Source organism: Phaethon aethereus (assembly GCF_964289735.1).
Source record: "Phaethon aethereus genome assembly, chromosome: 1".
NCBI lineage: Eukaryota > Metazoa > Chordata > Aves > Phaethontiformes > Phaethontidae > Phaethon > Phaethon aethereus.
Window position 1 is genome coordinate 204,867,593 of NC_138575.1, and position 144,179 is coordinate 205,011,771.

General features: G+C 40.9%; 2 protein-coding genes across 2 annotated transcripts; one reads left to right on the forward strand and one right to left on the reverse strand.

Moving 5' to 3' along the window:
• Window positions 1-16,961: 16,961 nt before the first annotated feature.
• CWF19L2 (CWF19 like cell cycle control factor 2) lies at window positions 16,962-103,055 on the forward strand. The gene is made up of 18 exons (XM_082014221.1): window positions 16,962-17,240; window positions 31,546-31,656; window positions 32,403-32,522; window positions 33,979-34,086; window positions 35,397-35,516; window positions 37,051-37,144; window positions 38,266-38,381; window positions 39,914-40,632; window positions 46,203-46,299; window positions 49,968-50,057; window positions 69,496-69,621; window positions 70,870-71,007; window positions 88,696-88,908; window positions 90,099-90,215; window positions 96,604-96,759; window positions 98,124-98,204; window positions 101,862-101,963; window positions 102,888-103,055. The coding sequence occupies exons 1-18, from the start codon at window positions 17,163-17,165 to the stop codon at window positions 103,026-103,028; spliced, it is 2,727 nt and encodes a 908-aa protein (XP_081870347.1). The 5' UTR covers window positions 16,962-17,162; the 3' UTR covers window positions 103,029-103,055.
• A 38,754-nt stretch (window positions 103,056-141,809) lies between these two features.
• LOC309410678 (vitelline membrane outer layer protein 1-like) lies at window positions 141,810-143,479 on the reverse strand (the record flags this gene model as incomplete). Its single annotated transcript, XM_082007123.1, has 3 exons — window positions 141,810-142,104; window positions 142,643-142,746; window positions 143,309-143,479. The coding sequence occupies 3 exons, from the start codon at window positions 143,477-143,479 to the stop codon at window positions 141,810-141,812; spliced, it is 570 nt and encodes a 189-aa protein (XP_081863249.1).
• Window positions 143,480-144,179: the final 700 nt, after the last annotated feature.

Genomic DNA, 144,179 nt, shown 5'->3' on the forward strand with positions numbered 1-144,179 from the left:
GGTTCTTCCGTGGACCCATACAGATATGGGTCTAGATGCCAGGAGATGGTATTTGACCCCCTCCCAAGCTTTTGCTTTGCCTAATCTCTCCATATTTTTTACAAGTGTATTGACATGTTTATAATAATAATAAGCTTTTTTAAGAAATGTCAGCTGAATTATAAACCATCCAGATAAAGAATTCACACATTGCTGTGTTAGCAAACAGCATTCTAGTTTCTTCTGGAGAAGCTATTGCATGGTAGGAAATGCTGAAGCAGGATGAGAATTTAGGAAGATGTGCAGTGGAGAAGAATCTGCCAGGTATTCAGCCTTTAATCCTGCAGACCATCTGTCTGCTCTTATCAGACAAAGCAATTAATCTGTACAGGAGATGCAGATATTTAGGTCAAGGTCTTTTCTCCCAATTTATGTACTCAGAGTGGTTTGAGAAGGTACAGGAACAAAATGTCTAGAGCTGAGGATAATTCATCCTCGTCTCAGACACATTGCGGACTTGTTCCTAGGGGCAGTGTTTTAGTGAGGGTTGACAAGCAAAACGGTAGTCCGATGCAGAGAGAAGCCAGCAGTAGTTCGTGTTGAAAATAAAGGATCTCCTGGGCAGGATGACACTATTTGTAATGCATCTGCGTGATGGGTCCGAATCAGGCCTGGCTGCTGATACGGGGTGCATCTCTCTAGCCTGAACAGAGCCAGGTCTCTTGCGTCTGTTGCGACGAGCGAGGGAAGACAAGCAGTCGACTCAATATGAGTGATAAGGCAAGCTTCAACTTTATTGCAAAACCTTACACATATTTATACACTAAGTTCTACCTTATGCATACTTGTCTTACAATCATTGGCTTAGCTCTAAAGATTGCATTATCATACTCCTCCTACTTGCGGTTACTGCTACGTGGTCCGGGTTCCATCCTGTTTTTCTTATACAGTGCTGCTTCTTAGCTGTTTACCACAGCTCCTTCTCCTCAAGGCCGAGCCGTGCAGATATCCAGCTGTTTACCAGCTTCTCAATGCTGCAGCTCCTTCTCCTTAAGGTCGAGCTGTGCAGAATGATCCCAACAGTCTGTCTATGTTATGACCGATTGATGATTTGATCCAGAAAAGCTCAAGGAGGCTGAGGACACCTGCTTTGGTGTCGGGTTATTTGTTCTTACGGGGACAGCCATGGCCTCAGCTCTCTGTGGCTCAGGTGAATTGTATGAAGTCAGATTCCCCTAAAACTCTTCTGTTCCAAACGTAGGTGACTGTGCTCAAGAGCTGAATTTACAATCCTGCATAACCTTCTTTGCTTCCTCTGACTCAGAGGCACGGTTTCAACACAAGGTGCAGTGAATAGGCAGAGTGTACCTCTGGATGAAGATGAGTGTTTCGGGTCAGGAGCTCTGAGAAGCTCTTGACATAGGAGCTTGGCCTCCTGTATCCTGGTATGTATTTCTACAGCATCTCACATGCTGAAAACAGAAGTGGACCACACTTCACAGGAGGGGCTTAGTCCCGTGGAGCTGCGATCAGGATGCTTTGCGAAAGGGCCACTTCCTGAGCCTTAGGCACAGCTTTGAAATGTAGATAGGAGGTAGGTGAGTCATCATGCTTGGTGATGGGAGTACACAAAGCAGAACTGCAAGTACCTCCTGCAAATTCTCAGGCGTTCGAGGATATTGCTTGGGAAGTTTTCTCACTGCAATTTTAGATGTGCATTATTTTGGATCTATCTCCATCTTCCCTATTTGCATGTTGCTAGGAATCAAGGTGCAACATGCACTTGCTAACAGGACAGCTTGTTCCTTTTGGGTCGGGTGTCCTTGGACCAGCTTTTGTTTTGTATCACAGTCAAAGGTGGTCAAGCAAAAGGCCCCAGGAAGCACATCTGGGCTCTGGAGCAGCTGTGAAATAAAGCCTTTAGAAGAACACACCATATTTCAAAACTGACAGAAGGAAAGGGCATGGGTATGAGGGCTCTGTGGAGTTGCTTTGCCTCGATGTTTTCTGCTTAAGCACCGATGAGGGAGAGGGCCTGCAGGAACGTGCATGGAGAGCTGTGCTCTTCCGAGCTCACAGGGGAGCTGCCCGGTTTGTGCCGTGCTGTGGGGAAGATCACTGGGCCGGGGTGTGTGCAGACGGAGATACAGAAATATGGTTGTTATTCTTGCGATGCTTCTGTCTCTGCTCGGAGTCAAGCGGTGGAGAGGGACGTTGCTGCCTTTCTGGCTGTGCAGGGATGCAATAAGACAGAAAGAGCACGACTGGTGAGATTCCCTGAAAACAAAGCAGCTTGTAGAGAGGGGCTCCCGGCAGGGTCTGTTAGCTCAGTGGTCAGAAAGAGAGTGACTCTGAGGCAGGAGGACTTGCCTTTAGGATTGCATCTTTGATTTTCCTGGAATATTTTAAAGACGGAGCTCTCAGGGTAGCTGTCCAAGAGAGACGGTCAGGGAAGCGGTGTGACGCCATCCGTGGGAATCCTTTTAATGTGTCGTGAAGGAGAGGACTTGCCTTCAGGTGTGGAAGGAAGATTACTTTTAGAGTAGTGGAATTTGGAAAGACATCCCTTGCTACTGCTAGGTTGCCTGACTTTGGTCCCTCAAGGATCAGCTTTGTTCGCTGGTGTTAAGGGGTCATAAACAGACTTGCCCAACAGGAACTGGTCAAGTTTAGCAAAGAGAAATGCAAGGTCTAGTTCCTGGGGCAGAAGAAACCTGTGTATTGGCACAGGTGAGGGACTGACCAGCTAGGTGGCATTTCTGCAGAAAAGAAGCTGGGTTCCTGGTCGACAACAAGCTGAACACGAGCCCTGGGATGTGGCCCAGAGAGCTTGTGCAATCTTTGTCCTTGAAGATTTTGAAAATTCAGCTGGGCAAAGTCCTGAGGCACTTGGTTGGACTTTGAAATTTGTTCCACTTCGAGTGTAGTTGGACTATGTGAGCTCCCAAGGTCCCTTCCAACCCAAATTGTTCTGTGACCACAACTAACCTCCAATTTTTTCTACTTTTTTTTTTTCCCTGACCCTTGTCAGCAAATCATTCACCCGCATGGTTCCCTCACTGCTCCCCCGTGTCTTTATTTCTCTTGCTTCAGACTTGATGCTCTTCCAGTGTCTATGCTGCCGGCACGGCCAGGCCTGCTGTTTGCTGCAGCAGCGAGGGGACAGTGCAAGGAGGAGCAGATCGGGGTGAAGAGCTTCCCATGTTGTTCATGGTCTGATTCCCTGCAAAGGTCCTTCCCTTCCAGCACAGGACCAGGGCTTGGAGGAGATTGTTCTAAAGTCAAAGAGGAGAAAGAGCAATATCACGGAGCAGTGGGAGGGAAGCGGTGACACCTTCTCTGTCTGCTTCTCTCCCCTTCTTGTCACCTGCTGCCACACCCCAGGCCTCTGGAACAGGCGGGTATGGGCAGCACATACTGTGCGAAGCAGTGCAGCTTACCGCAATTCCGCCCTGCCCCTCCTCTTTGCACTTTTCTCATGTGAAAAATATCCAGACTTAAAAACTACTGAGAGAAAATCTTAAAACCCCTTCCCCCCACCCCTCCCTTCTTCCCGGGCTCAACTTCACTCCCAATTTCTCTACCTCCTCCCTGAGCAGCGCAGGGGGATGGGGAATGGGGGTTGTGGTCAGTTCATCACACGTTGTCTCTGCCGCTCCTTCCTCCTCAGGGGCAGGACTCCTCACACTCTGCCCTGCTCCAGCCTGGGGTCCCTCCCATGGGAGACAGTCCTCCATGAACTTCTCCAATGTGAGTCCTTCCCACGGGCTGCAGTTCTTCATGAGCTGCTCCAGCCTGGGTCCCCCCACGGGTGCCGTCCTTCAGGAACAGGCTGCTCCAGCCTGGGCCCCCGCGGGGTCCCAGGTCCTGCCAGCAAACCTGCTCCAGCCGGGGCTCCTCTCTCTCGCCACGGGGCCACAGGCCCTGCCAGGAGCCGGCTCCAGCATGGGCTGCCCACGGGGTCATGGCCTCCTTCGGGCATCCCCCTGCTCCGGCGTGGGGCCCTCCCCGGGTGCGGGTGCAGATCTGCTCCCCCGTGGAGCTCCATGGCTGCAGGGGCACAGCCGGCCTCACCAGGGGCTTCCCCAGGGGCTGCCGGGGACCCTCTGCTCCGGCGCCTGGAGCCCCTCCTGCCCCTCCTGCTGCTCTGGCCTTGGTGTCTGCAGGGCTGTTCCCCTCACACGTTCTCACTCCGCTCTTGTTGGGATCACCCTGCAAGGGCTCGACCTTGAGGAGAAGGAGCTGTGGCATTGAGAAGATGGTAAACAACTAAGAGGGGGTAAAGGAGCGCGTGGACACCTGCCGGCAGCCAATCCTAACTGTGTGAGAAGCGCATGGACTGTGTGTGGTAACCAATCAGGACACATTTTGTGGTGCGTGAGAGAGCTGTAACTGTATAAAAAGCAGACACTTGAGGCAATAAAGGTCTTTGGCCTGAATCCCCGCCAGAGTCCGTGCCTTAATACTCCACTCTCTCCGGCTGCAATTGCTGTTTCCAGTTTTTTCCCCCCTGCTTAACTCTGTTCCCCAGAGGTGCTGCCACCGCCGCTGATGGGCTCGGCCTTGGCCAGTGGTGGGTCCCTCTTGTAGCCGGCTGGCACGGGCTCTGTCGGACACAGGGGAAGCTTCCAGCAGCTTCTCTTAGAAGCCACCCCTGCAGCCCCCACCGCTACCAAAACTGTGCCAGGCAAACCCAATACACGGGCTCTCCCACATCCCTGCCCTACGGAAACTGACAGGACAGCCAAGGATTTTCTGCTGCTGCTGAAACTCTGGGCTATTTATACAGTTAGCTTTTGGGATCTCTCAATACCGGAACGCTTCCGTACGGCTTTGCTGGGAGTTAGAGATCTCTGCCGCTTTACACGGAAAAGGCTACGTCTTTCTGCCAGTGACGTGTCTTGATGCTGTCCAGAACATGGACTGAAGGTGTGTCACCCCAGGCACCTCTGCACCGGCCTGGACAGCTGGGTGTAGAGAAATCATGGTTCTTCTGGTCAAAAAAGAGGGGATTTCTTTCCAGCAGCCTGACTATGATAGATGATGTAGTGATATCCCTCGCAGCTGACCCTCCCCTTGTCACCGAAATCGGGAATAAACCTCATAACACCAATGTAGTGTTAAAAGGCAGGCATTCTTTATTCACGGCGCCGGGAACACGGGGGATAGCTCCTCCTAAATCGTGTTCGCTCGATCAGTTCAAAAATCAAACATTTATAGGCAAGATTAATACATATTCATCAAGTGTCCATTCAATGATTGGTTAAGTATTCCTCGCCTCACATGTAAATGACCACGCATGCTCACTATAATTTCTTGGGATTTTACTTCCTTAATCTTTTGAGTCGGAGGGTTTCTTGAGTGGGTGGTCTCTGAGTTGGTGGTCGCGATCTCCCCCTGCTGGAATTACCTTTCCCTCTAAGTTCATTTAAACTTGGCAACACTAAATACATCTTCACGGGCTATCGGTCCAATATGCAATCATTCACCCCACAGCCCTTTGTTTTAAGACAAGACTATAGAATGAATAATTACCCACCACCGGACCGTAGAACTGACCAAGGTGTTCCTTCTTTCTGACTACTTGTTATTAGAACAAAACATAATACCATGATCACAATGTTACACTTAACTCCTTGATAATTAAATCAAGATAGGGAGGGTTAGGTGGGTTCTCCAGCAGCATTGCTGGTGCATAATGTTCTTAGAGTTACAACTTGCTACAAATTCACAAACCTATTTTCTAACCCTATTTTATTTTAATTCCCTTCCACCTTGGTTACACCCTTAGCTCCCTGGTGTGCTGGGGGGCTTGCCTAGTTCAGGCTGTTTCCTGTATAACACAGTAAGCTTCTAAAAGTTGTGTGTCACGTGATCAGCTGCCTATGTGGGACCCTAGAGAAAGCAAAGAAAGGTGGGGAATGGAGGCACTCTTTGATAGACCCTACAGAAAAAATTAATTTGGAAGAGGAAACAGTGGAGAAATTGTTTCACGTGCTGTTAGTAGTGAGGTTCCTGTGCTGGAAGAATATGAAAGAGCACAACAGGTCCAGCTAGGAGGGATGACAAGAAGCAGGATAAGAGTAGGCAAGTGTGTTTAAAGAAGGCAGCTGCAGAGGCTCCCTCAAAAATTGATGAGCAATGGAGCCACTGAGGTGGAAAGATGGAAAACGTTGTCCTAAGTAAGGGGCACTTTGTATTTGTACTTGCAAAGCTGCAAGTCAGAGACTGGAAAGAAGGAAGCTGTTGGTCAGGGCACGAAGGGCAATGCTGAACATACATTAGCGACCTCTCGTTGCCCAACACGATGGTACAAAGGGGAGGTAAGGGACGGAAGGTAGGCGGGTGTGAAAACTCTGAGTCACACACAGGAACGAAACTTGTGTAGCTGGGAAGGTAGGAACAGCAAAACAATGCAAATGGCTGATGGGGGGGTGTTACAGAGTGCCTGAGGGTCAGGCATGGGATCATAGAAAGAATCAGGTTGGAAGGGACCTCTGGAGCCACGTAGTCCGACCTTCTGCTCAAACCAGGATTAATTTCAAAGTTACAGCAAGATGCTCATGCCTGTGTCCAAATAACTTCACATTTTTTTCAAAGATTGTGATTCCACAACTTCTGTGGGCATTTCTCCACTAACCTTGATGCCAAAGCGGGTTTTTTGCTAGTGTTGATTTATCAGTAAGAAACTTCTTCCAAGGAGGCCTTTATATTACCAAGTAATTACTGAAGTAATCCATGCAGCTCAGAGGAAGCACGTTCTGTTACATTGCTATATATCCCAAAGGGCAGCCAGCGTTGGGCATTGTGAAAAAGTTCCTGTTCCCTTCTCTGAAGATTAGAATGGAGTGCAATAAGTTGATGTTAGCTATTTACATTGAAGTCACCGCCAACTCAGTGTTAAGGGAAAAACAAATGATAAGTATTTATAAAATCTAAACAATTTAGGAGGTATTAATGCCAGAGGGAAGAAACCATGTTTGATGCACTTTCCCAAATTCAGACCCTGAAAGATTTTTGTCCTTCTCTTAGAAGTGTTTGCCTCACCCACGTGGCCATGGACCGCAAATTTAAAATTTTCCTTTTTAAGAAAGAACTATGAAAACCAGTACTAGCTCTTGTGCCCCAGTACTAGCTCTTGTGCCCCAAATCTTATTTGGGACTTGCTTTCATCTTCTTTGAAATCCCTTTACTTGCTGGACTTTTATCTTTTTTATTTCCCTGACTTTTAATATTTGTTCCTCTGTCTGTCTTCATGCCTTGGGAAATGGTGATGTCCTGTTCTTACACCAGGACTAGGCATCTCCTTCCCTTGGCAGAACCATTATGGAATATGAAACGTTTCCATGTGCTGAATCTAACAGTCCACATAAATACAAATACAGGTGTACTTCATACATACAAGTAAGATTACAGTGTGCGTCTCAATACTGGCTTTTGACTGAGGGAGTTGATCTCTGTCTCATCCATGTTGATAATGCATATAAGTAACTAACATTTCAGTCTTTAAGAGCTGTAAGGCAATGTAGGAAGTCAGGAAGTTGCATTAACATACTAAGAGATGGAAAAGCAGAGAGATGGAAAGATCAGCTTATAGGGAAGAGCTTGGTGAGTAGAAACTACAACTTAAAAACAATAGAGTATGACAGCAGGGAGCGGAGACTAACAGTGATCAGTTAAATGGCATGATCCCAATGGGAACAATTAAAGTAAACGTCTATCAGATATATTAAATATAGGCTAGAAAAACAGCAATCAGTCTGAGTGATAGCAAGCTGCTGGTGTGCATACAGGATGAAGAGAACTTCTGAAAAACAATACAGAAAGTCAGCTGTGTAGGTAAGTCTCTCCTGAGCAGAGTTCAGACATGCTCCATATAAAGTGAGCAGCAGTGAGCATGTTTGGGGAACGGTGTGCCAGAAATTAATGTCATGCAGCTGTCACTGCATACAGCAAATGTTCTGAATTATACAAAGTATTCCCCTGACATAGCATGGGAAATACTGGGTGGATGGGGAGCTATCCCAAACACTTACATTGTGAGACATTTAGAGTGATAATGTTTTCCATATGTTACAAGATTTTCAGGTTTACCAGAATCTGGATGAGTTTTAGTCTCAGAATTCCAGTTCAGATTCATTATACCTGTAAATATCATAGAAACAGTTTCCATTTGCAAAGAGAAAATGGTAAAGATTTGTCTAGAAATATTAAAGAAGATTAATAGTTACTGTCTCCCGTGTGCTTTGTGTATTCTTCTTGCTGCTACAATTAAGGATTTCTTGTCATTATCACTTTCTGTGTGTCACTATGGTTTTCTATAATTTATTGGGGACAAAAAGAAGGAAAGACATTTCATTCATCATTGCAAATCTCTTTTATGTGTGTTAATGCACTTTATATGACGTGATTACACTGACAACAGCAGCATTTGGACCCAAATTAATTATGCAAATAACTTGCCCTGCATTAACTAACATGTGTCCTCCTGGGGCAGAATCAGAATTGCATGGCTTTGTCCAAACCGCTCTGAAAGGCCATACCTGACATCTCAAGTGGCCACAAATGAATAATTTTCCTTCTCTTGCCTGCCTCCTCACCAGACACTTGCTGCAGAGATGCTTGCTGAATGCAGACAGCTTGTTCCTGTGCCTGATGGTGCTCTTGTCCAGAAGCTAGATACAGGTTTCTAGGCTGAGCCACCTCATCTAACTTAAAAAGTGATCAATGTTGATGCCAACATCTTAGGTCAACAGAATCTCCGAATACTTATCAGAGGCAAATAGGAACTTTATGGAGTTATTTATCTGACAGACTTTATTTTGTACAAAATATTCAATACATCACCTGTTAGATGGTTACAGAATTAATTAATTAATTAGAATAACAGAATTAATACAGAATTACAGGGGTAAGTGCCAGAAGTAAAATAATGGGCTGCAAGGAAAATTAAGACCTTTATTGGTTTTTATTCATTCAAAGGAAGCGAGGGTTTAAGGTTGCAGTATCCCTGTTGTACTTCTGCATTTGCAGCAAGCCACTACTGAGGTTTAAATGCTGTAAAATTATTAGAAGCTTTCAATTTTTTTCAGCTATTTTAAAGCTAGCCTTGTTCAAGTGAGCCTAATCTGTGACTTTATCATAATATCAAATATCTAGTATTGCATGAGCTGACCCTCAAAACTAGACGTTTTTCTTGTCAAGCATAGCTGGGGCTTTGAAGAGCTGAGGATAACACAAGGAGGAAGCTAGAGACAATCCAGTTTTGTTCATCCAGACAATCCAATTTCTTGTCCTGCCTGTTTTTTCTTCCCTTTGCTTCCAGTAAATAAGGTGGTCTAAGCATTTCTTTTTATGACTTTATCAAAAGCCTCCTGGGAATTGATGGAGAGTTGCACCTCTGACTTCTGCAAGCTTTGAATCAGGCTCTGAGGAAGGTGGCTTAGCTAGCAGGGCTGGACGTGCCAGGTCAGATGTCACATGAGAGAGGAGTGGAGGTGCTCGCAGGGCTGAGGGCATCAGGACCTCACTGTAGGCTGAGGCCTTTATCTAAAAAATAAAAAGAAAAACAATCTTCTATCACAACAGTCAACAATATTGATTTATTTATTCTTAGCTATGTCTTTGTCTTATATTCTGACTGAAATTTGAATTAAAAGGAAAACTACTGAACAAAAGCATAAGACAGCAGAATAAATCAATGTGAAATATATATTTTTGTAAATGATTTTGTGCTTCTTCATGTGATGCCTTGTTCAGAATCTAGATCAAAACTGAAACAGTATTTCTAAGGCCTAGACAGAGTTTAGAAATTATTAGCATTAAAAATAGCTCATAGTCTGTTGCTGAGCCATCCTGTCTCGTCAGCTAGTTCATTTTTGATGCCTTGGGCAGAGTAGAAGATGGAGAAGCACATTTTTCATCACATTCAACTTTTTAAATACATATCAGTCCTTAATGTCAGACTTCTCATACCCTTAGATGAGTTCAAAGTATAAACTTTCAACCAAGGAACTGCTAAAGCATTCATCTCAGGGAGGCAGAGTCCTTTACAGTATGCTGCAGCTCTCTTTGTCAATCATTCAAGTTGCAATCCGACAATATCAGATATCTGAATACATCTGAAGGTCTCTTAGAATAATTACAGTGAATCCTGCACTCCTGCTATTGGAAAGCAAATCCTGCCTTCAGCTTTCCATTTTCAAAGCTCCCCATCTTTTCACACTGCCTTATTCTTCTAGTTAAAGATGGTAAGGATGAGAAACAGAGAAGAGGAGGTTAATTCTTTTTTTTCCTTTGCCTCTTGCTTAGTTTCCAAAAGTGATTTGCACAATATATAGTTTTGAAACATTCATTTGTTCTCCCTAAATCTAGCAACACAAATATGCTGTTTTTCTTTCCCTTTTTCTCCCTTTCCAAATCAATCTTCTGTGCACAACATCCTTTTCTGAGGCCTTGTTTGTATGTGCTGTCCATCTTTTCGCTCTCACTAATGTACATGTTTCCTCTCTCTGGCCTCATGGCCTCTGAACTCCCACCCACATCATATTTCCTAATATACCAATACTGAAATAATCCCTTGACTCACAAGTAATTCCATGCCTGAGTCCCTTGAGAATCCTAATACTTTATATTTCCCATTCAAATACTCTCCTCAGATTATTTGCTCATCACTGCAGGACATTATGCAATCTTTCGCATATCTGCGTTTTTTTACTTCTAACCATCTCCTTTTATGGCTTCTTTTTAATCAAGTTCTGGCTTTTAAAAGGATGTTGATCATCCTGGGGAAGGCTCCATGTGAAGGAATTATGTGAGATGTGAACCCTCGAGCCTCAAAGAACAGGTCATCTCATCATCAGGTCTGCGCTCCTTGGGGGTGTGGACTACTCACAAGCCTCAACAGTGGCTGAATGCTTGTGGATGAGTCCTTGAACGCTCTCTCTGTCCACAGAGGAGCAAGCATGACCGAAGACCTGACTTCCACAGAGCTTAAAGGAATTACTCTTAGAATGTAGACGATTCATGTCTACATGAATTTTCTGAGAGCAATTTTTAGTTCCTGAAAAATAGATTCTTTTTAGGCATCCCAGGCTGGGAAAGTTTGACATAAAGCCCTTTAGTAAATAGTCTGTCTGGTAACTAGCCTGATGCTGTTTTTAATTTACCATAAAAACCAGTTTCTAGTGGTTTCTAGCATGATCCTTTTCTTGAAGGGTTATGCCCTTCAAGAGGGCATGTTTTCTTTGAGGAATGTTCCCTATCTCTTTTTTTTATTGCTACTTTAATGATTTCTGCTGTGTGTACTCACTTCACATCTCACTTTTTACTCATTCTGCATCCCATATTCTAAGGAAGGATCAGAAGATGTTTTATTTAGAGTTCATCAGTGCGTCTCACCAGGCCAGCAGAATAAGATTAATTTCTGTTTAAATATCTTTAATAAGATAAATTTCTGTTACAGAACTTTCCCCTCTGCTTCCTCACAAAGTAACATGGTCTCCTCCTCATCTAGATTAATTTAAGCCTCAGACAAACAAACAAACAAAGTTTCTAAGGGAGTCAGAGCATCACATTGTCTGTATTCAATTAAAATTAAATGAAAAGAGACTGCGTTGCATACTAAGATGTCTCTAGCCCATACCACTTTATTCTGCATTGCAAACATGTATAGTGCAAGCAGTGATTTACCATGCTGTTCATTAAAGCTGAACCTTTCCTCACATGAAGGGTTCTTGTGTCAGTGTATAGGAGGCCCATTTTTGAACATGGGCTTGAGTTTTGTTTCTTGTTTTTACCAGAAAATATCTCTAACCCTTCTTTCTGAGGCAGTGCTGTTAAGAAGGTAGTAAAAAAAGTATATTTTATTTATCATGCACTTTTCTTGGGTCTCAGGCTGTATGTGGCAAAGATGGAAATTAGAAGGTGATCTGCAGTGAAGTACATTTGCACCGATTCCTTTTAATAAAGCAATGCTGATTATGAAGATTTAACTTATCTGTATGCTTTGGGTTAGAGGAATTACTGTGATTAATCTGTCTCTTTCTGTTGATATCTCGCAGATTAAATAAACACAGTTCTCCAGTCTATGGCACTGTTCCTGTCCTCTCTAATCTATATTACAAAACCTGAAAGACATGGAGCCAGCTTGCAGGCCACAGGTACATTTATCACACCAGGATCCCTAGAAGGAGCGTGGGTAGGTTGGCCAGAGCCCTTGCCTCACCTCTGCTCTTCCCAAATAATCCTCTCAGCTGAGTCAATCAATCACTTGGCCCGGCTGGCATGCCAGGTAGGCTCCTGGGGGAACAGGCTGGAGAAAACAGAGGGGCAGACATTACTTCTCATCCATCTACCCTGTCTAATATGTGCTTGGATTTATAAGGTTTAAAGGCATTATAATAACACATTATTCCCGTGTGACCAATCCCTTTCTGAATCCACCATCCAGGCAGGTTACTCTGCAGGGATGTGTGCATCTCTGCCTGTGTCAGCAGCTCTCTGATGCTTGTGACAGTCAGAGTGAGAGCTTGAAACCACATCATGCAGAAATAGTGAGTGGATCTTGACTATGAAAGATACTATGTTTGGTCTTTCCCTCTCTGAAACTCCTAGGACACAAGAGGCCAAAGCACACATTAAAAGAAATCCAAGCTCCTCCCACCTGTATGGTCTGTTTTCTGACTTGGTGGTATCCAACACTGAGACATATGCTTGAAGATATGCTTGCTTGGTGTTGCCTGTGTGTGTGCAGTAACAGGGGCCTGGAGGGGCATTTGTGCTTGAAAATGGGGTGAGCAGCAAGACAAGCTGGTAGTGTTACACTCCTTAGAGGGTGTGCTGTCAAGAACAGTGACACAGATGGTGGCTTGGGATGTCAGGCACATTATTCACAGTATTTACAACTACCCAGAGGTCAAGGGCTGAGACAAGAATTGGATATAAAATTACCCGTCCCTCTTAACACAGTACTATAAAGAAAAATGAAAGGCAATTTCAGAGAGAAATTGGAGAGAAGTAAATTGTTCAAGTTGCTGCCAAAAGAGACAATTATGGACACTTTCTGTGGCAGTCAAATTCTCTTTACAGTTATCATTACAGTGCTGTAGTGGCTTGGAGTCCTTTCAATGGAGCAAGACCTCACAGGTCTCAAAAATTTTTTTTCCATGAGTGTTCACTGTTTCACTAGAGAAAGATACAATCCCATCCCCATGTGGTTTTGATTCTCTATTGCAATGAAAGAATGAGACTGTCCTGTGATAGTCCAGACAAAAAGTCCAGTGGGGAACATTGTGGCAGCTTCCTTTAGTTTGCTGTGTGCTGCTCACGTGAGTGTGCCTTGGACTGAGCAACAGCACTGCAGGAGAAAAGGGCAAAGGCAGCCCCAAGGTCTCCGGAGCAGCCAAAGGCTGTGGTTTCTCTGCAGAGAGTGTCTGGAATATCAACTTAAGGTATTACTGCTCTTGTAACTAATGGGCTGATACAAATGCCTGTGGGACTAGGCTGCAACCTGGTTTATGGAACTGGCCTAGCTTTAAAAAGGAAAGATATGCTTTAATCTCACTTTAAAAACAAAACCAACCCATTGCACTGCATTGAAGCTCTGCCTAAGATTGTTCAAGTTATTACTGTATTGGTCTGATGCATACAGACTGATCAACTAAAGCCCTGGGGTTTTAATTCCTGCCCCAGACAGGTGACCTGAGTCAGTCTTATTTTGGAAATAGCTGTTTTGCAGCTCCCTGACAATGTGCATCTCTGGACCTTACCAAGTTGAGCAGGCACCAGAAAAGACTTACCCATTTCTCTCAAAGAAATGATTTCTAAAAAGGTATGTTACCAGACTCAGCAAAGCAAGGACAGGATGGGTGGTATCACTGCTGTGAGTTTCCCATCTGATAGAAGTCTTTGTTTTCAATTTCTTGAAGGAAAAAAAAAACCCAGCATGTAAAGGCCTTACCAGAAGGGAACTGAAAGAGTTATCATTTCACATATGTAACAGCTTCCTCACAAAATATTTACCAGTAGTAGTTGTCACTACAGAATTTCCCAGATGAATGATTCTCTTTATTACAGTCATGAAGCTGGGGTGGAACGCGGGAAAATAGATGTTTCTAAACCTCATCCCACTGGTCTGCCAAACTACAGCTGAAGAGATCACTTGTTTTCAAAGTAGCTGAGCAAATTAACAAAGTAACTGTTGGTTAGGGGCAGACAACACACGATTTGCTATTGAATATGGAACAATGTGAATCATTCTTCAATCCACCGTAGTCTCCTCATTCGTTTTCATTGCAAGCTGAGCTCTCACTTCCAAGGCAGGCTGTCAGGATCCTTAGTGTTACAGGGGCTCTTCTATTGCTGCCAGGAGCACTCTTTTAGATGGACGGTACCAAGTTGTCTGGTTTTTCAGCTCAGGCCCTCACTGCACAATTCAGGCATGAGCAACTAATAACCCAGGCATTACTACTGCATTGATTTTTGGGCAGGGTTTTCTATCATTTTATGGCACTAAGTTTAGACACAGTTGCTTTATTTTTCTCCTGAGGAAACATAATGAAATTTCTATGAAAGAAATACGTCTTTGCCCATAATTGTGTCATTCTTTGTTTTGTTTTTTCCCCCTTGCAATTTCTCCAGGAACTGACATTTCTATTTCTTAGGCAAGAATTCCCATCCCAGTCCAAGTAATACCTCAGAATCAAATGTAAATGACTGCTCAGCAGTACCAATAGCAACTGAAAACCAGGTGGTTTTAAAAATGAAGAGAATGACAATTAACTGAAACTAAGTACATTTTGACTTGGGTGTACCCCGTCTCTGTCCTCTCCCCAGCATCCTGCCAGATAATGTGCTTCTTTAGTATGAAGACTTCAGAATGTGTTGTTAAAATTGCTGTTATAAACCCCTTTTCCCTGGTGAAACTTTGCCTTCACTTAAAGAAAACTGCACAGGATCACACTGAATGGAGGAGATTTTTTCAATCCTTTTTCATATAAAAATAAAACATCAGAGCACTGAAGGCAAGCAGTGAAGGTTAGCAGCATGGAGGTTTATAACACAGGTCAGTTGGAGAGTCACCAGCTTCTTCCAGAGAAAGTGTAAAATGTGACATTAAATGGGAAATAATAATTCACTCTGCAAGGTCAGCACCTCCCTGTAGAAGTTCAGCAAAGATCAGTGTCTCCAAAGCATTACTGTTTTATTAGTGTGTTTCATTTTGGCACTGAGAATGAGACGACTGAGCAGAGGAGCCCAGCTGACCATTAAAAGGAGTATACCAAAGACTTGTTCTCTAGGCTCACTGGAGATTTCTGCGCATGTGAGGAGTTCTCAGACATGCTAATATCTGGGGGGGGGGAAAGAAAAAAGACTAAACATTCACTTTTGCCTGCTTCCTCTCAGAAAATCCTTTTCTTGAATGAGGAGAGGGAATAAGATCAAATTATGTCATCCTTTCCTGAACTGCTGACCTCAAAATTGAAGTCAGCTCTCAAAAACTCCAATGGCAGAATGATCATATTTACAAAATAGCTTTCTAGTTTTAATTGTTCTTCAGTTTTTGAGATTCTAGAGTGTATTTGCATCATGGTTTCTCTCCTAAAAGCAGGAGTATTGGATATGTGTTTTTAAATGAAAATTTACAGTACCGCCTTATTAATGATGTAGAGTGTTACTGATATCAAGAATAACACCAAATACTGCAAAAGCTCACATGCTGCTTTGACTTCTCTTCTTTGTCTGTAACTTCCTGCTGTGGAAAACATGATCCGTGTTCTCACTCCCATGCTGGAGGAAGAAATGGTCCACAGCTGTCGCTATCCACACTCTGCCACCACTGCCAGGCTTTCTGTTCTCATGCAGGTCTTCCCAGTGCTTCCTAAAATGCCTCAGTCACAACCAGTCAGGTCAGTTCATGGATTATCAATTCTCTGTTTAGATTTAATATACATCTATTAAGCCAATATGCCTATCTGTGCATGGAGTGAATTAGGGAGCACCCACCTGAACTGCTCTGCTGCCTGCCTGCCTGGTGCAAGTGGTAAACACGGGGATGGAAGGAAACCATTCTTGTTGGTAAGAAGAGCACATCATGATCAGAAAAGAGGCTTTCCTTACTGGGCTGAACATGCGTTTTTCTTCCTTCTCATCTCTGAGCTGATGTGCATTGCTCCATATAGCTAAGGACTGAGCATAGCATTAGTTAATCCTGCTGGAACATGTTCTGTATCCGTTTGCTTTGTAAATGGCTTCCCAAAGGGGCTTCATCTGCTGCTTTTCCAAACAGTGCCTGTGAAGCTCTATCAGTTATCATTCTCTAACTAGTGGTGATCTAAACCAGGTTTTTCTTGAGATGTTGTTAACTGTCATAGCATAAATTTAACAGAGATGCAAATGCAATTTACACATTTAATACCACCATGGAGAAAATGATTAAATTACTGTTATCACTTTGAAAACATATTGTCCCATGCAAATAGCTAACAAATTACCCAAGCACTTTGCTCAGACCTTTACCTAAATAATGTTGTTACTTGGCAACTGTGAACACATTTGGTGTCAGACGCAATAGCGCCAGATCTGATCTCATCCCCAGAAAATTATGTCTCAGATAACATTTGCTTCATCTGATGTAGCAGCCCTGTCAAACACTGTTGTCCAACTGCAACTTGTAAGTGGCTTGAACATGCACATTTTTTAATTTCCTTCCTCTCACCCAGGCACATCCTGAGCAGCTAGCACCCTGCCATTACAGGTCGGCACAGACCGGTTGCAAACGGGGCAGACAGCAGCTGGAAGACCGTTCTATGGGTTGGTCGTGGCAAAGCAGAGGCCCAGGCGCTGTGTGGCACTGGAGCCTGCGAGCGTCGGTGAGGCCGCGTTTCCCTTGTTCGCTTCTCGTTCATGCTGGTCCAGACAAGTCGGCCGGGGTTGAGGCAAGGTAATTTTGGCCCAGCGGGAGGGATGAGCCTGGAGGTCAGTATCCCCACCCCGGGACTTCGTGGTCCTGTCAGTCAAGCAGCACAGGCGTCCGCTAAGCCGCTCGTGCCGCGGCACGGTAGCTGCACTGCTACACTCGCCGTTGCTAGGGGATGCCGTTTACGACAGTTTCCCGGCCTCGCCGTACGTCCGGGCTGCTGTACGGTTGACGCTCGGCGGTTGGTTTCCGGTGGGGACTGGTGATGGCGTCCGGGTTTGAGAGCGAGCGGAGCTCGGCGGCGCGCAGGGAGCAGCGGGAGCGGGAGGTGCTGCTGGCGCAGGTGGGATGCCCGGCCCGGCCCGGCCCGGCCCCGGGGGCCACGTAGCCCCCGGCCTCCCTCAGGCCTCATCTTGCGCGGGGTCGGTGCGCTCCTGAGGACGGCCCTGGCCGCGGCCTCATGCCCGCAGGCCCGCCAGCGGCAGCTGGAGGAGAGGGGCGCCCTGGGGAGAGAGCCCATTCTGCCCCGAGGGGAGCTGGGCTGCGGTACTGGGGGTGGTAGAAAGCAACTGGGAACTGAGTTTTTGGCAGCCGTCTGAGTTTGTGTGTTTTGCCACTTGTAGCGGTATTGGTCCACTTGATATTTCACTTATTATGTGATTCTATTCTTACAACATTGGAAAGACCTTGGCTTGGTCTTCTCTACACTCTGTCTTCAGATACTTGTATACATTGATAAGATGATACCAGCCCCACTTCCCAGCCTCCTGTAGGCCAAACAGTCCCAGCTCTCAGCCTTTCCTTGAATGAGACATAAACAGCAGCTCCTCCTCCTTGTCTTCCTGGCTGGTCTTTCCTAAAGAAACAGTATCCCTCCGTTACAACGCTCCAGCCGTGGAGTAGGTAATAACTTGAACAGAAGTGGGACAGCCTGTTTTTCTGGAGCCAGGATGTTACCTGCTTGGTTACGTCTTGCTGTGGTGTTAGCCAAGAATTAGGAGGCTCCCACTCACAGATGCTTTGGTAGAGTTGCTGTGACTTGGAGACCTGTGCTAATCCTGATGCATTTTATTCAAAATCTGCCTATATGCTGTCTTTAGTACTTGTGCAGGAAGCTGCTGATTCTTGTTGTAACTTGTAGGTAGAGTGAATGATAAAGTAGTAAATGGCACATCAGTTAGGTGATGTGACTTGTTTTGAAGTTTAAGGAGTGGGGAATAACTGTATGGAAAGAAAAACATAAGAGGAGGACAGGGTATAGAAGAAGTATAAGGTTGTGATGGTGGGATTTTGAGAGAAGGAAGGCCAAAGTAAGCAGCAACCAGATCTCACTGGGCAAAGATGTTTTCAGAAAAAAATGGGAAAATGGCCTGAATAGCTTGAGGCTTACATGGTAGTGATATCTTTTTCTCAAGGCAAAGTAAGAAGACAGAGAGAGGATTTCAGATAATAGATTGTGTGGATATTTGCCTTGCACAGTTGTGGAACTATTTGTAGGCAATAGAAGTTCCTTTCAGTGACCCAAGTGTGGCGTGATCCTGCACTATGTGCTTCCGTCTTTTTGACAAGCAGCTGAAGGGAAATTCCTTTAAATTAGTAATAGTGAATCATACTATCCTGCAAAAGTTCGTTGTTGTTAAGATGTCCTTTGCTCTACTTGAACTGCTGTATGATTCTCCTTTGCTCAGTTCAATCTCTTGGATGTTCTGAAAATACTCTTAACTGGAAGAAAGTTAAACTCATGTAGGACACCATTATCCTACTTTACCTCTTCTCAGTTGGTGCCAGTTGTACAGCAGGATACTGGGGAAATGCCACTCTCTCAGAATCATAAAACAGCCCAGGTTGGAAGGACCTTGGAAGATCACCTGTTCCAACCTTTTGTGGGAGAAGAAGCCTAGGTGAGATTGTCTAGCACCCTGTGCAGTCCAGAACACCTCCAGTGGTGGGGACTCCAGCACATCCCTGGGAAGGTTGTTCCAGCAATTGATCTCACTGTAAAAAATTTATTTCTTGTATCAAGATGAAGCTGCTCCCAGTGCAACTTGTACCCATTGCCCCTTGTCCTCTCCATGTGTCTGCTTGTCAAGAGAGAGCATCTGTCGTCTTTGGAGGCATCCTTTAAGTATTGGAATACTGTGATCGGGTCCCCCCCGAGCCTTCTCTTCTCCAGGGAGAAAAGAAGTAACTCCTTCAGCCTTTCCTCACAGAGCAGGTTCTCCAGCCCTTTCATCATCTTCGTGGTCCTCCTTTGGACCCTCTCCAGTTTGTCTGCATCTTTCTTGAATTTTGGGGGCCAGCAGGGGACACAGTACTCCAGGTGCGGCCTGACAAACGCTGAGTAGAGTGGGATGATCACATCTCTGCCTCTGCTAGTGATGGCCCTGCAGATGCAGGCCAGGATCCAATTTGCCTTTGTTGCTGCAGTGGTGCACTGCTGACTCCTGTGTGGCTTGTTGCCCACCAGGACCCCGAGGTCCCTTTCAGCCAGGTTGCTCCCCAGCCATGCAGATCTGAACCTGTACTGGGCTCATGGGTTATGTCATCCCGGGTGCAGGACCTTGCGCTTGTCTAATTTGTTAAACTTCATACAGTTCTTGCTAGTCTGCTCTTCCAGCCTGTCTGGGTGTCTCTGTAAGGTGGCTCACCCATCTGATGTGTCCACCTCACCACCCAGTTTGGTGTCATCGAAGACTTGGTGAGGGTGCTTTCAGTCCCATCATCCAGAACATTTATCAAGATGTTGAGCAATGTGGGGACCAGTATTGATCCTGGGGCACCCCACTTGTGACAGGCTGCCAGCCTGAGTGAAAACTGTTGATAAACAGCTACTTTTTGTAAAATCTTTTTACAGTGTCAGGCATTGTTGCAATAGTTCATTAAATAATAATTTTCCTGTTTTCTTATTTGCTTCTATTTCCGTCAGCACCTTAACATGAAATAAAAGTGCTCTGTGAGGATGTTGTTTAAAAATTTTGATATAACTTACTCTTTGCAAACATCTGTTGATGATTTTTACTTCTTTTGCTCATATCTCTGAAATACTACTAAAGTAAGAGATGGAGCATTAAACACCTTTGTGATATTTTTGTAGTAAATGGATTGTGGTATTAAATATGCTGCAATGAATTTGTATTTAACCTCTCATCGTGTTTAGGTAAGTCTCAATTCAGGGAGCTTTCTAAAAGCTGAGAAAGGAGGTTTCATTGCAGTAGTGTTGGAGAAACACTACAGCAATGAGCCACAGCTACTCTCACAGAGAACAGGTTGACGTTGGGGATGAGAGCACTTATTCCTACAGAGGACGTGGGGGAAAAAGGGGCGAAGGTTGGTTTTGGGAGTTTGAGTTGGTACTAGAAGGCATAGAGGCTACCCTTCTTACTGTTAGGATATGTCTCAAGAGGTCTTTAATGGTAATGTAATTTCACAGGTCCTGACTCTCAGTGTTAATATGTTCTTGTAGGTTTAGATGCTGCTCATCAGCCTTGTTGAAGAATATTAGAAAAATCAGTTTGGAGGTTTTAGAATGAAACTAAATCTGATATTTTTTGTTATCAATCAGATGTGCTGTATTACAAGGTATGTATATAGGATCTGTGTAGAATTCTGTAATTTTTTTTTTCCTTCCTTTGTTTTGAAAAGAAACAGACCATCATTGTATTGTTCAGCATGTTTTTAAAATGCCATGAATACAGATTACTCCTAGATGAAATCTTAAAAACATACCTGCAACTTTTGGACGGTAGTAAATAAAACCAAATGCACAGCAGTAATTTCTGGAGGAAGGCAACGCTAATTTTCTGTATACAACAGTGGACTCAAAGTTGACTTTTACCACTCAGGACTGACAACTGGGGAGTAAATAGCTCTATAAAGATGCTACATCATTGCTCAGACAAAAGCTAATAAGTGTTAGAACTTACTGGGAAAGGAACAAAGGGCGAAGGAAATGGTTACACAGACATATTACTGATTTCTGTATAATATCCAATACTGTATGCAGTCCTGGTCCCAGCATCTCAAGGAGAGCTGGACAGCCTTGGAGAAGGCGGGAAGTGTCAGAGCTGATCTGTCCAAGGAGTCTAAAGGTTTTGAGATGGGGAAAAATAGGCTGAAAAAAAGTTGATGTGAGAGAGTTCTGTAAAATTGTAAGTGATATGGAGAAGGGAATAGAGGATTGCTATCTGCTGTTTCTTTCAACACAAGAACTAGGTTGGTTTTATTAAGGGATTTGCAACTAGCCAGCTCAGAGCAGACAAAAGAAAGGAACTTTAAGATGATGCATAGAGAACTATAGAGCTTCTTGTATAGCGTGTTGCAAATACTGACAGTTCACCTTTATCCAGACAAGAATAGCTTAAAAGCAAAAATATATTTTGGAAGTTATTGAATGAAAAGCTGCTGAGCCTCAGATTGCTGGAGGACACAGGAAAATTTGGAGATGTCTCAATTTGGGCTTTACCCAGCTTTTGCCAGCTTCCCTGGACACCTCTGGACATTTTTCAGTTGGGATGCTAGCTTAGATTCTCAGTTCTGAGAATGACAAGAGTGCTGGGAAATTCAATACAGGGAAGCAGGATGGAGTATAATTTGTGAAATACTAGGCACAAGGTTCTACAAGTCAGTTTTTCTGTGGAGTGTAAGAAGGGGTCTTGAGACAATGACATGGTTTTCTACAGGATTTAAGCATTAGAGGTGCTTAATCCTTGCATGGCTATTGAGAAACTTTTGTAATAGGACTTTTCAGTTTCTTACTGAAAGTGCAGATTCTAGTGTTATCTTTCCACTTCTGAGCGACCTAAAGCTAAGTCAGAGTCCATGACTTCCAGGGATTCTCTTTATGTGCATAGTACTGAAATGTACATTAATGATAATTTTTTCATTGCTGCTGTTTATAGAATTGCTGTGTTCATCATCATATATTTATCCTTGAACTATTTCTTTTCCTTGCAGTAAGAACTAAAAGTTGAAGTAAGGAGAGGACATGTTGAAGGTTGGTGGTTTCCCCCTTCTCCCCTTTCTGTACCAGAGTTCTAGAATGTGTTAGTAAAAGTGTATAATAAGCATTTTATCCTATTCAGGTTGATATGGGACAAAGCAGGCTATAGACTTTCATTTATCCTTGTCTTGGCTGACAGAAATCAACTTTGCTAAGTTTGAACTCCATTTTTGTTTTTTATGTTTTGAACTTTTCTTAATAAACTCTCTTCTTAATGAGGCTAAAAGCAGGTTTGGTCATGAGCGGGCATGAAAATCTTTCTTTTCCTCTCTCTGTTCAGAAAAAGAAGAAAGCAGAAAACAGACAAATTAAAAAAACCTAAACTTCCTCTGGGGGTACTTTGCCTGAAGTTTCATGCAGGAAAAAAGTTGCAAATGGCAAATTAGTTGGTAGGGGATTTTTGCTTCCCTACTTCTTACTGGGGAAGGAAGACCAGTCCTCATTTGAAGAAAATTAAGTATGTCTGAAGTTTATGTTTAAAAGTTTATGTTCTGAAGTTTATGAACAGTTATCTGTTCATTAAAATATGTATATTGTTGATAGTAAGTTAGAACAGATTAATGTCTTAAGTGTATTGACTTTCTCTGCTTTACTTGGTTACTTTGATTATGGTCAGACTGCCTGCTCCTATAGTGGTGGAACAGAACTGGGAGAAGACTACTGCAAAGCTTTATTTTGGTGCATTTTGACTGTCTTGCTTGCGAAGGCAAAAAAAGAGATGTGCAGGGACTTTGTACTTGTGGCTAATGTAGTCAAGACAGTTACTTGATGGTTGCAGTCTTGGAAGCTCCTGCTTTTTGCTTTGGGAGAGATGCTTGGGAAGCTGCATAGGACTTTGCTTCTGATAATCTGAGAAGTTTACAGAAATGACTGTACTTCAGCACTTCTGTTTCTGGAAAGATGAGAGGAGATAGTCAACCAACTCGCCTTAAGGAGCTCTTAGTTATAAAATATTTGAACTTTTTAGTCTGCCTTCTGTTCTATAGAGTATGTAGTTGGGACTAAGATAAAAGGGAGCTCTTTAACTCTACTTCTTGATAGTTAGGACAGTGAGGAGTTTGAGAGAACCTTCACTAACTATTCAGAAGTAATTCTCCTCAAATCACCGAGCTCACTAGAAGAATCTGGGACTATCTCACTCTTGCAGATTCCATGTCCACAAAAATCAAGAGATAAAATATACAGTAGATTTTGAAACAGTTATAGAAATAGAATGGATTTCTTTAGTACCTTTTACTTTTAAAACAAGCTGAACAGGAGTTGCTTCTTGTTGATTTTAAAAATTTATTTACTGTTTCATGTTTTTTTGATGGTTATGAACTTATGGTTCTTTTGAAGAACCAAAATACCACTCAACTCATTGATTGAGATGTCTCTCTTAAATTTTGGAAACGTATTCTTTATTTGTGTAGTCTGTCCTCCCAACTGCACTGGTAAAACCCAGCAGCTGGTAATGTTTATGATAATGATCAGTAATCAAATAATTAAGTGCTGACAATCAAATTGTTATTAAGCTCCAGAAATAGCATCTTGTTTTGATGAGTGTGATAGTTCATGACACTACTGTTTTAGTTTGCAAATCTGTAACGAGAAAATAGTTTAATGGGTGTTTTGGTACGTGCAAGAATGTGTACTTTTCCTAGACATGAATGTACTTTTTGGTAAAAACTAGCAGTAATTCAGTCTTGAATTATTCTTGCATCTGTGCTATGACATGGTATTTCTGTACTTTGTGGTTGCTCTTCTGTTACTTTTTTTTCATGGACTTTCACTCTGGTCTCTGAGGGTGATGTGATTTGACCATTCCTTGTGCAGAAATCGTGTCTTTTAAGTGCTAAAGATTACTGATAGATTGCAAGTTCCTCTTGATAGCACTACATATTGATTTTAAAAATAAAGTTGGATGTAGGTAAATAAGACCTCACTCAGTGTTTCAAATGAATATGTTCCTGAAACAATGTAAATAAAATGATGCCTTTGAAACAGGTTCATTGCACAAATACTAATTGTGTGTTTAGTTTTAGTTATTTAGGTTTCTGAAACAAATTGAGATGTACAAGCCATTATTTTTGGAAACATCTTGTTTGATGCTTTTGATTTAGACCTCTACCTTTATTTTTTGTTTGACATTTTTTGATTTATTTTCTTTGAAAATGCAACCTAAAAATAAAAAAAACCCCACCAAGGTGTAACAATATCGCTGAGTTCACTGTATTCAAACTCTATAAACAGACTGTGAAATCAACAGGTTTTCCTGGTGAAGTACGATCAGGTATTTCTTCATAAAAGCATAACCATTGGGTTGTTGCAGTGATCAGTATTTGCCGAGGTGATGGAATGTGTTTTCAGTATTTTATACTACTTCAGTTTTCTGTGGAAAATTAAAAGACATTTCTCCTTATACAGAAATTAATAGCAAAACATATCACTGTTAGGGTTATAGAGCTGTTATTTGTTGGAAGTTGCTTCTGTGCTGTAATACTAAGCACCTCTTTTTTCTTTCCCTTTAAATCCTTTATGAAGTGATACATCCCTGACCCACTCTGTTGAAGGAAATAAGCATGTCAGTATTACTATACTCACTTAAATCTTTGAGTAATGTTAGGAGAGTAGCAGCACTGAGAAATGAATGCTGCCTTTTCACAAAAGATTTTCAGACTTTTGACAAAGCATGTCTAGATGCATTTTTGCAAGCAACATCTTTGATTTAACAGACAGGTGATTTTAGAAGGGGAGTGATGAAGACAGATGTCTTTATTGTTAGTTTCTGTAAGTCCTTCCTCTAGAGCTCACTCTGCCACAGGAGTGGAGAGGTCCTACATTAAGATGAAGTATCTGCCTATGGTTTCCTAGCAGCAGTAGCTACCATCATGCATCTGTTTAGCTGTTGTATCTGCAGCTGTACCAGCAGAAACAGTTACTGCCTCCCAGATGTTTCTGACTGAAGGTTGACATCTTCTACAGCTGGCTTTTAAAATCATGTCTGGCTGTTCTGTAATGATTATTGATCACGAGAAGCTTAAATTATTTAAGCGATGGTCATCTCAGTGACCTATCTTCTGTGCCTTTTGGCAGGTGAAAATGACAAAGAGCAGTGATGTTTCCAGCTGTCACAGCTGTGTCTGGAGGAGGTGGAGGTACAGGCAGCACTCTGACCCAGTTGTCATTTGGCAAGCTGGGATGGAAGCTAAGCCCTTTAACTGTGTTTCTACTGCTATCCTACTTGGGAAAGCTTCGTGGATGTAGCAATAATTGGAATATTGAAGATAGAAAAACCAGTCTAAGCATTCACGGAAATAAGTGTGTTATTCAGGTAGAGAATTGTTAAAAGAGATCAGAATTGCAAGGAATGGTATATTCAGGTTCCCTGAGCTTTGGGGTGATGGAAGCTGGGAGGGTGATCCAGGCCACAGCAGCCTTTCTGATAGCTGAATATTGGAGCTGGTAAATGAGTAGAATGGATTGAGTGATAGGGTGGGAGGTGGTCCTGAAATTTGAAATAAAATCTCATTGTTTGGGCTTTGGGTGCCTTATATTAATGTCTGAAGGACTGAGCTAGGTGTTAATGTCTTTTGAACTTATATAACAGAAAGCTGTTGCCAAAAGGAGATTTTCCATACTTCCTCCTCCTTTTCCTTTCCTCCTCAAAGTGCACATTTTTTTCCTTGCTCCTTGTTCTTAAACTGGTAGCCTTGATGATCTTGCCAGAGGGCCAGCACGGCAGCTTGATCTGCAGGAAGTTGCACCCTGCTTTTGGTGGGATTCATTTTGTATCAGGGTAGTCCCTGAAGTCCCTTGAGGCTGGAGTGTAGAGACAGGCCTATGCAGAGTAGGTGGTGGGAACATGTGGGTGGGAGTGCACAGAGGAGGCATATGGGAACGGAGCCCTGCCCTTCAGTGGTAGGTAGCCATTACAGCAGCTTAGCTGTTGCTCTCTGTGTTGGATGTTTTTGTCATGCTGGATTGACCTGGTGTTGAGCTGTGGAGTTTCTTCTTTCTTGTTGGAGAAAAAGGGAATTTTTCTTCTTTTGGATGGAGAAGTTCGCTATTGAATGGTGGTGATTTACCATCTGAAGAACTAGAGGTTGACTGCATTTAAAGATGGCAAATTGCGTGGTCTCTGTAATGGTATGGAAAATTTTCTGTGGCTTTTGGTGAGAGCTGAAATGGTAAACAGAGTTGGGGTCAGGAAAGAGTGTTGGTTAGAGTTTCTGTGGGCTGGGGAGGGAGTTTTTTAGCCTCACTCCCTAGGTGACATCTCTCCATCTCTTCTGGACATCTGTTGTGTAACAGCCTCCATTTATTGTGCAACCTAGACATTGGCCATTGACAGTATCTTTGATCTTTTCTGCTACTTCCTCAGGTGTGATTTTCACAACTTCTGGTGTTTGTGTCTGTAGTGTATTACAGGCTGTTTGGAGCCAGTTTTATTCTTCATTTAGCAGATACTATTGTCAGCAACTATGCAGGCTGGCCTTAATGACCTGCCTAATGAAAACCAGAAAACACTTTCCCTGAACTTGATTTCCTTCCTCATTCAGTTGGGGCTGTGAAATCCAAGACCCTTTGGCCTGCTTGTGGTAAAGACTACAAAACTTGGCTCTATTCACCTTGGCAAACTGTAGCAGGTTGACACTGGCTGGATGCCAGGTGCCCACCAAAGCCGCTGTCACTCCCCTCCTCAGCTGGACAGGGAAGAGAAAATATCATGAAAGGCTCGTGGGTTGAGATAAGGACAGGGAGAGATAATTCACCAATTACCATCATGGGCAAAACAGACTCGACTCGAGGAAAATTTGTTCAATTTATTACCAGTCAAATCAAATGAGAAATAAAAACTAAATCTTAAAACAACTTCTCCTTACCCCTCCTTTTTTCCTGGGCTCAACTTCACTCCTGATTTCTCTACCTCCTCCCTCTGAGGAGCGCAGGGGGACGGGGAATGGGGGCTGTGGTCAGTTCATCACACATCTCTGCTGCTCCTTCCTCCTCAGGGGGAGGACTCCTCACACTCTGCCCCTGCTCCTCCATTGGGGCTCCTCCCATGGGAGACAGTCCTCCATCAACTTTCCAACGTGAGTCCTTCCCATGGGCTGCAGTCCTTCACGCACTGCTCCAGCCTGGGTCCCCCCATGGGTGCCGTCTTTCAGGAACAGGCTGCTCCAGCCTGGGCCCCCTTGGGGTCACAAGTCCTGCCAGCAAACCTGCTCCAGCCGAGGCTTCTCTCTCCACAGGCCCACAGGTCCTGCCGGGAGCCGGCCCCAGCGCGGGCTGCCCACGGGGTCACGGCCTCCTTCCGGCATCCCCCTGCTCCGGCGTGGGGCCCTCCCCAGGTGTGGGTGGAGATCTGCTCCCCCGTGGAGCTCCATGGCTGCAGGGGCACAGCCGCCTCACCAGGGGCTTCCCCAGGGGCTGCCGGGGACCCTCTGCTCCGGCGCCTGGAGCCCTCCTGCCCCTCCTGCTGCTCTGGCCTTGGTGTCTGCAGGGCTATTCCTCTCACACGTTCTCACTCCTCTCTCTGGCTGCAAATGCTGCGTGACATTTTTTTCCCCCTTCTTAACTCTGTTCCCCCAGAGGTGTAACAGAGGCTACCACTGTCACTGATGGGCTCGGCCTTGGCCAGTGGCGGGTCTTTCTTGGAGCCGGCTGGCACGGACTGTCGGACACAGGGGAAGCTTCTAGCAGCTTCTCTCAGAAGCCGCCCCTACAGCCCCATTGCTACCAAAACCTTGCGATGCAAACCCAATACACAAACATTGCTAATACAGTGCTGTAGAGTAATTACTGTTTTTATAGCACCCTACTGCGAGACCTTTCAGAGTGCTTTGCCAGCATTATACTTTACCTCATGTTTGTTGCAAAGGAGACTTTGAGCAACTTTATTAGAGTGTTGCAGAAGTACATAATGTAGCACGATGCATGCCCTTCTGGACAGGTTGTTGCTTTTAATGGACCTCCGTGTTTGTGTGTAGCATGCACTGTCATTTGCATAATTAATAAATAACTTTGAAATAGAGGTATTTCAGAAATGTAGCATCCTATCTTTATGGAGAAAAAATGTAAAAATACTGCAGTGGTGACCTAAAATGTACCTAATAATAAGTACTCCTCTGTAAAGGGGAAAGGATAAATTGTTGGCTACTTCTGTGGTATCATAAAGTATTAATGAACCTTAATGTAAATTGAATGCTTGAACTCCTGTGGGTTGAGAGATGTGAAACTATTAGAGTTGGCCTTCATGCATAGAACGATGAGTCTGACAGGGGACTTAATTATAAAATGTAGAAAAGGAAGCAAAGCTAGTTAGATGCTAGTAAGCCCTCCGTTTTTATAAAAGACAAGTAGAGTAGAAAGATAAGTTTTGCAGCTAATAAAGTGTAGACAGATTTTCCTCCTCCCCCACCACTTGAAATATTTGTGTGTGTGTGTCTGAGGGGAAAGCATTCATCAGCAAGAAAAACGAATATTGTAATTTGATGGTAGAGGGAGCTCTACATAGTTTTTAAAGATAGAAAGGATCAGATGGTATTGCTGCTAACTTTCTAGTGTCGTGTTAAAATGTTAATTTAGGTGAAAATACAACTTCTTTCATAGTTTTAAATCTCTAGGCATCTTTCTCTTTTTTATTTTACATACAGATATTGTTAAGAATCTCCTGTATTTTGTATCTTTGTCTAAGAGGAAGCAAACTTTGACCTGATGCTTTGGTGTCTGTCTCTCTCTTTTTAACAGTCTGGTGGTATTGCCACTACAGATTCATCTGGCCCAGTCCTCTTTCATTTAGTATTCAGGAGACAACAGTCTGCAGTTTGAGGATGATTTCTAGTCGTTCTGTGTTCTGAATATGTATTTGTATACTACAGCCAAAACAATGATCCACCTCTTTTATTAGGATCATATATCTCAATTACCTAAAAAATACTTGTCTTTATTTTTTCTGTTTATTCTTAGATCTAAGAAAAAGTGTAAAAGCTTCTTTTGTACCTTATTTGTAATGATAACTTCATTTTATACATTGTATATTTGTAACTTTGGTAACATGAAGGAAATAGTAATTTTATTTAAAATATACCTGTTATTATAGAGAAGGGTAAGAGACTACATACGTCTTTCTAGGCAGGCAAAGAATGTATTAAATGAAGACATGTTGACAAGCTGATATTGATTTGCCTTTATCTGAAGTGTTTATAGATTTATGTGACTAAGAGCTGCTGAAGGGGTGGAAGGGAACTGTAGACTCGAGCTGCAGATCTTTCTCAAGGAAAAGTGAAATGGAGTATGCAGAAATCTTGGCAACATGTTTCATGTTTACTTGTGGAGCAAACAAATTTGGAGTCTGTTTTTGTTGTTTTTCCCATCTAGAACTATGTTCAAGTTTCCTTTATATCCACTTTCATCTGTGTCCAGTTACAAGCTTATGTTTTGTGTGTGTGTGTGGCTTGTAGTCATTTTGTGAGTTGCATAGCTGAGGTTATTACCCTTCACTTGTCCATGAATGTGGCATGCTTAGTTACTTTATTTTAGTCAGGTGAATATATTTTTAAGGCAGAAGGGCCATTGTCATCTGTATGGACTAGAACAGAAAATACCAGTTGGTGATTTCCATATGAACTTTCAAGGGTGTTGTCCCAGATGGATACATGTCTTAGGTGGCCAGGGTTAGCCAGTGAGCTGTCTGGATCATGGGGAGGTATCAGGAAACATACCTGCATTTTTTGGAGTCCTGGGTGGTTTTGATGATCCTGTGTTATACTTGACAGCTATTTCACTCTCACTGAATTATAGTCCTGCTTATTCTTTTGTTGTTTTGTTTATCTAGAAACTGGAAAACTGTTTTGATATTGGAATAAACGTGCTCTTTCTTTATACCTGCCTTTTAAATTTTAACATGTAGCATTCACCCTTGTAGACTGTCAGCTTCATTCTAGAGATGGAAGTCCCAATCTTGGCCTCTTTATCTGAGCGGACTTAAACTTTTTTTCTTTTTGGTTTTGCAAAGTCCCTTCTTTTAAAATTAGTAAGTCTGGGTAGCGGCCTTGCTTTGCTTGCACTTAAGTGCATTAGAAGGTTTATCACTTTCTGGGGCTTCTAAGAAAGTAGATGATGAAGGTTTAAAAGGGTGCTTTGGGCACAGATGTTTAGAATTTTGACTACTTTTTTTTTTTTGGTTCTTTGTATTACTTTCAATATTGCTAACAACAATGTTCAAAAATACAACAGCACTCCTACCTTATAAGTTAGCTTTTTTTTTAAAAAACTTTTAATCTTATTTTTTAGCATGTATTTCTGTTCATTGAACCTTTATGGTGTACTGGTCATTCTCCTGCAAGCCTCTTATTCTATCTGTACAAAACCTGCAGATTTCCTTCTTGGCTGTACCAAAAAAGAGAAACTGGCCTGTGGTAGGGAGGTTACTCTTGTGCAGTGCACAGGATTGTATCTAGAGTTTGTTACTCTAGATATTTTGATATCTATGTATACTCTAGTAGTTTGATTAATTCTGTTAATCTAGAATTAATAGCTGACCAGGAGGAAAGACATCAACTTGTTGTCTATCTCCTGAGATTTTTTTTTTAAGTATTGGTCTTTTTTAAACTTGTATGCAATCTCTTGACTTATGATTGAAAATACTTTCTGGTAAAACTCAGTGTTTCAGGATGAAAGCCAAGCTCCACCTTTAGTTATTTTAAAAAATCCCCCACAGGCAAAAAACCAAAAGCAAGCTCAAACTTGCAAGACTTACCTCACACAAAATTAAAGTTTTAATAATATAAAATAACTTTCTTTCTGTTTAATCAGGTGTGGTGATATATTGCACTTTGGGATAAAGAGTTTTCCAATGGCAAGTTATATTTAAGTAAACTTGTTTGTGGAAGTCATGTTTCTGCTGAAAGTAATAGAGGGAACTTCAGAGGCTGAAAAGTTTGTTATTTTATTAATGTGGCTTATAAAAATCCTTTTCAGGAATTGAAACAGTCTGCAGTGATTGTTATTTTTTTCAGTAATAGTATTAAAATATTTCTAGTTTTGTCTCCATAACCAGAAAGGGAAGAACATTCTGCAGCCCAAAATGCTAATCCTTATATACTTGTATATTCCTCGAGAGCATGGATGATTTTTGCAGTTCCAAGTTTTGCACCTAGCTGAGATATTTTCAAAGTTGTATGTGCACAAAGATAGGCTTGCTAACTTCTCCAATTGACAGATAGTGAGCTGTGTTTTGCAGTGGAATAATTGCCCAGAGAATTTTTTTTAAGTAGGAAATCAGAAGTCCACTATATCATATCTCATATATCTCATATCATATCATATCCAGTTCCTGAAGGTTGTAAGAACAGAAGACTTCTCAGAATGAAAGAATAGAAGTTGCATGTCTTTGTATCACTCTTATTTAGGATGATAGGATGAAATCAGTGCTAGGGCAGCTGCAAAGCTGTAGCTTGAGGGAGGAAAGTGCATAATATGTTTTAGCTGAATTTTCCCTTTAACATGTAATCCAAAAGTATCTTTCTTCTGGTCCTCTGAAAGGAAGAGTTCTCAAGCACGCTTGTCAACATTGTCTATTGGTTGTGTCAGTGTGACTTACAAAGGTGTGGCTGTAAGTGAATGCTACTGAACTCTGGTTATTTTTCTTCTGTGTTCTTCTTAGGCCAAAATTAGATATGAAAAGGAGCGGAGGCACAAGCTGCTAAAGCATCTACGAGGTGAAGATACATGGATGCTTGCTGATGTGAATGAACAAGTGGAACAACTAGAAAAGGTGACGGAAGTGTTAATCATTGAATTGTGTTGCTAGCTTTACAGCATTTACAGCATGTGAACAGAAGGCTTTGAGGACTTTAAGACAATCTTTAAAAACCTCACAATTTCTGAATTCAATATTAGCTTTCTTTAAGTGGAAATCATCTTTTACTCACAAAGAGGAAAAATTCTGTCATTCAGTTCCAGCTTTAATTTCTACCAAATGCAGAAGGGCAAGTGCTGACAGACAACAGTAGTCCCGTAGGAAGAAATCTGGAGGATCCAAGGTTTCGTAGCAGTCCCATTTGTGGTGATTCACAGGAGAAACCGTAATGGAACCTCAGAATATTGAATCCTTTAGTATTAGTGTAGGAATTCTATTCTAGAATTATTAGAATTCTATTCTATTATTCTACGATTCTAAATCTGTGCAGATATTTCAACAAAGGACACTGTACTGATGATGTAGTGATTTCCAAGGAAATAGATTTGACTGAAATGATTGTAGTGTAGAAGATATTCTATGTATAGTGCCCTTAGTACCAGTGAAAAAGATAGGGAAGAAAAGTTGATTATGGATGTCAGGTATGCCCTCTGCCCCCCACCCCAGTAGAAGAGAGAGAGGGTAGTAGAATTAAATGTAGCTATGTCCAGCTGTGTGTGTTTTACCTTTTTCAGTGTGGTTTGGTAAGAAGGTTGTGATTGTTTTTCTTGTATGTGGGTGATTTGGTTTGCTGGATCTCATTTGCAAACATTTACTTGTAGAAACATTCTGTTCAGAAAAAAAAGAAAAAGGATAAGCATTCAAAAAAAGCTAAGAAAGAAAAGAAGAAAAATAAGAAACAAAAATCTGAAAAGGAGGATGACTTACGTGATAGTTCTTCGGTAAGTAAGAAACTTTAAAATGCTTCAAGTGACATTTTTTAAAACCTGGACTGTTTAAGTCTCTGTGGGTACACATGGTTAGTAAAATTAAGATTCATTCTTACCATTTTCTGTTGATAAAAAATGTGGCAAAGTTTGTCTTTTCAATATACTGAGTATTCACTCAATTTAAATGATGCTGTTATGTAAGTGCTTGTGAATTTTGTTATATTGAATTCACTCATTAGGAACTAAGGAATTTATAGTTTTTCTGCAGAGAGAAATTGGAAAAAATCCTCATTCTAGGGTAGAGTGGAAAATTCATAGGTTCCCCATATGTATGTATGTATGTATCTATCTATATCTATGTATCTACCTATATCTGTGTATCTATCAATGGTATATGATAGAGTGATATGTCTAAAAGTACAAATACTTGACTGTGATTTTAAGCATGAGTTACTCCTGCCTTTTTCCATGAATGTTCAGCCATGGAAACTCCCAGCAACATGGGAGTTGTATGTGAGTCTGAAGGAGGCTGAAACTTGTGCATTTGAAACTGCAGACAGATGCCTTCGCATTGAGGGGCCCTCTGGTAAAACAGTATGGAGACTATGTTAGAAATCTGGGTGCTGCTTTCTGCCCATGTTGTGTAAAACATCCTCCCAGCATTTTGGTGCAAGTCAGGTAGCATTGTGATTTTTTTTCTTTTCAGAAAGCCTCTTTTATTGAGTGAAGGAACATACAATATGATGAGATTTATTTTCCAGGGACTGATGACAGAAGTGAACTATGCTTTTCAGTGTGGGAAGTAACCTAAGCCACAAATGTCCACCATTTCCCATGGGAGTCATCAAAACTCCTCAGATGACATCACAGTTCTGGCTGATACCTTCGATCCAAAGTCTGTTATTCCTATGACAGTTCATGTAAATAGCAAAGAAACTCTGTTCAATGGAGTCCTATTTGCTTCAAGTGTAAAATCTCAGTACACTGTTTGCAAATGCAATGGTAGGAAGTTGAATATGAAAATAGGAAGAGTTAGCATATACAGTGCTTTATATTGTACTTTGCTACTGATTTTACTTTTTTAATGTAAAACATACTTAATGAATTTAGATTTTTTTAATTTTGTTGTTGTAATGCCATAAAAATTGGTTTTTGTTTTGGTTTTATTCTGACAGTTTTAACTTTAGCAGTGTTATGCTAATAAACTGCCAGTATGAACTAGTGTTACATACTGTGATATGCTGATGAAGTATGGTGGAACATTTTGATCATGAAGGAGCAATCTCCTATGGGAATATCAATATTCTATTTTTATTATCATTATTTTAAAATAACAATATTATATTAGTAATGCTTAGCACTGAGCATCAATTTTGATTGTCAGTAGACTTGGTAAGTATTGTATTTTATCAACATATAACAGTATGTTAAGGTGTTGTTATTATTCTTTACATTAAACTATTTTTAGGATTCTTCAGTTGAATGGGTTGAGTCAAATGTGTCACAGCCAGATAACATAGAAGAGGCTTGGAAGGCCAACAAGCAATCAGATGCTGTGAAAGAACCCTCCCTGCAGGTGAGCAGTCTGATAACTACTCCAGAAATAAATTCAGCATGACCAAATGTGAAACGTGCTTAGGTTTCTTGAAAGCTCTTCTGCAATGTGTTGAACAAAACCTATTTTACAGACGAATGTCTTTGTGTAGCTAGATAAATGTTACATTTCATTCATCGGAGGACTTCTCTACCTAATAGTAGAAGTTGTGGAATCTCCATCCTTGGATATATTTACAAGCCATCTGGACATGGTCCTGGTCTCTAGGTGGCCCTGCTTGAGCAGGGGGTTGGACTAGATGACCTCGCGAGGTCCCATGCACATCCTCTTCTGTTGATCCATGTTGATTGCTAATGTGGGCATAGATACTATTGTATCCCTTGAAGATAGGTTATTTTTCAGTTCCTTTTCTTTCTTAGAGGAGATCTGAGAAGTGCAATGTTGTATTTAGCCTCTGAAACTCTGGGGTGTTACCTAATATAATTTTTAAGTAACAGCGAAAGTGTGACATATAGCATCTATTGAAATTGACAACTCAGACTTGAACTCTACTGAAGCTATGAGGACTCTTCTGCAAGGACATGTTTCAAAATAGGTGTAATCTTGTCATTTTGGTTGCTATACTATCCACAGAAATGTTCCAAATACTTGGTTTTGTAGAGTAGTTGTTTATAATGTGTATGTCACTGCTTTCTTTTGGGGCTTCAGGTTTTGTGTGTATAAAGGTAGTGGGTACATCTAGGCTTTTTATATGCTGCTTTTTTTGAGAGTGTAGTCCTCATTTTTAAAATGTCCTTAGTCCGGCTTATGTTTTGTAAATGCAGTTTTCTACCTGTTATTGTCGGTACAGTTCACAGAATTTAGATGTGTAACTGTTTAATTTGAGAGTGCAGTTAGTGCCTAGGTATCTGAGGTGTGAACTACGCTCAGTGAGTGATGGCAGATTTTATATAAGCTAGGAGAGATGTAGGGGGTCATGAAGTCCGTATTAGCAAGATGAAAAGGAATTGGCCTAGATGTACAGTGTTTGTTTAAGCAAATAATAAGCAGTCTGTACAGTTTACATGTTTACTAGTGTCTTAAATACATTGTCAAGATGTATTTCAAATTACAGAAAGACATGAAATTACATGAAATTTATTTGTGTAAGTGAATATTAAAAAATTGAAAGACTTCATATTTGCTTTTCATTAGAGTATTTCATATGTGTTTGTAAAGCCTGTATTGTTTATTCTAAGTAATGTTTGTCAGTAGTTGCACTGGTTTGATTTGTACTTAAGCCATGTTTTTGTTGGAAGTATGAACACTGATTCTTTGTGTTTATTTTAAAGAGAGAAGAATGGATGAATTTAGACTTCATGTCATTGAAAACCACATCACTAGCATCTGTCAGAGGTGAAAGACACAAAGAAAAAATATTGGAACGACAGAAAGCTCAAGAACTTGAGCAGGTAGGAGGAATTAATATATTAACTTTTTTCTGCATCTTACTAAATTTTATGTTATGAACGAACCAATGAATTGGTTCAAATATGTAAGTCTTTGTATAGTTTTTAAACTAATGGCTGATGTGTTGTGTGATAGTGATTTTAATTAAATTGGTCAGTTATTTGCTCTGTTTGGGATGGGAAGGCTTCATACAGCAGGCTTATCTTGTGGAGAAAAGCCTTTAAACTATCTTCTAGGTAAGGAGAAAGCAAGTTTTGTTAGTACTAAGTTCTGTAATATTTGAAATGCTTCTGAGATGTTTTACTTAATAACAATGATGGACTGTTGGTCTGGCCTTTTTTCCCATGGTGCATGTGAAAAAAGCACCATTGCTTTGTGTGATAGAAGCTTACCTAAGTTTCTGTGTTAAAGCATAGGTTGCTGAGGCTTGTTTTTTCCTGAAGAAAGAATTCAGAACAGTTGCTGTGCCTTTCATGTGACAATTGTGCTTGAACACTAGTGGATCAGGGTCTGGTGGGGAAGGAGTTGCTGTCATTAAATTAGTTCTGTTTACTTACAATTGCTGGCTGGTTCATTTGTTCATTCAGCTCCTTAAATGCAGTGTAGTCTGATCTGAAAACATAGTTGCTGATCACTACCTAATATTTACTTGTCCTCACATCTCACAGAAGGCCATTTGTTGCTGTTCGTTTTTCCAATTAGTTGTGTTGTGGCTAGGAGCCAGACTGACCTGGAGTGCTCTTCTTGTGTAGTATGTGACGTTTGGTTATTGTCTTTTGAGAAAGGATTAATCTTTTTGTTCCCCACATAACTTTTTGCTGAACATTTTTTCTGAACTGTTGAAGGACCATTTAATGTAGAGATCTTAAATCGCCAGGATGTCAGCATGTATTATGTGGTTAATGACAATTTATATGTATTTTTGATCCTAGAAGAATATTATTTTTATAGACTCTCCCACACAACTACCTCCTCTCCATGCAGGTTTATGCTTTTGTGTTTTCAACACCAGAGTGTCTGATCTTTCTTTGATACCCAAAACAATGTGTACAACAGATGCATACAGCCTGCCAGTGGTGGTGATGAATTGATGATATAACACAGACAAATTCAAAGTTTTGTCACTGCTGGAATGCCTGATCAACCCTTTTCTCCAGTGGACTTCCTTGCCTGCTTCCAGAGAAGTCAGTTGACAGCATCACAATAAGCAATCTGGTTTGAGGGTGAAAAGCAGTAACCTGAGGTAAAACTAAGAGCCCTCATAGCAGCAGTGCTTCAGGCGCACATGTGTATTACTGGTACACTGGCTATGAAGTCAAACATTAAAACTGCTTTTGTGTTATAAGGGTGCCAGCCAAGCACATGTTTGAGAGCTTTGACTCAGGATGGAGAGTTATGTTTATTTCTACCTGTCCTTAGACATCACAAGTTAGGAGTAAGCTGTTCTATTCCCACACAAGTCTCACAAAATTTATCAACTGTTCTAGAAAATGCAAACCATATGCTATGCACACATTAAAATTATTTCTGTTTTAGGCCATGCTGTCTGAGAGAGAACTGAATCCCTATTGGAAAGACGGTGGTACAGGTTTGCCGCTGGAGAAGGATGAAGCAGCTTTAGTTAAGAAAGGTAAACAGCAACTTTTAGTAATAATCTTAAATTTCTGTCTCTGTGTTGCTAACAAGTTACTACAATGTTGATGTAAAGGGACTAAGAAAAACATGTAATAACATGAGATTTGGATGAAAATTCAGTCGTGAGTATTGGGTTAGTATAGTTTGTTGTTCTGCAGAATTTCCCTTCTCTGTTTTTTAACCTTGAGTGGTTTGACCTTCAATATCTTTACAGAAATTCTACATTTTGAACTAATTAAAGGAAAGCATGATTTAACCAAGACAAGATAAATTGTTGTCATCTCGTTTCGTTCCTTTCATTACATTACACAAATTATAGTGTTAAAATATTCAACTGCAGAAGTCTGAGTCACATTAAAATGAAGTACATTACAGATGCAGTTCGTAAAAAATATTATTTCTGTAACCTTTTCGCTTTTGTTACCCTAGGGTTATCCTGCCTATTTCCAGCAAAAGCAGTTAGAAAAATGTTTTTCACAATGTTGTGAAGCATTTATTATGCAATAAGAAGGGTCCTTGTATTCTGTCAGCAGGGAACAGTAGGGTCCCTGGCTTTTCCCTTTGGAAGCCTTTCCTTGTGGACAGTCTGTCCTACAAACCATTAGCCTCATGCCAATTTTAGGAGTCACAGAGATCAGCAATCTGTAAGAGGTGACAAGGCATCAGTGAGTATGTGTTGTGAATATTAAGATCTCTGCTAGTTTCTCAGGTGGAAAGCAATGGGTTACTCATAAATTTTCTGAGAAGGTGAATGCACTTGTTTGTATGTAAGGGGTATGCTAAAGAATGGACACGGAAAATGGAAAGAATAAGAAAGTTCTTTAATTGAAAAACCCCACAACTTCTCATATGACTCTCCTGTCTTGGAACCTGCTTGTTGTGTTCTATGGTAAGATGGAGAAGGTTAAATTAAATCAGAGGTATTACTGAGGTATATCCAGCATTAACTTATAAAGACATGTAATTGTATTATTATATTCTTTCTATTTTTTGTTTGCACCCCTTCAATTATTACATTAAGTTTAGGTGAAGGTTTAATGTCACGTACAGAGTAAGCTTAAATAGGATTAACTACTGAGATATAAAACTATGGCCTCTCATTGTTTTCTACTTTAGTTACAGTGGTAGAAGATGCTGGATTAAGTTGGTTACAAAAATCATATCAAAGGATGAAGGAGCAGGCTGAGAGAGAGAAACGAAACTTTGAGGAGATTGTAGCTGAGAGATATGGGGTAAGGATCTTCAATTAATTTTGTTTCATACTAATAGATACTTGGAAAAGTATTACCTTATAAAGACACAAATACTTAATGTGTAGCATAAGACATGAGGAAGGAAGCAGGAAAAAACAGCCTTTGAAGCTTCTCTCAAGTGATGAAGAGTTTAAAGCAACCCAGGCTTTTATATTTTTTTTGTTAAATATTTTTTAATATGTGGGATCTTATAGCAAATTAAAAATACTTATTGTCTACATCAGGAAGTTCAAATGATCCCAGTTACCAAGTACCTGTGTGCTTCCAAAATTATGATGTATACTGAAAAATATATTTTGTTCTCCTTTACATAGCAGATAATAATAATGCCAGGATAATTTGGAGAGCTTTGTCAAATTTCACCACGTAGGAATCTTCTGGCCACTTGTGATCTGCACAGTCCAGATAAATTGAGAAAGCTGCTTGCTTCTGAAGGGTTTAAAAGTCTTCAAAATTTATTTTTAATAAAACAGTCTGCCATAACAATATTAACCCTTTAAAGCCTGCTCTCCCTACATATTATATTATTGTCTGTAAAAGTATTGTGGGGCGTGGGGTGTTAAATGTAACACTATGGCCAAGATTTGAGTTTTCTGTGGGTTTTTTGATTAAGTTGGTTTGCTTGTGGAAATCTTAGGTAAGACGGTATCACTTCATACTATTGTCTCTGAACTGAACTGTAGTCACTCCTGAATGATCAAACCAGCATGGTCAGTGCTGGTAGAAATTATTCAGTGTCAGTGATTGTAAAGAATATTATTTTAAAGAATCTTTCTCAAGAAACTGGAGTTCAAACAGCATGAACCACTCTGGCTGCTGAAGTACAGGATAGCGATTGAAAGAGAACCCTGCCTGATTTGCTTCGTATGTAATGCTTTGAGGGAAAGAAGAAAAAAAAAAAAGTAATTGGTGGCTTTTAATTCAGCCCAAAAGAGGGAAGGGGAACAGTCCAGATTTTGCATAACTGCCTAATGGATAGAGTATTTGTCCAGAAAGCCAGAGACAGGGATTCAAAGCCTGTTTCCAGCTAAAGATTTTGGACCCACTCTCCTGTGTTTTTAAGAGTTTAACTAGATTGTAAAATGATTTAGTGGGAACATCCATTAGTTCTGTAGAAGCTGAGCATAAATGCAAAGTTGATGAGTGAGAAAGCAGAAACCTTTCTCCCTAGCTCAAGCCCCTAGACTCCAGGTTACCAGGAGGAGACAGTTCTGAGGCTCTAGTCCCTGTTCCTAAGAGTGCTTTAGCACTTTACTTTAGAGCCATGGGATGAAAGTTAGAAATAGTCCAAGAGAAGGGATCAGAAAGCCTTCCTAACAGAGCATCTTAGACATGAGGCTGTAAGTTCCCTTTTTCATGCTGGTCTTCCTTTCCACTCCATGGCTCATGCCTTGCCCTTTGCACAGTGACTCGTTTTCAAGGAATGTTGCCTTTCTTGTAATACTTTGTAGGGAGCTTCACAATGCCCACGATCTTAAAAGCAGTATGACTTTTTTTATTCTTTCTTATAGTCAATGGAACTATTTCAGTCACGATTAGAAGAAGCTGAAAAAGTTGCATCCAGAAAAGAAAATTATTGTAGAGGTGGAAGATGGAAGAAAAATGACTATTCAGAAAGTGAGAAAGAGAAGAGAGAACAGCATATGAAAAAGGAGACGCGAGGTGAAGAGGATAGAAACAGGAACACGTTTGGGGGATATACTAGGGAAAAGTACGGCAAGGGGTGGCCGCAAGAAGACAAAGGTTACAAAAGAGTTATGTCAAGAGAAGACCAAGAATGTGGACACAGTAGCACGGAGTCAGAATTGAGAGGCTACAGCTCCAAAGCAGAAAAACACTCCGATGAAAAACAAAGTCAGGAGAAGAGTTCATCTCTAAGCAACATGAAACACAAATTTCTGAAACCTTCTGAGGATGATTTATCATCTTACAGTGCACCTGGAGACTACAAATCACAGCAGTGTTCTTCCAAACTGCTGGTTCATAGCTCTTTGAGCAGCCGTTTCCAAAAACCTAGTGAGGATGCTGCACTGTGGACCAAAACACACTCAAAAGATAACAATGAGAAATTAATGTCTGATCAAAAATCATCGGGTAATTGGAAACAAACTGATACCAATAGTTGGGAAAGAACTCCAAGTGACGAAAAAGAGAAGTCACGGCAGGAGTACTCAAGCGATGTCCCTGAGAAGAAACAAACATTATCTGACAGTAAAACATCGTGTTCTAGGTATTTTACAAACATCTTGACTTGTCTCGTACTTGCTGTATTTTTCATGGCAAATTATGCTGGAAACTCTATATATTGTGGCAATATTAGATCTGACCATATCAGGTCGCTTTAGTTAGGAGGAGGCTGGCTTCCCAGCTAGGGGCAGCTAAAATGGACCACTATAGAAGTAGTGAACACCCCTTACTTGTCCTGTCTCCTCAGCATAGTTGAGAATTGCTAATGATAGATTATTTTCTGCTTCTTTCTAATGTTAGTTCACACTGCAGTAAAATTAGCATCCTAGGCAGAAAACCTCCAAAACACTCTTAACTCTTGTTGCATTTATAAAAGACAAACTTGAAATGTTAGAAAATGCTGACTAAAAACTGAAATAATTAATACAGCAAGGATAGGTTTGCCACCTGAGAGATGAAATTATATGCTAAAGTAGTAGCATATATAAAATAGTAGAGGTATTGATTAGAAAAGTGCACTTTCTGTGTAGGAGAGGAGGAGGAAAGATGAACAGGAGTGGGAAGGGAAACTGTCGTGGTTTAACCCCAGCTGGAAGCTAAGGTCCACACAGCTGCTTACTCACTCCCCTCACGGTGGGATGGGGGAGAGACTCAGAAGAGTAAAAGTGAGAAAACTCATGGTTTGAAATAAAGACTGTTTAATAGATAAAGCAAAAGCTATGCATGCAAACAAAGCAAAAAAAGGAATTCATTCACTACTTTGAATGTCCCCCCCTTCCTGCTTCTTCCCCCAGGCTTATATGCTGAGCATGACATCATACGGTACAGAATATTGCTTTGGTCAGTTGGGGTCAGCTATTCCAGCTGTGTGCCCTCCCAATGTCTTGTGCACCCACCAGCCTACTCACTAGTGGGGTGGTGTGAGAAGCAGAAAAGGCCTTGACTCTGTGTAAGGACTGCTCAGCAATAATGAAAACATCCCTGTGTTGCTGGAAACAGTGTTGGTTCCAGCGTAAATCCAAAATACAGCCCCATACTAGTTTCTGTGAAGAAAATGAACTCTATCCCAGCCAAAACCAGCATAGAAACGGAAACTAATATGTAGTAGGAACTTCAGTTTCCCTGACTTCCTTTAGTGAAAGACAATGAAGAGTAGTAAGGAGAGGTGGTCAGAAAAGTAAGTTGTAGACAACTGAGCTTTTGCTCTACTCGAGGCTACCTGTTCTCCAGTATTACCAGCTTGCTGGTTCTTCCAGTCATATGAGTAGTGTGGTTATTACTGTGAATGTGTTCCTTCAGATTTTCCTAATAAAAGGTAGGGATGTGCAAAAGTATTTTAGAGTCAGGATGGTTTTATTTAATTGCTTGGGAAAGCTGGACAAGTAGATTTTCTTGGTTGGATTATGTAAGAAGGGTGATACGATTTAGTTGGAAACAGGATTTGATGAAATATGATCAAGTGTAGTTCCTTCTTTCTTATATGCTAATGTCAGTTAAAAAACCCTGAAAAAAGCCCCCCTTCTTATAGCAGGGTTGTGAATTTATTTTTAATGTTTAATTGTTGGATTCTGATAATAAGACAATATGTTAAAGTATTTATTTTATTTATAGCTGTTCCTATGTGTAGTACTGGCAGATACCTTACTGTGTGTTTGCAAAGAAAAATTGTATGTTAAATGAGTACTGCATGACTAATCAGAAACAGGCAGCTTAGTTTACACAATTCTGTATATTTTGTATAGTTGGGTATTTTTTCCAGATTTTACTTGCTATAATTAGATAAATTGTTTGCATGATGTTCACTTAATCTTTTTTTTTTTTAAAAAAACATGACTTTGAATATGCATCATGGCAGGAGTAGTTTGTATGTGCTATGGGAAGTCCCACTCGTAAGTGTTTGTCATGTCTTGTTTTATTGTTTGTTTTAGTATTTGCCTAGGTGTTATTTTGCTGGAAAATGAGAAATACGTCTTCAGAGTTGTTTTAGTTACTCTGGAAAAAATAAATCTTGTAGCATTAAACCTGTGATGTATGAGACATTATTAGACATTCAAATTTAGTGATCTTTGTTTTTTTAGATACTGCCCAAATAGTTATTGCCCTGAAGTGCCTGGGGCTTACCACTTAAATGTACTTTGTAAGCTTCTGATTAGAATGATTCATTGTGTGTCTGAGCTGGAGCCTCTGGGACTTCCTTAGCTCTTGGTTTGTTCATGACTTTGTTCAAGTACAAGGTCTGCACAGTCCACAGTTGTTTTCTGCCTGCCTTGGGGTAGTGCGTTGGTTTCCATAAGGAAACATAGGTATTCTTCTAAGGAGGGTTAGCTGTGGTGAGCTGGGAGAGTGCATCTGCACTGTAGTTCAGACACAGGCTCCATGAAAATGAAAACATACAGTCAGAACTATATGTTTGGAAGAAACCTACCCTGTTAAGAAGCTGCTTTTTTGCGCACATAAAAAGGCACGATTATGCATGGTTAGTTTTATCCTTCTTCTTAAATGTCATGTGCTTTCTTTAAAAAACCAAATACTTCACTGATTAGCAGCAAATAATCTGTGTAAATGACATACAACCTTTGTAAGTCTACCTTCATTCTCAGTTTTGTTTCCTCCATGAATTCCAGAAGAAAGCAAGATCTTAACAGCTGTGTTGTACAGCTTATGGCAAGTAGGAGTTCTGACATCCAGTATACTTTATTTAACTGTAATACTGACAATAAGAGAGTTTTGGTGATTGTCCACAATGCAGTGACTGAGTGAGAGAGACCATGTGAAGACCCCACACCTTGTTCTTATTTTATTTATTTATTTATCTTTTGGGGTTTTTTTGGTGAGGGAAGGTGTGGAGCTGTGTGTTGCTTTGCATATGTGGTGGGTTGACCCCAGCAAGCAACTGAGCTCTTACCCAGCTGCTCACTCATTCTCCTTCCTGCAGAGGGATCAGAGGAGCAAAAGGGAGAAAGACTCATCGATCAGATAAAGACACTTTACCAAGTGATGGAAAGAGCTAAAAACAAGTGGTACAAAGGCAGTCAGTCACTCACCACCTCCCATGAGCAGACCGCTGCCCAGCCAGTCTCTGAGCAGCAGCTACTTTGGAAAGGTTGCACCCTCAGCTTTTACTGCTTTTACAGCTTTTTTACTGCCACTCCATCATGTGGCGTGGAATAGTCCTTGGGCCAGTTTCAGGTCAGCTCTTCTGGCTATGTTCCTTCACAGCCTCTTGTCCACCCCAGCCTATTTGCTGGGGATGCAGAGTAAGAAACAGAGAAAGCCTTGAGGCTGTGTAAGCTCTGTTCAGCCACAGCCAAAACACTGGTGTGTTATCAACACTGTTGTAGTCACCAGTTAAGTCCAAAGCACAGCACCATACGGGCTGCTATGAAGAACATAAACTCCATCCCAGCCAGACCTAGTACAGCACGTAAGTAATGAGTAGAAGTTAGTGATACCATCGCTTCATTTTTTCGTATCTTAAAATAAGCAACTACTCCTTTACAGTCTTAACTGTACATTTTAGCTTTTGGTTACCACATGTAGTAAGGGCAACACTAATTTTAACTGGACAGAGCTGCAAATTTTGGGAAACTAGATTGTGTACAGAAGAATTCAATTATTATGATAGAGAAGATAATTATTTTCTTTTCCTCGCAGAAGAGGACTAAGCATAGAAACTATTTAGCTAACGTTTTCTTTGGCATGTGTTTTCTGTTTTAGTACTGTTAAACCTGATTGTGCATCTTCTTTGATATTTTAATTCTATTTCTTAGCCAATACAATTACTGAGCTGATTTATTAGTGAAGCAGAGATTACTTAGGCCTGGAAAACCAAATAGCTTCTGCTTATTCACTTACTTATTTCCAAGTTCTTTTAAGCTGACTCTTAACTCCTAAACTTCTTTGTGTTTGAGATAGTGTATGGCTTGTCTTCTTGTTTCCGTCTATGAGAATTGTGGTTTTTTGTAGATTTTTTTTATAAATTTCTGTCTCTTTCATTTCAGGGTTGGTTAAGTGGGGTAGTTATCTGTTGGAAATAATTTATAAGCTGCTGCTTTCTTTTTCTTCCTAAAGTTTCAAGTCGTGTAATACATGTACTCTTTCAGGGGTGCTCAGTTAGTCACAAAAAGTAAATCTTCATTGACATGAAGGCTTGGATTAATAGGTGTTGCTGGTTCAGTTCCTCATCTCTCACGCTGACAATGTACCTTTTAGGTTTTGTCCCTTCTAAAATAGAGAGAGGGTTTCTTCAGCCTATAAATCAAAGTGTTTTGGACAGTTATGGCACAGGTTCATTAAGTGCTGATTGGATGTCCAAGGGATCTCCCCAGAGGAAAAGTCCATCCAGCTAGTGTTTACTGAACATCACACTTAATAATGTGACTGCTTCAGAGTTTAATTCAGGACAAGGTAAAAAGCAAAATAAAACAATGTTTCTAGTCTGAAAAAGTTTATATGATGATTCAAGTGCTAACACCACTTAAAAAAACATTTATGAAGTAATAGACATCTCTTGCTCCCTCTGTTGAAATAGTCTGCCTTGTTTTGAAACATACAGGTTAAGGAGAAGTGAGAACTTAATCTTTGGCTCTGTTTCTGGTGAGGTGAATGTAAACTTTTCTGCTGAGTTTTTAGGTTTTGGATTGGGCATCTTCAAAACATACAAAAGTAACTTTAGTAATTTCCTCAGGGTCTGGGGACATCTGGCAGTTAAAGGTGACACCATCTTCAAAGTTCTCTCATTTTTCAAATCCTAAGGGTTTAACCGTATTGAGTAGTAAGTGAATTCTGTCTCTCTCTTTTAATAGCAGGGGCCAGTATCATAGCAGTATTCTTATGTCTCTTTTGTGTTAGATATTTTACTTTTAGAGTTAGTTGGTTTTAGTCTTTCCTAGGGTTAGACGAAAAGAGCCAAACTTGTTGATGCTTCTTTGCAATAATTCTTAGAGACCTTATTTATTATCATAAGAACTCATACACTAACCTTTTAATATTAAAATTAAGATACAATACTGTATTGTAGTACAGCTGTAGCTTCTCTAGGGAGACTTCATATTTTAAAAACTGTATCAGTTAATTTTCCATGGAAACTCTACCATATCAGCCATAACGTCTTTAGAAGCAGAGGTTGTACTGTGAGAAGATAAGTATGAACATATAAGTAGTTTTCAAGAGATGGAAGGCCATTTGGTGTACAGGAGAACAACCGTGATTTTGCTGGAACTGATGAGTAAAAGCATGACCAAAGCCAGAAAGGACAGTTACAGAGTGGGTTTATATTATACTTTCTGCTCTTTTCCACGCTTCTTGTCTGCTTATACCTGCTATTGGCTCTTGACTGTGTTTTCATGCTGAGAAGGTGTTCATAGATAGTGCTTTTCATTTTAATTGATCTCAAAAGTAAAAGGAAACATACCTCATGAAAATTTTATTCAAGCTTTTTGGTTTCAGAGTCCTTGGCAACTTCTGACTGCAAATATATTTTTATAATATGTTGTTATCTATTATTTTGGCAATAGGACCGTATGTACCAATACAGTAGGCGTATATTATTTAATTACACAGATGAATACCACATTGTTTTTCTATGGGTTTAGTGCTGCTGGTGTTTTACAGACATACATCAAAGGATGAGCCACCTCGGGTCCTTAGTGAAGAGGAGATGAACAGACTGGGAGCAAGGATTGTGAAAGCAGAACTCATGGGAGACATGGTAATGTGTTTGAAAAACTGTCATGATTTACTACAGTTTTTCTTTAAAGCTTACAGTGGTTTAGTCGTTTAAAAAAAAAAGGTATTGATTCAAGCAAATTGTATTCTACAAAATTTGATCAGGTAGGATTTGAAGATACTGCTTTTACTGTAACTTCTGCTTTAAATGCAATGGTTCATAGACTAGAAAAGAAGATTCAGGTCCCCAGGTTTTGTAGGCTAGGCAGCATATCCAAAAGCAGTTGTTCCTTGTCTTTTTCATAGGTTTTAGTGTGTTTTTATTGAGCAAGAAGCAAGTGAAAACTACAAAGCTTTCTATCTGTGTTACAAGGTAGTGTCTGGAGCTTATCATTATTTCATCAACTTTGTCACAAGTGGGTGCTTGTGGTCCGTACCTCTGCTGTGTAAGCATAACATAATAGATGATGATATGGAAATAGAAAACTGAAAGGAATCACATAGGCTATTGCATCCAGCTCTGCAATGAGAACAGCTATGTAAGGCTTTGTGGGCAGCTCTGCAAAACGTCTGCCCTGAATGAGTCTGGATCCATGGAGCTGAGATAGACAGCTGCACATTTAATGTTTTAGGAGGCTTGTTTCAGACCGCAGCCAAAGGATCAAGAACTTCATTCTTTTGGAACACTCTAAACTCTGGAAGTACTTTTTTTTTCAAAATTACAGTAAAAATGGCTACAGTGAGTTAATTGTGTTCAGTAATACTGCCTGGAACTTTCAGTTATAACAAGGTCATAGTCGGTTAGTTTTTAAGATACGTTTTACAAGTGCTTGCTCTGAAGAGCTACTTTTAAGGAAGTATTGCTCATTTTTTTTGAGGTATATAATAAAATAACATTTTTTAAAAGTGAGTCCTATCACTATGGGCCTTGGTATTTTTTTTAAAAAGATTTTTGATGAACCTGTTCATCTTACCTCTTGTGACGGAATATTTGCACCAAAATCTGCATCACTAGGAAGTAATAAATAAGACATGTTACGACTTCAAGTTCCAAATTAGTATTTCCTGAGAGCCATTGATTCTTTGCTTTGTGGGAAGTTTTAGGATGTTTGGCGTATGATTTTATTGCTGGTCATGGTCTTGGTCTTGTCAAAACCCCTATCACATAACTTAAATTTTGATAGGAGAAAGTGTCCATTTTATAACTATTTTCTTTTCAATCCGATTTTATATTATGGAATCTTTTCCCACAGACTTTAGATACAGATGTATGTATGCAGCTTTACAAAATTTGAACAAATACACCTTTTGTAGAAATCCTGTACATTGGAAACCTTATTAACTTCAAAAGTGAATTAAAAGTAACTTCAAGCAGTGTATTTTCTACTAAGCTATAATGAGTGTTGAAGATTTAAATAGAGGCCTCCGTATTTTAATGTGTGGTTTTCCTCATTAATACACAAAAAATACACTAGTGATGAAAAAACATGTTTATGAGTGTAATTATATGATAGGTTTGTGAGGGACTGGTGTAAGTCACTTAAGATATTATTTTAAGACATTTTCCAACAGGAGAAAAGGATTGAAGCTATCTATACACTAGCTGCTATAAAGCACTGGGAAAGTTTTCCAAAGACTTCCATGGAGGGCAGCAAAATTTTTAAAACTTTTTTGTCTACTGCTCAGCTTCAATAGCATTGTCCAAATAAAAGTTTGAGCACAAATGTGGGTTTTGTATTTTCAGCTTGACAGTGACTCAATAAGAGTAATTTGAATGAAAATACACAGTTGTTCTGTGAGGAGAGAGTGGTTCTTTAATTATTCTACCATTTTTTTTTGTTTTGACCAAAAATCATGTAGCAGAAGCCAACATTGCAATTTACTGTTAATTTTATATATACATATATACATATACATATGCACTCTGAATTAGCCTAGTTAAAAAAAAACAACCAAGCACAGTATAAATAATAAAATAAATAATCTTTGCCTTGTTGCTTTTTCAGTATTTTTTCTTGGGCTTTCTCTGATCAGATTGAAAGTGTAGCTTGTTTAAGGAAATTCATCCCCACACATCAGAACAGATGGTTATGTAACAGCATGTCCTGGAGGCCAGAGCTCAAGGTTGAGCGTGTGGGAATTCTAAAGCTATTTTTGTTACTGACTTGCTGCTTGGTGTTGATCACATGACAGTTTTGGGTCGACAAGTATAGGCTTGATTGTTGGAGTCCAATCAATGAAACCGGCAAAGTTGTCAGAGTATAAATGGTTGTATTTCATATAGGTTGATAGATGGTCACCTGGCAATTCTTAGTACACCAAGATATTCTAAAATGCTTGTACTTATTTCATAGAATCGTACACTAGTCTGGGATGGAAGGGACCTTTAAAGGTCATCTAGTCCAACGCCCTGCAAGAAGCAGGGACATCTTCAACTAGAGCAGGTTGCTCAGGGCCCCGTCCAACCTGACCTGGAATGTTTCCAGGGATGGGGCATCTACCACCTCTCTGGGCAACCTGTGCCAGTGTTTCACCACCCTCGCTGTGAAAGATTTCTTCCTTATATCTAGTCTAAATCTACCCTCTTTCAGTTTATAACCATTACCCCTTGTCCTATCACAACAGGCCCTGCTAAGAAGTCTGTCCCCATCTTTCTGATAAGCCCCTTTGAAGTACTGGAAGGCTGCAAGAAGGTCTCCCCAGAGCCTTCTCTTCTCCAGGCTGAACAACCCCCACTCTCTCTGTCTTTCCTTATATGAGAGGTGTTCCATCCCTCTGATCATTTTCGTGGCCTTTCTCTGACTCCAACAGGTCCATGTGTCTTTTTATGTTGGGGACCCCAGAGCTGGATGCAGTACTCCAGATGGGGTCTCACCAGAGTGGAGTAGAGGGGCAGAATCACCTCCCTCGACCTGCTGGCCATGCTTCTTTTGATGACGGTTGGCCTTCTGGGCTGCGAGCGCACATTGCCGGCTCACGTCCAGCTTTTCATCCACCAGTACCCCCAAGTCCTTCATCCCCCAGCCTGTATTGATACCGGGGATTGTCCGGACTCATGTGCAGGACCTGCATTTGGCGTTGCTCAACCTTGTGAGGTTCACACAATAATATTTAAATAAGAGATGGATGAGAGAGCAGGAGCATCAAGAACAATTAACACAAGACTAAACTGTTCTCATTTTCCACTTCTTGTCCATTTTAATAACCGAAGTAAGGTCTTAGGTGCTGAAGTTGGATGTATGGTGTAGAGAGATGTGAAACTGCATAGCAGAAATGTCTGAGAGATATTTCCCTAGATCCATTGTGTGCATGTTTGTGTATGTATATATATAAAAATAAATAAAAGGATATGTACCATAACCTGGAGAGTTTATACACTTCATTTGCTGAAGCTTCCTATACATAAAGTAGCATCTATGCTTAGCTACACAAAGCATTTATTAGTATAATTGAATAATGCTTAAACGTCATTTTTCTGGTGTTTTTATGACAATATATGTTTCTATACTTCAGATACCTCTGTTCTGAACAATTTTTTTGTTTTATCTTTGTTAAAGAATTGTGTGAACTATATTGACATGTTTTCTTTAGTCACTGGAGTTTAAAAAATATCAAACCATGAAAAAATGGAATAAATAGTTAATTCTCATATAAAGGTCTCTAAAAGTTTAAAATGGTTAAACTAATGGACTACTACCACTTTCTTTCAAGGAGTTAGCTTCAGAACTTCAAGCAGAACTTGAGAATGCACGCAAATTGAGGGAGACTCAAGGGCAGATTCCAGGAAAGTCTGGCAGAGAGGTAAGGGGAAAGTATTTTTCTTTTCTTTGTTTTAACAGAATGGTGTAATACAGGTAGCAGCTGAATTATAGAGAACATGAAATATACTTAGGAAAATTACAAGGTGTGACTTTAGATGAGCTACTGTTGAAATTAAATTGTACTTTTTGGAGGTAAACAAAACTTTCTCCATTGTACTTTAGTAACTTCCATAGGATTTTTTTACTGGTAATATTTTCTCAGCAATGATATATAACTTGCATTAAAAATAAAACTGATATGTATCATGTTGTGACTGTTTGCCCAGGAGGCCTAGACCTTATGATCTGGAACCTAGGCTGTGGCTGTCTTGCCTTTCAAGCTCTGTAGTGACTAACGTAGGCACCAAAGCAGGTGATCTGTATCTTGCTTAGCTTGCCAGGATTTGGTGCTGGCTGTTACTTAACTCTGATGTCTCTGAAGAAGCTGACACTTCAAGAGTTGTTCTTATTAAATGGTGGTATTAAAGAAATTTATAGTAGTCTTTTTCCATGCCAACTTTGATATAGCTACAAGTAAGCAGGGTTAATATCTTCATTATGAGCTCTGTTCTTAGCATGGAGAAGAGACTTTTAGGCAAAAACTAATGTTCTTGTCCAAGTGACCCAAATTCCACTGTGAAAAGTCAGCTGCAAGTCAGGTGAGTTTGAAAAGCCACTAATATTTTTTTTCCAAATGGCTTTATCTCAGACCTCATACATTGACTAGTATTTCTCCAGTCTTTAGAAGACAAACTGAACTGGAAGTTAATGTGTGGTTTCTTGATGACTGCATTGTGACAATCCTATTAAAGTATAAAGTCTCAGTCCTTGAAGTCACAAGAATTTAAGGTTACATGCCTCTCTGCAACAGGGAGTTTCCTTCTGACATGTAGAAACACCAGCCTCAGCAAAGCAAGAGTTTGGGGATTCGGAAGGATAAACTGACAAAGAAGTAGTAGTCTGCATCCTTCTGGCCTGACATGGGTCCTAATCTGTCTCTACACTGGTATCTGAAAAGTGCATGAGTAGTCCAGGAGGAGCCTTACTGAAAAAGAGAAGTGTGTTACAGACTTGGCTAGGTTGGAAATACCATCTTGCTGTCCTAAAGCCTCAAAGGGATTGACTTAGTATTTCTATTCAAGAATGTCCTGTAAGATAGTTATGATTTTTCTTTTGTCTTTCATGTGCCTGTCCATATTCATTTTTGCACTCTTGTGTGCCTATTTGCTTAAGCTAGGTCTGAGGACTTACAGGGCATCTCTATTCCTTGTCCTGCATTCCCTTTAAACATGGTGGAAAAAGTTGTGAATACCCCTAGTCTGCCCCCTCTTTTTTCTTCCTCTCCTGTGGGAGCTTGACTGAAGCCCCCATTGACCACTTTAGTGCTGTGATTGATATAAGGTTATTTGGAAGATTGAAGGGATTTAAAAACAGGATTCTTTCCTCTCTGAAGCATCTTGGATGCAAAATGTCTACCCTTATGAGTTCCATGTTGGCTTTTCTCTGAAGCTCAGAATTAGCTTCTTACATAATTCCAGGCACAGGAGCTTGAGCTATTCATCTCAGAATGTTTATGTTAGAGTCCATCTGTCTTGCAGAAGCAATCTTTAGTTTATGGGAACCAGTGTGACAGTCCTGCTGTTTTGACTTCACATGGTTTACCAATGCAAATAGTCCCTTACAGATACAACACTGCTGATGTCTGTAATTCTACAAATGGTTAGTTCTTGAACTGCATCATGCCAGAACAGTATCAACCCCTTTACAACTTGCTGTAAAGTTGCTCAACTTCTTAGACTTGCAGTAAATTGGTAAGCTCCCTAAAACCACACTGAAAACCTTGACGTTTACTTGAAGTCACTCAGGTTTTAAGTACTGCCAGGGCTTGCTTTCCAGAGGGTGAAGGTCGTCTTGTACATTTTAGAGGCTTGCTGTCTTGTCTTTATGAATATGCTTTGCCTGTGCCTGTTTCATGGCTACTTCTAGCCTGTGTTACGTGGCTGTTAAGTATGAGCAGTCCAGCAAAGCTGTCGGTTGCTCTGAGATCATTGCCAGGGTAGTCTTACTGGTTTTACAGTTTCAAACTGATTTTGAACTATGAGGACACAGGCATAATGTGTTGGGTACTGCTGTGTATCAAGGGCCGGCTGTATCCCATTGTGGTCTAAACAACTCAGCTGTTCAGAAACCGTCTCGGAACACAAGAGAGGCTGATTTGTGAAGGTGTATCTGATACTGTATGATTCAGTCTTGCTGTAACATTGCCCAAGTGATAGCCTCAGTCAGTTCAGCCAGCTGTATTCCAGGTAAAATACCTGAAGCACTTTCCACAGAAGTGGTTTTCCAAATGGATGTCCCACTGATCCCAAAATTTGATAGCTTTGCCTCTGCTACCAATTACAAACATGAAGCATTTTGTTTGAGGCAGGTCTGTCTCTGGTTCCTTGGAGCAGCATGGCCAATGTTATGCTGAAAGGTCCTGAAAAATGGCTTTGCCTTATTTTCACTTCTGTTGGGAGAATCGAGGAGATAAATCAGGAAGTGGTGAAGGTGATTCTGAATGCATCTCCCTACGATTTTTTTTTAATTCTTGATTAATTGAACATGGATCAATTTCCCAATTCAATTCACTGCGTGACTGAATGAAAACTTGTGCTAGTATAGGGGGATGCGCATGGGCGGCTGGGGTTTATACAGAGGATGGGATCAATTCTTTTGACAGCAGTGCTGGTTTATTCTGCCTTAAAGTGATCAAGAAACAGACTGAAGGGACGTGAAGTGGTAGCTTAAGTCCTGGTTTTATTTATTTGTTTGTTTGTAAGTGAGAATAGAGGCAAACCTAGCTTTTATAGTTTGTTTGATTTAGACAAGAATTCTACCCCAAGCAACACGAAAATTGTGGTTTTGAAGTACAATTTTCAAATACTGATGTTTGGTGTTTAAAAACCTTATGTTTATCAGATGATATATTTCACCAAGTGTACAGATCCTTGTAAGACCATTTTGTTACTAGTTTTCCTTTTGGCCAAAGTCATCCATAGTTTAAGACCTGCTATTTGTGTCGTATTTGGATGTTGCAAGTAGAGGCTTCCAGCTGAAAGAAGCCAAAAAGCATGAATGTATACATCTTTCTGAACCTAGAATAGCAAGAAAATTGTAAAAGATACTGAAGCGGAAGAGAAGTCCATAGCTGCATCCTGAGTAAGCCCACTTGGGTAATTTTATAGCAAAAATTTACCTTGAGGAAGAGGATTTTGTTGTTTTCTTTTTTTCCCTTCTTTGTTCTTGGTAGTTAGTGTGATATTTCTATTAAATAAAGTGAACACCCACAAATAATAATATTAGAGGTTTTCTGTGTGTGAAGGTATCCCAGATTAAAATTCAGTGAAGGCTAAAACGTGTTTGGATTCTCTTGATATTGGAAAAAAAAATAATAGTAACTTTGTCTTAAACCATTTTTCAACAATATTAAAATGTTTCTTTAATGCACTAGCAGCCCTCATTTTGCCTGTCTTAACATTTGATTTGTTTTCAGCTGCTAGCCTTCCATGTGTCTAAAGTGCAGAAAAGATGAAAATTTATTAGTTGAGTTGTTCTGAATTTGGTTGTGGTTTTTGAGTAGTTTTATAAATGGAATTATTTTGCCTGAATTGGGTATGAATTTTTCAATAGAATTTGTGTGGTTAGAGAGTCTAGTTTATATATATATTCCTCTTGAAGGCATATGAGTAGCTGTTATCTTGCTTTTTTGGTACTTCATGAGAAATACTAGGGAATGTTGTTTGGGGATGTTGTTCACTGAAGTTGTTTAATTTTTCCCACATTATTTATTTTTTCCCCACATCATTTTGACATAATCTTAAATATTTAATTTTTTAATTGCATTTTTTCCTACTTCTTTCCTGTAGCTAATTTTTGGATAAAATATCTATATCTATAAATACATACATACATACATACATACATACATATATATATATACACACACACATACACACCCACACATATATATGAACCTAAGTCAGGGGATAAGTGTTTTGTTATAGTCTCTGAACTGGTGTGCTCTTGTAAGTATTTTCCTAGTTAGTTGTGCTAGGAGAGCTAAGAAGCATTGCTATTATCAGGCTCAATGGCTGTGTGTGCAGTTAAGAAGATGCAAGCTTTCTGCTCTACAGTAAGGTGAGGATGCCACCATGCATTAGGCTGCCGTAAGTTAGCAAAGCTCCTCAGTTACAAGGCTTAGTGAGACAGAATACCAAACTGGACAGGAAGATAATTGGAGGTAAAAGGTAGGTTTATTAATATTTCTTGTCTTCACATATCCCTCTAAATATGTCAATATCTGATATACTTAAGTGCATCACAGGTTACTTTTTGTAATAGTAACATTAAATAAACACTTTGATCCTAACCTTTCTAGTTTGAAACATGAAATTAGATTACAACAACAGTTTAGGCCTTAGACACTGAACAAGCCTGATTTACAGCACATCGGATTAGATAGCTCTCATGGGGTGGGGACTCTGTGTGTGTGTCTGTTCTAAATGGAAAGTCTGTGACTAAAAGCACTTAGTGCAAAGTGCATAGGTGTCTCAACTGGTTTTGTGTGCTCAGTTGCAGTGAGAGAGTCATTGGCTTGTTTGAATGTAGCAACCTGAAAGTCTGTAGACAGAAGCTACCTGTGTGATGTGTCTGTTGCACACTGTGTAGGTGACTTGGCTTGGGTAGAGCCTCTCTCTGTTGTAAGCTGCAGGTGTTACCTTAAGTGTGTAGTCCTATACATTTTAGTAGGATTATGGTTAAACTAGGGCATCTGTTAACTGAAATTTAGGGCCTTAGAGGTTATTGTACTTAAATACTGGGGTCACATGTGTACAGCTACAATGAATGCATATGCAAAGACCCTTTTTAAAAGGATGAGTTAAAATGTGGAGTAGATTATGCTTGTTTTGTCTTTACATCTGAGCAGTAGGCAACCTTCAGAGTCTATGGAAGTCGAAACTCTGTGAATATGCAAAAGTGGCATTTGGGCTGTTTGAAGGGACTAACCCTGAATTAAATATTTTAATTTCATTTGTGATAGAATTAAGTGGTGCTTATGTTCAGATGCTGATGTCTAAATTTTCCTGGGCATTTTGAGAAAAGTAAAGTTGCACTTTGAGCCCTACTGAAACTGTGTAGGAGAAGGCTGCTGTACCATAGTGTTTCTGAGTTAGTATAGGTGATGAAAATGAGTACTTATTGAATGTGAGGAGAGAGCAGAAAATCTTGGAGACTTCAGCATTTAAAAAATAACTTCCATGTGTTCATGGTTCATCTCTAAGTACAGTTTTTATTTCTGTTATCTGAAAGTGCTGCACAGCTCTTGATTTGAGTACATTGGTTATGGGGATGCTACCTCTTCCATTGTAAGTACCAGTCATAACTGATGTCATCTATGGTTTTATTATATATTTTTACGTTAAAAAAAAATCTGGAACATTAGCTTTCCTTTGAGGCAGATTATTTGCAATGGTTTTTGGTGGTACAAAAATTGAGAGGTAAAAAGTGAAATGAGCAGGAGGCAGATTGAAAACAAATGGAGAAAAGGTGATTCTTCACAGAATGGTTGTTCCAGCATGTTGTGGATATTGGTAGATTCAAGGAGAGACTGTACAAGCTCATGAAGAATAAATCCCTTGGGGTTTATACGGAAATGATGTCTGTCTCTTAATGGCTGAGTTCACAAATGCTGGTAGGCATCCTTTCTTTTTGTACTCTTCATTAGGCATTCACTTTTGGGTACTGCTGGAGAAGGCATGTTGGGCTTTGGTTTGATCCAGTATAGCTGCTTTTATGTTTTAATCCGCAGGTAGAAAGTGTTCTTTATGACAATTCTAAATAATTTATGATGTGCATTATTTGTGTGCTTTGCCTTTTTGATTTTTTTTTTCCAGATTTCTTCCTATCCTTTATCATGCTTCTGTCAATACTGTGTAAGAACTAGAGTCAAATCTGCCAAATGAAAAAGTTTGCTTTCGTGTTGCTACAAACTGTCTTAACTGTGTTTGTGTTTTTTTAATCAGGTAATATATTGACATCATACAAAATTAAGTAAATCTAGACTCAGTTCATGGTGGTGGATGAATGAAGTAGAACGGTATGCATATTTTAAAACTGTTTTGAATTCCAAACTACGTATGGCCTATGAGAAAAAAACCTTCTCAGTGCTAAGCCTGTTACTGTGTTCCATAGCACTTAATCAGTATGCACAGAACAGAAAGCAGTCTCTGCTGAGCAATCGCTAGAGACAGTTCTTAATAATGATGAATTGTTTTTAAAATACAGAATCAATACAAAATTGAATGAAAGGTAGAAGGTGGTACTTTAAGCAAAATAAGATGGTGTAGGATATACTATGGGATCAGCAGAACTGCTACTGTGGACTTCTGGAGGGCAGAAGGACAGCCTCTTCAGGACACTGGTTGAGAGAGTCCCTTGGGAGACAGTCCTGAAGGGCAAAAGGGTCCAGGAAGGCTGGACAGTCTTCAAGAAGAAAATCTTAAAGGTGCAGGAGCAGGCAGTCCCCATGTGCCACAAGACGAGCTGGAGGGGAAGACGACTGGCCTGGCTGAACAGGGAGCTTTTACTGGGTCTCAGGGAAAAGAGGAGAGTTTATCACCATTGGCAGAAGGGGAGGGCGACTCAGGAAGAGTACAAGGATCTTGTTAGGTCAAGCAGAGACAAAATTAGAAAGGCAAAAGCCCAGCTAGAGCTCAGTCTGGCCACGGTCGTAGTAATGCTTTTAGACTCATGAGATTTAAAGAATAATTTAAAACACTATTTAAAACTGCTTCTCAGAAAAATATAGCTGAGATGCTTGTATAAAAACTAGAATGCTGGGGATTAATGATCCTCTCTAAATGCACAATAAAAACCTGCGATTTCATTTGGAACCTCAGATGGTAGGGAGATACAGGAACAGATGTCTCTTGGCCTGTTTACTCTCAGATGTTTTCAGCTCATCATAATTTCTAATTCCTGCTATTCCATCACACTTGAGTCTCGTCTACAGGATGGCTGTACCATTCTTTCTTCAACAAAATTTGTGTTCTCTGTACAAAGAGTTGACTAGCTTTAACTGGAACAGGGAATGATAAGGTGGGCATAATTTTTCAGAACAGCTTCAGTGTCATTAGTTCATACTTTTAAAAAATGATAGATGTGTGCAGTTTCTGATGAGTCTATCTCCTAAACACTCTAGTTGATGTCGGTAAGAGCAGATTACACAATTATTTATAAGACAAAAATGTATTAAAACAAACCTTGTTAATTTCCCAAATGTAATTTATAGGAAATTGATTTTCACAATTAAAAAGTACTGGAGAAATTGTATCAGCAACTAAATGATATAAAATATCTTACTGGTTTCAGTACATGTAACGGTTATAAAAGGACAAAGCAGATAAAACTTCTTAAAAGTACAAACTGGTAACACAAAAGCTCTGAAGTATGCTTTGACACTAGAAGCAAAAGCCCTTTCCAAGTGCTGTGCAGCACTTGTAGTTGATGGTGACATTTTTTCTGTCTCTGTTTTTCTCCTAACACTAAATGGAATTCCTGCATGTTTTTACTGCTATGTCTATCCTATGACTCTGTTTGCTCAGAGTGAATTGTTTTTCTTAACAAATTTGGCACCACTACACCAAGAAAAAACATGAGCAAAACCATTCATGGAAAGCCTTTCTGGTGCAGTAGAGACTTCCAATCAGAAATGGAAAAGTAGAACCTCGCTGATGCTCTTTTGGTCCTCACATAGCCGTAGTAAACACATGCTATTTGGGTTTCAAATAATTTACATGTAAAACCAATTATAAAACTGTGAACCATGAATTAATGTTCAAGCATGTTTCAAGCATGAATGTTTAAGCGATGAAGCACAATTGTTGTGTTCAAAATGAGGTTTTGAAAAGAGACTTTGATCAACCAATGACTGTTGGGACTGCCTGGTCTCTAGTGTAATCACAGGTTAGGTCTCATTAGCCGTTGCTACCAACATAAAGCAGAAACATTTTATAGAAATAGGCTGTTTGAGAGGAGCAATTAAACTATGCACCCATCCTTCTAAAAGGAATTAATACATTTGGCTTTTGGCCAGCACATCTGGATAACGACATACTTTCAGCTAGCAGCATGGTTGGCGTATTTGTACAGCGTGGGATTTTTGCAGAGGTTCTTTACAGGCGCTGCACTAACGGCTGTGGAGCTTGGGGCTCTCCACTGGTATCTGGAATAGATGCATCACTACCTGTGTCAGTATTAGCTTTCCCACTCTGTTCTGCCTGTGAGTCCTGAGGAATTGCTTCTAGGTAAGATGATGTTACAGGCTCATTGCTTTTTCAAGTCTTTGGCTTTCTTGTGATGTCTCCCAAAGTAATAGAAGTGTTAATAGCTTGAGGGTATGGATATACATGCGTAGAAGCTTAAAAGGATGTGGAGTTGAATCTTTGTTCTGCAACATCTCATTGTCCACATTCTTCCTCTGCTTTTTTTTTTCCCTTGAAGACCCTTTTCTACATATACTCCTTTAATAATTTTCAGGTTGGACTACTTCTCTTTCTAATAAAAATGCATTATTAAGCTCTGTCATGTGCCTAAATTACCATTTTTGGTTGGATTAATCTCTTGCTTTCAGTTTGTAAAATTACCTTTTCTGATGCCTCACTTTCTGAAAATACCTCATATACCAGGAACAGGGTAAATCTCTCTTCTAAATAGTGAATATTGAGACCTGAACATTTTTGAAAATTCTTGCATTATTTTTACTAGACTTTTATATTTACTTGTTACTAATTTTTTATATGTTTTGTATCAGATGTTCTTGCTCTAGAAGCAAGCCTTCTTATCATTGTATTTTTTTTTTAATTTTCTTACATCCCATACCTATAGTGACTAACCATTTCAAAGTGTAGCTAACAACTTAAAATATCAAACTGCATCTTCAGATCTCTTTTTAAAGTTGTATTTGCAAAGTTATGTGGCTTACTGACATCCAATACTGTTGTTAAGTTAGTCACTTTAGTTTTCCGCATTACTAGGCACATCACTGGACGTGTTACAAGCTGCTGTAAGTTATGCATTGCTAGTTCCAATCTTATTTCCACAGACTAGCAGTATGGCTCTTAATGAATTTGATTTGAGGTATGTATGTGTGTCCATTCTACTCAAGAGATACTATTTTGATCGTCCTATGTCAGAGATGCTCTAAGAAAATAAGTACTGAGAGTGAATAGAAAGGTTTTTGGATGGTGGGATGATTGGAGGCATTTAATATAAAGAGGAGATGAGTAAGAAGGTCAGGTTAGTTATTCTGAGTAATAAACAGTTTATAATAATAAACAGCTAAAATACCTTTTTTTAATAATATTAACCCGTGTCACTTGCTGACTGGGGGAAAGAAAGGATAGAGACCAAACAATTAGTGGTTGAAGTACCTAATCTTTTTATAGTAATGAATGTTTTCATTTATAAATAGGAACTATGGGGTTTTTGTTGTTGGTTTTGGTGTTTTTTTTTTAGTCTCATGCTTTATACATAAACCTAGCACTAACTGATGAAGATACTTTTATGTAGGCTAGTTCATTTCTGTGTTACAGCCTGGATTAGACTTTCTAATGCTTCTTATCACTGTTACGTGCAAGGCCCTGATTATGGCAGACCAACTTTTTGATCTTGTAAACCTTTTTTTAAATCTAATTTCTATATTAGCTTAATCCCTTTTGAAGTTTTAATAATGATGCTTAGATTACTATGTTTACTGAGTCTCTCTTGAAATACTAAATTTTTAACCTAGGTTGAAGTTTGCTCTTGCTTCATGCTGCCATTTCCCTTAATCTTTTTTTTTTCTGCTATAAGAAACCTAAATCAAAAATACAACTTTTATCTGGTATACTGCTGTCACAGACCTGTGACCATTTTAATTTCATCTTGCTGTGAGATCCAAACCTTGGTCTTGCTATGGAGAATGGCCTACCTACTGATTTTATGGGCATTAACTTGAACTTGACAGTTCCATTATTCACAACAAATGGCAGACCCTGAAAGGTAGCTTAGATGCTTTGAAACATGTTATGTGAGGACTCTAGGTACACTGAACTCCACTGATAAGACATGTCCTTACAAGTAGGCAGCACTGAAGGAAGCCGACTGCTCCTTCTTAAATAGGATTGACTTGACTTGTCCTCCTGGTAACTGCGGTGATCATGCATAAACGCACCCTGAGAACTGAACAAAAGGATAATTGAAATGGGAGAAGAAAGAATAATTGAAAAGAATGCAGATAGTGGATGGAAGAAATAGCTACGTCCAGCATGCTGAGAAGTGCTGGATGTCTCCTAGACACTAATTTGGTTTTATAATATAAGGAGAGGCTTTTCCAGTGAAGGAATAAGGCAATATTCAAAGCATTTCCATTGGCCATAGACTATAAGTGAAAGGAAACAGGTGGTATGCTTAGTCCAGCATCTAATTTGTCCATAGTGTTTCGCTTTAGAGGTTTGTTCCTTGCGGAAGACTGCTGCTAAGCTTTGTTACTGTTCATTACACTGTGCTTGTACCACTGCTGTGTAGCTCTCGGTAAACGGCTGCAGACAGCTCTCAACTCACGCAGCATGCAGCTTTTTGTTGGCTCAGTAATTAAAATAAACATGCTTGTTTTTCCTAGCTCAGGTCGCTCTCTATCCCACAATATACTGACTGGTAAAATATATTCTATTCTCTTTAGCTATTAACATTGAAAATCACTTCCAATTGAGTAGATCCTATCTCAGATGCTTGGCCTGCTTACTCCCCTTTGTACAGCTACTCCAGTGTCTGTTCCTCATATTAAGCTGTGCACCTGGTGGCAGAGCTTTTCTATCTCCTCCTCCTGGATCATGGAACAGACATCATCTCTGGGGAGTTCAAAAATCTTCTTTAGAGCTGCATTTTATTTATTTATGTTTTTAATTTAAAGCATTTATCTTTCAAAAACAGACTTGTCTGCTTTGTTTTTCTCAGTTGGGTGTTAATCCCTGTATAGCGATTTGTACGTTTGGTGAGAACAACCGTGTACTGTGCATATTTAATTGGCCTAAAGTAAAAATTCATGTTCCTTAATTAATGGCAACAAACAATTCCCCTCTCCTTCTGTAAATACACACTATCGTTGTTCGTTTCAGACTGTAAATTATATTGTTTGTGTAGCAGTCATCACAAGATTCAGGGATAGTGACTGAGCCTCTTCTCCAGCTTCAACTTGTAACCTTTAATACCTATTTTTTAAATGTATGTTGTACTTATATAGCCATAATATTTATCTGATTATAATTATTAACAAATAATTATTATATTGCTATCACCAACATTTCTGTTTATAATATAGCTTAATGTATTTAATAGTTAATAATAATTATTTAATAAGATACGTCATTAATTCAGAAACTTGAGAGGTTTAAAGTAAGCTATGTAATGCCATGCCACTGCACAAGGAAATAATACACTCTCCAGATATTAAAAGCAAGTTTAAAACAGAAGCAAAAATCCAGACTCAAGTGAATCTCTATATAAAGCACAAAAAGATAATTATTGCCTCTTTTATGAAAGACGGTAACAGTTCCTGGGAATATTTGTAAGGTCTCGTGGATGATTTCACAGTTTGTTAGTAGGAAAGAATGTAGTTACTCCATTGTTGTGCTATGCTGCAAATGGCACATAGGTGTTACTGTACCGTGTCATATTAGCCATTATTCTTGCTTTTTTCCAGTTTCTCTCCTGTTTGCATCTTTCTTGGAGTGTAATACTCCAAAAAGGGTGTAAGGCCATCTGAAGTCTTGCATGTGGAAAAATGGAAGTATTCCCACACAAGTCAGCTTATACTAGTATACATCTTGTGTATATGTTCCAGTATAATGCTTGTTTTTTTTCCACAAACTGTAAGTTTATTTGGTTTTCGAACCATTCTGCATCTCCAAGATCAGAGCATTCACCTGGAAAAAAGATCATATGTAGAGAGGACTACTTCTAAAACAGCAGGTTAACAGCTGCTTAGTGTTTGGTGGCAGCTACCGAGTTTTACATCATACTAAAATAATGAAATGTTCTAGTGATATGTTCAATTGTGAATTGCTTAGTGCTAGAATAAATAGACAACTTTGAAGGACCTTACAGCATGACATTTATTGGGAAGCTGAGAAAGTGATTTTTGAGGCAGAACTAGAGCACCTTTAAACAATAAAAAGGTGGGAAGGAAACATGCCTATTTATGTAGATGATCATTAAGCGTGGAAATAAACTATTGATATCTGTATCAAACATGATACTTTTACTTAAAAACAATCCAAAAGAATGTCCAAAATCATGTTTCTAAGTCAGAAGTTAATCATAATTTATAGGCAGACGTGGTCATTTTTCTTCTCTCAGTCTATGAAAGGCATTTTGAGGGGAAAAAAACAAAAAAAAAGGGGTTTAGGTGTTTGATTACTGTATTATATTTTTGCTTGATCTTCAGCCACGTGTTTTAAGTTTGTTAGCAACCTACACGGAATGTAATATTTGAAGGGAAACAGTGGACCCTCCTGAGGACGGAAACATAGTGAAGAATTTGATTATCAGATGCATTAAGAGAAAGGAGAAACATTTGAGTGGGCACAGAGGCAGCTCTGTTTTACTAAGTTTCTGCCCTTACCCCAACTTATTCCATGGTTTAGATCCAGAAGATACTCTTCTACTGCCTGCATGTTAGTGTGTTGGCATGCAGAAACAAGAAGAAAGAAGAAAGTGCAACTGTTGTTAGGATGTAATATTTTGGAGCCTGTCTTCAAAGGTGCATAAACTCTGTTTTTCTGACTTGTAAAACACCATGTGAATTCTATTCGTTTTGGGAAAATAATAGGCTGCTCAACAACGGCATCCTTTTTGAAATGTGTCTGTGTTTTAAAAATTTTAGTGGAGACACTTAAATCTGGGGATGGATGTTTTAAAAAGGAATTAAATGCTTGTAAGTTGAGCTATGGATGTCATCCATCTGGACTTCTTGAAGGTTTTTGACACAGTCTCCCACAACATAGAATCATAAAATTGTTTGGGTAGGAAGGCACTGTTGGGTGGATGAGGAATTGGTTGGATGGTCGCATCCAGAGGGTAGTGGTCAACAGCTCAGTGTTGAGATGGAGATCGGTGATGAGTGGTGTCCCTCAGGGGTCTGTGTTGGGACCAATACTCTTTCATGTCTTCATCAATGACATAGACAGTGGGATCAAGGGCATCCTCAGCAAGTTTGCAGATGACACCAAGCTGAGTGGTGCTGTCAACATGCTGGAGGGACGGGGTGCCATCCAGAGGGACCTGGACAGGCTTGAGAGGTAGGCCTGTGCGAACCTCATGAACTTCAACAAGGCCAAGAGCAAGGTCCTGCACAAGGGTCAGGGCAATCCTGAGCACAAATACAGGCTAGGCAGAGAATGAATTGTATGTATATTCTCTGAAAATATCATTATTGTTATTGGAGCCAGACCAGTGTTGGACATCTTGGTTTGCTTTGCAAAATGAGATTTGCTTTTGGTGATACAAAAGAGAGAAGTTTGGCTTACCTATACAGCTTTGTGGTCCATAACTTCTACCTTCATGTGACTTTCTTGGAAAAATATAATTAAACCGTTGAAATAAGCATACTTCAGTATCTACAGAATTTTCAGACTTTATTGGGGTTTCAGGGACAAGCTTTCATTAGGCAAGGATGGCAGATGTAAAGCTGACATCAGTTGTTTGGTGGAAAATAGCTTCAAATTGAGATTAATAAATTTGTTTATAAAATTTGACAAAGGCTGTCCTAATAGCACCTGATTTAGTGATGTCCCCTTTATTTGCTCTAATTTAATCAACTGATTTTCTTAAACATCTTTGTAGTGTAATCAAGAAGCTCTTAAGCTTTTTACCTTTTTTTTATTCTTAATCTTTTCAGAAAATTAAATACTTTTTTCTGATGAAGAATTTCTACCTTCTTTATTTTTTTATATATATGTGTGTGTGTGTGTGTATATATATATGTATATCTTTCTTTAAGTCTGAGAACACCCTTATGAAGTGGGAATGTAACTATTTTCCCTGTTATGGAGGGGGCTGAACTGACGTGGCTTTTGACAGGATGTCCATTCTCTGAACGGATGTCCATCAGCTGAAAAGGTAGTAACTTCCATTCCAAATGAGAAGGTAGTTGGTGGGAGCAGATGGAAGTATAGGAAGACAGAGGCCTGGGCACGTGAAGGGGGTGATACGGAACAGCACTTAGCACTCCTGTGCTTTACTTGTAGGCAGCTGGCAGCAATAGTGTAAGCTGCAACTGTAAGTACCTAGAAGTGGAGTTTGCAATAGCTGAGGTGTCATTTAAGCAGTCATTTGGGAAATGGATATATTCATTCCACTCCCTGGTATTTTGTCTGAAGGGCTAGAATCCATGGGAGTGCCTTCATCACTGAGCTATATGATAGTGCTTCATTTTCATATCTGCTGATAAATTCTGTCCTCCATGTCTATTCTGCACTCCTGCTGTACAGGTATTCCAGGCCCCCTCCTCCTCTTCCTTCTGCTTGGTGGGTAGAGAAGTCATGGGAGATAAATTTGTAATCTTCCTGAGCTGCAGTGAAGTTAAATGAGTGAATGATATTGCTCCAGAATATTTGTACAAAAGGGTGTATTTTTCTGAATTAAATCTGTGGCCACAGCCCTTTTTAATGAACTCAAGAGTGTTAATGAGCTCTGGATCTGAACTAAGTCAACCAGAGATATAACTCGGGGATAAGGGTGCTTACTCCTGGCATTCTGATTGGGTTTAGATATAGAATAGATGTCAAGCCATCCATCTTTGGAAAAATGGGAGCAGTTTTGGGCATGGTCAGAAGCATAACTCGGTATGACTCTGGAACTCCACTGATAAAAATTTAGGTGCCCATAAGATCCTGGGTGCTGAAGGGTAGACTAGGAGTTCAGGATTTTACACTCTTTCATCCAAACTAAGATGACCTCACTTGTAGACGGTTCCTTGAGGCAGGTGTTTGCTTTGGGTCTTACAGTTCTGAGGATGCCCAATATAATATGATTTTACACTGGCAAAATATTCCTATTGTACAAGGAAATTGAGGGACCTCCTCTGTGCTCATATGAGTGATAGTGATTTTACTATCAGTCATCTGTCACTGGCTGACAGATTGAACTGATGCCAGGCAATTGGCAATTTGCTTCTTGGGTTCTGATAAAGAAAAATCAACATTACCAGTAGTTTTCATATTAACCTTCTGTATTAATGTCTAATGGTAAGTCCTCCCTGTGAACTTTCTGATATCCAGCATTTAACGTGTCCACAGCTGTTCTGTTTTTCCTCTTTGTAAAATAATCTCAGAAAAACTGTCAGTCATAGCTAATAGGACTTTTTGTTGTTTTTTTTCTTCCCCCCCCTTCAACTGAAGTAAAGATTAGGAACATAATGCAGAATGGACATACACTTTTTTTTTTGATAGCATCCCTATATACATTGTGACATGGATCTTGGGTTAACTTTTCAGTAGTGATCTGCCTTTCAAGTTTGAAATGAAAGTTTAAAAAGCTCAAACAAACCAGGGGACTAGTTCTGCATCCGGTCTTCTGTTAGTTTGGATCCTGGGACATGGTACCTTGTGAACTTCAATATTGCAAAAAAAAATTGTGTTCAGAATGCTGATGGAGATAATGAAAGGAAAATGACAATGTTTAGTTTCCTATTTCTCTTGATTCAGTTGAAATATCAGATGTATGTCAGACAAAGGATTCGGTTGACTGATTGTACTATTTCTAGATCAGATAGCTTCTGTTTAGAAGTTTTGAACCACCTGTAATAAGCATATTAAAAAAAAAAATACATAGTCATCTCTCTTTTTGGCTCATAGGTCATAAAAAGGTCTCCATGCTTTGTCAGGTAATAGTAACTGTGAATTAGCTGGTAAGATGTGCATTTAGCTCTGTCTCATTAGAGAGAACAGGTTAGAACTCGTTGATCTCAAGAATAACAGTAAGCAAACTGTTTTTTGCTAAGAATAAAAGATTTCTTGCTGATATCTGTTGATTACAAGGAAATCAAAGGCAATGGGGAGGCTTGCAAAGCTCTACATCCATTGTAATAAGCAGTTGTATTATGTTCTACATAAAGAACACAAGAAGACTGCTTAAAGCCTATTTTGTATCTATAACAATGTTAAATATTAAAATATAGCATAGAAAATTGCTGAAGACCTCCTAGCTGATAATACAGAAGGTGTTAATCTGAAAATACATTTACAAGAATTTCTGTTTAGGTTTACAGAAGGGCGAAGGGATAACTTTCTATATTTTTTAATATTTGACAAAACTGATTATTTCACTTGGCTGTGTTTCAAGATGACATGTATCATTAAAAAAATAAATTATTTCAGAATGTTTTTCTACTGTATTTTGTCCAGACCTAGAGCAGTTTTGGGAGTATGAATGCTTTAAGCTTATTTCAGTTTCCCATTTCCCTCTGTAGTCTTACTGGTTTATGGGATCTTTTGAAAATTACTTTTTTGCAATTCTGTGTGTAGTAAATTGGTGTAACAAATTGCATGTTCATGATTAAGGGTAGCATTTTGGCCTCTAGAATTCTCATCACTTTGTATAACAAGATGGGAAACACAGCTCAAGATGTGATTAGCTGCCTCACAAACTCATTTTTTGACTTCTTGTCAACCAAGGATCCCAAGTCTTTTTCTACGAAGTTGCCCCATAGTCTGTCTTCAGCCTTTGCCAATGCATGAGTTTGTCCACAGGTGCAAGACCATTTGTTTGAGGTTCCTGTCAGCCTGTTCTTTCAGTTTGTTGAGATCTCTTTGAATGGCAACCCTACCCTCAAGTCTATCAACCATGTCCCCATCCCACTTATTTGGTGTCTCAGCAACCTTGCCGAGAGCATTCTGTTCTATTGCCCAGGGTGTTGAAGTTGTGTTGATCTCTCTATCAGCCCCTGAGGAATGGCATTTGTAACAATGTGCTAATTAAACTATAAAGGAATGCCAGTTAGACTTTGAAGTATTGACAACTATTCTTTGAGTCTAGTAATTCAGACAATTGCCTACCCATCTTGCAGCCTACACATCCCTCCAAGTTGGCAATAAAACCACTATGAGACTGCATTGAAAACCTGCAAACTTCAAAGTAAACGACATCCCTGGTATTTTCCTTGTGCACTGAATCAGTCGTCTCACTGGAGAGGGCAGATTTATCAGGCATGATTTGCCATTTACAAATCCTTGTTGGCTGTTCCCAGTGACCTTGCTGCTGTTCTTGTGCTTGGAAGGGGCTTCTACAAGGACTTGTTCTGTAATTTTTCTGGGGACTGAGGCGAGGGTCATCATCCTGTTGTTCCACAGGTGTTGTTTCTTCACCTTTTTGAAGGTGACTGTATACATCTACGTTTTTCCAGTGACATCCACCAATCACCACTACTTTTCAGGTGTGATAGGGACAAACATCTTGTCCAACTTAATATATGCATCCCATCTGGATCCATAAACTAGCATATTTCCAGTTGGCCTAAGTGGTCCTTAAGTTGATCCTTATTTCCTGCAGGTGGTACTTCTGTCCTCCAAACTCTGCTGCTAGGCACCTGGGGCCTGAGAAGCCTGATAGTAGATCTTGCTGGTAAAAACTGTCAAGGTATTGAGTGTCTTAGCCTCTTTCATGTCCTTTGTCACTAGGTCTTTCCTCTTTCAGCAGTGGATCTGTGTTGTCCTTGATTGTAGAAGGATATCCAGTATGCTCATAGAATCCCTTCTTTGCATCTCTTGCTAGTTTCAGCTTCAGATACAGTTTTCCTAATTCTATCCCTGCATGCCTGGAAAGCGCTTCTGTGTTCCTCCTGGATAACTTTTCTCGGGTTCCACCTTCTTTAAGCTTCCTTTTTGGTTTTGAGCTTTGTTAGAAGTTCCCCATTTAGACAAATTGCAGATCAAATGGACCCTTCTCATTCTCTGTGGAGGTTGTCCATGAAGACCAAGCAGCTCTGTCAGGCACCTATGTCATTCACGACCATCTGCTATGAGATCCACCCAAGCAGATCCCTGAATAAACTGAAGTCCGTTTTCCAGGATTTTTTCTTTGTTCTGTTACTTGCCTTCCTCACTTCACTTAGAATCTTAATCTCCAATATCTTGTGGTTGCTGCAGCCAAGGTAGCTGCTGACTTCCACATCCCTGATTAGACTGGTATTTAAATTTATGAGTAGAAAATTCAATAGAGCAACACTCCTAGTCAGTTTGTTCAGCTTTTGTGTCAATACTTGTCATCAATGCATTCAAAATCTGGGTTGCTTGTGCCCTACTGTGTTGCTCTTCCAGCAGATGAACTGGTGGTTCTATTCCACCGTGAGGACCAAGGGTATGTGAAAGCTTCCCTTGTAGCCCTGTCCTGTGTGTGCCTCTTACCTCACATCTCCAGAGCTTGGTTTAGTTAGGTTTGGAATATATCCTACTCATGATTCCCAAATTTCTTTTGGTATGTAGAAGCAATAATTAAGTACAAGTGTAGTTTATGTGAGACTCAATGTGTTTGCCATCCAAAGGTAAACACTTGTTTCTGTTTCCATATATTTCAACACACAAACAGATGATTTAAATTCTGTCATTTCTGCCTCAGTCTATAATTTAATTTGACCTAAATAATCAATGTACATCTACTCATCTCCTTTTTTCTTCACTATAGAGATGCTTATGTTGAACTGTTTGTACCTCCTATTCTGCATATCCTAGAATCAAGATTAAAACATTTGCAGTATTACATTGTGATAAAAGTGATCTCTACTGGTGGTAGATGCAGTGTAGGAAAGAAAGGTCTGAACTAATGGAATGTGTTGAAAAGCAATAGCTAATGTTATGGCTAGTTTTTTAGCCAAGTTTTGAAAGGAAAAAAACACACCAAACAAAGAAACAAAACCCAATACCCCCAATCCACAAAAGTCCCAGAAGTGGTAATGTGCTACAGCTTTTCAGATGGTTTTCAGGAACACACCGTTATAATGGTTATGGTGTAAATTAGTTCAGTATTATCTATTTAAGTCTTCAGAAGCATTGTATTTCTTCTGGGGATGAAGCTTTATGAGCAAGAACCTAGAATACCAACTTTGTTATTTTTAGAAAGGATTTGTTAACTCCTGCACTTAACTAGCTGAATATATTTTTAGTATTCTGTTCTTTTTGAATGTGGGGAAAGAATACCTGGTGTGAGGTAATACTGTCTACTTTGAATTGCAATGAACATGCAAAATGTAAAGAAACTATTATTTAATCATTAGGATTTTAAACATTTATTTAGTGTGGATTTGGTGTTTCTTTTGGTTTTGTCTGTATCATCTGTTTTAAAATACATTTTAAAACCTGACACAGGCTTCAAGCCACCAAGAAGATGAAGAAGTGGTCCTTGTCCGAACAGATCGAAGTGGAAGGGCATGGCCTGTGACCGCACCACCTGAACCACAGGAGCCAAAAGGAGGACGGAGAAAGCGACAGATGGTAAGTTTTACAAATGTGAGTATTAACGTGTAATTCTGAAATGATGTTGTAGCTTTAATTTTATGATACCATCATTAATATGAGTGTCTTATCAGAATGTCAGTAGGTAGTTTAAAAGTTTCTTTCAGAAGATGATTGTAATTAAGTGTTAGAATACATGTTTATTAAGCATATATTAAGTTTATTTTCAGACTATGTTTCCCTAGGGATCACTTTAGGGCTTATTTAAATGCACATTCAAGCAAAAGTGAGTTTTTCAAATTATCACAGTCTCTTACCGAAGTAGTTTATATTACATAAAGTTATGTAAATAATGAAGATAAGCAGAGGTGCATATTTCCAAAATAAAAAGGATTTTACTGAGATACTCAGGTCTCAGGGCCTAATTTTCCTTTCCTTTTCTCCTGATCAAAAATACTGCTACTGCTGATAGTAAAAATTATGACCTAATCTTTGTAACAAAGTTGTTTGGGGAACAGTGAGAAGCTTGGAGGCAGGAGCTGTGTTTTGTTTTTAGGATATTTGCTTGCAGCAGTAAATAAACTGATACTGCAATCTTGTGATAAGAGATGACAATACCTCGTATTTATAGCAACTATGTTCTTGATTAGTAGGACAGATCAGTTTGTTACACTGTTATGGAGGAGTGAAAGGCACAAGAAGGTGAGGAATTGGTGCCATCGTCCTGCTGTTTCCATTTTGGAAAATGCCATCTTGCTTTATGTTAATGACCATTCCTATGCTCCTTCAGGATTTATTTTAGTCCTGCCCTAAAGAACAAATTCAGTTCTCTTGTGTACTCTTAAGATGGCAACATTTCCCAGCAGAGGTACCACATTTATACAAGTGTTCAGTAGTGTCTGTAATTGCTGTGTTTTAGTAGTGCCTGTGACTTGACAATTCAAAAGCTTCTGTAAATAATGAAGATTGCTTGTTGGAATATTCCATTTTTGTGAGCTGATTAACTGTTTCAATGAATTACTGTACATCTTTCCTGAGTGGTAATGTTGTAGCCCTGATAGCTTAAGGATAGTGATTGTGGGAAGAGGCTGTCTGCTTTTATAGACCTACTGATGCAGTTGAAGAAAGTGGAAGATGTTAGGTCAAATGAAGCAGCAAGCCCAATCGTTTCAGCTGTGCTTAGCTTAATTCATGATTCTTTAAACTTGTTGAAATTTTTCGTATCTGAATTTTATAGTTGATCTTTCTCACTAGGTTAATATTTATTTTCAATATGTTTGTTTCCAGGTCCCTACTCATATAGATAAAGAGAGAGTAAGGTATTTTCAGGATGATGATAGTATGAACCTGAAGGATTTGGTCAAAAATGAGAAGATGAGAACAGCAGAGGATCAAAACTCACTGTTCATGCGTATGGCATCAAAGGTAAGGTGTCATGTGTTTGGCTTTTTAATTAAGCATTTTATTATTAGGAATATCAGGGAGGACATGAGGCATCGGTGCTCTAGGTAACTTGCTTTAGGTTGTGAAGTCTGATTGTCTTGAATAATAATCAAGTCTGTTGTAAGATGGTCCTGGGAGATGTTATCAAAGTGATGGAAACCTGCATGCATGCAGGAAATGTGGTATGTTCAGTTCCTTCATAAAAGTGATTGTGCTGTTCCTCTCTGCCTGTAGAATTGGACGTTTCTGAGGTTAACGCTTTTAGAGTGTATTGTATGTTAATAGGTTACCTATGCCCAACAAAGCAGGTTTTCCTCAAATTAGTGACAAATAAAAGCAGCGTTTTCTTACTGTTTAGAATGTATCTTCCATGTAGAAGTTGCAAGAATCAGTGATATTTGAAGCAAACTACCTGAAACTCCGTCAGGATGTCCTGGATAATGAGATAATTTATGCTTACAAGGCCACACAGATTTATATGTTATGGTTCCATGAGTGATTCCACTTAAAAGAGTGGCCAGCTCACAGGCAGATACTGCAAATGGGATGACTAATTTCTATAATCCAAAATGAATAATAAAGGATCGTTTCTGTGCTTAAAATGGAAGTGTCTGACAGAGGTGATTTCCAATAGCTATGACATACAGTTTCTCTAGCATGCTTCAAATTTTACTAGGTTACTGGTCCAGTATTTTGTGCACCACTGAGCAAGTTTTGAAAAAGCTTGTTAGCATGTAATTAGTATCATCACAGACAAATTTTGTCCTTCCATTTACCTGGAAGTCAGACAAGATCCTGGGGAGTAGATTTTGGTTGGGTTTTTTTCTTTCTAAAATTCTCTTCCTTTAGGTGATACTTGAAAGAATTGGAAAAGCCATGATAGTGCCCAGTAGAAAGTATTTAACCTGATGCTATAAACCATGTGGCATAAAGTTCTTCTGGAGACATTATCAGAGCTTTAGGAAGTAGTGTGGTTTGTACATCTTCTCATTCAGCTGCTTCTGATAGAAGTTCTCATTACCTTCCACTGGCATACTCAAAAAACAATGCCTTTGGGATCCAGTTAAATAAATGCGTCTTGTTGCCATTATTTGATTTCCTTCTTTACCTTCCCTTTTCCAAAAAAACCCCACCCAAACCCATAAAACTTTGCTTCAAAACCTGTGTAATAGTGCAGACTATTAACTATAATGAACTAGCATATCTGTCATGCAAACATTTACAACTGAATGAAAATATCAAGACACAGTAGAACTTTGTACTGTCTGCATCATATGATAACAAGCATAACAAAGAGAAATGGTTGCCATTTTCTCAAGGACCTTACTCATCTTGTATTGTCTTGTCTCCATTAAATATTTTCTTTAGAAGAGGTAGCTTTTGTGAAAAATTATGGTTGCTGGGTGTGTGTATGAATTGTCTATATTAAAACATAAGTGGAATGGAATTTAAAATACATTTTTAACTCAAATGTGGGCATCGAAGGTGAGCTTGTAAATCAATATTAATATGTCTTTCTGAAATTAGTATTAATGTGCTCAATTTGCCTGTATTTAGTCCGATGTTTTCATGTGACTGCTTCCACTGAACAGTTTACAGGTTTGCTTTTGTGCTCTGATTCTTTTCAGAGATGTGAAAATAAAACCAGGCTAATTTGAGCATCCTGAATTTTGTAATAGCAAGTATTTGCAGTGCCCCTGTGACGATATAGTGGAGAGTGCTCTCAAAAAGAGAAATATTTTTTTGCTTGAATTTTTCCAAACTCAAATGAAAAGCCATTTGGACTTTCCTGAGAAACATGTGTGGATTTATACAGTAATGTACTTGGCTTGCCCCTGAAATCTCTAAACTTTGTGGAAAGTATTGTTTGTGTATTAATATATTTATTGATTTCAAGTTTCTTCATTTAAAACTGGAAATAACATTTGACTCTTAGAGCATGTTCAGTTGTCTTTAGTTTAGTTTTTGTTTTTTTGACGTTATATTAAGTAATGATTATTAATTCAAGAAATACTAGCAACCTTGAAGGGAGATCAAAGATGCTACTTAGTTTTGTAAGTTTTCAAAGGGAAAATTCTGTTAATTTTTCTTTGTAATTTTTTTTGTTCTTTTTTTTTTATTCAATTTTGAAATGCTGTGAATTTTCCAAGTTTTTGATGACTGAGACACTTAATGCAAGAGTAGCTGTGTAAGAGATTCACTTAGCCCAGTATTCTGTGTCTAACCGTGAGTGTTCAGGAGAAAGGGGATAAGAACAGGTCACATTTCCAGCGATGCAGCCTTTATGTACTTTCCTGTCCTTCAGCAATTTGGAAGTTTTTGTGGTACCTCCTCATCTGCTATTTCTCTCTGCTTTTGGTTTATGGATAGACATGTTAATTGGAGACTGGACTGAGTATCCCCTGTTACTTCCTTTCTGTGGCTCCTCATCTCCCATTCTATCATCTGTACCTATTGCTACAAGGTGTGAGCTAGAATTACTGAAGGTAAAGAAAACAGAAAACCAAATCCTGTATGCATAACATCTTTGGTTAGCATTCTTGTACCTGCAGCCAGTTCCTCAAAGACTTTAGTTACTTGCACTGTAAGGATTTCTGGGATAATGGTGAAATTTGGTGGGTGTTGGTCTCTTCTCCCAAGTAACTAGCAATAGAACAAGAAGAAATGGCCTCAAGTTGCGCCAGGGGAGGTTTAGACTAGGTATTAGGAAAAATATCTTTCCTGAGAGAGTGGTCAGGCATTGGAAAGGCTCCCCAGGGAGGTGGTGGTGTCACCATCACTGGGAGTGTTCAAAAAACATGCAGACGTGGCACTTCAGGACATGGGTTAGTGGGCTTGGTGGTGTTGCATTGGTGGTTGGACTTGATGATCTTAAAGGTCTTTTCCAACTTTAATGGTTCTGTGATTCTATTAAATTTAATCCATTTAGGAATGGTGCAGAAGTGGCCTGGGTCAGTACGTAGCTGTTTTAAAAACAAAGATTCTGTACAAATGAGGGTTAGCTTTGGCAACTGAACTTCTGCATCCATACAGTAGAGGAAAATGCAATATAGTGTTTAACTTCTAGTAAAGAGGCAATTATGAAAAAATGTGGAGTCAATGTAGTGGGTGTTTAAAATGAGTACGTAAAGAGAAAATGCTTGCAGGTTATAAGGGACTCCCTAGTACTCAGTGCTAACTGTGCATGTATACCACTGGTGAAAACATTCTAAGGGAATGAACATCCTCCCAGCACGGGATAAAACTTTATTTAATTGTTTTTATTTAAAATAAATCCAAGGGTGGGTGAACAGCAGCTTCTGGAGGTTAAAAGAAAAATCAAGTTCAGAACCCAACCATTTTTTAGAAAGTACTTGTCATGTCCAATTAAGGAGAATGGAAAAGAGCGTGAGCCTAGCAGGCTTAGAAGTAAGCTTTGATAGGAAAGACTGAAAAATTATCTTGAGGGAATTACTTTAAGCTATTATTCTGAGTTTGCTAAAAGCATAAAATTAGGAGTTAAACTCATCGCAAGCAAGAAGCCTGCAGGAATATGGTGTTGAAAAAACCTGATCAAGGTATAATTCGAGCATTTAGGAAAGATAAGTGTATGCCAGAACAACTAATGAACTATTTGCATTAATATCCTCTGTAAATGAGGTCAGAGTGATTCTTTTGCATGAGACATTATTTACAGGGAATAAGTGAAAAACTGTCTCAAGTTAACCATGTCAGTAAAATGAATTTTAGTGCAAATTTATAGAAATCCATTATTTTAAGAAGAACTTGAATTTGAGATGAATATTAACAAATGACTAAAACTGAATGGTCCTCACTTAAGTGGTCTGAAAGAAGTCAGGTGTGACACGCTGAACTATGAACTGCTGAGCGCAATCTTTATTCATCCTGAGGAACGGAAGATGGCAAGTATAATGGCAATCTTTAAAAAGAAAAGAGAGGGCAGGAGTAAGTGGTTATTTTTTATTATAAAAGGAGTTTACCAGTGGATTCATCAGGAATCTCTTCTCTTCAACACATACATAAACCATCTGGAGGAAGGGATGCTTTATGACCTGACAACTTCTTATTCAGGACTGTCAAAAATAAGAGGTTACTGTAAATTGTAAAATGTAGAATTTCAAAATACAAAGCTGGAATTTTTGTAACATTGTGAAACTTATATCTGAACTGGTTCTTAAGATTCACTTTAGAGAGTTGCTGGAGAGACGTACATATTTTAGTGGTGTGAGTCATCTGTCCTATTTTGAATGCTGTCTGAAAGACATTATGTGTATAAAAAGAATTAAGATGTCTAGCTCAGACACAGGAGATTATGCTATAGACTTCTCAAATAAGGAGAAAGGGAACCCACCACAGGTATCGAGGCAGTAAATTCAGATGAAAGTCAGGGCTGATGAATGCAAATTGACGGTAATCGTGTAGCAGAGTAAAGCCATAACTGTGCATATACCACAAGAGGCTGTTACTGCTTGATTTGAGAGTCATTGTGAGTCTGCAAACATCATCTCAGTGCTGGTGGGATTAAAAAGAGAAAAAGAATTTTGGGGGTTGTGAAAAAAAGGGAATTTGAAGACCAATTTAAAATATATAAGGCTACTGTAGTAGCCATGGTGCACCCATAGCTTGAATGCTACCCAAGCTCGTAAAGCATACCCTGTCGTCAAAGGTACAGAACGGCAGCCTTTTGCAGAAAACCTAAGTAAACAAAATTCCTTCAGCCTTGTTTTTTGGGGGTTTTTTTTTTTCAGTGAAGGAAATTATAGAACTTGCCCTGAGTTTACTCCACTTGCACTGTGAAGGCCTGAAGTGTGAGTGGGAGGAAAAAAGATGCAGCGACTTTGTGAAGACAGTTTTATTGGTGAATATTAAATAGAGAGAACTAGATAGGCATTTGGCTCAGGATTTCCACAGTGAAATTCTGACAGTTGCAAGTGTGTAACAGAAACGTCAGTTCTATGTACTTTGTTTATGCTTTTCCCCATACGCTTTAGCCATTGCTGGAGATTGAAGATGATCACACCAGGTTAGCGTGAGCAGCTGAGCTTAGTGTGTATCATTCTAAAGTTTCTTTTTTTTGCTGGGTGTTTTTTTTGTTGTTGAAGGATAAAATTTCTTAATAATTCTACAAGAAAGTATTGTTTTTCCTGGCTTATGCAACTGCTTTATTTTAGTTTGGGTAGGCTCTGAAGTTTCTACTGATTTCAGTAAGCTTTGGGTGAGATGCTATGTACTATGTTTCTTTTTTGTTACTAGGCAAAGGTGTGCAACATCACATTATTTTATTAGAACAAGCTTCTTGAATGAATAGGTAGGTCTCAACTAAGCTTTTAAGATTGAGCCATATTATTTATTTACTAGCTAAGTGTGCTGGAGCATGTGCTCGAAGTAGATGTTTTTGTCACTTATTGTTCAAGATGAGGTTGTTCTCTTTCAGCTGTACAAGGAATCTGTTGCAATGGATTTTTAGTTGTCCAAATTTTAATTCATGGTGCTGAAGTCCTTCAGTCCCATGCAATGTCACATTGAGGTTTTGAAGGTATTTTTGTTTACCTTTCATAAAAATAAGCATCATAGATACCAGTTCTTCTTTTCTCTTAAAATCTGAAATGCTTTTGGTAGTTTTTGTACAGGTGATTCCCAGCTCTTGTCACCACAAAATGTGATGGTCTTCTCCAGGTGGTAATGGTTTCTTGATCCTAAATTAAGAAACTGGCTCCTAGGTATCCTGAGTTTTCCACGTCTTTAGGTAGAAGGCATTCTTGCTCACAGCATTGCAAGATCAGTGTTAGCACTGAAGTGTTGGCAGCAGTCTGAAAAATTTCAGTATGATCATGGATACTCTAGACGGTTTCTGTAGGTACTTTAGAAACCTATACTATAGAGAGTATCTACGTTATGATCTGGGGGCTCAGTGAGACAATCTTCAAAAATCTTGCATCTCTAAGTGGATTCAGCAAGGTGTTATATTGTCCAGCAGGAAGTCTAGCAACCAAACCTCTTTTGTCAGTTTTGGTTTGATAATGTAGTACACAACATTGACACATAATTACTCTCTCTTTGTGCCTTCATTTGAGAAGTGGAAAAAAAAATGAATCTGTCATCTTTCAGAGGAGCAGTGGGAGGAAACTGCTGAAAGTGTATAAATTATATCCTACATAGAATGGGAGAAGGGAGATCTTATCCCTTAAATTCTGTTGAATAATTTCATTCATTTTATCAGTCTGAACTGCTTTTGTTGAGTGATTGTTGTGATTTCTTAGGTGTGGCTACTGGGATAGAAGTTGTTATCTACTGTAGACAAGGCGATTGCTTTTAAAGAATGAAATATAGGGTATACTTTTACCAACAATCTTACTTTAAGGATCACAATTGCTTCTCATTACAGGGTGTTTTTTGCTTCTATAAGTTCTAATGTCAAATCTGAGGCCAACATAATTTGTGGGGAAAAGGACAATTGATAGGTCGCTCCTCCTTAGATCCAGTTGGGTGCCTTTTTCTGTCTGTGTGGAAGACCAATCAAAATTTGCCTGAATTACCAAAAAGATTTTTTTTTTTAATATATTGCATTTGTTAGTTGATGTAAAGTAATGTTTTAAAATTGCTGGCTGTTCAGCCAAGGAAAAAGAGAAATTAAGACTACAAACTTACGCAGGCTCTGCTAGCATAATAACAACCAATACATCTGTGTTTTGGTTTAGAGCTTTTATCTTACAGTCAGATCATACTTTTCCATATTGTCTGTGTCTTGTTCAGTCCAGTGAATGTTCAGTGTCTGGCAGCAAGGTGGCTCTCCAGTCCTTAAAAATCTTTGGTTATGCAGTGTAATCACCCTTATTGCCACCTTTAATCCAATGTGAATTTACCAATGTGAACAGAGGACCCTAAACCCTCCCTGTCTTCATCACCTTAGTCTTGTGCAGTGTGTTTGCTCCTACTCCTGTGATGTGTTGGACCAGCCAGCAGTGTAATTCCCCATGCAGTTGTGGCTGTGGCCAGCCATGGTTACCACCAAGCCATAGACTGCAGCACTATTAATTCCGTCATAGCTTTTCCCAGGTCTTTTCTTGCTTTCCCGGACTATGCCAAAAAGAAAATTCCAGCTACGTGGCTATTGAGGACAGAGGAAACGGGCACTGCTCTCACGAATAGGAATGGAATGAGAAAGACAGACCAGCGTATTTTCCGGCTCTTGCGCAACTGAATGCTCCGCTCCATGTGAGCATTACTTTCTTGATATTTAGTGTTTTAATGGTATTTCAAATGATATACAGGCTAGTTGTTCTGCATCTCTGAAGACAGTGACATAATTGCAGTTTTGTAAAGGGAGATGGGGATGTTGAAATAGAAAGATACAATTCATAAAAGGGTTTACTTTCTTAAATGAGACTTGGAAGCAATGTCAGTGTATAGACCCAAAATCTCTGTCCATGAAACCTTCGTCTGGTTGGCAAATTAAGGTCTCTATGACATTATCTCATGCCTGACTCCCACTCAGATTCACAGACTAAACACCTCTTGTGGTCAAGCCACACTTGTCATTACAAGCCTTTTTCTCACCTGTAAAGTTTCCTTTTCTCAAGAGCTCTACAAGATCAGATGGAGGGAATATGCCATCTCCTTGCTCTTTGTTTGCCTGTTGAGCCTATGTTTTAAATTTAGATGACAAGCAAATTCTGATTTATCATTCCCCTCTTGCCCATTCTTCTTTTTGTAGTCGTGGCTCTAAATACAACCTTGTTGTAGTTGAGACTGTTACCTCCTGTCACTTTTTGGCTTCTGCTCACAGCAGGTGATGTGGACGTCAGTTATCTCAAACAGTTTGAAATAACAGCCTTTCTCACAGCCATCCCATGCATGCTATTATGACAAATTTATGAACATCATGAAAAAGCCCCAAATATTTAATTTTCAGTGATGAAAAAGCTTTTTTTAAAATGAAAATTAAAAACCCAACACTGCTCTTTTTGCTATATGGAGAAAAGCAGGCCTTACAGTCTGGTTCTTTCATATTTCATTGTTACGCCTAAAGAAAGAAAACTGTTTGAAGTTACTGTATTTCTACTTTTCACTTTCTTCGGCTTGGAAAGCAGATTGGGGTCTCACTGCTGCAGAAGCATGACTATAGGATACAAAAAGTCAACAAAATATTTGAAAACTGATCTCCCGCCCCCCAGTTTTAGAGTAAAAAAAATGTGTGTGACATCTTAGGTTTTCACTACTGATAGCTTTAAGTAACCTGTCTGTAGTTCCTTCTGCCCTTGACTGTTTTAAGTAGTTCCATTTTCCCAAATTCATGCTGCTAAGACTTATGTAATTCTTTCACTTATGTCAATAGATGCTTGTGGGTGGATAGAGACTGATTTCTAGAACATTACCTCAATAGAAATTACCTTCTGTTTGTACACATAAATTCTACTACGGCATTTTTTTTCTTTCCGATTACGTTTTACTAAAAGAAAGTGACAAAGATTAGTTTGTGTTGTTCATCACACCATTTAAATTTTGGCCATAAACACATTTTATTTAAAAATCGCTGCATTAATCCATATCGTGAAATTAAGCAGTGAAAAATACAGAACTGTATTAGTAATACTGACCTTCGTTTATGGATATAGGAAGGAGTTATGCTGGTATTACAGGTTTGCAAAAAGGGAATTTGTATGTTGCCTTTCCTTGTTCTGAAGTCTATAAAATGGAAAATTGCTTTCAGCCTTATCATTTTTACTTGCTGTGCAAACCTGCCTGTTGCACATCTTTGCATTTCCATCACCATAAACCAACATAATAATCTAGAAACATTTAAAAAGCTAAAGTGAAAAATGCAGAATGTTGCTGCTGCTACTATTTTGTAATAAAGCTTTTTCTTCTCTTTCTTCACATAGTGAAGCAATTCTAACACAGTATTTAATTGACATTATAAAACTCTAACAAAGCCCTGATGCACTGTTGCTTTTTACTTAAAGACCTGAGTGTGCATGTGGTTTGCTGTAAAAAAAAAAAAAAAAAAAAAAAAAAAGGAAAACCCAAGAGAAACTAATTTTGAACACCTTGTTCTGCGTTCTGCTACATTTCAGTTCAGTGCACTGAACAACTTTCTGTGCATATTGTGTGGACACAAGGCTAAAGCTGTTCCTGCATGTGGAAACAAATCAACAGCAGTGACAGCTGGACTGGGAAAGAAAACCTGGGAACAGGAGGAACTGTGTAGAAGCAGCCCATATTGAAGGACTGCATAAGTGTTTGGCATTCTTCATGAATTATGTTAAAATTACAAGACGTTGCAAATGAAGACTTGTGCCGTACAGTCTTTTTTAGGCATTTAAGTTATGGTTAGGGATAACTGTAAAGTTAAATGCTAATCACACTTTTAATAGCAGAATTTTGTGGCTGAAGATATTTTGTTTGGCTTACATTTAATTTCATTGACTTGCATATGAAGTTTTATCTTGTCCTGGTAACTAATTATAGCAAAATCTACAGTTTTCATTTCAAATAACTGAAACAAAAAGGTGCTTGGTCCCTAATTGTTGAGCAGTACTCTGCTGTTTGTTTGTTGCTTGACTTCTGCTGCTCAAAGGTAGTTCTGCCTTGCTCGTCACCATGATTCATAATATTTTCCTGTCAATGTCATAGGCCTTAAAAGCAATCTGTGCGTTGATATGTTAAAATCCTTTGATACTATGTGTTTAACATATCAACATATTTCACTGGGATGATAGGTTTAGGAAATGCCTATATGCTGAATTAAATGTTGAATTAAACCTGCGAATTCAGGTGTCTGTGGACGTAGGGAGATTGGAGTTGTAATAAAATTAACATGATAAGATTCTACCTTGATTTGGCTTGAACAAATGCTATTTGAGATCAGAAAGCTGTTTCCTGAGGTGATTTTGTTGTAAACAGTAAGTGCTAAATGCTGAATAAATTTAAATGTGATGAGATGTATTCATATGTCACTCAGGTTTATATTCTAAAATAATAGATTATTATTTTTCATTGCAGATTCCCAAAATACATTATGAGTACAACATTCCACAAATATTAACTGTCATTTAAAGTTGAAGACGTCAGTGTTGCCATGACAATTTAAAACCAAACTGATACATTTTATACAACCTATAGAATTTTTTTCACAAATTTGCCAAGCAGATGCACTTTTATTAGCTTATATGGAAGTAACTTTAACTATGATCGCATTAGTGAGAAAACAAGAAAAGCAGAAGTTCAATAGTTGCATACAAAAGAGAACAAGAAAATAAGCAGAAAAGTACATGTACAAAAAAGCTGAGAATAACCCACACTAGAAGGATGCAGGTATATTTTGTTACCATGCTAGTTGCATTTAGTGGCATTTCCTGTTTCATCCGCAAATTTCAGCGGTACTTTGAAGAGGGGCAAGAAGCGTTCTCAGGGTGTTATATAGGAATAGTCCCTGATGATTAGGGTTCTGTCTCTTGAGGTTTCCTTTCAGTATCGCAATGATATTAAATTCTTTAGTAGGGCTTTCTTTCCAAAGGGCGCACCCGAAGAGTGACTAATAGCAGCAGAGGGAGAGAAAGGAGACGCAAGCAGCAGCACACTTCAGGTGGAGTGTGTAGGCACCCAGCAGTGTGTAGGACTCCAGAGGTTTTACTGTAGCAGGAAGAAAAAGAGAATCAGTTTAAAATCAAGCTGTGAGATACAGTTCCATCAATCTGAATGCTTATCAGAAAAATGAGGCTGACCCTGGAGTGTACCTGACACAGATCTACAAGAGTTACTTTTGGAGGTAACCCCATGCCAAACTGCCTATTGGCTTCAGTAATGTAAAAAATGACAAAAGACATCAGTTACTTTATGAAAAGAATGTTATATAATGAAATTATTCATGTAATATATTCATGTTATTCATGCTAATTATAATGTTAAGGAATTCATCTGCAAATACAGCATTATAATTTTTTCCTCTCTCAAATCATGCTCGCTTATGCATAGTCAGATGCTGATCTCTTTCTGAATTCCTGTGCTGAATGGTTAGCCATCTCTCTCCTTGTTTTGGATTTTGGCCACATTTGCACACATTAGATGTGTCCAAATGAGAGCTATGAGTATGATTTTTATCTGCTCCCGAAAGAAGTTTGGATGCCTTCCCTGGCTGCTGTTTAATGTTTGTGTGTTACAGGCCTTTCTTAGCCAGGGCAGGCAAAACTAATTCTGTCCCTGTTGGTTAAACCAAAACTGCATCCTGGTTGTGGAAAACGGATCCCCTGTCAGAGGGATGGTAGAAATTTCACAGTTGTACAATTACATCATAAGGTGTAGGAGGCTATGTGATTTTGTCTGCTGCTAAGAGTCTGAAAGCCACACGTGTATTCTCTGGTTAACCGATGCTTGCCAAAAGAGAAGGAAAAGTTGGAAAACAGAGGGCACATACGAAGGAAGAGTGTGGCAGATGAGCCCAGAACAAAAGTGAAATGGGAAAAGAGAAGGCAAGGGACTGTGGAGATGATCTGTCTTATGAGAACACCTCTTTAAGTTAGCTCTTGGTGTTGGCCAGTAATGGTAGAAACAAGGACTTCAGGTGCATTGTCTTAGAGATGTCTGAATTTCTTATATTACCTCTAGACAGGGCAGTGATGTTTTTTTAGGACATCCCGACTTAAAATTGATATATGCAAGTGACTACCTGCTGCTTTCCAGTCTCTGTGCAGCACCTGAAATACAGCCGGTGCAGCATCCAGCACAGCGAGGGAGCTAAATACACAACTTCCAGAATGAGTTAACTTTCACGTTTAACAGTATGATGCTTCAGTTGATGCGGAAGAGCAGCCTTCCAGTGAATCTCATACATCAGCACAGTTCATTCTTTGGATTGTACTAGCTCTGTCTTTTGTATGGAAGAAAATATGTATGAAAGAAATCGGTTTTTAAATGATTACTTGCTTTCCTTCTGGCATTTTGGAGAACACTTTCTTCTTGTTCTTTCAATTCCCCTTTAACTTGTTTGGAGAGGTTTTGTTATAGCCAATAATGCAATTGGCAGAACACGCTGGGCACCTTATTGTAAAAGTAAGAGTATAAATTTTTTGAGAGAGAGTTTCCATTTTCTTCCCAAATAACTTTTCAAAAAGGCCAATATTTAGAGTAGCGGTTGAAGAGTACTTTCTAGTCTGCCATGGTAGCAGCTACATTTTGTATTATTTCAGTTCTGACTCATTGATTTTTGGCATTTGTAGGATTCGAGGGATAATCATATTTAAGGAATTATGCTCTTAAAAAAAGAAACCACCATTTTTTTTCCACTGCTGTTGGCAAAGAATGTGTTAGTGATGTTTATTGCTGCTATTCCAATATTGCAGACTAAATGTCTTTAGTGGTTTTTTGTTTGTTTTTAAGGCAGAAAACATTGCTGAATGGATTTTTCAACTTATATTCATATTATATCTTATTTCAGTAGGAACACACAATTCTTGCTGGGTGATATTTTTGCCTGTTTTGAGGTGTGTTGGAATGACACTGTGGGAATAGCGGAGTTGCAAAAAAATTCTTATTCCTTTCATGACTGTTGTTTTTAGAGATGAAAATTTATCCCGTTTCAACACTCTTTTAAAGTCATCTAAAGGATGTGATAAAACATGGCGAGAAATGAAGATTCAGGGATAGGGTGACCATCTGTAACTTGGTCTCTTTGTCTCAGGACTGCAATATAATGGCATTGTGTGTTGATGCACTAGGCTTACAACTTGAATAAAGGTCTTGTAAACTTCTTCCTAAAGGTGTGAAAAAGGGGAGGAAAGTAACCACCCATTTTTCCACTTTGTCGACTGTTTTCCTTCAACAAGCGAAGGGTATAGTGCTCAAAGAGCATCTGGTTGGACATGAATTATTAATGACTAGGCTTTTTTTATTGCACAGGCAGGTTGAAATGCTTAAAATAACTTTTTTTTCCTCAGACCCTGCTTACTCCAGGCACTTATTTAATGTCTTTGAAGCTGGGATGTTGGTTTCTTGAACTGCTATGCATTCCTTGTTATCTTCTGTTATTCACTAGTATTGCAATGGGATCTATGATTTTGTTGCTGGTAGAGACTCTGTGGTAGAGGTAATTTGAACGTGATCTGTGGATACTCCTTCTCTAATTATCCTCTTACTATGGCTTCTCTCCCCAAAATGCTGCTTTGCTACCTACCTTTTCTTGTTCCTTTACTTCTCCAAAGTAATGTCATGTTTATTTTACTTCCTTCCCCAATATGCTTCATCTAATTCTGTTGACCAACATATATTACATCTTAAACCTGAAGTGCAATGTTGTCTGGCTCCTGTGGCCTATAGCTGTATGAAGAACTCTCCTACACATCTTTTTACTTCCAGGAAAAATACAAAGTTTTGTTGTAAGACTCTCCACTGACTTGTTCTAGCCTGACACAGAGGCCTTGGGTGGGATCCAGGCTGCACTAGGAGTTTACAGTGAACGAGTGATGTATGCACATAATTCCACTTATGTATATAGCCTGTTTAGTAATATTAGAAGTGAAGTGTTTCCCTTCAGTTTGAGGACTTTCAATTTTGAATTCTGAAACACTACCATTGAATTTCCAGGGAGCACTAGGAGAACTCTGTGGTGCAACTGGGGAATCTTTTTCACCATTCTTTTGGGTGACTCCAACTTTTGCCAATGGCTGGTTAGTTGGTTTGGGTTTTTCCTTTTTCTTCTTTTTGTTGCATTTGTAGCTTGTTTTTTTAAGTCTCCTGAATTGCACTTGTTTTCATTGACTCCAGTCAAGGTCATATATTGGACTTTATATTGCTTCAGACCTGCTCTTAGGTTTGAGTTGTTGAATTATGAATATTTTTTCAGTTTGTGTTAAACATGATGCAGAAAAGTACAATTCCTGAAGAACAGTAACATCATTTCTTTTTGGTCTTACTGAATTACCATTTGAAATGTAGTGATCTTCTAGTAGTCATGACTGTACCAGGAGAAACCAAATCTGGTCTTTAGATAGCACTTTACTTTTTTAAACATTACTGTTTTTTAGGTGAGCATTCTCTTTTGGGTCCAAGGTGTCTTAGTGTATATAGCACTTTATCCACTGTTGAAGAAAGACATCATCCAGCCCATTTAATAAGATGAATATTTATTTCAGCACTAGGCGGAATTCTTGACTTGTGTTCTTGTGACATAAGGGACTTGCGTAAGAGGATCTGTAGAATATTTTTAAGGTGTTTTGGAAAGTACTACTTCTTAAAAAAGGTCATGCATAACAAACCAGGAATTTCCATGACTATGACTAAGTGCAAGCAAAGCAAAATAGTAATAGTATTCTGTGCTGCATGTGATATTCTTGATATCCAAGCTGTTTTGATTTCCATTCTTCCTTTTCTTTGTAGTCTGTCATCTACTGCCAGCCAGTCAGACAGTTCTTGTTTCATGTGTATTTGCATTCTCATGGCAGATTTTTTTAATTAAAAAAAAAAAGGTAAAAAAAGGTAAACCTTTACTTTTCATTATAACAAAATGGTGCCATTCTGTAGGTAGTACTTATTGGTGTTTCTTCTACTGAATCTACAGTTTTACTTTCCTTATGCTTATATGACAGAGGCACAGAGACTCGATTTTTGACACCCAAACCACTAAATATTTTTTTCTACAGCTCAGGAATCTCCTCTTTATTTTAAATATAGATTACAGCATTGTAGTAAAAGAGAATAAGAACAGAATTGAACTGTTGAACTGTTGATTTTAGTCTGCAGTGGTTTCCAGTAAGAAATGCACATAAGCAGTTAAATGTATTGTAGCTAAATAAAGTCATATTAAGGAGGCTGCTCCTCAGTTGTTGGAACTGGCTGGATGGCCGAGCCCAGAGAGTTGTGGTGAACGGCGTTAAATCCGGCTGGCGGCCGGTCACAAGTGGTGTTCCCCAGGGCTCGGTTCTGGGGCCGGTCTTATTCAATATCTTTATTGATGATCTGGATGAGGGAATTGAGTGCTCCCTCAGTAAGTTTGCAGATGACACCAAGTTGAGTGGGAGTGTTGATCTGCTGGAGGGTAGGAGGGCTCTGCAGAGGGATCTGGACAGGCTGGATCGATGGGCTGAGGCCAACTGTATGAGGTTTAATAAGGCCAAGTGCAGGGTCCTGCACTTTGGCCACAACAACCCCATGCAACGCTACAGGCTTGGAGAGGAGTTGCTGGAGAGCAGCCTGGCGGAAAGGGACCTGGGGGTGCTGGTTGACAGCCAGCTGAACATGAGCCGTCAGTGTGCCCAGGTGGCCAAGAAGGCCAACAGCGTCCTGGCCTGTATCAGCAATAGTGTGGCCATCAGGAGTAGGGAAGTGATCGTGCCCCTGTACTCGGCACTGGTGAGGCCGCACCTTGAATACTGTGTTCAGTTTTGGGCCCCTCACTACAAGAAGGATGTTGAGGTGCTGGAGCGTGTCCAGAGAAGGGCAACGAAGCTGGTGAGGGGTCTGGAGCACAAGTCTTATGAGGAGCGGCTGAGGGAGCTGGGGTTGTTTAGTGTGGAGAAGAGAAGGCTGAGAGGAGACCTTATCGCTCTCTACAACTACCTGAAAGGGGGTTGTGGCGACGAGGGTGTTGGTCTCTTCTCCCAAGTAACTAGTGATAGGACAAGAGGAAATGGCCTCAAGTTGCGCCAGGGGAGGTTTAGATTGGATATTAGGAAAAATTTCTTCACCGAGAGGGTGGTCAGGCATTGGAACAGGCTGCCCAGGGAGGTGGTGGAGTCGCCATCTCTGGAAGTGTTCAAAAAACGTGTGGATGTGGCGCTCCAGGACATGGTTTAGGGGACATGGTGGTGCTGGATTAATGGTTGGACTTGATGATCTTAAAGGTCCTTTCCAACCTAGTGATTCTGTGATTCTGTAATGAAAGTACTGAGTATATACAAAAAAAGCTATTGGTCTGTGTTAAGAGAATTGCGGTGTTCAGGAAAAGCAAGAGCTGTTGTCTGTGTTTTCGAGGGGCAAGTTACTTATTTACACTATAGAATAAAGTCTTAATTTCTTTTCCTATCAGATAATCTACACAAACTATGCCTTGGATATTTGGAAAATTTTCTTTAATTTGAGACTGTATTTCAGTTATGACAGTATGCCTTGAAAATACCTTCACTTAACATTACTCCTTTGCTAGGGCTACCCCAGTCAGTATTCTAAAACACATGAGGAGTTGTTGTGAAGGCAATTCTACAATTTCCTTAGCAATTGTTGGAGCAAAACTACTCATACATAAATCTGTCAAGACTCTGAAGGAGCAGCACCTCCAATAACAAGAAATCTGTGTAGTGTACTGGTTTTTTTTCTCCCTGTCATTTTGATAAGGACATTACTGAAACTGTTGAAGGTAAAATTACAGTCAAGTATAGCACAAAAGTATTGCAGCAGTGGGATTTCATTTAAAGAGAAAAATCTGAAAAAAATTCTTTTGAATGCTTTTTACATTTGCTTTAGCTATATGTGTTGAATGTTTAGGGTTTTAATGGTGCATAATTTTAAAGTTGTTTAGAGTAGCCAAAGCAGAAAATGGAGAAATACTTTCCTAAGTCCTTTAAAAAGTTAGCCTTTACAATTAAGACTTACTAAGTCTTGATGTAGGCAAGATGTCATGGGATTTGTTTGTCATCAAAATAAAAAAAGATTGATAAAGCCTAATGATATATAAATACAAAAAAGTGTTCCATGAGTTATGAAAGTTAGTGGAATCTACTGTCATTTGGCTTTGAGTCCCATGACCCCCATACTTCTCTTGCTTTCCTTTCCATTCATTCTTTTGCTCCTATTGCTGTAAGCCCACCTTCTTACCATGTCCTCTGTCACCTTGCAACACTTTCAGTTCCTCCAGTTCCTGTCTACAGACTTCATCCCTCCCAAGTATCATCTAGGTGAGATGTAGCCAGTTTGTGTGGGTTTCCACTATTAAGATCCTGTAAAATACCACTGACCATCAAGCATGTCTTCATAACAAATTGAGTGTTTTCAGAGTTTCTTCTAAATGTGGCACATTTAACTGAAATGTAGCAATTAATGAACAAACAGAAAACCTGTGGATCATTCAGCCTTGTTTCTGGTAATGTGCTGATTGTGTTCATTATCCATATCTAGCAACAGTTGCACTGAAGAAAGACTAAATATTGAAGACAAAGACTGTTTTCTTCACAAAATGGCTTAGTAGTGTTGACTTGGTAAGAATGACTGTGGGCATGTTTTCACAGAATATAAATATGAGTTGCAGAGTCATGGTTTAGTTATTTCACAAGAGTTGATTTAATGGATAGTGATAGTTGTAAAACGAGAGGAGGAGGAAGAGGAGGAAGACTGAAATAAATTACATGCACAATTTTTTAAATCATATATTATCATCTGTTTAAAGCTGAAGTTTTGTCAAGATAATATTGAAATACCTAGCCCTTAACTTGAGATGGAATATAGTAATATACTCATCACTGCTGTCACCCATCTATATTTTAATATCTGTTCTGTCTAAGATTGTGTATGACATCTCTCGGGAGATGTACCTGATGCCTGCATGTGCTGCAGATGCCATGTGGAAGGAAGCAAAGCTACTGCTCACGTACTTTATGCTTTTCTCAGTAAAGGATGCTACAAAGAGCTAAGTATTTTTTCTTGCTTATTTATATGTACATGCATTTTTTCTGTGTATCTTTTCAGTTCATGGAAAAAACTGACAGAGAGTACTACACTCTGGATGACATGTTTGTTTCCAAAGCAGCCAAAAGAGCGCGCAGTGGGGAAGAGGAAGAAATACAAAGAAGAAAAGCAATACACGAGCACCAGCAGCTTACTGCACGCATGGAAAAGTGCCCATACTGCTTTGATAGCAGTGAACTTTCTAAACATCTTATTATTGCAATTGGCACCAAGGTAAGAAAATAGCAATTTAACACAAATGTAAAAATAAAAAAGAAATAAAGGAAGACAGTGTTAATGATAGAGTGCCTAAGATTAACAACAAAATTGCTTCTATGAAATGATTTATTGTTCTGCATCTTATTTTCCTTGCCCTTCCAATTGATTTCACAAATTCCTCAAGGGTGAGGGAGAAAAAGATCTAAATCTGTCATGAATTATAAAGCTAATTGCTGAAATCAGAACTTCAGATTTGTGAATTTGTGGAAGACGGGAGCAATAATAAAAGATCTGAGTGCTGAGATTATAGACTGTAGGTGTATTTGTGGAAGACTAAATCACACTCCACTGGAGGAAATCTGGACTGGTGAAGAATTGTATCTCAATGATAACAAAGAAAATTAAGTGGAGAATTCCATTTTTAAGCCTTTGAAAATATCTTTTTTTATGCTTTGAAAATCCTTTGAATATAGACAGAAGTTTGGTATGGGGAACCTTCTTGTTTCTGTTAATGCTTTTAAAAGTTGCATTAATATTTGGATTTATAACAGGAAATGCTTCAGTATAGGCTTTTTTGGTCATTGTTTCTCCAAAGTCTTAATTTATTATTGATGTTTTTCATTTGATTTGAAACTTTATATAGGCCAAGGAATTAAACACATAGATACTTATTATAGTACATTGCACTGATTTTTTTATATAGATAGATTTTTATATATATATTAAAACATACATATCTGTATGCATTATATATATGTTTATATATCTGTGTGTTTGTATAATCTGTATATATATGTGTGTGTTTATATATGTAGTAGATACATACACAGAGATACACCTATATCTGTATGCATGTATATATATTTTATTAAAAATGCATACAGATATAGATATCTATGTATAAAAAATGTATTGTAATGAACTGAACATTCTGATTTCATAATAGTTAGGATACCGGTTGGTCTGTAAGGCTGATGCTACTGCCTTGGTGGAGCTGCTGTCTGGATGCTACTAGTTCATTTGAGCTACTGATGGATAGTGGGACCTTTTAAAACCACTAGAATTACTAATACCTTGCGGTAATTAGAAGGTAATGCCTTCTGTTGGTTTGAATTTTAGCAAATGATGTATTCCTTAGCCTTAGCAATGGGAAGGTTTTTAACACTAGAAAAATGGGTTCTTCTGTTTTTGTTCACTTTTTATAGGTTTACTTGTCTCTACCAAGCAACCAGTCCCTTACTGAAGGTCACTGCCTGATAGCCCCTCTACAGCATCTTACTGCAGCCACTCTTTTGGATGAAGACATCTGGGAAGAAGTCCAGGTCAGCTGAGAAAATGTCTCGTGTTTTTTACAATAACGTTGTTTTGAAAAATAATATACTTGTCGTAAGTACGTATTTTCATAATTTTCAGCCTGGCAGCTCTTTTCTGATTCCACTAAGGGGCAGAACATCCTTGCATTATGGATGAAAATTAGTGCTCAAAAATGGAAAAAGGGAGATGCAGGGTAAACACTGAAGAAAAGTTCTCGTTTATAAGCACTAGAAAATGTTGCCTGGAATGCTGCAGAACATCTGTTGTTGGAAGTCTTTGAAACCAGGTTAGAGGAACACCTCTTGGGGGTGATGTAGGTACAGCCGATACCTTACAGAAAGTGGAATAACTGGCTTGGCAGTTAGGATTTCCTTGGGAGTGCCAAGGAAAAGAAAAGGATTGTCAGGGCAGAAAGATTACTTATAATGAAGGACAAATTGAAGATATGTTGTTTACATATCTTCAGGTTTTTTACGCTAGTATGGGTTTTGGGTGGATGTCAATTGAGAGATCACATTCTTTAAATCAGTGAGGTCCCTGTTAGAATCCAATTGCCTACTTTTTTGAAAAGAATTATTAGAACAAAGTGCCAAGCATGATGGGTCATGCTTACCAACTCGCATATGAAGACATTTTGAAAGTTCTGAGTTCTGTTTTTTTTTGGAAAAGGAAAATCAAGGGAGGTGCGTAACAAGGTTCTGCATAAGAGATTGACAGTGATTGCCCTCTCCGCCGCTGCCATCAGGATTATTACAAGAAGAAAACAACTTGCAACCTCTTATATCAAAATAGTGGATACTATTTCAGACTAGAGAAAGGCTTTGTTCCTTGCAGTTGCTTAGATTTAAAGTATGTTAATTCATCACTTTGAAATGGTTTAAATAATGTTGATCAGGGAGTTAGTCAATAGGACCCCCTGGGAAACTGCCCTCAGGGACAAGGGAGCAGAACAGAGCTGGCAGATCTTTAAGGACGCTTTCCATAGACTGGAAGAGCTCTTGATCCCCAAGTGTAAGAAACTGGGGCAAGAGGCCAGCATGGCTGAGTGGAGACCTGCTGGTCAAACTAAAGGGCAAGAAGGAAATGCACAGGCAGTGGAAGCAGGGACAGGTATCCTGGGAAGAATACAGGGATGCTGCCTGGTTGTGTTGGGGTGAGGTCAGGAAGACCAAGGCATGGCTAGAGCTAAACTTGGCAAGGCATGCAAAGAATAAGAAGAAGGGCTTCTTTAGGTATGTCAGCCAGAAAAGGAAGGTCAAAGAAAGTGTACCCCCATTGATGAGCAAGACTGGCAAACTGGTAACAATGGAGGAAGAGAAGGCTGAGGTATTCAAAGACTTCGTTGCCTTGACCTTCACTGGCCATCTCTCTTCCCACACCTCTCGAGGGGTTGGACTGCAAGACAGGGACTGGAGGAGCAAAGTCTCTCCCACTGTAAGAGAAGATCAGGTTCAAGACCACCTGAGGAACCTGAAGATGCACAAGTCTATGGGACCTGCTGAGACACATCCCAGAGTTCTGAGGGATTGGGCTAATGTAGTTGCCAGGCCATTCTCCATGATACTTGAAGAGTCGTAGCAGTCAGGTGAAGTCCCTGGAGACTGGAAAAGGGAAACATTGCACCCATTTTTAAAAAGGGTAGCGAGGAGGATCCTAGAAACTACCGACCCCTCAGCCTCACCTCTGTGCCTGGGGAGATCATGGAGCAGATCCTCCTAGAAGCTGTGCTAAGGCACATGCAGGACAGGGAGGTGACTCAAGACAGTCAGCATAGCTTTACCAAGGGCAAGTCCTGCCTGACCAGCCTTCTAGGATGGACTGACCACATCAGTGGGCAAGGGAAGAGCTATGGATATCTTTTATCTGGCCTTCTGTAAGGCCTTTGACACAGTCCCCCAAAACATCCTTCTCTTTAAATTGGAGAGAGAGGGATTTGATGGGTGGACTGTTGGGTGGATGAGGAATTGGTTGGATGGTCATATCCAGAGGGTAGTGGTCAGTGGCTCAATGTCCAGATGGAGATTGGTGACGAGTCGTGACCATATTGGGACCAGTACTCAGTAATATCTTCATCAGTGACATAGAGAGTGAGATTGAGTGCATCCTCAGCAAGTTTGCAGATGACACCAAGCTGAGTGGTGCAGTTGGCATGCCTGGGGGATGGGATGCCATCCAGAAGGGACCTGGACAAGCTTGAGGAATGGGCCCGTGTGAACCTCATGAAGTTCAACAAGGCCAAGTGCAGGGTCCTGCACTGGTGTCAGGGCAATCCCTGCTATCAATACAGGCAGGGGGATGAAGGGACTGAGAGCAGTCCTGCTGAGAAGGACTTGGGGGTCCTAGTGGATGAAAAGCTGGACATGAGCTGGCAATGTGCGCTTGCAGCCCAGAGGGCCAACCGTCTCCTGGGCTGCATCCAAAGCAGCATGGCCAGTAGGTTGAGGGAGGTGATTCCTATGGGGAGACCCCGCCTGCAGTCCTGCATCCAGCTCTGGAGCCCTCAGCACAGGGAAGACATGGACCTGTTGGAGCAGGTCCAGAGGAGGCCACAAAAATGCTCAGAGGGATGGAACACCTCTCCTATGAGAACAGGCTGAGAGAGTTGGGGTTGCTGAGCCTGGAGAAGAAAAGGCTCTATGGAGACCTTGTTGCAGCCTTCCAGTACTTCAAGGGAGCTGATAAGCTGATCAGATAGGGACAGACTTTTTGTCAGGGCCTGTTGTGATAGGACAAGGGGTAATGGTTTTAAACTGAAAGAAGGTAGATTCAGACTAAATCTAAGGAAGAAATTTTTGACAACGAGGGTGGTGAACCACTGTCACAGGTTGCCCAGAGAGGTGGTAGATGCCCCATTGCTGGAAACATTCCAGGCCAGGTTGGATGGGGCTCTGAGCAACCTGGTGTGGTTGAAGATGTCCCTGCTTACTGCAGGGGGGTTGGACTAGATGACCTTAAAAGGTCCCTTCCAACCCAAACTATTCTTGTGATTTTTGTGAGTCTATGCCTCAAGCCTGGCATATGGATTTTCTGACTTTCCAAATTTGCTCCCCACATTGATTCTCATGGCAGATGTAATCAGTGTTTCCTAGGAAATTATGCTCCTTCCAAGCAGGAAGGGAAAGGATTTTTTTTGTGTGTGACAGAAATGCCTAAGAAAGTTGGATAAGAAGCAAAGAAGTTCAACAAGTAGGGATCAGGAAGAACAATGGAGCATGGAGAAAGTGATAAATATGTCTATTCTTTATCTTTGATTTATCCTAACCACTTTTAACTAAATAGATGATAATTTTTCTAATTTTGTATCAGAAAGAAAATAGGATAAAGAAAAGATAAGGAAATGCAGTTTCCTGTATTCAATGCTAGTCTTTTCCTTGCTAGAATATATAACTAGTTGGTAAAACCATTATCCATTGACTCTGTGAATATATTTATAGACAGTTAAAACATTTCTTTGCAACAAAGTACTTCGGGAGGTGATGGACAAAGTTTTTTTTTTTTTTTTCTTCCTTCCCAGCTTCTATGTAATTGAGTAGGAGGAGTCTGGAAGGCTTTAGCAGGAGTATAAACATACATTTACTCAGTGATTAAACTAACTTTCTTATGCCAAAGCCATATTTTATATTGCTGTTGAGGAAAAACAATTAGCATACTTTAAATATTCATAAAATCTTGTATTGAGCACATGCTTTAGCTAAGTATTTTTACTGGGATTTTTTTTTTTAAGATATGTTAGAATAAAGCAAGAAGGGTTCTGTATGCCTTCAGGCACTTGAATTTAGCATATTGTGTGTTTTAGACTGATGTGCTCACTTGCCAAAGTAAATATGCATGTACTTTTTTAAATATGAAAAGATATAAATCTTTACATGTTCTGTATTGCCTGAACTGTTGTATGTATCAGTCATGAGCATCTGAGCATAAGCCAAACCCTCTTACTTACTCTTATGAATGGTTTTGTCCTTTCCAGTGCTAATTATCCATGTTTTGGCCTGCTCAGAATTTGGAGGAAAAGTGCAATCTATTTAAAATAAGGAATTGAAGTCTGGGAAATGTTAGCTAACATCTGCAGATATTCTGGGCTTTTCAGTGAATTTGTATTTCAGTTGATATTGCAGGGTAGCAACTGTAAGTAATAGTCCTTCCCAACATTTGGGTTAATGTTTCTCTTAACTCACCACAGTTACTTGCTTTGGTGTATTTCAGAAGTAGAGGTCTGGGGGCTGGGGTGAGGGGGAGAAGAAACCAAGCTATTAATTCAGAGTTGTCTGTCGCTCTGCGCAGTGAAGTCCCATATCAGTCATGGCACAGCGATCTATTTGCTGGGCAGTATCTTCTAGCTGTGTTTCATCGGTTGTGTTACGGGAGTGGTGGTAGCATTTTCTTGTCACAGCATGGAGCAACTTGTTTGTGAGAAAAAATTCAGGACACAAGGGCCTGCTTTGGAGAGCTTAAATACCTGGTTAAGATATATATTTGGCCAAGTTTCTTAGACTTTTAGTTTGATTCATACTGTGCAAGATGAAAAAGGGATAGGGGGAACAGAGCTCAATTTCTAGTCCTGTTGCATTGAAAACCTGATAGCGATTTATTCCCCATCTATTTTACTTCAGTACTTGCTGATATTTATGAATTTGTGTATTTGCTTATGCTTGTTTGATACATCAACTCTCCATTTACATTAAGATAGAAATTTTAAACCTTTAGATGGGATTAGCCTTTTAATCGTGTTGTTTGTACTTCTAAGTGTTGTGAATTAAAAAAAAAAAATCAACGCAAAAAGGACAACCTATGAATTTATGTGAGTCATAGAGCTACGGTACCTGTGGTCTATGAGGCTCATAGAGTTTCAGTGATTTCTTGGCTTATGCTGTGGAAATGGTATAGGGAGCATGTATAATACCAAGACCTTAATTTTAAAAAAGCAGTTTTCAAGATCTTGAGACACTTTTGGAAACATTCACCCTGTCACAAATATCTTTTGTGCATTTTCAAATGAGTCTGAATGAGTCTCAGAAATCATAGAAACATAGAATCTTTGGGCTGGAAGGGACCTTCAAAGGTCATCTAGTCCAACCCCCCTGCAGGCTCATCTTCAACTAAATCAGGTTGCTCAGAGCCCCGTCCAACCTGACCGTGAATGTTTCCAGGGAGGGGGCATCTACCACCTCTCTGGGAAACCTGGGCCAGTGTTTCACCAACCTCATTGTCAAAAATTTCTTCCTTAGATCATTGTGAAAAATTTCTTCCTTCTATTTAGTCTAAATCTACCCTTCTTTTAGTCTAAAACCATTATCCCTTGTCCTATCGCTACATGCCCTGCTAAGAAAATCATCCCTTGTGCTTGATAACTTAGTTCAGCATCTACCTTGTAAGCTATAGAATGATGCTCTTGCATATCTTGGATGCAAATACCAACTGCCAAGAGTCAGGGAGCAGTGAGAGCGGGCTGCACCACAGGGGGAGGCAAGTCAAGGGTGGAAGGTGACAGGCAAGGCAGGTGGGGGAAGTCACCTCACTGACAAGACGCAGTCCCGTGGTACCCAAGGCAGGAGAAGAGAGCAGGTCCCATGAGGGTAGACAGGGTCAGCCACAGCCCAGTGATGGCCAGACAATTCTGCAGTGACGAATTAGGTTCAAGGTCAAGTGAGCAAGTCAGGGTCAAGATCAGCCAGGCACATGGCTGGGCACAGGCATCCCTGAAACTTTCTCTGGCAAGGACCAAAAGTGAGATCCTGAGCTGAACTGTAGCCTCTGAATGAAGGGGGGGCCAGGCCTCACTTCTCACAGCTCATTTTTTTCCCCAGCCCTTTCCACTGTGCCTGATCCCAGCTTCCTGCTGCTCCATGTCAGAGCTGCCCATCTGCACGGGCAGCTGGAGTCCTGGTAGGTCAAAGAGGCTGTAGAGCCTGTTGGGTGTGTGCAGGGCCTTGACACTGGTTTTGGGATTTTTTTTGTTTAAAAACTGTGTAATTGGAAGAAGTAGTGAAAGCATAATGGTATCTGTAGTCAAGACAAGCCAAGAAATTACCTTCTTAGAAATTGCAAGCTTGGGACCAAGTGTTAAAGCTATGTTGTTTTATAGAGCATCACAGGTATGAAGTTCAACATATTTTTAATTTCAACTGTAAAAATATGCAGTATTTATTAAAACTGAGTTTCTAGTGTTAATTATAATGCATATTTCACAATAGTTTTCTAGACTTCTTATGTTTGTATCATAGCAAATATAGTTCATATTAAATTGTTGAATAATATGGAATTTTCCTACTATGATTGCTGCTGTTACCCATTTTATTAGGAGTTTATTATGAATATTGTATGTTAGGGAAATACTGTAAAATATTATATCTGAAAGCTTTGAAAAGTTAATTCAAAAAATTTTTTTTCTTTAAATAGATGTTCCGAAATGCGTTGGTGAAAATGTTTGAAGCTAAAGACTTGGACTGCGTTTTCCTAGAAACAAACATGAGTATGAAGAAACGGTATCACATGGTATACGAATGCATTCCTCTTCCAAAAGAAGTAGGAGATGTGGCTCCAATCTACTTTAAGGTACACAAAAATGTTTTTCCTTAGGTTATTTTAATGTATTTATCATAATTCATCTATTTCTGGAAAACTTTTTTTGATGTTCAAGTACTCTTTTTGAAAAGATGGATTCTTTGATCCTTCTTCTTGATATATTCTTTGATCCTATTCCTTGATCTTAAAACAGGCCCTGTGAGGTAATTCTGTTTTTCACATAGTCAGTGGACGAGCTGTATGTCACTGTGCAGTTGCCTCAAGTCTGACTGCACTGACAAATACTGGAAGAAGATGAAACAATTGTAGTTTCTTGAAATGCTGTAAAGATTGCAATACTTCTCACTTAAGTCCTGTATATAAACTTAAAACTCCATACATGTGCCTTGGCAAGCATAAAATGAGAAAATAATCTCAACTGTCTTAAGAAATACCAACATGTAATGTTTCATCCCCACTTTATTTCAGTAAGCCCAAATTTTATGTATGTCTTAGGTCTCTGATGAACATTAGACAGCATGATAGAGACTTCTTCTATAGCTTTTCCGATTTCTTTCCACTGACCCTGTAAGGGAAGGCTCATTGAAGCTTCTGCCTGGAACTGAGGCCTTTCAGCAACTGGATCATGATTTGCCTTTTATAAGTAAATTGTTTTATTTGCTCTTTGAAATATTATTTCTGTTTTCTGGAGATAAATAGTGTGATTGGTTTTTGGTGAAGTGGAGCACTCAGCATGTCGAACAGCAATGCAGTAACTTACCACATTTGAAACTCTCCACCTGGGTTATTTCATTGCTATGCTTCAAGTGCTGGTAAAACTTGTGTTTTGTCTAAATACTAAAGGAAAGATGACGTACAAGATTTAATGCAATGTCTTTGCATAAAACTTTCTTTCAGACATTTCCACCATTAAAATACATAGCAAATGAAATTTAAAAGGTACTGTGCTACACTATACCCACTTCTGTACCATGGAGGATACAGAGGGAGCTTTAAAGATTTTTAAGCGCAATCAGCCTCCTAACCTGGATTCTCCTTTTAGTGTTTAAAAAAAAAAAAAAAGCCTAATATCACGTAATGAATTCATAAGAGTTTTTCTATAAGCTTAGTAAAAAGAGAACGTGACCTTTTAGTTGAAACTTACTAGAGACAATTTGTGTCAGGCAAAAGTTAAGTTTAAAAAAAAAAAAAAAGGAACAGAATTAAGTGAGCTTGAAGATGGTGCCTTTATAAAGTAAGTAAGTTCTGGAAATCAGAAAGATTGCCAAAAATAAAGTTACTTTGTTAAGAAGTAATTGGTACTTGCAGAGCAATGACTTCATGACATTGGAAAGTTAGTTCTTTGCTTATTGTATGAGGGACTATTTTCACATTTAGATACAATAATTTTACAGAAAGCTATAATGGAGTCTGATGAAGAGTGGTCCGTGAACAAGAAGTTAATTGATCTTTCTTCAAAAGATATTCGGAAATCTGTAAGTAATGAAATGTATTGAAATCACTGAATTTCTCAGCAAATTTATCTCATCTTTTTTTGTTATTAACTGTTTCAAAGAAAGAAGAAAAGGAACACAGTTAGATTAGTGCATCAGGAGATGCCATAGGCATGATGAGAATTAAGAGTGACTGAACTCTTAACTGACATTAGGGAAAAGATTCCCATTTATTTCAACAACTGGTGAGCTGCAAGCATTGGTTGAGAACAAAGCTGGCACTTTGAGGACATGTACCAGCATAATTTCCTTGATTAACTTTAAGAATTAAGGTGCATCATCAAAGATTTGCAAATTACTTTCCTGGAAAAAATATGAAGCGTCTTTTTCATTGACCTGTAACAGCATTTTCTGTTGCTAAGTTTATGAAGCAAAAATATAAATAGTATTATTAGTCTTTTTTTCTAAAATAGGTGAATATCTATCTCCTGCATACTAAACAGAAATATCTTTGTATATACAAATCTTAAAGGAATGATGCTGAAACTGTTAGGTTCAAAGATTGTTCTAGCTTTTTAATATTAAAGTGAAAGATGTGTAGTATATAGAGTTTACCACAAGAAGTTTACAACTGTGTAGTGACAATAGTTAACTTCTGAAAGTGTCTTTTAGTAAATATAGCACTTAATACGCACTAAAAAAATCGTAGTTTAGGAGAACCACAGAATCATAGAATAGTTTGGGTTGGAAGGAACCTTTTAAGGTCATCTAGTCCAACCCCCCTGCAATGAGCAGGGACTTCTTCAACCAGATCAGGTTGCTCAGAGCCCTGTCCAACCTGGCCTAGAATGTTTCCAGCAATGGGGCATCTAGCACCTCTCTGGGCCACCTGTGACAGTGGTTCACCACCCTTGTTGTCAAAAATTCCTTCCTTAGGTCTTGTCTATATCTACCATCTTTTAGTCTAAAACCATTACCCCTTGTCCTATCGCAACAGGCCCTGACAAAAAAGTCTATCCTCATCTTTCTTATCAGTCCCCTTGAAGTACTGGAAGGCTGCAATAAGGTCTCCCCGGAGCCTTCCCTTCTCCAGGCTGAACAACCCCAACTCTTTCAGCCTGTCCTCACAGGAGAGGTGTTCCATCCCTCTGATCATTTTGATGGCCCTCCCCTGGACCCGCTCCAACAGGTCCATGCCTTCCCTGTGCTGAGGGCTACAGAGCTGGACACAGGACTGCAGGTGGGGTCTCCCCATAGCGGAGCAGAGGGGCAGAATCACCTCCCTCGATCTGCTGGCCACGCTGCTTTGGGTGCAGCCCAGCACACGGTTGGCCCTCTGGGCTGTGAGTGTGCATTGCTGGCTCATGTCCAGCTTTTCATCCACCAGTACCCCCAAGTCCTCCTCGGCAGGGCTGCAGAGGAGGTGAGTTTTAATAATGAGACATGAAGCCAGATATGACAAAGAGGGAGAAATCAAATGCAGAAGAGTAAGGGATTGGGTGGCTGTGTAGTAGAAGTTTTGTATATTGTGATTACTCTCGAACTAAACCAACAGTGGTATTAAATGTAGCAAAAAGACAAAATTTTATTGTGCCACATAAGCTAAAATGCCATATAAATGTAATGGGAGTTATGGGTCACCTTATTTCAAAGTGGTGAGGCTTCACCTGGAAAATTTGGATCTGGTTTTGGGCACAGCGTTTTAAGACACTTACAGAGTAGGAGAGCATAGCTTAGAAAACTTAACTAAAAGAAACTGGTTTAGGGGTTGTGTAGTCTAGGAAAGAAAAGACTGAATGAAAAGGGCTGTAATGGTAGTTTTCTATATATAGGAGATTGTTGTAAAGAAGATAATACTTAGTTGTTCGCTAGCACTTTTGGGTGCAGACAAGAAGGAATTAAATTAATTTGTAGCAAGGACTTAGGGAATACGTTAAACTGAAGGTCAATGTAAACAGAAAACAAAATAAGTATGTTTTGGATATCTTCTGCTCATTGGTGTTTTGTAACAGGGAAAGCCAACATCTGTCACAAATAAATAAAGTATAATTTTCTTGCCATATGGTAGAGCACCAGTACATTTGATTTCTTTAAGAATCTTCTCAGCCATACATTTTTGTGATTGTATTATATACCCATTTAAAGGTAGGCCAGTTTTCAGATTAAGTCACAGAATTTCCTTAAATTAATAAACTGTATCTGAGTTTAAATTGTTACACAGTTGTGTGATTTTAACATTATTTTAGGGTAAAAGAAATGCCTGTAGCCTTCAGGAAGATACGAGACTATAGTTTAGAGACTGAGAAGAGGTTTGGAAAGTTGGAGAGTTGTATTAGGAGATGGTGATGTCTGGAATGAGGGTCAGATGTGGCTGAGACATCATCTAGTGGATGGACTGTTTGCAGAAACTGGGACTGTAGTGTCCAGAGGCAAAGCCTAAGCATCTAGCCCTCACACAGCATCAGGCCTTCTCTGCTTCTCGCGCTGCTCCCCGCAGCGAGGGACCTGGGGGTGGGCAATGGGCTGGGAGAGGACGCAGCCAGGAGAGCTGACCCAGCAGCAAGCACTGGTCAGCAATAGCCAAAGCACTGGTGCGTTATCAACACTGGTTTAGTCACCAGTCTATAACACAGCACCATACCAGCTGCAGTGAAAAAAATGAACTCCATCCCAGCCAGACCTGATATATTGCTAGATACAAATAAGATAAAGCTGACATTTTCCTTGAAGGGTCACCTGCTGACTAATTTTTTTCATTATTTAATGATTCTTTTTTTTTTTTAGTTCATTTAAAGTGCTTTATGTTTCTTGCTATGCTACATTGCCCCTCTATATTAAATCTTAATTATTTTTAGAGTGAGTTTTCAAGCAGTATATGGAACATACCTTGTGAAAATTGCACAGTTATTTGGACTGTAGCAGAAGAAATACTTATGAATTTGAGGCTTTGTAAATCTTATCTGTACAGGAACATCCTTGACAATTAAATGAGTGGAAAATAACTTGTTGCAGTGAAGCAGCAGAAATTACTTGCAATATGTAGCAATAAATGAATCCACTTTTGAGGCCCTTCTCACTGTCAGAATGAAGGGTCTTTCCTTGTGGCAGGATAACCAGCACTCCTCTGTAGGCTGACTGAATTATTAAAATATCAGGTTCAGCAAGTTAGTGATAACTTCCAGTCATGTAGCAGGGCTTTCTGGTAGTGTATTCTCCACTGTGACACTCCCCTGAGTGTCACTGTTTCCTCTGGGTAAGTATTTCCTGTTATCACACTACACCTTATCTTTAATAAATGCAACTTGCTGGTGGTTGTCTTAAAATTTCTACTCAACCCATGTAATTCAGAGGCGTGGGGTCAGGAAGGCATTTGCTCAGTGTGCCTGCTGCTGCCTGGTCCCTCCCCATCTCTTACCTGCTGCTGCAGCAGCAGTGTCCTCTGGAGGTTCTGCCACCCAGCAATCATCTTTTCGGTGTCTCTTTATCTAGTTGTTGTGTGCTGTTCTGTCCCCTTGCCTGTTTGTTTTCCTGTTTCTCTGTTGCAATTTTATACTACACATACTTGGTTTGAGAGGTGATTTAAAATAAAATGTGATACTATCAACTGTAAAACCACTTGCAAATTCATTAAGTTGTGGGGAGGTGAACTGAGTGCCTACAGTCTGTTAAACATCTAAAAATGTGGTTTTGTGTGTATAGGTTCCTAAAGGTTTACCGTACTTTTCTGTGGACTTCGGCCTTCAAGGAGGATTTGCTCATGTCATTGAAGATCAACACAAGTTCCCTCATTACTTTGGAAAGGTACTGTCATGTGAAAGATCAATTTGTCAATTATACTCTCTTTTGAAAAATTTAAGTAATTAAAACAGATGCTACCAGAACAGTCACTTTGATGTACCTTATCCCAATTTATTAGCTGGCTGTTCTTGGTAAGTCATTATAACATAGCTTGTTGAATAAAGGTATAATGGATTTCTTCACTGGCTGATACTCAGAATGTGATTCTAGATCCATGTTTCTTTTGAATTAATAGGAATTCGAGATATTTGACGGATAGGCTAATAGATGAAAAATACTTGCATCTATTTAAGAAGGAAGAATAAAAAAAAGTTTCTCATGACCATAGTGTTGTCATAGGTGTACTGGCTTCTGCTTGTATAAATTAGGGTGCATACACATACAAACTCAGAGACAACTCCTAGTATAATACATGTGTGGTTAAATTACTCCATGTAGTATAGAGAGTATAGTATATACAGGAAGAGCTGCAATAAAATCTTCCTTTCTTTATTATGTCACAGCAATCATTTATTGAAAGAGTCAATATTGCAAAAACAGTAAGAGTAATTGAGGAGAAATATAACTTATTTCAAGAAGAGTTAAGAGCAAAGTGGGCAGCTTTCTTTTTTCTGAACTTCCCTCTTTTTAGTCACTAATGTACTAATATATTAACAGTCTTGCAATGGTAGGATATTTATGCAGTGCATTACTATGCTGTACTTAAAAGAATTTTGCTGAGGCAACCATCTAACAACTACAGTTCTGATTTTTGAATTGGTATATTTTTCAGAATTTCCAGTTTTAATAACTAGCAGTTGAGTGACAAACAGTTATAAATAATGTCATAATTTCAAAATAGATATTTCTATAGCCTATGGTAAAATGGTGTTAAGTAATATGATAATTTTGCATTTATCATTATCTACCTTTGTTCTATTTGCAAAGGAAATTATTGGTGGCATGCTGGACTTGGAACCGCGGCTCTGGAGAAAAGGAATCAGGCAGAACTTTGAGGATCAGAGGAAGAAGGTGTTGCAGTTTGCACAGTGGTGGAAACCATATGACTTTACTAAAAAGAAAGAATGAGTGCATCCCTGCAGTCAAGGACTATATAAGCCATAAATTATATTAAAGGATATTTCATTTGTTAAGAATAACATCAGTTTGTTACGTATTGCTAATATATTTTAAAACCAAGGATATTGTTTAATTGCTGTATACGTTTTTCTGGTTTAGACACTGTGTGGATCACATGAACCTGTGAACCTTACAAACCACAAGTGTACAGTGTTTTTAGTTTTTCATTTTTTAAGTTGAGCCAAAAGAAGAATACCCATGTGGCTATTGGAATTCTTCAAAATATAGCTTCTGCTTTTGAAGTTTTATAATCTTTGCAGCAATTGATTTTTTTTGATATTGTATTTAGCGTAGAACCAATGCTTAATTATCACCATTAGTTTTTATAGGAGGTGGTGTAAACTTTAAGAACATTTTGATTAATACAAATACATTATTGCAGAAGGAAGCTGTACAGAAAATTATTTTCTGATTTTGAGTCCTTGTGTTCTTTAAGTTGAAGTCATTGCAGTAATACAAATGCTCAAGTATGATGTGATTTATAAAACTGCTGCTGCCCCCCTGCACAAGAATTAAAAATTTTCTGTACTTTCTTTCAATATGAAGTATTTTCAAGGTGACCTGTTGCACAAATGATGATAAAAGCAAACTTCCAGGTCTTCAGGGAGTTAGTCAATAGGACCCCCTGGGAAACTGCCCTTGGGGACAAGGATGCAGAAGAGAGCTGGCAGATCTTTAAGGACGCTTTCCAAAGAGTGCAAGAGCTCTCAGTCCCCAAGTGTAAGAAATGGGAAAGGAAGGCAAGAGGCCAGCATGGCTGAGTGGAGACCTGATGGGCAAACTAAAGGGCAGGAAGGAAATGCACAGGCATGAATCAGGGACAGGTATCTTGGGATGAGAACAGGGATGCTGTTGTGTTGGGGTGAGGTGAGGAGGGCCAAGGCGTGGTTAGAGCTGAACTTGGCAATGTCTCAATGTCCAGATGGAGATTGGTGACAAGCGGTGTCCCTCAAGGGTCTGTATTGGGACCAATACTCTTTAATATCTTCATCAATGACATAGACAGTGGGATTGAGTGCATGCTCAGCAAGTTTGCAGATGACACCAAGCTGAATGGTGCAGTTGGCAAGCCTGGGGGATGGAATGCCATCCAGAGGGACCTGAACAAACTTGAGGAATGGGCCCGAGTGAACCTCATGAGGTTGAAGAAGACCAGGTGCAGGGTCCTGCACCTGTGTCGGGGCAACTCCCTCTATCGGTACAGGCTGGGGGATGAAGGGATTGAGAGCAGCCCTGCTGAGAAGGACTTGGGGGTCCTAGTGGATGAAAAGCTGGACATGAGCTGGCAATGTGCGCTTGCAGCCCAGAGGACCAACTGTCTCCTGGGTTGCATCCAAAGCAGCATGGCCAGTAGGTCAAGGGAGGTGATTCTGTCCCTCTGCTCCGCTATGGGGTCCTGCGTCCTGCGTCCAGCTCTGGAGCCCTCAGCACAGGAAAGACATGGACCTGTTGGAGCGGGTCCAGAGGAGGCCACAAAGTTGATCAGAGGGATGGAACACCTCTCCTGTGAGGACAGGCTGAGAGAGTTGGAGTGGTTGAGCCTGGAGAAGAGAAGGCTCTGGGGAGGCCTTATTGCAGCCTTCCAGTACTTCAAGGGGGCTCATGAGAAAGATGGGGACAGACTTTTTGTCAGTGCCTGTTGCGACAGGACAAGGAACAATGGTTTTAAATTAAAAGAGAGTAGATTTAGACAAGATCTAAGGAAAGAATTTTTGACAATGAGGGTGGTGAAACACTGGCATATATTTCCCCAGGGAGGTGGTAGATGCCCCGTCCCGGTAAACATTCAAGGTCAGGTTGGATGGGGCCCTGAGCTACCTGATGTGGTTGAAGATGTCCCTGCTCACTGCAGGGGGGTTGGGCTAGATGACCTTAAAAGGTCCCTTCCAACCTATAGATTCTGTGATTCTATGAGACAGTCCATAGATGTTGGCAAATGGCAGTTTTAATGGTAACAGTTACTTACAATGACAATGAAAAAGAAGTGAGGAGTGGTGAGGACCCTTAGGGAAAAACACTCTCCTATGTCCAGAAAAGAAGATGATCATCTTGAGGATCTCCCCAGGTGACTCTTCTTCCCTGGGCATCCTTTTCTAGTGCAGGAAGCGGTCTGCCACAGTACTTTTCTGATAATAACATTATAGTTTTCATTGGGAATCTCCCTGCTGGTTGTTCTTGCTTGTGATGCTGTTAGCACTGATTGGAGCACGCTAACGTGCTAACGCAAGAGTTGCACGTTAATTGGTTGTTAAGCTTTGTGCCTGCATGTTCCTGAGAAATGTCTGTCTGCTGTTTGAAGGACTGCTGTTTCCCGTGTTATTTACTAGTTTTTTCTCTTGTGTAAAAGTTATAAAATGGAGGTGAGGGGTTGGGAAAGGGAGATTATCTCATCAATGTCCATCACTTTCCACGGGAAACCTGACATAGCGGGCTTGGGCTTTGCAAGTGCGGAGCTGGGAGAACAGGAGGGCAGAAGGACAAGGATGAAAACATTGCCACAGCATCCTCCCAGTGCATAAGGGAAAGGCTGCAAACTTGCAAGCAGAAGACTGCAGTGCTACAGGGAAAGGCTCTGAGTGGCAAACGGAGGCCCTCAGCGTAGCAGAGGTTAAGGCATTGCGCGAGTGTGGCCAATGTCCTTCCCGCTCTTTTCCTGCTGAACCGTTACCCTGTACAGGCCTGTTACCTGTTGTGAGCTGCTCAGATTAAGAAATGGATCACTAAATATTACAGGGTTGAATGAGTGTTTGTTTCTAGTCCCTTGGTGGTCTTTTGCAACTTTCTGGAAAAGCTAGTAATTTGGGGGTTTTTTTTTGCCATTTTGGCAAATAAGTCTGATAGAGGTAGAAATCTACTGTTGTGAATTATTTTCAGTAGGATCTTTGTAAATTTGTGTCACTGCAAGAAAAATAACTTAAAAATAAGCTGTCATGATAATTTTAGTGATTTAATTTCTGATTTGTATTATTATTTTTCACCACAAAGCCATGGATAAAAGGGACAGTTCTACTGTTCTCCAGTAAGTTTTGATCTTCCTTAGGCTACTGGGGAGATTACAGAACAAATAGGACATGAAATAGTAGCTGCTAGTAGTTTCTGAGAACGTGGTAACGCTGAAGCGAGTTTAGGTAAAGTGCTGTCTTTGGTGGTGTAAAGCATGACTAAAAGTGATTTTTCTCTGAAAGTGTATGTTGCCTCTGGTCTCCTCTGCCCCCCTGGAGGGTAGCCGGGAAGGAGCAGAGGTGCCTTGTCTTTTAAGGCCACAGAAAAGTCTTCATCCAGTGCTATGCTGGAGATGCAGTTTTTCTAAATGATATCACTTCTGCTCAAAATTTGTGTTCCTCAAGGGATGTGCTGTGTTTCACAAAGGATTATCTAACTTGTACATAGAAAAGTCTTCCTCTCTGACTCATGGTCTGTGCACGTTTTCACGTTTTTATTATTCTGGTTTCAGCAAAACTACTGATACTCTTTTCACCAGAAAGGGCTCTGAAATTTGGAGGAAGGGTAACAGTCTCAAGCTAGTGATACAGGAAAATGTGTCTTATCCTATTAAAAGTTTTCAGAATGGGAGACTGTGCTTACCACGTACACTGAGAATAGTATCTTCTTGTAAATGGTCACAGACCAGATGTGCATATCTTCAGGTTAAGCTATTCCTCTTCATAAGTACCTCTAAATATTCATGAGACCATGAGAGTGAGCACAGCTTGTTAGGTCACTTTTGCGGAAGGCATGGTACACTTAGACTTCAGTCATTACTCTTATAAATATTAAAATACTTTAAATAGACCTCCTTCATCTGGAAACATACCCAATACCTAAATTCTTTTGGCACGAAGAGGTGGAAAATGGAAATTCAGGTGTTTTTAGGGAGAACAGAGATCGGAAGCTGCATTTCTGAACATTGCTGTAAATGTACTCCTATGTACTCTTTGGTGTAACCAGGGAGGAAAAGGGACTTCTGTCTTTAAGTGAATCTATGTGTGTGATCTAACAGGTGTTAGAACATATTCATGTCCTGTCCTGTCAGACAGGAAGATTCTTACACGTAATATCTGCTGCTACTCTTCTACTCCTGGGCTCCATCCAAAGCAGCGTGGCCAGCAGGTCGAGGGAGGTGATTCTGCCCCTCTGCTCTGGTAAGACCCCGCCTGGAGTCCTGCATACAGCTCTGGAGCCCTCAGCACAGGAAAGACATGGACCTGTTGGAGTGGGTCCAGGGGAGGGCCATCAAAATGATCAGAGGGATGGAACACCTCTCCTGTGAGGACAGGCTGAGAGAGCTGGGGTTGTTCAGCCTGGAGAATCGAAGGCTCTGGGGACACCTTATTGCAGCCTTCCAGTACTTCAAGGGGACTGATAAGAAAGATGAGGATAGACTTTTTTGTCGGGGCCTGTTGCGATAGGACAAGGGGTAATGGTTTTGGACTAAAAGAGAGTAGATTTAGACAATCTAAGGAAGGGATTTTTGACAATGAAGGTGGTGAAACACTGTCACAGGTGGCCCAGAGAGGTGCTAGATGCCCCATTGCTGGAAACATTCCAGGCCAGGTTGGACGGGGCTCTGAGCAACCTGATCTAGTTGAAGATGTCCCTGCTCATTGCAGGGGGGTTGGACTAGATGACCTTAAACGGTCCCTTCCAACCCAAGCTGTTCTATGATTCTACTCAGTGCCTGGCATAAAATACAATGTTTCCCTGCTATCGAGTCAGCTTTTTCCTACTCTGAGTACTCCTCTCCTTTGTATTTCCTTGCTGTCCTGAAGGAATTGCATCCTCTGACCTGCATTCCAGGTCTTTCAGCAGTTTCAGGGAAGGCATGTTGCACCAGCGTAACACCATTACCGTTGCTCAGTCAAGCTCTGGGTGAGGTCTGAGCAGGAAGTCAGACTCCAGAGCATTTTATTCAATTGTTTGTCACTCCAGAGAGAACCAGGATGGATGCTATAGTCGAGCAGATCACCTGCCTCAGGCCTTGATACCTTGAAGATCCCAGCCCGGGTCTGTCTTGGGGAAGATGAGCTAAACAGGATCATGTGAGATGTTCACTTTCTTTATAAATGATCTGGATGAGGGAATCGAGTGCACCCTCAGTAAGTTTGCAGATGACACCAAGTTGGGTGGGAGTGTTGATCTGCTCTGCAGAGGGATCTGGACAGGCTGGATTGATGGGCACAGGTCAATTGTATGAGGTTTAATAAGGCCAAGTGCAGGGTCCTGCACTTGGGCCACAACAACCCCATGCAACGCTACAGGCTTGGGGAGGAGTGGCTGGAGAGCAGCCCGGCGGAAAGGGACCTGGGGGTGCTGGTTGACAGCCGGCTGAACATGAGCCGGCAGTGTGCCCAGGTGGCCAAGAAGGCCAACAGCGTCCTGGCCTGTATCAGGAATAGTGTGGCCAGGAGTAGGGAAGTGATCGTGCCCCTGTACTCGGCACTGGTGAGGCTGCACCTTGAATACTGTGTTCAGTTTTGGGCCCCTCACTACAAGAAGGATGTTGAGGTGCTGGAGCGTGTCCAGAGAAGGGCAACAAAGCTGGTGAGGGGTCTGGAGCACAAGTTTTATGGGGAGCGGCTTGAGGGTACTGGGGTTGTTCCTTCTGGAGAAGAGGAGGCTGAGAGGAGACCTTATCGCTCTCTACAACTACCTGAAAGGGGGTTGTGGTGAGGTGGGTGTTGGTCTCTTCTCCCAAGTAACTAGCGATAGGACAAGAGGAAATGGCCTCAAGTTGTGCCGGGGAGGTTTAGACTGGATATTAGGAAAAATTTCTTCACCGAGAGAGTGGTCAGGCATTGGAACAGGCTGCCCAGGGAGGTGGTGGAGTCGCCATCTCTGGAAGTGTTCAAAAAACGTGTGGATGTGGCACTTCAGGACATGGTTTAGGGGACATGGTGGCGCTGGATTAATGGTTGGACTTGATGATCTTGAAGGTCCTTTCCAACCTAGTGATTCTGTGATTCTGTGATTCTTCTTTGCTTTTTCCTAGACTGTACTATTCAACCTGGTATTCCCCAGGCCCATGTGGTTGCTGTAGAAAGCTGCCTGAAGCATGAGGCAGTTGTCTTCATATTAAGGACGTGCATTTTGAGGTTATTATTTTTGCTCAATTCAAGGAAAGTACCATGAATTTGTACCACACCATTAGCTATGAAGTGCAAGCACTGCTATGGCATCATTATTCTTATCCATTACCAGTAGTTGGTTGAGGTCAAGGCGATTGCCTGAAGTCATCCATTGATGTAAACTGAGGTAATGTAAAATGAGGTTGATGTAAGCTGAGGTAAACTCAGCTAGAATGAAAAGCAAGGCTTTCTGCTAGTTACTGGTGTTCTTTCAGATGGGTAGTTCTCATTTATGTCCATATTTCACTTGCTTTTCCCTTCTCCTTCTGTGTTTTCCTTTGGAGTAAGATTGTGAGATGCTACATTCAGTGCAGTTTTGGTGTAACAATGGTGGATTGTTGCTTTGTACTTGTTAAAATTTCTGAAAGAGAACAATGTGGATTTTTGTTGCTTTTCTAGAAAATCAATATAGCAACATTCAATCTTAGCTCTATTTGGGATGATTTTTTTTTCACTTTGTTCATGAATCTAAACAATAAGTTATTCCCGGAGTCATAATCAAAGTGATTTAGTGGGATTTTACATATTGAGTTCAACCAGCTTGTTTTAAATTTCACACAAGTTCTGACTGGAAAATAACATGTTAAAATAAATAGTAACTCTCATGGCAAGAGATCACAAATCTCTTGCAATCTATGAAAGAAGAAACAGTTTGATGGGTCCCTTAAGGGTTCTGTCTTGGGTCAAAATTTCTTCAGCATTTCCTGTCTTCTGTGACTGTATTTTTATCATTAAAGCGTGTTTTCTCTTTCTCATTCCAGCTGGATGAAAAGATGTGGAGACAAGACTGCTATACTCTTACTTTAAGTGTAGCTGTTCTGGAAACAAGATCCTTAATATCCTTGCTAAAAGTGCCATTTTTAGCCCTCAGGAATCAAGATAGTGGATTAGTTTATGTTGAAACAGACTTTAGAAATCCAAGCTTACTAACATCGTAATTCTTGTGTGCATATTGATGTAGCTGTGTGGTAACATTAATTTTCTAGATGTTGCATTTGTTTATGTCATTAAAAGTGAGAAGGAAGGGTAACATGCTTCCCTCAAGAAAGTTATGCCACTACAGCCTTTACAGAGAAGTTGGTGTAAATTTTACCCCCCAAAGTAAAGAACTGCTGGAAGTTGGTTCTAAAAGAACATTTAAGCTTTCCTTGGGTCCCAGTTTTCAAAGCTAATAATACAATCCCAGGATTGTCCCAGGGAAATCTTTGGAAAAGAGTTCTCTATGATTGTAGAAGTTGATTAATTTGTAGTTTTAAACACTGTATCCTGCTTGGTGATCAATCTTGCACAGCTGCCCTGCTATCTCTCTTTATTCTGAGACTTATGATAAAAGTGTCTGTGAAGTACTAGAACTGTATTTTAAAAGTACTGCATAATTCCAGGACATCATTAGCTACAAGCATCTTTACCTTCCCCTGGTGTCCTGCCTCCTAGGTGTGACCTCAGCACTGTACACAGAGAGCCCAGAGGCACATCACACACACAAAATGAGTGTGTTGGTTATGTTAGAGAAAGCACAGTCTGAGCTCTTGATGTCTGGGTAGATGCAAAAGGTTCGTTCCCCAGTGCCCAAGCTGCATATGCCTTTGTGCATGTGGTCTGAGGGCAGATGGTGGCCTGAAGTGGCTCTGATGAACCTGCTTTAAGTTCTATCTTAGAACTGAAAAACCATCAACTCATTATTTTTAAATTTTTAGCTTTTGTAAAGCAAGTACCCTAGAGCATACATGCAGTAAAAATAAATTTAGCAAAAAACACAGGCTTAATTAACATTTTAGAGTAAAATTGAAGCCATTTTTCACAGACCAGTGTGTTTGAGGGCAATATTTTTATCCAAGATTTTCTGGTTTGTGATTTCTGGTCATTGATGCACAACTACTGGTCACTTGTCAATCTGGAATAATAGATAGGTGCAGTTTGGTTTTGAGACAGGACGAGATGACTTTTCTAAGTCTCTCCCGGATTTTTCCACTGTGATTTTAAGATCTTACTTAATTCTGAAATTTTATGTGAAAATGGCTTGGAGCAGCACTTGTAATATAAGATATGAACAGCTAAGAGAGTTGACATGTATTTAATGTGGCATGAATACACAGTTATCACTGTACAGCTTCCTCATGCGGTTGTCACAGGTCTACAGGGCTTCATTTGGATATGCCAACTGATCTCTTGTGTCTCTAGATGCTTTTTATAGCCAGTTCCAGATGTGTGCTTTGTAGTTGTTGGAAAGCATTATAGCTCTTCCAGCTCTTCCAACATTCTCCCTTTTAGTGCAGAACAACTCTTTGTATATTTGACCCCAGTTCAGTACATCCAAGAACTTGCCCGTGAGGTGGAAGACGACGACTGACAGTAATAGTGTCTTTATGGATGATGGCATCTCCAACTGGAAATGAGTATGTAGGGTCTTAGTTTAAAGTTAACACGGGCAAATTCAATCAGAAATGGTGCTGTTGTGCTCTTGTAGTCCCTTTCTTTTATTTCCTGGCTGCTGCTGCAGGAATTAGGTTTTCATTGTCTTATCCAAGCTGCTCTTTCATTACATAGATTGTCTTAGCAATATTTGCTAAGACTTAGCGAATGTTTGCCAACAACCCCATGCAACACTACAGGCCTGGGGAGGAGTGGCTGGAGAGCTGCCCAGCAGAAAAGGACCTGGGGGTGCTGGTTGACAGCCGGCTGAATATGAGCCAGCAGTGTGCCCGGGTGCCCAAGAAGGCCAACAGCATCCTGGCCTGTATCAGGAATAGTGTGGCCAGCAGGAGTAGGGAAGTGCTTGTGCCCCTGTACTCGGCACTGGTGAGGCCGCACCTTGAATACTGTGTTCAGTTTTGGGCCTCTCACTACAAGAAGGACGTTGAGTTGCTGGAGCGTGTCCAGAGAAGGGCAACGAAGCTGGTGAGGGGTCTGGAGCACAAGTCTTATGAGGAGTGGCTGAGGGAACTGGGGTTGTTTAGTCTGGAGAAGAGGAGGCTGAGGGAGACCTCCTCGCTCTCTACAACTACCTGAAAGGAGGTTGTGGCGATGTGGGTGTTGGTCTCTTCTCCCAAGTAACTAGTGATAGAACGAGAGGAAATGGCCTCAAGTTGCGCCAGGGGAGGCTTAGACTAGATACTATGAAAAATTTCTTTATGGAGAGAATGGTCAAGGATTGGAACAGGCTGCCCAGGGAGGTGGTGGAGTCACCATCACTGGAAGTGTTCAAAAAACGTGTAGATGTGACACTTCAGGATATTGTTTAGTGGGCATGGTGGTGGTGGGTTGGTGGTTGCACTTGATAATCTTAAAGGTCTTTTCCAACCTTAATGATTCTGTGATTCTGTGACTGGCCAATTCAGCCAGTCAGCCATTAAGATTGACCAGTGTGTAGCAAAATACTGGGTCTTTGCCTGAATTACCCTCTCCCATGGTTGACAGTGAGGGTTTGGTACTGTTAGGTAGTAAAAAATGTACAAAACCTGGCATGACTACTAGAGTTGTACCAGCACTCTGGTTCTCCATGTGACTGTGTGCATTAGGATAGGTATTGATTACATTTGGAGAACAACTGCTGAGACTTGATATGATTTCAGTAGAGTACACTGGGCTTTACACCATTAACAGTGTTAGAATATGTCACTTAGGAGGAGGAGGTAGATTTAAGTATGTGAAAGGAATTACAAGTTTACTTGTTCATGTACTTAATCTGCCTACACTGGATTTATGACATGTATTAGGTAAACCTTAAGCCTTTCATAAGCGATTTGGGGCATCCATAGAATCAGAGAAGGGCAGGAGATAATTTTATCTAGTTGATCCCAGGGTAAGATCCTATACACATGTGGCATTCTTAGATCTGTTTTCTCTATGAAGATCTCTGAGGAGGGAAAATCCACAGCCTTTCTGGACAACCAACCTATTCCAGTAGTCACTCTTTTCATCATTAAATGTTTGTCTTCCTACTCTTTAATCTGAATTGTCCATGATTCAAGTCCATTATTTATTGTCTTGCCTGTTATGAATGTGTGAAACATAATTTCATTCTTTGGAGCATCCTTTTACATGTTTGAAGACTGCAATTAAGTTGTCTTTCCAAATTCTAGTCTTCAAGTGAAACTGTACATATTCTTTCAATGCTTTCTAGTAGGTTGTTTTTTCTATTCTTCTTACCATTCTTTCGTGCCCTGGAGTTTCTCTGGTTCATAAAGATGTTGTGTGATCGAAGTTTCAAGGGTGGATATGGTAGTGCAGTGAGGTGTTACCAGTGTGCCTGATGTGAAAGGGTTACTGCTGTTCTTGGTGGAGCATCCTCCATTCCCCGCTGCAACGCAGTGTTTGCCTTTTTCACAAGAGTATGACATAGCGAAGCCTATGACTTCCTGCAATCTTTAGATCCTCTCCTGTTCCCAAGTCAACAGCTTGATATTATAGCTGTATATTTCTTGCCCAAGTCTAGGTTCTTGCTCTTATCTTTTTTGACTTTGTTTCCTTTTCATAGACCATTTTGTTCCATTTTGCTGAGATCATTTTGGATTCTACTTCAGCTTTTAAATGATTTTTTTTTTTTTACACACCCTTCAGTCATCTACAAAATTAAGCAGCAAAACTGTATTGTGGCAACTAGAAGTTGATGCCACATCCATATGCGCCCTGCAATGTTTGTGTACACTGGCTAAACTCTTTCCCTGCTTTTATCATTTTATCACTTTTATCATTGCTGATGGACTTTCAGCACAGGAAAGACATGGACCTCTTGGAGCGGGTCCAGAGGAGGCCACAAAAATGATCAGAGGGATGGAACACCTCTCCTATGAGGAACAGGCTGAGAGAGCTGGGGTTGTTCAGCTGGGAGAAGAGAAGGCTCTACGGAGACCTTCTTGCAACCTTCCAGTAATTAAAGGGTGCCTACAAGACAGATGGGGACAGACTTTTTGTCGGGGCCTTTTGCGATAGGACAAGGGGTAATGGTTTTAGACTAAAAGAGGGTAGTTTTAGACAAGATCTAAGGAAGGAATTTTTGACAATGAGAGTGGTGCAACACTGGACCAGGTTTCCCAGAGATGTGGAAACATTCAAGGTCAGGTTGGACGGGGCTCTGAGCAACCTGCTCTAGTTGAAGATGTCCCTGCTCACTGCAGGGGGGGTTGGACTAGGTGACCTTTAAAGGTTCCTTCCAACCCAAACTGTTCTATGATTCTGTGATTCTATGACTTGCTGCAACTTCTGATACCATTATTCTTGTTATGGATGTGGGTGCTGTGAGCATCACAAGTAGAAAAAGCAATAAGAGTATCTTTAGAAAGAGTCAGAAACAAATATTATCTGGGAAATGTGAGATGGAAATGAACTCCAGGATTATATTCTGTGTTTTCATGGAGAAAAAAGTGGGCTGAAAATCAGACATTCCTGTAATACCATTCGCATTCTGGTCATCTGCCTGGCTGTGTCCTCTCCCAACCTCTTGTGCACCCCCAGTCTATTCACTGGGGGAGGCAGAGGGAGAGACAGAGAAGGCCTTGATGCTGTGCAAACACTGCTCAGCGCTGAAATGTTACTGTGTTATCAGCACTGTTTTGGTCTCAAATCTAAAATGCAGCACCATACAAGGTGCTATGAAGAAAATTAACTCCATCCCAGCCCAAACCGATACAGATGCATACATTTTTTGCAAGGCTCTAAGAGAAGAATGAACATCAGGATCTACTCAGACTTGTACATAGTTTGACTGGCTGGTAATCGTATAGGATCAGAAGGTAAGGTGGCACACCTCTAATTCCTGAACTGTTTTTCTCCGTTTAAAGACTGTCACTACATTTGAAGAGGTTTAAGATGCGCTGGATTCTCTATCTCAGACTTAAGCGCGTGGACCTTTGCTGTAAAGCAACAGTTCTTCCATTTCCATCTATTGCTGGTCTTGAATATTCGTGAAATGGGAAGAAATCTTTTTTACACACTGCATGTGGGATTCAGCTCAACTTTAAAACAATTTTATTTGTCCATCGGTGAGCTGCATGTCTAAGTTCACAAAATAGTTGGTGTTGGCCTAATCAAGAATGTTAATGGAGCCTTAGAGAATGATTCCTCTTACACTATTGCAGGTGACCTGATGGGTTAATTGAATCATTCACTAGGCTCTCATGACTGTATTGGTTAGGGACCAATGCCTACTATTGTTAATTTTATTATGTAAAGCAGTCTAAGTTTGACAAATGTCTGACTCTCTTAGCCAAGAGAAGTGCTTGATGGAGGTTTAGCCACCTGTATGGCTATGCCTGTACTGGTCTCTGTTCCACGTCGATGCAAAGAGTCTTTCAAATGATGCAAGGTACCTCCATGTTGAATAGTGATTTTTATGGCCAGGAATCTGAGGTTTCTTTGGCTTGGGTTTTCTTCTCTCTAATCAGAAGTGATCAGAGCACTGAACCTTAGTCTATCAGCAAAGAAAGCTTGGTCAAAATCAGTGTATTTCAGTGGAAAGGCTCAACTTTGTTGAAACAACTTACTGGATTAAACTTTGTGGCTGATATTCTCAGCATTTCTCTCTCTTTACTTATTATGTGTTGAAAATTAATGTGGTATTCCCATATTCAGTATTTTTAGTCAACTGCATTTAGAGTGGGTGGAAAGCAACTGCCCCTGTAAAGCAGGTCTGGAAAGCTTCAGGTGGGTCCTAGTTTGGCCCATACTTGTCTTGGGGCAAATTACTTGCTTTTCAAGTAATCATCAGTATCAGCAGATAGCGAGAGGACCACCACCCAGCAGAGGTTTTGAGAGACTTGGTTGAAATTATGTGCCATGAGTACTTGCAGTGATTTCCAAACAGGTTGGTTGAATATAAAAGTATGTACTGCTGGCCATTCCTGAGAACTCTGGGGAAAACGTTGTCTTTAATTACAACATAGATTCAGGATTTTAAAAGCCCTAAACAACTTCATATGCTTTTGCAGGCAGAGAGTGGACGGAGAATTTGGCTATTATCTCTTCTTGCAAAGAGGACATGCTTCTCAAGAGATTTCTGTGAACCAGCTCTGCACTTTTCCTGAAGTGTAGTCTTTTGTGGGAAGCTTTCGGGTTATCTTTTCTTTAGAGCAAAAATATTTTGGCCAGTATTAGAACAGAAAAAGATGACATGGAATTCACCTCGCGTCCCTGTGAGTAGTTCTTGTCTCTGTATATAGCTGTCTGGAAGACTGTGTGCATAAATAGAATTTTATATTTCCTATGAAATATGAAACCTTTTAAAAACTTTGTTTACAACTGAAAAAAAGAGTGAAGCTCTGAGGAAATCTTAATCCTCAGGACTTTAATGTTCACAGCTTTACAAACATTAACTTCATATGACTGAAGCCTTTGACGAACATAGCTCTCCCTCTGACAGCTGCAAAACTGCTGTCCCTTTGGACCGAGTGAATTTGGCCCCACGCCTCAGTGCATCCACTGCCCCAGCCCAGCGCTTGGGATTTGGGTTGCTCAGATCCTCAGATCTGACTCAGAAGATCCTCTCAGATCCCAGCTCCTTGTGCATGCCTGAGATTCCATTTGCTTCAGTTGATGACATCCTCCTTGAAGCGCTGCTTGTCCATGAGCACTAATTTTTTATGACTGTACGGTCTTTTATTTTTAACTTCTGTGCACAACTTCCAAATCAAACCTTGGTGTCTGATAATTTTGTTGTCTTCCTCTCCACTAATTAAAAACAAGTTCAGTCTTGCAGTTAAGCTGTGCGGTTGTCTTCCTTAGTACATTTTTATACAAATCAAACAGGAATTCAGATAGATGAGAACAGTAATATGATTCTGGTGTATTAAATAATTAACTTTAAAAAGGTTAGTAAGTCCCTGCCTAACAAAACAGCAGTGCTAAAAAGCCTGCATTGTCTTTTAATGATGGGAAGACAGGACAAGTCAGCAGGTTGTGAGGACTCCAATTCACCATTTTCTTGCTCTTGGTTCACAAAGGAGTTGCACAGCACTCACAGGAAGCGAGTTTGCTGTGCAGCGAGGATGCTCACTTCTCCCACCTGCCTTCGAACCTGCTTATTATATTTGATTTCTGTGAACTGCTATGATTTAAACATTAATACTTATTTTTAAGGTATCAGAGATGTGAAAATATAAGACGACGAGAAAGATTTTTTTCTAAACTCCAAGGAAGGGGCTAGTTTGTGAGGTGTTTTGCCGTCTGGTGGCAGAATGTTGGCTTTTTCTGTGTTAGAGACCAGACATCAGTGGCTTCCTTTGCATTCCCACTGGTACCTGCAGCCTTAGTCTGCAAGGGCTCTACGTGGAGAAGCACAAAAGGCAGAAATAGAATGAAATTAGTATGGGACACGTTTGCATTCAAAGAGTCTCAGGATTCTGAATAAGAGATTTTTATTTGATTTTTTTTCCTCGCTGAAAAAAACCTTAGAAGGGCTGGAAGCAAGATGCCGAAAGACGAACAAAACACATCCATGTTGCAAATGCGTGTGTTGACTGTCCATATTACAAGCCGCTTACACAGATTTATAAGTCTAAACAAAAAATGATCAGCAGAGATCCAGAATGACTATAACGATTGCAATTTTACAGGAAACGAGCGAGAGAAAATAAGTGGCTTTAATTTTTTTTTTTCCCCCTGTAGCAGGAACTGATGCTGCTTGGGAATAGAGTATGGCTCGTGATACAAAGAAGCAAGAAGTCAGGCAACAGCTAGCCACGAATGTGGAGGCAAAAAAGCATCTGTAAGGGTTTCAGAACATCCCATATCTTCCTGTAGCCTCGCTCTGATATTTCACAGGAAAGTAAAGAAATAATCCAGGAATCAGTTTTACACCAAAGGAGACCAAATTCAGTATGATTACTTCGGGCAGAAAAATTGTCAGCAACCTTACACATCCAGCAATGTATTCCTTTTAACTGGAAAACTCTAGCTTAAGGTGCCCCACATGACAGACCATTCTGTTAACAACTATTTTGCTAATCACAATACAACTTTTCTTAATAAATGCTTTTGTTAAAAGAAATCTTAGTTTCTCCGCTGCTCACAGTTTCCTTTGCTTTTATAATCAGGTGATTCCTCAGTTCTGTCACTACCAGTCCTGTGGTGTTTTGCGCGTATGGACTCCATTATTTAGGGCAATGAAACGGTAATGTTTCGTTTCCTTAAATTAGCCTGTATGTCTTGCTTAAGTAACACAGTCATCTTTGTACAATTCCTGGTTAATGTGGTTTATATTCATGGAACATTTCTAGCTAAGTAGTTTTCACTATGTTTTTATTCCTGTAAGGTGTTGCCCACGGTAAGTTTGCTAATTTGAGGGGCCCAGCAAGGACGCGTCTCTTGCGTGGTGTCATGCTTAGCACCTCAGTATGTGAATTCCTCTTAATTACGTCTCCTCCTCATCCTGGGGAGTCCTCAGAGGCCCATGCTCTTCCCTTCCCTAATAGGAGGGGTCCTGGGGACAGGGTCTGTTTACTGGAGATGGGGTGTGTGGTTGTCGATCGTCTCCCTTTTCTAAAGGACGAGTGTTGTGCAAGAGGACAGGTCTTGGGGAATAATCTAAATGCGATTGTTCTCACCTTCTCAGGGAGCGTGCTCCACATCTGGATCAGCTTATTAAGGACATTTACTAACAAAGTCCTGGTGTGGTGACACAGCAGCCAATTGTTTTTTGCACTGAGTTCCCACTTGTTTAATGAGAGACAGCAGGACCTTTTAAAACTGCAGGCCTGACAACTTTGTGTTAAATCTGTTATTTCAGTTTAGTCTTTGACAGCATGTCTAAACCCCAACCTGAATCCCCAAATATAATCACATTACAGACCAATTATTTTGCTTGCTGAGTCACTTTGTCAGTTTGACAGCATGCCTGGCAGAAAATTTCGATTCCTTTCAATTCTTTGATTAAAAAAATTAATTAATTCAGAGTTTTATTTTGTTTGGAGATTTCAAGGTCTGACTCTTCTCCTGATTCATAGTCCTCACTGATAGTCACTGGTGGGATTCATTCTCTCCCCAGCCCTTTGAAGCTGGAGAGTTCAGAAGCCCTTTGAAGCTGGAGAGATCTCTTTCGTGGTAAATGTAATGAGTAGTCACGCTTCTGGGCAAAACCCTTCTTACTGCCATGCTGGGGTGCAGATCCCTGGTCTCCTTGTATTTGAAGACCTAATCCCAGCTTATTGCTTGTATTGGCCAGAAATTGACTCTATTTCTCTCTAGCAGCCATGAATGGCCAATGCAACAAGCAGGCTTTAAGAGGGGGTTGATCCTTATGAAGGATGTCTTCCTGATGGATTATTATTTAAAATGGGGAATACAAAGATGTGTAGACAGAATTTGGAGATGGGAAAAAATCTTTTAGATTTGAACAAGCTGGTCTTGAAGTTTGAAGTTAGCAAATACTCAGTGTTTGAATTTCTGGTTTGAGTATTTGGTTGCTTAGACAATTTGGGTATCTGCAGCCTCTGGTGAAGAATGAGAACTTAACAGAAAAATAGTGCCATAGGTCTCTGCTTGATATATTTTCCTACACATTGTAATGGAAAAGGGATAGTATTATCATTGACATTTTGAAACTGTTTCTCAAATACAACAAATACAGTATGATTTAGAATTTATGAATATTGTATTGCTATCAGCACACTGCAGAACAAATCGGCTGTTGTGCTGGCTATTGCCCAGTCATATAACTAGGCCACCTATGTCATAAAGAATTCAAGCTCTAGCCAAAAAAAAACCTCAGAGCAGAGGAAAATTCATACTTTTCACTCCCATTTTGCTAATGAGGAATGACCCACAGAAAAATTAGAGCTTGTGGGAGTTGCCGCTTAACGCTGTGCAGTCCCTCCTGCTCAGATGTGGTCAGCACAGGGCAAGGTTTAATGGGAGGAATGATAATCCACTTCCAAATTATGGAAAGGAAAATTAATAGAGATCTATGTAAGAACATAATAGGAATGTGTAGAGATAAAATCAGTAGAGCTAAGATGCAAAATGGATCTAGTGACTTGTAGGATCATAAAAGACCAGGAGAAAAGCTTCTACACCTACACTGAGAGGAAGGCAGTGAAACCATGGCATCATTGCTGAGTTAGGAACAACAGCAAATAACTGATGGTGCAAAAGATAGATGAAGTCATTTTGGCTTCTAACTTTGTAAAAAAGATTCATTTTGACCAGACACTAAGTAGAATAAAGTTTTCAAAGGAGAAAATCATCGAGTCAGGAATAAGGAAAGAAGAGGTAGAACAAAATGTTCAATAACTTGCATACATACCAATCTCTGAAAACTCAGCAAGAAAACATCTGGATGGTTTGGAGTATTTGGGGGAGATGTGAAAATATTATTACTGCAGACTAATAAATATTTACAGAGCCTTTCAAGTACAGTATAATGTTACAGTATGTGTAAAATTGCCTAGACCTATGGCCCATAGCTTTGTTCCTTTTGTCAAGGACCTTTGCTTAATTTTTAATTTTTTTTTAACTTTCAAAAAGAATAATTTTTTTTAGGTTCTCTACAGAGGAATCTTTATACTTCCTTAAAAGTTGCCTGTCCTTCTGAGCAAACCTTGCAGTATTTCTACTTTGAGTTTTCTGTCATTATGCAGCCTGAGTAAAATTCATCTGTGAAGTTCTTTCAGATGGAGCTTTACAGCCCAAGAAAAAGAGTATTATTTTCATTATCCTCTTGGTGATTTGTGCAGCAGAAAGGTTGTCCTGAAGTATATAAAACCCGCTCTTTGTGTTGGGTAATTTTGCGCCTTCTTGTGGCCATGAGGCTCCTTTTTTTAGTCCCAAATTCCATGAAGTAGCTGAAATACATTGCCACAAGAAGAAAAATGTTCAGATCCTGAAAATCATCTGTATGCCCTCACCCTATAGCCAAGTAACCCACATCTGTTTCCAAAAGGATATATTCAAATAACTCTGCATTTTTATGAAATTTTTCACTTCCACAGTGCTCTACTACTGCTGAAAATAAATAATAAAAATATCTCATCTGTGACAGTTAGTTTATGCTGAATAGCTGCAGGTGTCCTACATTACTTCCTTGTCACTTTTTGACAAGCTTTGTACTATCACACAAAAATGGCCCATGGGAACTAAAAAAAAGAGCTGCAGTTCTGTGTCTGCATCTTCAAACAACTTTTTTCTTTCCGTTGGGACAAGCCCTCTGAGAAGAGAAATTGCTTCAGTGCTGAAACAATTTATGTATTCTTTCCAAGGCAGGCGTCAGTGACAGGTAGTGAAGGTTTGAATATCTCAGTACTTATCTATAGTTGTTCCCAACTAAATCACAGAACTGCTTGAAACTTCATACATGCACTGTCCATGTGTGGAAAGAAACTCCATTCAACGGTCCATCAGCATCCTCTGGAAAAGAACCTGATATGCAGTTGTGGACTGTAGATGCATTTCACAGAATCATTAAGGTTGGAAAAGACCTTCAAGATCAAGTCCAACCATTAACCCAACACCACCAAGCCCACTAAACAATATCCTGAAGTGCCACGTCCACACATTTTTTGAACACTTCCAGTGATGGTGACTCTAAAACCTCCCTGGGCAGCCTGTTCCAATCCTTGACCACTCTCTCCATAAAGAAATTTTTCATAATATCTAGTCTAAGCCTCCCCTGGCGCAACTTGAGGCCATTTCCTCTCGTTCTATCACTACTTGGGAGAAGAGACCAACACCCACATCGCCACAACCTCCTTTCAGGTAGTTGTAGAGAGCGAGGAGGTCTCCCTCAGCCTCCTCTTCTCCAGAATGAACAACCCCAGTTCCCTCAGCCACTCCTCATAAGACTTGTGCTCCAGACCCCTCACCAGCTTTGTTGCCCTTCTCTGGACACGCTCCAGCACCTCAACGTCCTCCTTGTAGTGAGAGGCCCAAAACTGAACACAGTATTCAAGGTGCGGCCTCACCAGTGCCGAGTACAGGGGCACGATCACTTCCCTACTCCTGCTGGCCACACTCTTGCTGATACAGGCCAGGATGCTGTTGGCCTTCTTGGGCACCCGGGCACACTGTTGGCTCATGTTCAGCCAGCTGTCAACCAGCACCCCCAGGTCCTTTTCTGCTGGGCAGCTCTCCAGCCGCTCCTCCCCAAGCCTGGAGCGTTGCATGGGGTTGTTGTGACCAAAGTGCAGGACCCGGCACTTGACCTTATTAAACCTCATATATATGGTTGACCTCAGCCCATCGATCCAGCCTGTCCAGATCCATCTGCAGAGCCCTCCTACCCTCCAGCAGATCAACACTCCCACCCAACTTGGTGTCATCTGCAAACTTACTGAGGGAGCACTCGATCCCCTCATTCAGGTCATCAGTAAAGGTATTGAACAAGACTGGCCCCAGAACCAAGTTCTGGGGACCACCGCTTGTGACTGGCCACCAACTGGATTTAATGCCATTCACCACAGCTCTCTGAGCTCGGCCATCCAGCCAGTTCTTTACCCAGTGAAGAGGACACCTGTCTAAGCCACGACCTGCCAGTTTCTCCAAGAGAATGCCAATGCTGTCAAAGGCTTTACTAATGTCCAGGTAGACAATATCCACAGCCTTTCCCTCATCCACTAGGTGGGTCACCTGGTTATAGAAGGAGATCAGGTTGGTCAAGCAGGACCTGCCTTTCATGAACCTCTGGTGGCTGGGCCTGATCGCTTGGTTGTCCTTCACATGCCCTGTGAGCACCCTCGGGATGAACCTTTCCATAATCTTCCCCAGTACCAAGGTCAGGCTGACAGGCCTGTAGTTCCAGGATCCTCCTTTTGGCCCTTCTTGTAAATGGGCATCACACTGGCAAGCCTCCAGTCATCTGGGACCTCCCCTGTTAACTAGAACTGCTGATAAATGATGGAGAGTGGCTTGGCAAGCTCCTCTGCCAGCTCCCTCAGCACTCTTGGGTGGATCCCATCAGGCCCCATAGACTTGTGGGTATGGAGGTGACATAACCATAGTCCTTAACTGCTTCCTCCTGGATTATGAGGAGTACATTGTGCTCTCCATCCCCATCTTCCAGCTCAGGGGGCTGAATATCCTGTGGATACCTGGACTGGCTTTTAAAGACTGAGGCAAAGGCGGCATTAAGTACCTCAGTCTTGTCCTCATCCTTGGAGACAATGTTCCCTGCCATATCCAGTAAGGGATGGAGATTCTCCTTGGCTCTCTTTTTGTTGTTAATGTATTTGTAAAAGCATTTTTTGTTATCCTTTACAACCGTGGCCAGATTGAATTCTAGCTGGGGGCTTGAGTTCTAGAACTGGGGCTTTCAACCAAGACCCCTTATATCTCTCTTGAGTCCAGTTTTTATCGTTGAACAATTTTACCTTTCCTCCTCTCAGAAGCCACCAAAGACAATCTTACCCTTGCTAGCAAGTAATTCTCAGCCTTCATTTCTTCTATAACCTTCAGAATTTGCTTGGAAATGAATTCTGCAGTTTCACTGAGAAATGTAGCAAAAAATGTAGGCTTTTCACTACTCAGTGGTGAGATGCAAGGAGTAGATTATCTCATCTTAAATTTAGGGGGGTGATTTAGCACTAGTACAGGGAAGGTGTCTAAACTCCTGTTACAGTCAGTACAGTTTGTGAGGTCGACGCTGATTCAGGCCACTGAGAGGTGGCTTGGTGGACTCCAAGCCGTGTCCTGACTGGCTCTCCATGGGCTCTAATGGGAGCTCAGACACCTGCCTCACATGTAGACATGTGAGAGAGCATTGCAGAAACTCAAATCCAGGAAGGCTGGTTTGTAGCCTGTACTTCTATGCAGAAAACTATTGTCATGTGAAACAAGGATCTAAAACAATTATAAGGTTTTAGCACGTGTAACTAATCAATTGTAAGGTTTGCAAATGTCTTAATATATGTACTTCCTGGAAGGTTATTGATTAGGTGATTAGTTTAATTTTAGTATAGAATTCTTTAGCCTAATAACTGTATGATTATGTTTACTCTCATAGTTCTTAGGCTATATTGGCCTCAATGCTAGCGTTGTAACTATGTGTAAATGGTTAATCATGAGGAAGGCAGGCCTCATGAAAATCAAAACAAAGACGAGTTAAGAGCAAGGACTGAGAGATTAAAGAGAACAGAGAAGATATTTTAACCTTGAGCATGGAGACAGACTGGCGGGAGGGCTCAAACAAGGATGATAAGAAGGAACCGCTTGGCTGGACAACAGAAGGGGCAAACATCCAAGGAGAAGAAATTATCCTCAAGAGACCAGTGACTATAGAAGGGTAAAAGGAGTAGGGGGCAACTCTCCAAACTGACGACCACCAGAGGCCCCCGCGCATGCGTAGTGTAGCTTTGCAACGCCAGCATTACGTAAATGTAGTAGATAAGCAAGGAGGTGGTGATTTCTTGGAAAATGTGTGAATATTCATGTCTTTAAGGTATATAAAAGATGAACTTCTGTTTCAGTGCACACATATTAGGAAGAGATAACCCCGATGTATCCAGCACTGCAATAAAGATGTCTGCTTAATAACACTTTGATGTTATTGAATTTAAATTTCTTTAACTTTTTTGAGTCACATGATTTTTTTCTCATGTATAGGAGTTGTATCCTGCAGAATGTAACTTTTCTACTGTGAGTCTTGCAGCAGCCATCAGAATAGGATTGAATTTCCTTGTCTTAAGATATTAGCCAAATTTTGTCTTCTTAAAGATGGGAAAGTTTAATATGTTTCACGTCTTAAATGTTTAATGTTTGTTAATATAGTTTAATATTCTAATGAGAGGTGGGAACTGTGGGGAGAACTGAGAGCTCCTCTTTCTGAAGGCACAGGTTCTTAACTGAAGCCAGCTCCTAAAAATTAAGGTTATGTTTTCACGTAAACTAGTGGTTGTTTCAGAAGCCAGAGGCATTGGGCAGCATCCCAGAGGACTTGCAAAAGAAAAACATGTTTCAAAAAGCAGGCTAAAGAGAACCCAGGGACCAACACTCTTCTGACCCAAACCTTGTAACTGGAAAAAAAGCAAATAAACATCTAAGGGTGATACACACAGGTTAAAAAAAAAAAAAAAGTGGATTTCTCAAGTCTATCTTTTTCTTTGAATGGCCTACAGAGAAAGCAATAGCTGTGATATATGTGGAATTTTAATGATTCTGTAACTCGTGTGTGATACTTCCATGAGCAACCTATGAGAATACCGAAACCCTGAAAATGTTGGTATGTTCCACTATTCAATCCATCTCTTTGGTCTCATGTAACACTGGGATCCAGATGATTCCTACAATGCTATGAAATGTCACGTGGTTGTTAGGTTTAGGATACGTGATTTGTAAAGGCTTAGCACAATTCTGAAAATGTGAAGATCAGCAAGGAGGTAATTTTGGCAGAAAGGAAGTTATTTTGAACTTGAGTTCAAATCCCCAGTTAAGACGAAGGACATCAAAAGGCCATTTTGCTCAAGATGGGACGAGGCACTGTGTGTAGCGCCACGTGATGCTCCTGGAATGTAGTTCTGCTGCCTTCCATCTAAAACTAAGATGATCACATACCAGAGGTGATAAAAAAGAATGAAGGCTATAGATTGAACTGTTTTAGATATTACTTTTATCTGCTTTTTGTTCACAGACTCAGGGAAATATCTATGGCTTGTGCTCTTTTGTCAGAGAAAGACAGATGGAAGGAAAAAGAAGTGAAAAGGTAGGGAAGAGAAAGGGTGTGTGCAAGATGGTGGTGGATTTTAGACAGAAATGATCAAAATTGCTAAACTTTGGCCCAACTTCATTGGGACATCTCCCTGCAATAGGATAATGAAGATCCATCAAAGTTGTGTGGGCTGCCTCTGTGTTGTCGTCTTGCAACTGAGCTGTGACCACCTACAGACGTCTCTCTTAAGTGTGCCTGTCCTCCCACCAGAGACCCCACAGGGAGCCCGTGGTGGAGTGAATCTCCTCCGCATGGGGACAGCTTGTGCACCCGCAGGCAGAGCCAAGCCCTGCCTCGTGCCTGCAATGGGAGGAAGGGACCCACGAACGGCATTGCCCCTGCTCTCCCCACCCCACGGCAGCTTCGTCCCTTCTCTTGGTCCCCCAAGCTGAACATTAGTAAGAGGGTTGACAGAGGACCCAGGCTAGGGAGAATCTGGCTGTGTTGGAGCCCAGGATGCTGCTGTGCTCTCTCACACCAGTTTAGCTGACGCAGCACGAGCACGACTCGGGTCGCAGCCGTATGCATGCCGGGGTCTGACGTTGCACGTGCTGCAGAGAGGACTGGTGAAGGGCGAGGAGGTAGGAATCCCCCCCAGTGCTGCGCATCCTCTGCCGGGTAAGCAGGACGGGTGCCCAGCACCAGCGCGGTGGCTGTGGCTGGCTCAGCCCAGAGGGATTTGTTCTCTCTGGGGCGGCATTACGAGCGCTGTGCTGGCAGCGCGGGCATGGCTGGCTGCCCGCAGTCTCCGAAGACAGCGGGGTGACGGTAAAAACATCATTCCCTTCTGCTCTTCTACTCACAAAAAGAAGGGACCCCTGTCTTGTCCTTGTCCCCCGCCCTTAATGAGAAGAACATGGGAAGAGCAGTGTACCTTTTTGTGGCTTTTTTTTTTTTCTCCCCCGTTAGGCCACGTTTTGACATGTCAGTTGTGTTCTGCTGAGCTCCAGCTGTCACGTGCTTCACGTGGCAAAAATGGTGCCACGTATTCCCCAGGCTACATCAGCAGCCTCTTTGTCTGATTCAGTCCTCCTGTCTTTAACTCCTACTTTTACAAACCATTTTATCTAATGTCTTCAGGTGGATTTTTGCTGCTTTCCCTGGTGCAGGCCTCTGAACAGGTGAAATCCTCTCGCTTCACGCTGCTGCGGGTCATACAGCATTTTCAGTCAGGCTGTCAGATACCGGCAGGAATCCCAGGTGCAGGGAGCACCAGGCTCCGTACCTGTGCTGGGCAGAACAAGAAGAAGAGTTGCTGGCATGGAGCTCTGGACTCTCTTGCTGACAGTGGACCCATTGTTTCAGGTAGGATATGTGTCTTTGGAGGATCTAGTGTTCCTCGTGTCTTATATTTCTGGATGCACTGCAAGAACCCAAACAAAAATAAACACTTCCAGAAGATGTTTTTAGTATACCAATTGCAGCAGTTTAATACTATGTAAAAATACAGCAGGAAATAGAAGATTTTAAAAAAAAGATCATACAGCTGTAGAGGCCAGGAGTTTGGTTGTGGATTCATTGTTGCCTCTGCTTGCAGGAAAAGTCTTCTTTTTAACCATTGTTCAAAGGGTGGAAAAGAGCCTCTAGCTCCAGACGGAACAGCCCAGGATGTGACGTTTGTCCTCTAAAGTTCCCAAACAAGAGGCAGCCCTGATAGTTCCCTGAGTTTGAGAACATTATACAGTTGTTATATGAATCTTGACTGCCACTGTAGTTGTACCTATAGCAGAAGAATGGATGCTTGTGTTTTGTTGTTTTAGTTTTGTTTTTTGAAGAACTTTATTAGAATAGAATGGAATGGAATGGAATGGAATGGAATGGAATGGAATAGAATAGAATAGAATAGAATAGAATAGAATAGAATAGAATAGAATAGAATAGAATAGAATAGAATAGAATAGAATAGAATAGAATAGAATAGAATAGAATATTTCAGTTGGAAAGGACTTAAAACAATCATCTAGTCCAACTGCCTGACCAATTCAGGGCTGACCAAAAGTTAAAGCATGTTGTTAAGGCCATTGTACAAATGTTTCTTAAACACTGACAGCTTTGGGGCATTGTCCACCTCTCTAGGAAGCCTGTTCCAGTGTTTGGCCACCCTCTTGGTAAAGAAATGCTTCCTAAAGTCCAGTCTAAACCTCCCCGGGCACAGCTTTGAACCATTCCCATGCGTCCTGTCAGTGGATCCCAGGGAGAAGAGCTCCCGCTCCACTTCCCCACCTCAGGAGTCTGTGGAGAGCAATGAGGTCGCCCCTCAGCCTCCTTCTCTCCAAACTAGACAAGCCCAAAGTCCTTAGTTGCTCCTCATAGGACATTCCTTCCAGCCCTTTAATCAGCTTTGTTGACTTCCTTTGGACACAATCAAGGACCTCCACAACCTTCTTAAGTTGTGGGGCCCAGAACTGCACACAATATTCAAGGTGAGGCCGCACCAGTGCTGAATACAGCGGGATAATCCCCTCTTTTGACAGGCTGGTTGTGCTGTGTTTGATGCACCCCAGGATGTGCTTTGCCCTCTGGGCTGCCAGGACATGCTGCTGACAGCTCCTGTTGAGCCTGCTGTCGACCAGCACCCCCAGACCCCTTTCTGCAGGGCTGCTCTCCAGCCGCTCCTCTCCCAGTTTATACTTGTGCTCGGTGTTACTCCATCCTAGGTACAGAATCTGCCATTTTGACTTGTTAAATGTAATCCCATTAATCATAGCCTAATTCTCCAATCTATTTAGATCCCTCTGCAAGGCATCTTGTCCCTCAAGAGAGTCAACAGCACCTCCCAGTTTGCTATCACCAGCAAAGTTGCTAATGGTGCATTCAACAATGATTGTTCTGGTAGAAGTGCTCAGGACTTTGGAAACAATATCCAGTGATACTTCAGTCCTAGTTTGCTCATTCCTTATTATACAGATTTCAGACTAGTGATTCACAGTTTTCTGCTAGCATGATGATTTTTTTGTTTCGTAGTTATTTCTTTCATGAAACAAAAGTGATTTCTAAGAACAGATCAAAAATACTTTATTGTTACTCGTGTCTCCCAACAGGATCAGACAAGAAATGCTGTGAATATGCTGAGCAGATACATCACCAGCTGTGGGAAAAGAAGGGCTGTTAGTCTATTATTTAGAGATGGGAAACTGAGGTACAAAAAGATAAGTTTTCATGTTATGTTACAGCTGTGATTATGGGTACTTGTATTCAACATGATTGTTGTGTGTGTTCAATTCTTTCGGATTTGAGCATGAGAAGTATTGGCATTTACACAACACCTTTCAATGACCTGAACCAAAAGCTTTATACATAGAAACTATGGTCCCTCCTTTGGTAAGATAGAGGCAGCTGTTGGAATGCAAGCCAGCACTACGCACCAGCAGCGAAGGCTGCTCTTTAGGCCGAAGGCAATTGTCCATGAGATTAAGGGTAAGATGAGTTAATAACAGATATGCTTTTCAGAAAATGGTGGGTCCCTGCCCTGGCAGGAGGATGGGCTACAGGTTATTCAATAGTGTGCTATCTTTTATTTCTTTATTGTTGGTGACTTTGCGATTGGGTAGAAGTTAAAGCTAACAGTAAAGGTCTTAAGAAGTGTGCTAGAGGCTCTTTAGTGTTTCCAAGTGATGGACATATGAAACGCTACCCTGTAACCTGAATAGTGCAGATGAGATTCCTTTAACCTTATTTGAGCTGTAGCAAACTGCCTTGTTTTGTCTTATCTAAGTTAAGGAGCTTTTCAGGCTTTGTCTACAGTCAGCAGTGAGGGAAAGGTACTTCCAGCACAGAGGTGTAAGTGGAACAAAAGAGCATCTGGTTAAGAGTTATCTGCTTAAGGACTTTTCAGCATGGGAAAATACCCTGTACCCCAAATCCCCCCAAAACAAGGAAAGTGATAAATTAAACACAAGGACACACAACCATTAACAGTGACCTAGTAACGGAGACAACAGTGAACACCAAAACTCTTTGGTTGCTGGTCAATGGGCCAGTAAAGGAACTACTCAGGCACAGCCTTGGAGACATCAGCCCTAGCTTTGTCACTGATAAAGAGGGAAAACATGATCATTGTGAGTGTTGTTGGATATTTGAGGGGGCTTATGGGCCTGTGCAAAGCTTATTATGGGATATCAGAAGGGGTTTGTGGGACTATATAAAATTTATTACAGGAAGTTTAGGGGAAAGGGATAGATTAGGGTGGATGGATGAGGAACAAGCTTGAGGCAATGGGGAGAAGGAGGAATAAAAAGGGCCTGCTGGACTGAACCCTGTGCCTGACCACCACATCTATCCTATCTTCTTATTAAATCCTTTGCTGAACGTTTCTTTCTTTCTTTCATTGTGCTGTGTGTCCTGCAAGGTCTAAGTGTCAGCAGCTGGAAAAGGGCTCGTGGGTCCCAGTGCCTGGTGGTCTAGTTGTGAGCAACTGGAGAGACCGGCTTGTATGTCAGAGGCCTAAATGCCAGCCACGGGGAAAACCTGTGTGTGTTGGTATTTCCCCAGTGAATTTAATCCTGTGTGCGTACGTGCATATGTTTGCCAGTGAACTTTGAACTGGACTAGCCACTGAGCTGGAGATCTGCCTCCAGAAAGACTTGAGGTCTGAGTTGGTGGCCGGGTAAGGGTCCTGGGGTCTGGGTACAGGTGTTAGGTGGACTAAGATTTGAGGGATCTGTGGGTGTGGGGTGCCTGTGAGATGAGCGTGTGAATTTGTGCATCTGTTTCACTAGTGAGCATCAAGCTGGGTGAGACAGTGCATAGGGAGAGACCTGTGTATGGGGTAAGGGCACCCAGTTTCAGGTTATGGATGTTGGGTAGATTCAGGGGCTGTGCTGACATCTGAAGGATCTGTGAATGTGAACATGCTTGTGAACCTGGAGAGCGAAGGCATGTGTGTTCTCACCAACTGTAGAGGACAGATGGGACTGAGGTACTGGCATCCGTATGTGAGCACTGTTGGTGTTTATGGGGGTGCTGGCAAAGGCCATGCTGGCTGGCAGACTGCGTAGCAGCCCCTGTCAGTGGCCAAACCTGCAAGCATCTGAGATATTTGAAGACTATTTTGTAGTTGGCTGGTATTCCTGAAGGCTCTAAGCATAGGGTATCAAAGGCATGGACTTAATTAAATGACTCTCTTAAAACAGTGGCCATATGGTATCCTGCTTCCCTTGACTGCAATGACATCTGCTAACAATAAAAGAAAAAAAATAGTCATGTCAGAGGTCATGTGTTATTTCCATGAGTTACAGAAAACATGCTTTCCTGAAACTCCCACAGCACCAACTGTAATGACTCATTGGTTCTGTTTATTCCTTAATTACAAAGCTCCTATGTGGGGGTCTCAATTTTATAACAACAGATCTCACTGGCATCACTTTCATAACGACTCTGCTCCATGGCATGTTTGGGCCCAAGCATGGGATTAGGCTGAGCGCAAAATGTACCTTGGGGTTTCCAGTGGTGGAAACCTCCAGCATCCACAGCTCCAGCACCTACTGACTCATAGCTGAGGAGAAAATGTGTCGAAAATTCAAAGGAAACTGCTGCACATACCAAGCAGGAGAAGCAATAAAACTCCAAGGTTTAAGGCAGAACTAGGTCATGTATGTTGTGGTACAGCCAGAACCACATAAAACAAAAGGCCACTTCCAGGTGTGTTCCATCATCACGCACTTCCCACGGTGCTGCTGGACAAAGCCTGTTGAAGAGAATGCTCTTTTACTCTGTAATTTGGAAGCCAGGAGGAATTGTGGTAATTATCCAGTCGAGTGATGTCCAGCCTTTAGCTGAAACTTGCTAATAAAATAACCTTGTTTTTCTGCCTGCCTCTAGTTACAGCCTAATGTGTGCTCCCTCGTGTGGCAGAGCCATGATTAATAACTTTGGAGGTGATATTGCTTCTGTGATAGGAGGTCCTCCCAAGCCCAGGAGAAGCTAATCCCAAAAGAGAGGCATGGCACAAAAGGTGAAGCTTCTCCAGGAGTGTGGGGAGAGTTGATCAGAGGGGACGAAGGAGCAGCTCTGATGGCCCTGAAAATACACTAGGTGAGCTTGCTGAGGCTGCTCAGAGAAAGTACAAAGCTGCTGTTTAAAAATAAGAAGGAAAAGGAAAAATTGGAAGAGCAATTGAGAGAAAAGGCTGAGAGCGAATGCTTTCCCTCTTAGTTTCACCCCTGATCAGTACAAAGATTAGGAGATACAAAAGAGTTTTGAACAGGTCTGAGACATCTCTTCTAATTTGGGGGTGAAATATTCTCCTGCAGAGTCCTCTTTCTTCTTCAGGGCATGCTTCTGGGAATCTGTCTGCCTAACTGAGGTGGCTTTAGGCCTTGCAGAGAAAATTGCGACTGCATTGTCTGCTTGCTGCCTTAATACAAGCAGAAGAAGATGTGTTTGGGGTAGTTGCTGAGCTTGCAAGCACCCTCTTTTGATGATTTTGCTTCCAAAGGTGGCACGTGTCACCACTGAATTATTGAAGTGCTGTCCTAATTAATCTGGACCTACAAATCATAGTGTCTCTTAAATACCTTTTCTCTGTTAATTACTGATTTTAACAGTGTGGTTAGGTACAAGGCTGCCTCTCCCTGGGATGGGATATACTCTAGCTTCATTTAATGTGGTTTTCCAACAGAAAATCAAATCTCATTTTCTTTTCTGAAATCTTCATTTGGACAATCATTCTTTGTGAAACTGTACTAAGAAGAATTTCTTTGGACACTTAAGATTGCGGAAAGACATATCTGACACATGTTCAACCTGAGGAGCTGGAGATGCCTCTTTTCTACCAGCCTTTTAACCAAGCCAGTGTGAGTTGCCCAACACATAGGTTGCAGCCTAGTAATAAAGATTTTCTGGCAAGTCCATAAGAAATACTAGCTCTCAACTTGCTTTTTCTGTACTGTTCAGGACAGCATCACCTAACAAGGATTTGTACTAATCTGTCTATGTTTTTATATTAAGAAGGCTCAGCACATTTTGGTCCCTAACATAATTTATTCCTCCTGTGCAAACGAATGACTCAGGTTCTTGTAGCTGTTGTTGCTGACTTAAAATATATTACTCACTTTACATGAAAAATAATGCTGGAGGCATGTGACTCTGTAATGGCTGCTCTGTGGCCATTTTGTGGTCTTTGGCTCACTCCCATTATAAATCTTGTATTTTTGAGGTATTTCCAACTCACTCATTGAAAATTGCATCATCCTAACATTCAACATTCAGGATGTTGGTTAGAAGAATTATCCAGGAGTTCAAAAAGATGCAGATGCCTTAGTCAAAGGTAAGCTCTCCTGAGACATAACAGTTCTTCTCAGAGCTGTTGGAGTTCACATGAAAAGCCTTGGAGAGGGAGGCAAGAGCAGAAATCCCACAGCTGTTCAATGTAGTTTGAGGCTCTAGGTAACCTCCTACACTACACACCTTATATACGTAACAAGATTGTGCATGGCCTGAACAGCTTACAACCCAAAGAAAGAGAAACACAGGAGAGACGAAAGAGGTTGGGGGAAACTGAGTTTCATGGGTACCAGACCAAACCCTCCCTGCGCAACTGCAGAATCGTTCTTGATAACCTGGAGCAATTCCAGGTGCTTGTATCTTTTTGCCATCATTCTGTCAGTGTACAAACAGTGAACTAATGGTCCTTAATCCCCATCACAGGAAAGGCTTGCTATAAGTGGTCCTAAAAGGTTTAAGCAGGACTAGCACAGTTTGAGGTAAGTGAAGAGCAAACAGGAGTTCTGTTTTTTTTTTTAAAATGGGTTTATCCATAAGATATGTGCTCGGTAAGCTGACTTGGTCTTTCATGCTTACTGCACAGCAAAATCAGTGTGCATTCTGGATCTTTAGGATGTGTGTAAAACTGACTTAAGTAAGTCAAAGTCCATTTACGCAAAACACAGCCTGGCAGAACAATGTAAGGTGGGACACATAGGCATTGGGAACCTCACAATTTGCTAGGAAGCTGCTGCAGATAAGTAAAAGCAAACATCTCCAGGGATATCATATTCATATGCATATGAGTAGAGAAGTGCTGGGGGAAGACCATGGGAGAGGCATGCCAGCACTAGGCAGCTGGGAGAGGACTCTGGCTGGCCCCACCAGAGCAGCACTGGCTGCCTTGCCTGTCCTGCCCAGGGCAGTGGGTTGCATTAATAACACAGATACTGGTAATTTGTCCTGCTTTTCTTTCCTGTGAGGCCATGATTTTATTGTTTTTTTCACTCAGCTTCAGCACACAAGCTATTACTGAACTTGTCACGCCAGCGGGGCTGCTTCGTTATCTGGGCTCCGGGCAATCCAGTCTGGACACCAGCTCCTACCAGACTGCAGCATCTGGCATTTCTATGGGTTGTTTAATTAATACAGCAAATACAGATGACAAACTGGGCCGAGATATTGAACCTGAACTTTGCATGGGGATTTTTCAGGCCAAGGAAATAACACTAATATCAGAATGGTTTTATGTTCTTTCTCCCTGTTGCAGTTACTGGGAGATGATATCTGAAAGTGCTGCAAGGAGCAGAAAGGAAGAGGTGTAATAAAGACATAAATTTAGGTTTAAAACGTCTTCTGTACCTAAGCGGAAGATGCAAAATGACACTAAGTAATTTTTAGGCCTATTACCCTTAGTACAGATGACAGAGGTGCATTTAGACAAATCTATATGAGCAGACAAGCAATATTTAGAGAAGGGGAATCGGGTGTTTAGACAGTAGTTGTTTTTTGACAGGCCTTTGCAATGAACCAGGAAAAAACCAGCTGCATAATGAGACTTTGGAATATGTACTACAACTACAATCAAGACACAGATTCTTAGAAAGAAGTTGAAATCCTAGCACTTTCTTGGTGTCTTGTTCTGGTGAAACCAGCTGTTACTTGCACAAATTTGAGTCTTGGAAGCACCATAAGAACAGCAAATGGTGCTGGCTGCTTTCTTGATACAATCATTTTTCTTTCTCTTTTTTTTTTTTTTTTTTAATTCTAATATACTTCAAAATCATGCCAGAGATAAGAAAAAGGAGAGGTGATGTTTTTTTCCTTCTATTAAGACTCTCCCCCAACAGTATCACCATTGCAGCTTGGTGCTAAGAAGCTTTCAAAAGACATCCTTATCCCCTGAAACCCCGTCCTCCCCCAACAAAACCAGGTGCATAAACATCATAGCTTAGACAGGAGAACTCTAACCTTACCTTTGCTAAAGTGTTTTGGTTAAAGCGTGTTACTGAAATGGTTATGAAAGCTCCAGGTGGTTGTAAAGAACAGTAGTGCTGGAACTGGTCCCTCTGTAGGCCAGCGAGCAGGTAGCCTCCCTAGAAATGTGTCCTTTCCTCTTCAGCAAGGCCACCTCCAGACCTTGGCAAGGGATCAGCTCCTTCATAGATGTACAGAGGAACCTGCTCCAGGTGTTGGCAAACTGGCATAGGTGTTGTGATGTCCCTCCACTATTCTTTCCTAGGGAGAGCAGCATTTGAAAGCTACTTAAGAGACTGGTTATTCCTAAATAATAATTTTGGAACAGGCTGCCCAGGGAGGTGGTGGAGTCACCATCTCTGGAAGTGCTCAAAAAACGTGTGGATGTGGCACTTCAGGACATGGTTTAGGGATCATGGTGGCGCTGGATTAATGGTTGGACTTGATGATCTTGAAGGTCCTTTCCAACCTTAGTGATTCTGTGATTCTGTAAATCAGCTTCTGAAACCTGCATAGGGAAGGCAGCTGCACTCCATGGAAATGTCGGTGCAAACATTGTGGTGAAGCTGGGAAAAGCAAGGAAATCCCAAACACAGCAATGAGCGCTAGAAAGGTTGTATCTGAAGTCACAGCTGAGGCTGATCTCTATTTTTGCTAGAAAATCAAAGGGAAGATGTGAAAGGTTAGGGGATAGAAAAGAAAAAAGGAGAAAATATTCAGGCCAAAAGAAATGAGGGATGATTCTGGTTTGCATCAGTAGAGGGTGCAGCCTTTTTTTAACTAATGGACTTTCCTGGGGTAAGGAATTACATCAATTTGTCTTGAAATAACACTTGACAAGGGGCAAAGTGCCTATTATAATCTCATTTAATGAACTGTTCAGCCCACTTAAATATGCTTTCTGTCTGCTTTATCCACTGGAAACATATGCTTTAGCAATTCATTAACCTCCCTTCTAATTACATGGATATAGGCAGTGATCTGCTATGACCCTGCAGAACCACAACACAAGAAATTTTGTTCTATTGCTCAAAGTACATGTTCGTTTCTGAAAAGGGGCACAGAAAGGTCAGAAGGGTGTAACTGTTTGTACCCTCCCTTGGATTTACTGGAACAATTACTTGCTTGTTCAGAATTAGCCATTACTTCAGTAAGGATTTTATTAGAAGTCAAAGACACACTTGTGGAAGCAAAACCGTACCTCCTACTAAAATAAAAAATAACAGATAACATCAGATACAGTATTTCTACTTCAAGGAAAATATAAATAAGTACTTCATTAAAGATGTTCTCAGAGGAAATAAGCTGGCTTGGAAGAGCTCTGAACTTTGGGGACATTTGCTGAATGTGGAGCCAAGTTCAAACTTCGCAGCATTGGAGATGTACATTTTTGTGGCGGGCTCAGAGGATGAGAATGCTGATAAGCATAAGACAGATTCTAGGCTGAAATGTCTCCCAGTGCATTTACTTTCCAGTTTAGGCTGGAATCCAACACTTTCTGCTTTTAAGGGCGAAACAAGAAAGTTTCTGGGGCAGTTTTGGTGCTGACTGCTGTCATGAAGGTAGTTTGTTTGAAATACCCAGTGCCTAGAGGTGAGTTCATGCTGTCTGACATGAGTATTTTTGCAAGGCTTTGAAAACAGCTATTTTCCAGCTTTAGTATTAATTATTTCAGCTCATATGATATATAGGCAGTTTTAAATCCACTCGTTTCAGAGTCTGTAAAGTGCCTTGTACCCCATGTATCACGTCAGAGAAGTCCAAAGGCTGCTAATGCACTGGGGGAAGCAAACCTTGGGAAGGAAATGGGGAAGAACAAAACGTTGTATGTCTTCCTTCAGTACTTCTAGGAGTAACATTAGGAAAATTGCCAAGGGGTTTTTCATCTTGCTCTATTTCATTTTGTTACTCATAATTTCATTTTATTACTCATACTTATTTGTTCACTCCAGGAAGGGTGTCCCAGGTGTTGTGGCCACTGAGGGGTGACCTATGACTTCTTAGAAGTGCACTGTCACCTCACTAGCACATAAAGAGGATGAATGCAAATGTGTGCGCTCCAATGGCAACAAGAATTAGAGCACGGACCACCCTTCTGCTCCTTGGTTGCACAGTGTTTAGTGCCACAAGGGTCCTGGTTCATTACGGCCACATTAGCTATTAGGTCTGTCACCAGAATAGGCAGTTACAAAGTGACAGAGCTCGTCTGATAGTACGTGGGCTATCAGATGCAAATAATGAAACGTGAATGCTGCTCTAAGCCCGTGTCACGTCGGTGCTCCTGTTCTCCACATGGCCCTGGATTTTGTGAATGAGGGGAGGTTTGAGAGAAAGCAGGCATTCTCCGGTGTCTAGCACAGAAAGAGGATTAAGTAAAACGTTGTGCATAGAAATTTGGTGCAGAAGACAGTGTGGGAGCAGTGGGAAAGCAGTGCTGAGCCCTGGTGAGAGAGGGCTGAGGACGGAAGTAGGTCTATCTTTGCAGACTTGCTCTGAACATATATGAACATCGTGCTGCTTCTGCTCTGGACTGGGTACTGGATAGCTGTGGTAAGCGTGGTGCTGCACTGGTTAACACTGCTGGGAGGTGATGGCTATGGCTGCAGGCTCAATGCTCTCTTAACCACAACAGCAGAGCTAGCTCACAGCTGTCTATGGACAGCATGGTAGTACACCCAAGGAACTGTTCCCATTGGGTGCATGTTTAAGCGGCGTAGAGGCCTTTGTGGTTTGTGCTTTGCTTGCTGGAGTGTAAATGGCATTGCATTGCCTCTATTACCTGTTCCCTTAACAAATATTTTAGCTTGAGGATATTCCCTGTTGCACGTCTTCAGTGTAATTCCATTGGCTCTTCTCTGACTGAATCAGTCCTTGTTTGGCCAGTAAGCAGGACTTTCTGAGGAGGAAAGCTGGTTGCTTGCTTGGGTAGAACAAGGCCACCATCCCTCCACAGCTACAACACACTGTTTACAGAGGTGAACCCTAGATGTTATATTTTAGACCCATCCCCCATCCTCCAGATGCTCAAAAACATATATATGTGAATAACTGACATGACTACATTAACAGTGGTTGTTGCACACAACCTACATTTTGAGGAAGCGTTGCTGTGAATGTCTTCACATAAAATTTTGAGCACCATGCATGCCCTGCTGTCCTGGTTTCAGCCAGGATAGAGCTGGTTTTCCTCACAGAAGCTAGTGTGAGACTGTGTTTTGGATTTGGGATGAGGAACTGTTGATAATGTGCTGATGTTTTGGGTTGTTGCTGAGCCGTCAAGGACAGTCCAGCTTCTTGTGCTGGCCTGCCAGCGAGCAGGCTGGGGATGCACGGGGAGCTGGGAGGGGACACAGCCGGGACAGCTGACCCAGACTGGCCAAAGAGATATTCCCTACCATACGACGTCATGCCTAGTACATAAACTGGAGTTGGCCGGGGGGCGGAAATCGCTGCTCGGGGACGGGCTGTCGATCACGGGGTGGTGAGCAATTTCTGTATTGGGCATCACTTGTTCTTGTACATTCCTTTGTCGGTATTATCATTATTGTTCCCTTCTTTCTTTCTGTCCTATTAAACCGTGTTTATCTCAACCCACGAGGTTTTTCCTAATTCTCTCCCCCGTCCCGCTGTGGGAGGGGGAGTGAGCGAGCGGCTGCGTGGTGCTTAGTTGCCGGCTGGGGCTAAACCACGACACCTGCCCAGTAAATGGGGGAAGAGTAGATGCTGCTTTACATCAAAGGTGCCTAAAGGCAAAATAGGCATGAATGAGGGACATAAGATTAAACATCTCAACCAGCCCTTGTTGTGCATCAAGGCAAATAACTGCACAAGCAGGACTGTTATCCAAAAACCTTGGGTTTCCATCTAGTATTTCATTCAGGTTTTCCTGAGGTGAGAGGGGCCACACACTGTTGTGAATGGACAGAAAGTGAGTGCTTGACATGAGCCTCCTCACTTTGTGGTGGACTGCAGCAAGCCCTGGTGTTCCCTGTTGCAGAGTAGTGACATACACAGTACAAAATCTGATATTAATCAAATAATTAATTTGAAGGTGTAATGGACATGGGTTTCTCTGCCAGGATTTCACTGTTAGATCTTCTCAGCCCGGAAACTGGGATATTTATTATTCAACCAGACCTGCCATTGCATTTGGATTCAGCCCAATCAAGTATTTTTGTTATAATGGGGAGGGCTAAGAGCTGAGCAGGAAGACCATGAAGTGACTTCTAAGACTAGTTCTCTTGCAGGAACTGCCTGAGTAGACAGAACATCTCTTTCATGTTTAATGCCATGTAAAGTGCTCTGTACAGCAACTCGCTTAACTGAATGAGTAATATGAAAGTGATATAATAATACAAAGATAATATAAAAACCTCTTGAGACATTCATGACAAGAATTCCATCTTTTTTTGTTTCAATGTATTTCAGAGTGCCCTAGAGGAACCTTTTTTCCAGGAGAAAAGCTGAGATGCAAATTTTCCTACTGTATCTAATTGTAAACAGAGATTCCCATAACAGGAAACTGAGCTACCTCAAGAGTGCCTTTATCTCTTAAAATTGGATACCCACCCAGGAGGATGTGTGACCTTGCTGCCAGCTCATGTACTCAGTGGCTTTTGATTTTAGATCTGGTGCTCTTCTGAGATAATAGATGGCTCTGCAGGGCTTACCAGGATGGGTATGGAATAAGATAAGTACTTGGTGACTGACCAAATGGGCAATAAAAATACATATGCTTGTAAATATACCTGTTGTGAGGCTTCTTCTGGGGGCATACCAAGTGACAGACAGTCCATATAGATGCATAAGGGCAAATGAAGGCATTGTTAATGCTTTGGAAACCACTGGGACATCTGGACTCCCAGCAGGGATTAACCAAAGGTAACACTGAATTAGCTGTGTCTGTGTGTTCAGGTATTCAATGTGTGCACAGAAACTATCGGCTCACAGGAGCTACTGAGGACCATTCACAATCTTCCTAAGCAAGAATTACTGTCAGAGAGAATACAAAAGCAAGCAGATTTCAAATGCATGAGTGTGGGAAATGGCTGTGAACTTTCCAGAGTTAAGGATGTCTCCCTGCCTCCTATGTCTTTCTCAGATTTCTGCCTCCACTTTGTATTCTGGGTACTGAGGAAAGCGTTTGTTGTTAAAATCTTTGCAATTCACTCTGGAACTTTCCTCATCCTGCTGTTTGTTCCTTTCCTCCCTGAGTCATCCCTGCACATGAGGACCATAGGACTCTCCAACCAAGTTGTTCCTGCATAATACCCAGTGAGATGTGGGTTTGTGGCTACTCCCTGTCCCATACTTTTTATCATGGTCAGAGTCCTCGCATGTGAGGTATTGCCTACAGCCCCAGAAAGCAGGACAAAATACGAACTCCAGAGAGGAGCTGAGCAGGAGGTCTTGATCCTGAAGGAGGTGGTGGTGGGTTCAGGAAAGGTACCTATATGGTAGTACATTTCTGACTTCACTGCATGTGAATTACTGCAGTCTTGGAAACAAAAGTCCTCAGGGTGCCTCATTTGCACCAGACGCTGAGATGCTGTCCTAAGCAGGCTGGAAGGAGAGGCATGGAGCTGGGGCCAGGAGCTGTGTGGGTGAATGAATGTCTGAGAGTCATCCCTCTCCATCCTAAGCATTATAATGGAGAGAGGGTGAAGAGTTCCCCCTCCTCTCCTTTGAAACCACAACTCTGGCAGGGCAGATGATCCCTCTTCTCTTCCTCCACTGCCCAGCCCTTGCAGTCCTGCCTTCTACAGGGGTGGGCATCCTCTGCTCAATCCCAGCAATTTGTTAACTTATAGTTTTGCTATAAAGCCTAACCACAATGAACACAAAGACCCAGTGCGAATCAAAGTGGCCACACCAGGTGGAGCAGCCAGTAACCTCAGCAGTGCCAACAGAGCTCCAGACCTGCTCCCTGTGATTGCCGGAGAAGAGCGACCAGCCCCAGGCCCCCAGTGAACCTCACTGAAGAGTCAGTGGGGCCGTCCCCGCCCCAGGCTGGCGGGGGTCAGCACCTGCAGGGGTGTGGGACTCACGGATGGCTGCAGGGGAAAGGCATTTGGAGACCTTGTACAACTTCTTATGAGGTGTTTCAACGGGGTTGTGGGCACGTGCAAGCCTTGTTGTGGGATGTTTAGGGGAAGGATCAAAGGTTTCCCCCCCAGCGTGAGGGAAAAGGGGATAAAAGGGGCTGGGCCTGGGTAACAGCTGGCTGGTCACTACGCTCGTCTGATAAAGCCCTGCACCTGATCACCACAGCCAGCCCTGCTGTTTTACTAAATATTCTTATGTAATGATGTAAATAATTATTTACTACTACTCCTCATTTCTCTTACATTCTTTCCATCCACCTCCTGTGTGGGCACACCCTCTATTCTGAGCCTGCCAAGAGACCACCAGCCACCTTCAAGCCGGACCAGTGGGCAGCAGCATGTGAGCCGAGTGCCGGCAACTGGAGCGAGGCCTCAGAGGCTGGAGGGTGCCGGTGCCAGCACCGGGGGAGACTGGGCCTGAGGCGGCTCTGGGACAGACTGCGTAGCTAATGCCAGCACACGTGCACCTGCTGGTAACCCATCCTCAGCCCCACTGGAAGCTGGACCTGGGAGCAAGGAGTGGCAGCAAACTCTCATCCACTGGAGGAAACCCCCTGGATGCTGTAGCCACAGGATCTGGCTGCCCTTCACAAATGTGATGGAGAAAAACGCACACTGCTCCTTGTGCAAGGACAGATTCAAGGTTTAATGGTGGATCGCTTTGTAGATGCTGGCATGGGGTGGGCTGTTAGGCTCATTCACAGCAGAAGACTCTTATGTCGTTGAGAGCTGTGTCATCCCCCTTTCCCTGGGGTTCCTCCACCTTTGTCTGGAGCCCACAGATGGCCCCAGAGGTGCAGCTGTGGCTCCATGGGCCAAAGTGACCCCCTGAAAGTCCCCAGCCCTCCAGCTGTGTCCCATCTGAGCATGCGAACCTGACGTTGTTGGCAGCTGTGTCGTCACGCAGGTACTGCTTCTCTTCCACACGCAGAGAGAAGGAAACTAGCTTGTTGCTGGGGCAGAGCTGGGCTTTGGTCCAGTTTCCCCACCTACCAGAGAAGAAAAACAACTTGCTGAGCAGTGTTCAGCCCCTGCTGTGCCGCGATCAACACCACAACTCAGATGGAATCCCGGTAGTCCTGGGGCAGGGGACCTACACAGGGATGGTGGGTTTCTACGAGCCCCTGTTTTACTCTGCTTCCCCATCACCCCTGGGTGCCTGGCCACCATCAGCCCTGGGCTGCCCTGTTGCTGCAGGACCCCTTAGGAATTTCAGCTGCTTGCTTTGTCCCTGATATTCAATGATGTCCTTTTCAAAGGAAGCATTTAAGGAAAAGGAGAAAGATCTGCATTTTTTTGAACTCTCTTTCATGTTTCAAAGTACTATTCCCTTCTCTGGGACCAGATCTCTACCCTAAGACCTTTACACTGTGTGGCTAGGGGAACCTCACCCACTTCCTCAAGTGCGGTGGAGAGCCACCTTCACAGGGGTATGAATGCCTATGGAGAAACCATCGCACTGCTTTTCATTCATGTTCGACGGAAGCTGCTGCCCTGAAGGGGAATGAGAAAGCGAAGACTACTCACCATCCCACAGAGGACTCGATGACTGTGCCATCCGTGCAGAGCAGGCGGATGCCGTTCAGAGCCGTGTCGTCGCCAAACAGCCAAAATCCCTGGTAGGTCTCGACCTTAGAAGAGGGGAAGAAAATGAGAAAGGCCAGCACCTTCCCTCATTTAGGGGAGATGAGGTGATCCTTGTGATGAGGGCTCGTAGGAGGCTCCAGGGACGGAGCCAGACACAAGTAGTGCTGCTGAGCAGGGCTGTCAGGCAGCTCCACAGCATTTCTCAGGGAGCCCTTTTTGCTGGTGCCCACCTCTGCTTTTTCTCTGAACTGTGGAGCAGAGGCTCTGGACACAGGAATGCTTGGTGGCTGCTGTTGTGGGTCATACCCACCCTCTTGCCATGTGCTGTGACACCCAGAGCTGGAGAGCTGGCAGGTGGGAGTTGTCCCAGCTCCTTGGGAACGAGCTCTGCAGTACCAACACCACGACTTTTCTTACCCCATGGACTCCTCTGCTAAGAATTTGCTCACTGGCAGAGAGCCTGGAGAGCTATTCTACACTAGAGGTTTCTTGCTGATAAGCTTGCATGAGCGATGCAGATACAATGCAAACTGCTGAGACCAAACCAAAATAACGTAATTTCACATCAGGGTTTTTCCTCACCCCAAAGAAGGATTAAAAACTTACCTTCACTTCAAATCCCTTAGCGTAGCCACTGGGGCAAAATTGTTGGTGCCCCCAAGAGCCCCAGGGACCTCCATTGGGCACCATGAGGGTGGACTCATATTCCCGTGCCTCTGTGCCATGGAGGCTGCAGGAGCCCAGCAAGCAGAGGATGGCTAGGATGAGCAGCTGCATTGTGGGGGACCTGCTTGGTGCCTCACTGCATGGAGGTGATGGCACAGGGGAATTTATAAGCCAGGAGAATGGGTGGGAGTCCTTGGGCAGTGTCAACAAACCCCACGGGGAGTGTGGGTTGTTGCTATGTACTGCTCCTGCTGACTGCCTGTCCCTTGGTGGTGGGGCCACCCTTGCCAGGCGGAAGGGGTGTCACCGGTATGTGCTGGCCGGGGGGCTTGCAGGGCTGTGAAAACTTGTGGATGTGAGGAGGGGGGAGGGGGCAGAGCTGGGACCACTCCCTGAGGGGTGCTGTGGTTTTGAGGAGGGTCCTGGCAATGCTGCAAGGAGGGCATTGGAGAGAGTGAGGTGGGGAGTGGTGGACTGGGAGGGGAAGAAACCTCTGAAGAGGCTGAGGAAAATGGAGGTGGAAGGTCTCAGGGTCCTTTGCCCTGTGGAAGTCCTCATTTGCTTCCTTTCCCTCACTTTCCTTCTCTCCTCACTGTCTCACTGAGGTTGAGGAAAGTGCCTGTACTGGAAGCCATTGCATTTTGCTCTGGAACACGCATTAAATGTAGGTGACTATGTAAAGGGTGGAAACCTTCCTAATGGGGCAAGTGATCCAGCTGCTGACCATCTCATGTGGCTTCTGCTGAACTCACTCCAATTTATTTGTATCTTTCTTGTACTGGGGACAGGAGAACAGGAGCAAAACTGTACG

Bases quoted from the DNA above. Each gene is read 5' to 3' on its own strand.
- CWF19L2 (XM_082014221.1), top strand. From the start codon at position 17,163: ATGGCGTCCGGGTTTGAGAGCGAGCGGAGCTCGGCGGCGCGCAGGGAG. The intron at 71,008-88,695 runs GTAAGGTGTCAT...GTATCTTTTCAG, and splicing joins TCATGCGTATGGCATCAAAG to TTCATGGAAAAAACTGACAG. The intron at 90,216-96,603 runs GTCAGCTGAGAA...TTCTTTAAATAG, and splicing joins ACATCTGGGAAGAAGTCCAG to ATGTTCCGAAATGCGTTGGT.